This window comes from Hevea brasiliensis, chromosome 4 (assembly GCF_030052815.1).
Source record: "Hevea brasiliensis isolate MT/VB/25A 57/8 chromosome 4, ASM3005281v1, whole genome shotgun sequence".
NCBI lineage: Eukaryota > Viridiplantae > Streptophyta > Magnoliopsida > Malpighiales > Euphorbiaceae > Hevea > Hevea brasiliensis.
This window is the reverse complement of record NC_079496.1, coordinates 14,046,617-14,190,795: the sequence shown is the minus strand read 5'-3', so window position 1 is coordinate 14,190,795 and position 144,179 is coordinate 14,046,617. Positions and strand designations below refer to the sequence as shown.

At 33.4% G+C, this 144,179-nt stretch overlaps 4 protein-coding genes, 2 long non-coding RNA genes, 4 other non-coding genes and 1 pseudogene across 13 annotated transcripts; 4 read left to right on the top strand and 7 right to left on the bottom strand.

The window, feature by feature from the left end:
• Positions 1-23,177: 23,177 nt before the first annotated feature.
• Positions 23,178-23,264, bottom strand: LOC131179802 (small nucleolar RNA snoR114). The gene has a single exon (XR_009148688.1). It is a non-coding gene; the product is annotated as a small nucleolar RNA snoR114 (small nucleolar RNA).
• An 8-nt stretch (positions 23,265-23,272) lies between these two features.
• Positions 23,273-23,343, bottom strand: TRNAG-GCC (transfer RNA glycine (anticodon GCC)). Its single transcript has one exon. It is a non-coding gene; the product is annotated as a tRNA-Gly (tRNA).
• Positions 23,344-25,126: 1,783 nt separating this feature from the next.
• On the bottom strand, positions 25,127-25,212 carry LOC131179803 (small nucleolar RNA snoR114). Its single transcript, XR_009148689.1, has one exon. It is a non-coding gene; the product is annotated as a small nucleolar RNA snoR114 (small nucleolar RNA).
• Positions 25,213-25,223: 11 nt separating this feature from the next.
• On the bottom strand, positions 25,224-25,294 carry TRNAG-GCC (transfer RNA glycine (anticodon GCC)). The gene has a single exon. It is a non-coding gene; the product is annotated as a tRNA-Gly (tRNA).
• An 8,356-nt stretch (positions 25,295-33,650) lies between these two features.
• LOC110649483 (glucose-6-phosphate/phosphate translocator 1, chloroplastic) lies at positions 33,651-38,021 on the top strand. The gene is made up of 5 exons (XM_021804066.2): positions 33,651-34,699; positions 35,231-35,456; positions 35,994-36,216; positions 36,759-36,972; positions 37,638-38,021. The coding sequence occupies exons 1-5, from the start codon at positions 34,196-34,198 to the stop codon at positions 37,647-37,649; spliced, it is 1,179 nt and encodes a 392-aa protein (XP_021659758.2). The 5' UTR covers positions 33,651-34,195; the 3' UTR covers positions 37,650-38,021.
• Positions 38,022-40,787: 2,766 nt separating this feature from the next.
• On the bottom strand, positions 40,788-43,701 carry LOC110649481 (tryptophan synthase beta chain 1-like; annotated as a pseudogene).
• A 13,271-nt stretch (positions 43,702-56,972) lies between these two features.
• LOC131179532 (uncharacterized) lies at positions 56,973-58,542 on the bottom strand. Its single transcript, XR_009148431.1, has 3 exons — positions 58,457-58,542; positions 57,670-57,726; positions 56,973-57,097 (listed from the first exon to the last, which is right to left on the bottom strand). It is a non-coding gene; the product is annotated as an uncharacterized LOC131179532 (long non-coding RNA).
• Positions 58,543-68,688: 10,146 nt separating this feature from the next.
• LOC110670800 (FHA domain-containing protein DDL) lies at positions 68,689-81,778 on the top strand. Of its 4 annotated transcripts, XM_058145379.1 has the most exons (11): positions 68,691-68,882; positions 69,537-70,301; positions 70,682-70,710; positions 71,242-71,308; positions 71,432-71,489; positions 79,250-79,342; positions 79,831-79,945; positions 80,025-80,072; positions 80,177-80,222; positions 80,338-80,408; positions 81,365-81,710. In XM_058145379.1, exons 2-11 carry the CDS (start codon positions 69,570-69,572, stop codon positions 81,402-81,404), a joined length of 1,299 nt encoding a protein of 432 aa, XP_058001362.1. In that variant the 5' UTR covers positions 68,691-68,882; positions 69,537-69,569; the 3' UTR covers positions 81,405-81,710. The 4 variants fall into 4 exon arrangements, 3 of the variants coding, with proteins under 3 accessions (XP_058001361.1, XP_021688716.2, XP_058001362.1); XR_009148198.1 differs by lacking the exons at positions 80,177-80,222; positions 80,338-80,408 and adding an exon at positions 81,020-81,282 and having other exon boundaries at positions 80,025-80,067; positions 81,365-81,583; XM_058145378.1 differs by lacking the exons at positions 80,177-80,222; positions 80,338-80,408 and having other exon boundaries at positions 68,689-68,909; positions 80,025-80,067; positions 81,365-81,778.
• A 24,364-nt stretch (positions 81,779-106,142) lies between these two features.
• On the bottom strand, positions 106,143-106,629 carry LOC131179531 (uncharacterized). The gene is made up of 2 exons (XR_009148430.1): positions 106,578-106,629; positions 106,143-106,223 (listed from the first exon to the last, which is right to left on the bottom strand). It is a non-coding gene; the product is annotated as an uncharacterized LOC131179531 (long non-coding RNA).
• Positions 106,630-135,513: 28,884 nt separating this feature from the next.
• On the top strand, positions 135,514-136,480 carry LOC110670828 (putative F-box protein At3g29830). The gene is made up of 3 exons (XM_021833106.2): positions 135,514-135,707; positions 135,797-136,069; positions 136,276-136,480. The coding sequence occupies exons 1-3, from the start codon at positions 135,514-135,516 to the stop codon at positions 136,478-136,480; spliced, it is 672 nt and encodes a 223-aa protein (XP_021688798.2).
• A 4,752-nt stretch (positions 136,481-141,232) lies between these two features.
• On the top strand, positions 141,233-142,160 carry LOC110670829 (ethylene-responsive transcription factor CRF4-like). Its single transcript, XM_058146235.1, has 2 exons — positions 141,233-141,362; positions 141,442-142,160. The coding sequence occupies exons 1-2, from the start codon at positions 141,233-141,235 to the stop codon at positions 142,158-142,160; spliced, it is 849 nt and encodes a 282-aa protein (XP_058002218.1).
• Positions 142,161-144,179: the final 2,019 nt, after the last annotated feature.

Sequence of the window (144,179 nt, the reverse complement as noted above, 5' to 3'; positions counted from 1 at the left end):
ACTCATGGCACATTAACAGTTATGAATGCAACATAAATCGTGCCTAGAGTTTAACTACATAAATATATGCATATAAGTGATGTATGGGCATGCTGAACATATAATAATATCGAAATTACAATTAAAATTAATATTTTACTCACAAACTTGACGACAAATTACTGTGGCGGCTGGGCGGAGGAAGAAGGCTGTCCCGGCTCAACTGACAATTACATTACATCTATTTAATAAATTTGACTCAATACAAACAAAGAAAAAGATCAAGTACGTCCTAAGTCGTGCCGAAAATCCGGCAGAATCTCCCCTATACCTAGGACCTACCCAACCTGCAAAAGGGCTAAAAACGCACTTCTATATTCACAATCCATATATCAACAGTTCAATCATATCACACAGCCCCTCCTGGGCCCATCAAATCAATCATCCATCACAATACGCAAACTTTCAATTTAGTCCTTATTATTGTTCATTTTTGCAAAAACTGCCCAAACAAGCTCTAAAAATTATAAAACTTTGCCCCGCGGTCCTTAGCAATATTACTAAGCTATTGCAAAAAGAATCGTAATTTTCTAAGCTACCACGAATATTTTATGGATTTTTAATCCTATTCAAGCACTAGAAAATTACGAAAAAGCAAGGTTCGGGTTTACCTTTGCCGATTCCGACTTCGGGAACGCGCTCGGGATGCCTGACAATGGTGGGGTAGCCAAAACCTAGATCCAATTCGGAGACTTTTCCGGTAGCTGGTCTGTCTGGCCGGAAATTCACAGATCCGGACAACTGTCGAATTTCCGCGAATTGAGGATACCTACACGAAGCCCAATAATAATATATAAAAAAATCAGGGGTGTTACAATATATAACACAAGAAAATAAAAAGAACGAAAATCATAAATAAGAATAGAACCATACCCATGAAATAAAAGATATAAATTAATTATAATAGATTTAGAGGAGTTTGTATATGCATATAGTTAATGTAAAACTCTCACTCTTTTTTTTTTAATTCTCATTTAATAATAATTTAGAGTTCTAGATTAAGTAATTCTTGACAACAACCATAGATATAAGAAAGATGACACCTAAAAAGCTAGGGTAGGTATTGCACTATAAGAATTTACTGGTACAGATTATCAACGAATTTTAAAATTTATTAATAAATTGAGTAAAAAAAAAAAGGAATTTAAATTATTAATAAATTTTAAAATTTATTAATAATTTATGAGACATAAAAAGTTAAGTGTTTAAATTATTAATTCAACCATTTTCTTCTCTCCTATATCTCTTCTATTTTAATTATTCTTCTCTTTTCTCTTGTTTTCTTTTTTTTTTCCTCTTTTTTTCTTCTCTTTTTCTCTCATTTTCTTTTTCTTCCCATCATTTCTTCTCTTTTCTCTCATTTTCTTCTCTTTCATTTATTTTCTTCTCTTTTTTTATTTTTACCTTATATTTTTTATTTTCATTATATAATTTACCCCATTTAATTTCTTCATTTTTTTCAAATACCACTTTTCCACTTATTATAATTTATCTATAAAAATTATTAGTAGTAAAATAAAAATATATTTATAATAATAAAATAATTTTAAATAAAACATTAATCTAAAAAAATAAAATTTATTATTTAAATTGAAAATATTTTTTTTATTTTTTTAAATTATATACAGATTTTAAATCTGTTGATAAATTTATCAACGGATTATAATATTTGATTTTTTAATTTTTCTTCTTGATTTATCAATAAATTTCAAAATTTGTTGATAAATAACAACAAATTTTAATCTATTAATTAAAAAAAATTACCAAATATCATTGTAATTAATTGCATTTGTTGATAATCCATTATCAACTAATTTTATAGGATTAGTAATGAAAAAAATCCGATGGTAACCCATAAAGTTCTTGTAGTGGCTGGTTACAATTTTAATTAAAAATATGAAGAAGCATATATGTGTATTATTTTAGTGAATATTGGATGCCCATTTGTTAAAAAGTTGAAAAACTTTGTCCTAAAGCCCATGCAAGCCTGTGGTTTTTAACTTCCTTTATATATTCATGTACGCATATTTAATAAGGACAGCAAAAGTATGGTTTCTCGGTCTTGCTTGTTATGCTAACATTCCCAATTGAGGACTAATTAGTACAATCTCACTAAATTATTAACAGTGGAAATTTTTAAAGCTCTTAAGTTGCAATCACATGAGCTCTCAATGTTGGAAACTGCCTTTCCCTAGAAATTAGAAACCCACACATCCATAAATGCTATTTTCATTCGTCCCTTTCTTGGTTGCACCTCCCCAAGAAAAATATATTCTTGATCCATAGCATGCTACATACAATGATAACAGTACATGATACCAACAATTTGGCCAATATCATGTCAATTGCCAAGACATATTACATGAAAATGTCGGCATATTTCAGAATTTTAGAGCTTAAATGTATATTGGCACCAAATATCACCTTGTCCACTTTTCATATATATCACATATAAACTTCTTGAAATAGAACTATCAGTCACTTGTGCAGAAACTTCTATAAATATATGAAGCTTTAAATGGATATATGATTAAATCAGGACCAATACATCTAACTTTTCAATAAAGAGCACATGCTTTACCCTTCTATTTCAGTGAATCATCTATATACCTACTGCTGCATCAGAATACCATCTTCATAATGCACAATAGAATTTTGTTTGAAGAATTTTCAATATTTCAGAAATGAAATTATAATTTAAGTGTGCTATGAATAAATGGAGACTTGATAAGTCAAGGTTGATTAATTTGTATGTTGGAAATTGAAAGCACTACGTGATCCAATTAGTGATATTCAGAATTTTCTGTCTATAATTACAGAATGGCCTACATAATATAATATATATAATCAATCTTTACATTATATTCACCTTCTTCATAGTGAGGTCTTGTTGACAAGTGATAGCTGGCTGCTCATTCAATTCTTTTTCCTTACCTTTCTTATCCCCTTCTTCCCCCCTTCCCTCCAACAACACCCCCCACCCCCACCCCCAACCCCACCCCCCTCTCTCTCTCTCTATATATATATGCATACCTTCTCTTTTGAAAAGGGTTTTTCTTGAGGCAGCATTTATTTCAAAAGGCAATGATGGAGTGTGGGGGAATGCAGTCATGATCTCTCTGAAACATATACTATAACACTATCATCATGACAGTGATGTACTGGCAAACTATATATTATTGGATGGTTTGCCTGGTTTAGGGTTTACAGATAACACAATCAGTTATATATAAGCAGTGTCAGATGGTTTCTAGTTCTATGATATATATTGAAAATTCAAATTTGAGTTTTTTTTAGGTTAATTGAATGATTCTATAATTTAGTATTACAATTTTTTTTCTCAAAATGGTTAAAATCATTCAAATTAATACAAAATAATAAAAATGGATTTATATTTATGTATTCTTTAAATTTAAAAGAGACTTAAGATTGAAAAAGCATATTATAATATTTATTTATATATAAATTTAATTTTTTTTATAAGTCTGACTGAAATTCGAATTTGAAATCTCACAATCTTGAAGACGACTTTAGTGTCACTGAATTAAAATTCATTTGTTATAAACTTTATTTTTTAAGTAGAGTGATTATTTCCTGTAGCTAGATATAGCTAAATAGTAACAAGTTCAGTGTTTTTTTCTTAACTCGCAATATAATTTTTGAGATAATAATCCAACAAAAACGAGAATGAAATCTGAGATCTTTGGAATTACTAAATCAAAGCATATTCAAACTTGAATTAATATGATATTTCACATAAATGACATCTAACTATTACCTATTGCATCAATGTTTCAACAACTCTTTCCTGTGATAAAGATTCCATGCCTTTAGCATATTCTCCATACTCTACTGCTTCAACAACAGAATTCGCATCCAATCTTATATAGAGCTCCTTCAGAAATGCTTCTGGAAATTTCTCTCTCTCTCTCTTTTAATTTTAATAAAGAAAAAGAAATCAATCTTTATCAAAAATTCAAGATCTTATTGTTCCTCTCCTTATCATAAAACTGCTCAGCTTTAATAGACCACAACTCTATACCATCATTACCATGCAAAGAAAAAAGAGAATTCTATTTCAAGAAGGCATTTCATTTTCCATTTTCAGGGCAAACCAAACATGAACCTTGATGTTTTCCCTGAAAAGAATGTGCAAATTTGAGATATATATAATTTTTTTTTATTGATATTGCTAAGGATTAGTAAGCCAAAATGGGAAAGAGAAACTGTTAAGGCTAACGAAGAGAATGATGAGAAGCTTCTGTGGTGACCTTAGTGCTTGCTGTAATAATTTATGGATGCCATTGCCTATAGTGGAGGAGAAAGTTTTAGTGTAATCCTATACCACTAAAGAATTTGAGAATACTTGTGACATCCTTTACCCGTCTACAGTGTAGCCAAACAAGATATGCCACACAATGTGCCGGAGCACCAAATCATATTTTCATTACAATTTACCATTTTTAATTCATTTATTTATAATTTTGATTAATTTGAATTTTTCGCAAATTTTATAAAAAATTCGGCAGAGTGCCGGTTATAAATTGGAAAAACAGTTCTTCTGAATATGTTAAAAACACTTCCAATATAATCACAATATCAATCTCAGTCAACCACCAACATATTTTCAATAATTTCTCAAATGACTTCATTATCTCAAATTTCAATTCATTTCATATCATACTTAATTCAATAAGAAATACTCAAATTTATTACTGAACATGGTTCATAAATAATTACATCAAAAGCATAATTACATGAGTTTATAATATACATTACAAAAGTTTACAAAATATAAAAGACCAAAAGTAGCCTAATGTCCTACCAATGCACTGCAAATGTGAGGTGACTCTGGACTCTGTGTGCAGATCTGAAAGTTCACCCGGTATGAGGTCTGCTGGACTCCCCAGCTATGTCTCCAGTACCTGGGCGTAGCAAAAGCGACACGCTAAGCAATTCTGCTTAGTGGTGACAATATAAAATAAAATAACTTAAATAAAGTGAATATGCAGAATGTATGTTTACATCTTTAGTAGACTTAATATCTGGCATTTATTGCAGTATTATTCGATTAAAGTTTGGAAAGATTTATTATCATTGCCCGAGTAACCCATACTAGTCGACTGGACTGGATAAACGGGTAAACTGGCACTGGGTACTAAGTACCTCGGACCATCACACCATCGGTCACATTGTGTCTCCCGGTGTACAACAGAACAGCTAATAAGCTGTAATAATTATCACAGATAAAACCCAAGTATAATAACTCAATCAACATAGGCAAAGGCTATTTTATCACATAATGGCATGAAGCCATATGCAGTACTGCTAACAGAACCCTATTGGCATGCCAACCTATCCAAACCAATCTTGCTAGGTGTACTAGGGCATGTTACACTCATAATTTACACAATTCTTGAAATTTAAGTTTAAGTGTTACTATTCATTTCATTAGTCAACAAAAATGTTGACTTTTGCATAGACAATAGGTATATTAGTTTTAATACTCCCAACATACCATATTTTGCATTCTAAAATTGTTGGTATTGGTTGCCAATACCATTTCTAAGCTTAATGTTAGTTGTTCAAAATTTTTAGATTTCAAGCCTTGTATTTACTGTTCTATTAGTCATTTTTACAGTGGGAATTTGGCAAAGTTATCAACATGAAAGTTATTTCTTATTGTGTCTAGTTACATTTCTTTCTTTGAATCACTCCATTTGGAGTTTTGTAACTCAAGTTATGGCCTAAATACCATGACTGGCCGGATTGCCAACTTCCCAGATTTTCTGGACTGACCAAATCTACAGTGTTTTGTGCAGTGACTGCAGGTCACCTTTTGAACATGTTATGGTCAAAATTTGGGTTAGGTTTCTTCATGAAAGTTGTAGGTCTATGTCTCAACTATTTGCTGGTAAAATTTCAGGTCAATCGGACCATTCTACACTGAGTTATGACTAAATGAATAAATACTGTTCATTTGGTCATTTTGCCCAGGCAAAATGCAGGTCACCCGGATTAGGGCAATCTTTAGGTCAACTTGGTTTGGTTTTCTAGGCATGGTTCCTTCACCAAAGTTGTGACATTTTGTGTCTAGTTTCATGTCCAATTGGCCTTGCACCAATTGAACCTCTACAACTCCAATTACTGCTGTCCAAACCTACTGGACTCATACCTAGTCCTGCAAGCCACCAAGGGCAGCCACACTAACTTCAATTCCCCCTAAACAAACCACTTTATTTCTTATTCATATATAACCAAATGGTCACCAATTGACCATTAAAGCTTACTTTCACCATTACATGATGAAAGTCTCAATTTCATACCTAAACCCTAACTCAACTATCTCAAATCATGCATTTAACTTGCATTTCATTATTCCACTTAAGAGACTAATACTAAGGGCAGCCATACTACCATTTTAGTTCCATGAAATCCTCAAAACCTTACCACATCCAAGTCTGCCGAAAATGTGGGATGGGCATACACATGATATTTATTAAATTTCTTTGTAAATTTACACTCAATTATACTCCTTCAACATGAATTGAAAGAAAAAGGCAAGTTAAGTCACTAACCTCTAATGGAGTAAATTTCAAACTTGCTAGAGTTCTTCCTTTACACTTCCTTTTGCTCCCAAGAGCTTCACCAAGATGAAATATCAAGGTTTTATGTTGCTAAGTTAGGGTTTTGTTGAGAGAGGACTAAGGAAAGGGAGCTTTGTTAACTTGAAAATGGAGGAGTGAGGGAGAGAGTATGGGACGGCTTGAAGAAGAAGAGAGTGGTTGCTGAAATTTTCTAGAATTTTACTTCTTTTCCTCATCTTTTAATGTATTATAATTGTCTTTCTTTAATTTGATTGGCCATAGCTTTTTAATTACCTCATGCTTACATAAGCATGAAGTAATAAATCTCATTTATTTACAATTTCTTTTCTTTCTTTTCCTATTTATTTTTAAATAATTTTTCATCAATATTTGTTCATATTTTATCTCATATAATTCACTTACATAAATGGACAAGTTGGTCAAAAATCATCTCTGAAGACGAAATGACCAAAATGCCCTCCGTTTGGCTTAACGAGCTAAAAGTGTGTGTACCGATTGAAAAATTTTTCTAAGTCTTTTCTTGGCATTGTAATACCATAGAATCCTCAATGACTCTTCTCTGGAGTTTTAAAAATTATTGTATGAATTTTCTCCCGGGTTTAGAGCTCCTAGTTGCGAGGACCACAACTTCCCACTGGGTTACCCATCGCTAGGGCACCGGCTCATTTAACTTAGTTGTATTTTATTTCTAAAATTTTTTCTAAATTTTTCTTATTAATATTTGAGTTAATTATGGTTCCTCACTTTAGTTTAAATATTTTTCCGGATGTTCTAGCTGTCCGGACCGACACTGGTCACCGAAACAGTAGAATGTACGGAGTTGCTATAAGGAGGGTGTTACAACTCTTCCCCTCTAATTTAAATTTCGTCCTCGAAATTTACCTGATGCAAACAGTTGAGGGAACTGTTGCCTCATCGTCTCTTCACTTTCCCAAGTTGCCTCCTCGGTATTATGGTGCCTCCAAAGTACTTTCACCAGTGGAATTTGTTTATTTCTCAGTTCCTTCACTTCCCGAGTGAGGATCCGTATAGGTTCTTCTGTATATGTCAAATCCGGTTGGATTTCAATCTCTTCCATGGAGATGACATGTGAAGGGTCTGAGCGGTATCTTCTTAGCATAGACACATGGAATACATTATGGATCTTGTCCAACTCTGGTGGTAAAGCTAGCCTGTAGGTCACTGGACCCACACGTTCAATGATTTCATATGGGCCAATGAACCTAGGGCTTAACTTACCCTTTCTTCCAAACCTCAGTACTTTCTTCCACGGTGAGACTTTGAGAAACACTTTGTCACCAACTGCATACTCTTATCTCTTTTCTCTTCAAGTCGGCATAAGATTTCTGTTTATCTGAGGTAACCTTCAAATTTGCTTTGATTATCTTCACTTTCTCCTCAGTCTGTTTCACCAGGTCTGGTTCTACCAGCTTATCTTCGCCCAATTCAATCCAACATATGGGGGTTCTACACTTCCTCCCATACAGTGCTTCATACGGAGCCATTTGAATGCTAGCTTGGTAGCTATTGTTATATGCAAATTCTACCAGTAGGAGATATCTATCCCAACTCCCCTCAAACTCAATGACACAACTCCTCAGCATATCCTCCAAGATCTATCACATAATTCATATTGTTACTATCATTTCAATTTATTAATTGTGAAAATTTAATTAGTTTTTAGGTTTACCTGGATTACTCGTTCCGACTATCCATCCGTCTGAGGATGAAAAGCCGTGCTAAAGAGGAGTTGTGTGCCCAAGGCTTCTTGCAACTTTTTCCAGAATCTCGATGTAAACCTTGGGTCTCGATCAGATATGATGGAAAGTGAGATTCCATGCAGTCTAACTATCTCACTAATATACAATTCTGCTAGCTTCCAGTGAGTAGTCAGTCCTAACTGGCAGAAAATATGCTGACTTCGTCAATCTATCCACTATCACCCATACTGCATCATGCTTCTTCTGGGTGAGAGGTGGACCACTAACAAAATCCATAGTGACCCGGTCCCATTTCCATTCAGGGATGCTTATAGGCTGTAGCAATCCTGATGGAACTTAATATTCTACTTTAACTTGCTGACATGTCAAGCACTTAGTAACATAGTCAGCTATATCTTTCTTCATACCAGGCCACCAATAATGAGACTTCAAATCATTATACATTTTTGTGCTTCCCACGTGTATAGCATAAACACTAGTATGTGCTTCTTTCAGAATACTAGTCTTCAGTTCCCCATCATCTAGTACACACACTCTTCCTCTGCAGTACAAACACCTATCTGCTTTCACCTCATAATCAGTTTCTTTCCCTTTAGGAATTTTGCCCACAATAGCCATTAACTTTTCATCTACCTTCTGCCCATCTTGTATCTTCTGTAGCAGGTTTGGCCTCACTTGTAACTCAGCCAAAATAGCTCCATCTTGAGCTAAGGACAGACGGGCATTTAGTGATCTTAAAGCTGTGATGGACTTTCTGCTCAAGGCATCAACAACTACATTTACCTTCCTGGGATGGTAATCTATCACATAATCATAGTCCTTCAGGAACTCAATCCATCGCCTCTGTCTAAGATTGAGCTCTTTCTGGGTTGGCAAGTATTTCAGACTTTTGTGGTCTGTATATAGTAGCATTTTTCACCATACAAATAATGCCTCCATATCTTCAGTGTGAAGATAATTGCTGCTAACTCCAGGTCATGAGTAGGGTAGTTCTGTTCATGTGGCCTTAACTGCCTGGAAGCATAGGCGACCACTTTCCCCTCTTGCATCAATACACACCCTACCCCATTATGCGAGGCATCACTATAGACCATAAAGTCTTTTCCCGACACTGGCTGTGTTAACACTGGTGCTTCTGTCAACTTAGCCTTCAGCCTCTCAAAACTGGCTTGGCACTTATCGTTCCAGCCAAATTTCACATTCTTGTGTAACAACTTGGTCATTGGAGCAGCTATAAGAGAGAACCCCTTCACAAATCTTCTGTAATACCCAGCTAGCCCCAAGAAACTTCTGACCTCAGTTGTATTTCTGAAAGGCTTCCATTCCATCACTGCTTCTATCTTTTTGAGATCCACTCTAATCTCCTTTGCTGATACTATGTGTCCAAGAAAGGAGATTTCACCCATCCAGAAGTCACACTTGGACAACTTAGCATACAGCTTCTTTTTTTGCAGGGTTTGCAGAACAATCCTCAAATGTTCATCATGTTCTTCCCTGGTCTTATAATACACCAGAATATCATCAATAAAGACCACTACAAACCGATCTAAATATGGATGGAAGATACGGTTCATAAGGTCCATAAATGCTGCTGGTGCATTTGTTAACCCAAATGGCATCACTAGGAATTCATAATGTCCATACCGAGTTCTGAATGCAGTTTTTGACACATCTGCATCCTTTACCCTTAACTGATGATACCCTGATCTGAGATCAATTTTTGAAAATACACCGACTCCCTTTAACTGATCAAACAGATCGTCAATTCTGGGCAATGGATATTTATTCTTCACAGTTACTTTGTTCAACTGCCGGTAATCAATACACAATCTTAAGGTTCCATTCTTCTTCTTCACAAATAGCACCGGAGCTCCCCATGGTGACACACTGGGGCGTATGAATCCCTTATCAAGCAACTCTTGTAACTGAATTTTCAATTCTCTCAATTCAGTGGGTGCCATCCTATAAGGAGCAATAGAAATTGGTGCTGTACCCAGCATTACCTCAATAGCAAATTCGACTTCCCTTTCTGGTGGTAAACTAGGCAATTCTTCAGGAAACACGTCTAGGAAGTCTCTTACAGTGGGTATATCACACAGGTTCGGCTTAGCCAGCCTAGTATCAACCACTTGTGCTAGGTAAGCTTCACAGCATTTTCTCATCAATCTTCTTGTAACTGTGGCTGAGATAACATTGGACAGGAAATCTGTCCTTTCACCCACAACAGTAATCTCATTACCCTCAGAAGTTTTCAGAGAAATCCTCTTCAATTTGCAATCAACTATTGCCTGATGACGTGACAACCAGTCCATTCCCAAAATCACTTCAAACTCGTGGAAGGGTAATTAAATTAGGTCTGCTGAGAATTCATACCCTTGAATCCTCAACGGGCAACCTTTATATACCTTATTCACTACCACACTGTGGCCTAGTGGATTTGTGACCAGAATGTCTTGATCACTCTCCTCTATTGAAACTCCCCTCTCTACGGGTAGTTTGATGCAGATGTATGAATGAATGGATCCTGGATCCACCAATGCATGCACAGATGTGTTGTAGAGGGAGAACATACCCCTGATAACATCCGGGGCATCTTGCTCCTCCTGAGCTCTTATGGCATAGGCTCTGGCAGGTACTTTGGCCTCTGGCCTCTCAGCTGACTCAGATGTAGGCCTCAGTGATGGACCAGCTGCCTCAGATTTACCGGGCTTCCTACCCCTTTGAGGTGCAGGGGCAGGTCTATCAGCTTGTGTTGGGGCAACTGTAGTAGTCCTCTTCGGGCAATTTTTAATCTGATGTTCTATAGATCCACACCGTAAGCATGCACCAGTCACTCGCCAACAGTCTCCCTTATGCCACTTCTGGCAGTATGGACAGGCAGAAGATGCTGGGGCTGATCCCCTAAACACCATCCCTGGAGAGTTGCCCACTGATGGTGTGGACTGGCTTCTCCTAGGTGTGAACTATGGTCTGGGCCCCTAAGACTGACCCTAACCTTGTGGTTGTCCTGAACCCTGAGCAGGAGGACCCTTACTCTTCTTACTGGGAGCAGACAATGAACTGGACTGACCTAGACCCCTCTTCTGCTGTCTTTCCCTTCTATTTTGCTCATTTATTCGGACTCTTTCTACTTTCGATGCAACATCTACTAATTTGGCAAAATCCGTGATCTCCAATGCTGTTATCATGACTTTGATATTGTCATTGAGCCCTTCTTCGAATCTTCTGCACACCTCTACCTCTGTAGGGACTATCTTCCTCCTATACCGGCTCAGTCTGACGAATTCTCGCTCATACTCTACCACTGATAGTTGCCTTTGTCTCAGACTAATAAATTCTCTTCTTCTCTCTTTTAAATACACTTTACTGACATGCTTCTTCCTAAACTCTGTAAGGAAGTAATCCCAGGTGATTTGATCCGGTTGCACCTCAATAGTTACTGTGTCCCACCACTGGTATGCATCATCTTGAAGTAGGGACACAGCACCCTCCAGATTCTGCTCGGGGGTGAATGAAGTTGTTTCAACACTATGATTGTTCTATCCAACCAGTTTTCAGCTGTCATGGGATCATCCTCCTTCTTCCCAAAGAAATCCACAACCCTATGTTTTCGTAGTTTCTCCATATGGGACTTCTGTGGTGCTGGTGGAGGTTGTGACTGTGGTTGTGGTAGTAGAATTGCCCCCATCATTTGCCGGTAAAATTCGGTCATTTGTTAAAATAATGCAAACTGAGGTTGGGCAGGTGCCTCAGCTGCTGGTGGAGCAGATTCTCCCCTGCCCCCAGATTCAGCCCTTGGTGGAGCACGACTCTCCACCTCTTCATCAACTGCTCTTTGAGAAGCAGGATCCATATCCTTATCAAAATAACAAAACAAATAGATCTGCATCAGTGTCACCTAATACTTACAAATGCAATGCAATGGTATGCACTCTATCTAGGCCAGAAACGCCTAAATCGATGCTCTGATACAACTAAATGTGACACCCCTTACCCGTCTACAGTGTAGCTAAGTAAGATATTCCACACAGTGTGCCAGAGCACCAAATCATATTTTGATTACAATTTACCCTTTTTAATTCATTTATTTATAATTTTGATTAATCTAAATTTTTCACAAATTTTATAGAAAATTCGATAGAGTGCCGGCTATAAATTGGAAAAACAGTTCTTCTGAATCTGTTAAAAACACTTCCAATATAATCATTATATCAATCTCAGTCAACCACCAACATATTTTCAACAATTTCTCAAATGACTTCATTATCTCAAATTTCAATTCATTTCATATCATACTCAATTCAATAAGAAATACTCAAATTTATTACTGAACATGGTTCATAAATAATTACATCAAAAACATAATTACATGAGTTTATAATATACATTACAAAAGTTTACAAAATACAAAAGACCAAAAGTAGCCTAATGTCCTACCAATGCACTGCAAATGTGAGGTGACTCTGGACTCTGTGTGCAGATCTAAAAGTTCAACCGGTATGAGGTCTGCTGGACTCCCCAGCTATGTCTCTAGTACCTGCGCGTGGCAAAAGCGACGCGCTAAGCAATTCTACTTAGTGGTGACAATATAAAATAAAATAACTAAAATAAAGTGAATATGCAGAATGTATGTTTACATCTTTAGTAGACTTAATATCTGGCATTTATTGCAGTATTATTTGATTAAAGTTTGGAAAGATTTATTATCATTGCTCGAGTAACCCATACTAGTCGACTGGACTGGATAAATGGGTAAACTGGCACTGGGTACTAAGTACCTCAGACCATCATACCATCGATCACATTGTATCTCCCGGTGTGCAACAGAACAGCTAATAAGCTGTAATAATTATCAGGGATAAAACCCAAGTATAATAACTCAATCAACATAGCCAAAGGCTATTTTATCATAGAAATGGAAGTGAGGCCATAAAACATAGAATGGCATGAAGTCATATGCAGTACTGCTAACAGAACCCTATTGGCATGCCAACCTATCCAAACCAATCTTGCTAGGTGTACTAGGGCATGTTACACTCATAATTTACACAATTCTTGAAATTTAAGTTTAGGTGTTACTATTCATTTCATTAGTCAACAAAAATGTTGACTTTTGCATAGACAATAGGTACATTGGTTTTAATACTCTCAACATACCACATTTTGCATTCTAAAATTGTTGGTATTGGTTGCCAATACCATTTCTAAGCTTAATGTTAGTTGTTCAAAATTTTCGGATTTCAAGCCTTGTATTTACTGTTCCATTAGTCATTTTTATAGTGGGAATTTGGCAAAGTTGTCAACATGAAAGTTGTTCCTTATTGTGTCTAGTTACATTTCTTTCTTTGAATCACTCCATTTGGAGTTTTGTAGCTCAAGTTATGGCCTAAATACCATGACTGGCCGGATTGCCAACTTCCCAAATTTTCTGGACTGACCAAATCTACAGTGTTTTGTGCAGTGACTGCAGGTCACCTTTTGAATATGTTATGATCAAAATTTAGGTTAGATTTCTTCATGAAAGTTGTAGGTCTATGTCTCAGCTATTTTTTAGTAAAATTTCAAGTCAATTGGACCTTTCTACACTGAGTTATGACCAAATGAATAAATACTGTTCATTTAGTCATTTTGCCCAGGCAGAATGCAGGTCACCCGGATTAGGGCAATCTTTAGGTCAACTTGGTTTAGTTTTATGGGCATGATTTCTTCACCAAAGTTGTGCCATTTGTGTCTAGTTTTATGTCCAATTGTCTTTGCACCAATTGAACCTCTATAACTCCAGTTATTACTGTTCAAACCTGCTGGACTCATACCCAGTCCTGCAGGTCACTAAGGGCAGCCACACTAACTTCAATTCCCACTAAACAAACCACTTCATTTCTTATTCATACATAACCAAATGGTCACTAATTGACCATTAAAACTTACTTTCACCATTACATGATGAAAGTCTCAATTTCATACCCAAACCCTAACTCAACTATCTCAAATCATGCATTTAACTTGGATTTCATTATTCCACTCAAGAGACTAATACTAAGGGCAGCCATACTACCATTTTAGTTCCATGAAATCCTTAAAACCTTACCACATCCAAGGCTGCCGAAAATGTGGGATGGGCATACACATGATATTTATTAAATTTCTTTGTAAATTTACACTCAATTATACTTCTTCAACATGAATTGAAAGAGAAAGGCAAGTTAAGTCACTAACCTCTAATGGAGTAAATTTCAAACTTGCTAGAGTTCTTTCTTTACAATTCCTTTTGCTCCCAAGAGCTTCACCAAGATGAAATATCAAGGTTTTATGTTGCTAAGTTAGGGTTTTGTTGAGAGAGGACTAAGGGAAGGGAGCTTTGTTAACTTGAAAATGGAGGAGTGAGGGAGAGAGTATGGGACGGCTTGCAGAAGAAGATAGTGGTTGCTGAAATTTTCTAGAATTTTACTTCTTTTCCTTATCTTTTAATGTATTATAATTGTCTTTCTTTAATTCGATTGGCCATAGCTTTTTAATTACCTCATGCTTACATAAGCATGAAGTAATAAATCTCATTTATTTACAATTTCTTTTCTTTCTTTTCCTATTCATTTTTAAATAATTTTTCATCAATATTTGTTCATATTTTATTTCATATAATTCACTTACATAAATGGACAAATTAGTCAAAAATCATCTCTGAAGACGAAATGACCAAAATGCCCTCCGTTTGGCTTAACGAGCTAAAAGTGTGTGTGTCGATTGAAAAATTTTTCTAAGTCTTTTCTTGGCATTCCAATGCCATAGAATCCTCAATGACTCTTCTCTGGAGTTTTAAAAATTATTTTATGAATTTTCTCCCGGGTTTAGGGCTCCTAGTTGCGAGGACTGCAACTTCCTACTGGGTTACCCATCGCTAGGGCACCGGCTTATTTAACTTGGTTTTATTTTATTTCTAAAATTTTTCCTATATTTTTCTTATTAATATTTGAGTTAATTATGGTTCCTCACTTTAGTTTAAATATTTTTCTGGACGTTCTAGCTGTCCGAACTGACACTGGTCACTGGAACAGTAGAATGTACACAGTTGCTACAGGGACGGTGTTACAATACTCTTTGATAATATTATTGTCAAAAAAGTGTTACTTATGTATAGTGCAGAGTATTAATGCTAGAGCCTAAAATTAAGGATTCTATACAAAAAAATATGGTTTGACTTTGTACATAATAATACAATAAAGGAAATATATGATTTCCCTTAATTCATGAACTATAATGTTAGAAAATCATGGATTTCCTCCATTACTCCCCCTCAAGTTGGCGCATGAAGATTGGAAATGCCCAACTTGCTAAGTAACTCACAAAACCGAGCTCGATTGAGTGCTTTAGTGAAGATGTCCGCTAACTGGTGTTGAGAAGAAATAGATTTGCGAATTAAAGTATGGGACTGAAAATGTTGTCGGATAAAATGGCAGTCGATCTCGATGTGTTTTGTTTGTTCATGGAATACAGGAATGGCAACAATGTGAAGAGCTGCTTGATTATCACAAAACAGTGGAACGGGTTGATGGCAAGGTACTTGGAGATCATTCAAAAGACGAATAAGCCAGATGATTTCATTAGAAGTGGAAGCCATAGCACGATATTCCGCTTCAGCAGATGAGCGAGATACTACAGATTATTTCTTGGAGCGCTAAGAAATAGGAGATGAGCCAAGAAACACAATGTAACCGGTGGTGGAACAACGCGTGAGTGGGCGACCAGCCCAATCAGCGTCATAGTATGCCTGAAGAGATAGAGAGCCATTAGAAGGAAAGAAAAGGCCTTGACCAGGAGATTCTTTCAAATAGCGCAACACACGAAGGGCAGCATCGAGATGCGATTGTCGTGAAGAGTGCATGAACTGACTGAGAACATGGACAACATAACTGATGTTAGGCTGTGTGATAGTGAGATAGAGAAGTCAGCCTATTAAGTGTTTATAATGACCTGGATCTGAACATAATGGGCTTGTATCATCATGAAGGTTGTGTTTAGTATCCATTGGAAAAAAAGAGGGCTTTGCACCTAAAAGTCCGCTGTCTTCAAGAATATCTAGTGTTTATTTTCTTTGGCATATGACAATACCAGAAGACAAGCGTGTTACCTCGATGCCAAGAAAATATTTGAGCTATCCAAGGTCTTTAATGTGAAATTTATGATCAAGATAACTCTTGAGCGAACGAATGCGGATGGTATCATTGCCAGTAATAATAACATCATCCACATAAATTAAAACAGCAACAAAGGATGAGCCATGATGAAAGGTGAATAGAGAATGATCAGTATGAGACTGATGAAAATCGATTGCAAGTAATGCTGTCGTGAATTTGTGATACCAGTTTCGAGAAGTCTGTTGGAGTCCGTAAAGTGATTTTTGCAGCTTGCACACACGCGTCTCCCCTTTTCGGGTAAATCTTTATGGGATTTTCATGTATACTTCTTCATCAAGATCACTGTGAAGGAAGGCATTATGAACATCTAATTGGTGAAGCTCCCAATTTCTGACAAAGCAATAGCAAGTAAACAACGAACTATAACAAGTTTTGCCATAGGTGCAAATGTTTCATGGAAGTTGACCCCTTCAATTTGTGTGTAGCCTTTAGCAACTAGGCGGGCTTTGAATCTTTTAATGTTGCCATCTAGATTGTATTTCACTTTGTATATCCACTTAGAGTCAATAGCACACTTGTCAGGGGGCAATCTTGTTAATGTCCAAGTGTGATTCGCTTCTAGGGCATTAATTTCCTTGGTCATAACATCTGTCTAATGTTGATGTTTCACTCCTTGAGAAAATGACTTGGGCTCATCTATAGAAGAGATGGCGGCCAAAAAAGTATGATGAGCATATGAAAATTTTGAATATGAAACAGTGTTAGAGATAGGATGTACCATCGAATTAACCGATGAATGAGATGAGTGTGATGATGAGCTTGGAGGAATAAGAGAAGGGGGCAAATTTACCGTAAAGTCTTGTAGCTTATAGGGCATGGTACGATGTCACTGAGGATGAGAGGCATTGGTGTCAATGGGAGCAGATGTTTTAATAGTGGATTGACCAATAAAAGGAACATCTATAGTATTAGATTGATCTAGGATAGGTTGTACCTCAAGAGGATCAACTGTTTGAGTTGTCTATGTGTCTTCAATTGGTCCAAAATTAGAAATGGGACCCATATCTAGTTGGTCAACTTGAGAGGAATTTGAGTGATGCAAAACCGGTGATGACTCAAGAGGACTAAGTAAAGCTTAATCTGATCTAAGAAACATGCTGCTGTCCACAAAATTCAAATCTGAACTAGGAGAAGCTGCTGCTATGTTATTAGTAAAAGGAAATATTTCCTAAAAAAGTTCACATCACGAGACACATAAATGCTCTTGCTTTCAAGATCAAAAATCTTATAACCCTTCTGTCCATGTGGATAGCCAAGAAAAATACCAGGATGGGATTGTGGTGCAAATTTATCAAGAGGTTTATTATTAGCATGAGCATAGCATAAATACCCAAGAGTAGGCAAATGATCATCGGTTGGCAATTTTCTAAACAACATCTCATATGGTGTTTTGTTATTTAGTACGAAAAGTGGCATCCGGTTAATCAAATAGGCTGTTGTGAGTACACATTCTCCCTAAAATTTAATAGGTAAATTGGCCTGAAATCGTAAAGCTCGAGCAACTTCTAATAAATGTCGATGCTTGGGCTCGACAACCCCATTTTGTTGTGGAGTGTGAGAATAACTAGACTGTCTCTCAATACCGTGCTTCATGTAATAAGCCAAAAGTTCACAATGTTGAAATTCAAGTCCATTATCTGTGCGAATGGCTTTTATTGTAGTGTTAAACTATGTCTGCACCCATCTAAAAAAATAAAGTAGATAACCACATGTCTCAGATTTAAATTTCATCAGAAAAATCCAAGTTGCCCTACTATGATCATCAACGATAGTTAAAAAATAGTGAGCATGTGTCATAGATGCAACTTTATATGGTCCCCAGATATCACAGTGAATTAAATAAAAAACATGTGATGATTTATTGATATGTAGAGGAAAAGGCAAATGAGTTTGTTTCACTTTACAGCAAGCATCACAAAAATTTCCTTTCTTATCATCATGAGTAGTAAATATAGTTGGAACAAGAGAAAGACGATCCATTGGAAGATGCCCGAATTGTGGATGCCATAAGCTAGACTTTTGCGAACATTGAGCCATTAATGCCTTGCCCTCTTCTCTTGTTTCCAAATAATACAGCCCATCGCGCATTCTACCCATTCCAATCGGCTTCATCGATGGTAAGTCCTGTATAACACAAAGATCAGGCTAAAAGTTTACTGTACAATTTAAGTCCTTTGTCAACTTACTTACTGACATCAAGTTAAAACAGAAATTCGGTACTCCAAGAACATTCTTTAGCACAAGATTCTTATCCAAGTAGACAGTCCCTAAAGCATTAACTTGGACCAAATCACCATTAGGAATTTGCATTGGTGGAATATTAGGATGCATAATAAGAGTAGATAACTGATCAATATTACAAGAAAAATGATCCGTTGTGCCTGTATCGATAACCCAAGGTTTAAACTTCTTACCAAAAAAATTGTTCACCAGATTTGCAGAAGGAGAGGTAGAGTTGTCACTACCAAGGAGAGCCAACAACTATTGATGTTGTTTAATCGAGTGTCCTGGTATGGGTGAAGTTGTGGAGCCACACTATCAATGGTTCCTGCAAATCCAGAACTGGCCATCGTTGTTTGAGAGGTCAAAGACCCACCCCCTTGACCATGAGATACTGATTCATTATGAGCACGGCCTCCTGAGTAGCATGTTTTCTTCTGCCAATGTTCTGGGTAACCGATGATTTCAAAACAATTATCATGACTGTGATTTCCTTCCCACAATGACTACAACGCCCCTTATCTATCCTTCGTCCACCATTTGCTGCACCGTTAATGTTTTGTCTTCCATTTGAATCTCCACGTGCGAGCAGCGTGGTTGATTCAATCACAGGTGTGCGATCTGCAGTAAAATTCGTTTGTTTTTCTTTTTGGGCTGCGAGAGCATAAGCTTGGCCCAAAGTAAGCAAAGGATCAATGCTCAAGATTTGGGATCGAACAACACTGAAGTTTTCATCCAAGCTCATGCGAAAATCAAAGACTTTCTCTTCTTCACGCATGGATTGCGTTTTCTTAGTAGCCCCATAAGTGCAGGTGGGTACAGGGTTGAGTGCTTGTAACTCATTCCAAACAGCCTTCATTCTTCCATAATAAGTTGGAATGAGAGTCTTCTCCTGCTGTAACAGTGCAATTGCACGTTTTAATTCATACACCCTTGGTGCCAGTCCTTGTGTAAATCTTTCTTGCAAGCAGCCCATACTTCACTTGCAGTTTCTGCATGTGCAGCGCCACTTTGTAGTTCTTTATCTAATGCATTTGTGATCCATGATAACACAATTGCATTGCATTGTACCCATGGTTCAAAATTTAGGGAATTAGTATCCGGTTTCTCAAATTTTCCATTTACAAAACCTGCCTTGTTCTTTGTGGCGAGTGTGTTCAACATACTCCTTCGCCATGTAAAATAATTTTCACCATTTTCTTTGAGATGATTTGTGATGAAAACTAGTCCTGGATTATCAGAAGGAGCCAAAAAGTATGGAGATTTGGGATCAATCGCTGCACTTTGTGATGTTGCAGCAACTGATACCAAATCCTCCTAGTTTGTATTTCCCTCTTACATTCTAAAGAATAATTAGCTAGGTTCTAACCCGCTCTGATACCATAAAGAATTTGAGAATACTCTTTGATGATATTATTGTCAAAAAAGTGTTACATATATATAGTGCAGAGTATTAATGCTAAAGGCTAAAATTAAGGATCCTATACAAAAAAAATATGGTTTGACTTTGTACATGATAATACAATAAAGGAAATATATGATTTCCCTTAATTCATGAACTATAATGTCAGAAAATCATGGATTTTCCTCCATCAACCACAACTATAGCCTTCGCATCTTCCCTCAGGCTTACATTTCCATCCAGAAGAGTATTGGATTTTCTGGCTCATTAGGATTCCAGAAAAGGCTACTGTTAATTCTAATAAGTTGTTTTATATATTTAATCTTGTTTTTAATAGTATCTTTCATTATAAATATATATTATGAAATCTAAAATTCTAATTAATTATCAAAAATATTTAATACTTTGGAATTAGATTATTTTTCACTATAATTCATTTGCAGTTTCAAAATGAGAATATAAGTTCATAAACTAATCCAAGATCAATAAACCTAACCCAAATTACCCAAACTTAAGACTTGTAACTGTTGTGCACTGCGGAAGCATGTAAACTGCAAAGAAATAAAACAAACATACAAAATACCAATATTTACGTGGTTTACCCTTTCAACATAGAGCTGCATCCACGGACATACTATTTTCCACTATCATCAATAAATAAATCATCATTACAAGCTCATAACTATGCTACCCATCAACCCAATTACACCCAAGAGAACTCATACTACATAACCGCTCATAGTAAATATATTAGTTAGTCCCTCTCAGTCTTTTTTAGACATAACCCAATATATTTACTATTACAATACTACACCACAAAGGGTGCCTTCAACTATATGGGCAAGAGCCCTCTTACCAATAGACAAGAATTCATTCCTTTTGAATTCTATGTCCTTACTCCATCTTAGGCCGAAGCCTCTCTCCACTGCAATGGGCAAATGCCTCTCATCAATGGGCAAATCCTCAGCAATTGACAAGGCCCCTCTCTACAATAGGTGACATCCTCACTCCATGAGCTGAAAGCCATTTTCTTCAATGGGCAAAAGCCAAATAACCTTTTCTATCATTCTCCTATTTATAGTGTTAATTCCCTCAATCCTTATTTGATTAGGAGTCCCACTCAATTTAGAAATAACACTAAAATAAGAGTTTTACTCATTATAGGAAATATTCCTCCATCCTATTGAGGAATATTTCTCCCACTTAAATTAGGAAAAGATCTCTCTCCATATCCCATTAGAATTTTGAGTCATAATTCTAACAATCTCCACCTTGAGTCAAAATCCATCAACCATTGCATACTTCAAATTCTTGGGTGTCAACAAATCATCAAATCTCCATACTTGAGCTTGAACCCTTCAAATCATCAATTCTTCAATCTTCATCTTGGGTATAACTTGCTTTGTTCTTCAAAAAATCTTCACGTCATCAACCATCTTGATTTTACATCAAGAGCTCTACCTTAATTTCAACTCTCCACCACCACCATTATTGTATGTGCGATTTTCTACATGTCGCAATAGCTCCACCTTCAACCAAACTCACCAAGATCATCCCCATGCTCTGATACCAAGCATGTAAACTGTAAAGAAATAAAGTAAGCACACAAAACACTAATATTTACGTGGTTCACTCTCTCAACATAGAACTACATCCACAGACATGCCATTTTCTACTATTATCAATAAATAAATCATGATTACAAGCTCATAGCTATGCTACCCATCAACCCAATTACACCCAAGAGAACCCATACTACATAATCGCTCATAGTAAATATATTAGTTAGTCCATCTCAGTCTCCTCTAGACATAACCCAATATATTTACCATTACAATACTACACCACAAATGGTGCTTTCAACTATATGGGAAAGACTCCTCTCACCAATAGACAAGAATTTCTTCTTTTTGAATTCTATGTCCTTACTCCACCTTAGGCCGAAGCCTCTCTCCACAGCAATGGGCAAGTGCCCCTCATCAATGGGCAGATCCTCAGCAATTGACAAGGCCCCTCTCTACAATGGGCGACAGCCTCACTCCATGAGTTGAAAGCCATTCTCTTCAATGGGCAAAAGCCAAATAACTTTTTCTATCATTCTTTTGTTTATAGTGTTAATTCTCTCAATTCTTATCTGATTAGGAGTCCCACTCAATTTAAGAATAATACTAAAATAAGAGTTTTACTTATTATAGAAAATATTCCTTCATCTTATTGAGAAATATTTCTCCCACTCAACTTAGGAAAAAATCACTCTCCAAATCCCATTAGGATTTTGAGTTATAATTCTAACAGTGACGTTAAATGAAAAAACTTGGAGAAGATACCAACACAATTCAACAATCTAAATAAGAAAAAACTCAAACCTAGCTTGGAGAATTTTTTAATTACCGGTGTCAATATGTAAAACTATTACAACCTATTCTAATTAAGTTCTCCATCATCGGAGAATTTAATTATTCATTATTTTATGGCCCTTTTAACGCTCCCATGTAACTAGGCTATAGACCTATATGATGTGCATGTTCAATTCCTAGCAGAATTTGAATATTAGAATTTATAAAACAGCAACCTTTTAAATCTCAATATTAGCTTAAAATTTTCAATTATCTTGATGAGATTTTATCATATAAAATTGATGTATGTATAAATCACTTTACAACATGATATAAAATTGATGTAATGTCCACCTTGTTTTTGTGTCTCATATTTCTAATTCTATAACACCATGGATGTGTAACTTAAAATTTGAAATTAATGATATTTCTTTATATATTATATGATTCTTAAATAATAAGAAATTTAATATGAGCCTACCTTGACTTATCTATTAAATATATAACATTCATTTGATAGGTGTTAAATTTAAGTTACCATTTTCTCATTCTTAAAAAAAAAAAAGAAAAAAAAAAAAAAAGAAGAGGCACCCAGACATTTCAAGTTAAGAAACTGTATGTTTCAAATTATAAATTGTTTTGAAATAAATAATAAGAGAGAGCTCAGTTGCGCTTGATTTCATCTGAAGTTCAGATGATGCTGATGGACCCCATCCATCAATAGTGCGCAGAATTCCTCATAGCTCTGGCCAATTGCACCAGCCGGGAATCGAACCCGGGTCTGTACCGTGGCAGGGTACTATTCTACCACTAGACCACTGGTGCTTCTTGGTTAAATGGCAAGATAATGTTTTTTTATATATATCTGAGATCATGTGAAGCTTTTTTGAATTTTTTGCTTTGGCCTATCAGATAGAGGACTATTGATTACAGCCTGCAAAGTTCCAGCAATAGCAGGAGTAGAACAAGGCTGTTCCTGAAATAAAACATTATTAAATGTTGAATTTGAAAAAGCACCCCAAAAAATACATCTACAACGATTACTCTTAAGGTTTCAATTGTGGATTATTAATTGTATTGTTTTTAACACACTGCTTCTTAACTTTGTTGTCCTGAATCAAAGATCAGGCAATATCAACCACAGAAATTTATATACAACAGGTGTTAAAAGGACAGAAAGATAAAGAAATAATCAAGTTTACAAGGTTCACATTATGGGTATGCCTAGAAGTCACAAGACATATTTTCACTAGATACATGATATAATATTGGGACACAAAGGAGAAGGAATGTTTCAGGTTTATAAGTTGAATTGGAACTCAAAACTGAATCCAAGCGATGTGCTTAATTTCCTGAAACCTCTACAAGTCTACTTATTCCTTCAGAATATATCAGTAAGATTGCCTGAATACAGAGGATATTCTGGGTAGTCACTGTGGATGAGCTCTAGGCTAAAGCCATTAGTTTTTGAAGTAGCAAAACTGAGAAGTGAAAGTATAATGAGGTGAAGAAAGAGAGCAGCTGATGGTAAAGCTTGGAGTTAAGGCATTTTTGAGGTGACAGATTAAGATAGTCATTCAAAATAAGGTTTGAGAATATTTATTTTGCTTCACATTCAAGAGTTACCACACAATCATGCATGGTAATTATTTTTAACTACAAAATCCTGCAGAAAAGGTGAGACAATAAATTGGTGTTCCATTAAAAAATATTGCAGCCAATAAGTACAATTGCTCAAATAGCTAGCTAGTTCACCATTCCTGAAAATGGAATTAAGTTGCCTGCAATTTCTATTAATTTTGGACTACATATATATCCTAACCAAGCTAATTATAGCCAAAATCTTAAAATCAATTTGGAGATTTTAAATTTTGTTCATATAAATTGGTGGTTGATAATAAAAAGAAGAAAAAATAAAATTTATAGTCAGTGCACTTAGTTGTGATTAGCAAAATGAACCATGAAATTGTGAGATTTGAATACAATTGTTATCAATTTTTTAAAATTAAAACAATTGAATATAATTATTAATTAGCCAAAATTTTTGAATTTTTATATTTAATCGGCATTAATAATAATAATATTCATTTAAAAGTTCTTAATTTATTAAATGCGTAAATTTAGTCTCTAAGTAAAAAATAAATAAATTTACTTTATTTTTAAATTCTAATATAATTTATAATTTATTTAATTTATTTTAATAATTAAAAAAATTTTAAAACGATGAGCATATACATTATTTTTATATATTAAATCTATTACCATGGAATAGTATTAGACACATTTTTTTATGAACTAATTAATTTACTTTTTTAACTAATATTACTATTATCTTTTTTTTATAATTAAACTTAACAATTAAATATTTTTTATTATAAATTTTATATTTATTCTATATATTATAATAAATAAATAATAAATATTAAATTATTACTATTAATTGGCCTTAAATTAAACTATATACATCATTAATATGCAATAATATTTTATATTATTATAAAACATAATTACATGTGATTTAAAAAAAATTATATTCTTAAGAGTCTTAAATAGAAGATGGGAAAGAATAATCGCACAACCCATGTTTAAAAAGAAAAGAAAAGAGGTAGAGCTCAGCTGCGCTTGATCTCATCTGAAATTCAGATGATACTGATGGACCCATCCATTAGAAGTGCGCAGAATTCTTCCCTGCTCTACCCATTAATTGCACCAGCCGGGAATCGAACCCGGGTCTGTACCGTGGCAGGGTACTATTCTACCACTAGACCACTAGTGCTTCTTGGTTTAACTTTTCCCATTATTATATATTAAATATTTGATAATGTAAATGCAATCGCTAGTTTTTATTGTTTTGTACACCAAATTTCTCTATATTACTATTAAAAAAACTCTTGAAAAGTTTAAAAATGTTTCTTACTATTTTTTTTATTATTTTATAAATTCTTGAAAATCTTGAAAAAAAAAATTAGGAGACTTCAAAAGCTGATTAATGCATAAAAATTTTAAGATGCTTTTTAATAATAATTTTAAATATATTTATATATATTATTGAAACTAATTTTAAAATAATTATATATCCAAAATATAATTAAATTTTAAAATTTTATCTGCTAAATAATATTTTATGTTTTAATCGGAAATTTTTCTACTTGATTACTGTTAGGGGTGAGCATTCAGTTCGAACAGAACCGAATTAAATTATAAAAATCAAATTTTAAATTTTAGAAACCAAATCGAACAGAAATGAGTGAAAAATCGAATCGAACCGAGCAGCTCTATTTCGATTCGGTTCAGTTTAAATCAATTGATTTTGATTTTTGATTGATTTTTTAATTTAGACTTGATTTTTAACTTATTTGGTCTAATTTTGACTTTGGTTTGAATCTAATAATTATTAATCAATGAAATTAAACAATTAATATACGTAAAATTAAATATAATTTATAAATTTCCCATAAAAATAAATCAATTCAAAAAGTGATTTGGTTCGATATGATTCGATTTGAATATATAAATTACTATTTAGTTCTGTTCGGTTTAATCAATTTTTTTCTCTTCAAAATAGAACCGAACCGAAATAACCCAAACTTTTATAATGTAAAACTAAACCGAACCAATTAAATTTTAAAATCAAACCAAATGAATCAAATTGACTCAATTCGATTCGATTTTTCGATTTGAACCAAATTCTACTCAGTCCTAATTGCTGTTGACCCTGAATACGATCATTAAAATCACGTGACGCTATAGTGAAATACGCATCAGTGAGGTATTTTAAGTATCAATGAGGTATTTTAAGAATTTGCTTCATCAAACTTTGAGAATATTTGACTTAATTTATGAAAAATGGGTTGATAAATTAATTTTAATTTGTAAATATTTAAAATTTTAATTAATTATGTGTTTAATAAAAAATAATTTATAAACATATTTATTATTAAAATAACTAAAATAGATATTAAATAAAAATTATATAATAAAATATTTATTCAAATTAGCTTATGAGTTAACTTATAAATACCAAACTGAAAAGTTAAATTCACCTGCTTATAAATTTAAAAATTAATATAAGCAAACATGCCATCTTATATTTAGAGTTTATAAATTAAGATAAAAAATTTGTCTGGTTGATTATGTATTCAAATTATTAATGCGTGGGACAGAAAAATTATTATATGATTTTGGAGTTCTCTTTATAAAATCATGGATTTCACTTCTTATAAATATAGAAAAAGTGAAAAATTATATATAGAGGAACACTGAAAATCAATACTCCAGTATAATTAGCCGTGAGACACACCCAAAACGTGTTCCTGAATGCATAGGCCAAGAGTAGAGGTGCATCCTTAGACTTACCTTGAGAAAGGGATTAATCAAGGTATGCCTAAATACCAACTAGCCATCTCGATTAATTGGCCTCTAAACAACTCTTTACATTGGACAATATCATCAATTATTCTTTATTCAAGGACCTATAAAGTCTTCGGAATTTGGTGGACCATAACACTTTTGGAGAAGTCCTGAAAGTTTGCTGAACACAACTTTTTAATATAGGACTTACAGATAGCAATTATAACATTTGAATTTTTCTTTATCCAAAGACCTTTTAGCTATTGATGTTGTTTTCTTTAAGAAAAACGCTGATGGGTTTTTGCTTTCAAGTTCACTTTTTGTCTAATTTTTGCATTCAGCGTACCCTTCTATTGGCCCTTAGAACTCTGTCCTTAAGGATTGTTTGGCCACAAGTATGTCATTTTAAAATGCAAAGATCCCCCCAGGGTTTGACAGGTTCTTCTGGAGTAATTCCAGGAACAAGAACAGCAAAGAAGTAAGCAATTTTACCCAGCAAAATTAAGCAAAGAAAGAAATAAGCTAAGAAGAGAAAATGAAGTGAACTGATTAGTTTTGCACACGCTGATAGCTAGGCTGCAATTTATAGTGATAAGTTGTAACGTTAAACAGAAAATAGAGGAGGAGATAAGAAAATAAAATCTGTTTCTAACATTAACTAAGAGAAAAATCTGCTGGACGAATATGTTTAAAATATTTAGTCAAAAGTGTAGCTAAACTTTAGAAAACTTGGTTTAGATTGATATCTTCTTTTTCTTTTTGAATTATACTGAGATATACAACAGCTGAATCTAAAATGATCTTATGCTTGACTACCTGGATTTTCATAAGATTGTTTTTGTTTTCTATGCCATAAAATCCCATGTCTTGGTGATGTTATATATGTGTATGATGCTCGATGAAAATGTTCCTCTGTTTGCCCTGTCCTTGAAGATTTTAGCCACTGCAAGACAAGAATGAAATTGGGATGGTGTGAAAATTATGGATATTTATATACCTTCCCTGCAAAGACTGTCCATTCATTCCAATGTTTGCCGTTTTCAGGACCTTGAGCTTAAAGGCACTACATTGGGTGATTATTCTGTGAACTTTTTGTCGTCCTCAGTTGAGGCTTGTAGACGTGATTTTGGGCTTCTTAAAGGAAACTCACAAGTTAAGCATTTAACACTAAATGGTGATGTTATGTCGGTATGCCTGATTACATTCTGAATTTAGTTAATGCTTCTTTCCTATACATGGCGTTATTGAATATTCTATCATTTGTGTTTTTGTATTTTATATAGTCTCTGCACATCATTATTCGTGATCATATTCATGCTCTCCCTAAGTTCCATAATCTTAAAAAAATGGAGTTAAATGTTGGGAACCTGCCAAACTTACTTGAAAGCTCTCCAAAACTAGAAGCTCTTGTCTTTCCAGGGAAAAGTTGTGTTATAGTTTTATGTAAACTCCACTTTCTCCTTGAGTTTGGAATGCCTGCAGTTTTGACAATTTTCCTGCTCAGGGACTTGTGGTGCCTAAACAGTGGGGTGTGTAGTTTCGGTTAAGAGTCTGCTTAGTAATTGGAATTGAACTAAAATTTCGGTAGGATTTTGTTCGGTTCTTTATTATTTCGATTTTAATTTGGTACGATTTTTGGTTCTTTGATATGGATTTCTAAGGATGTGCAGTTTCAGTTCAGCTCGGGGTTTGCCTGAGAACCGAAATCGAATCAAAATTATAGTCCGGTTTCAGTTCAGTTCTTCATTGTTTCGATTACAGTTCGATACGGTTCTCGATTCTTCGATTTCAGTTCAGTTTTGTACAATTTCGATTCAGTTCTTCATTCTTAAAATAAATTTATATAATTATTTCTTTAAAAAATTACACTTGAATTAGTATTTAAGTTTTGAATTCAATTATTAATATATAATATATCCTATTATATTTTTTAGCTATTTTTAAATTATATAATCCTTAACTATAAAGTGTATATATATAATTTAAGATTAAGTATATTATATAATATAATAATATAAATATATCATATAATATACATTTTAACTATGTATTAATTATGTAATAATTAACTATAAGATATAAATATAATTATGAATTAATATATATATGGTATAATAGTAATTTATAATAAAAAATTACAAAGTAATTTAATATATTTATAACTAAAATTATTAAGAAAATATAAAAAAATGAGATATAATATTAGATTATATTTAGTTCATAATTATATATACATATATAAATATACAACTCAACTCAACTCAACTAAGCCTTTATCCCAAAAATTTGGGGTCGGCTATATGGATTCGCTTTTTCCACTCTGAACGATTTTGGGTTAAATCCTCAGAAATGTGTAATGCTTCCAAGTCATGCTGTACTACTCTCCTCCAAGTCAATTTAGGTCTACCCCTTTTTTTCTTTCTATCCTCTAGCCTAATGTGTTTTACTTGTCTAACTGGAGCCTCCGTATGTCTACGCTTCACATGACCAAACCATCTCAATCTCCCTTCTCTCAACTTATCTTCAATTGGCACCACTCCTACCTTTTCTCTAATACTTTCATTACGGACTTTATCTAGTCTAGTATGACCACTCATCCACCTTAACATTCTCATCTCTGCAACTCTTATCTTAGATGCATACGACTCTTTCAGTGCCCAACACTCACTACCATATAGCATAGCCATCGTATGGTCAGACGGTAAAATTTTCCTTTTAATTTATTGGGAATCTTACGATCACATAAAACTCCCGTGGCACGTCTCCACTTCAACCATCCGGCTTTAATCCTATGACTAACATCCTCCTCACATCCCCCATCTACTTGAAGGACTGAGCCTAGATATTTAAAGTGATTACTTTGGGACAGTACCACTCCATTCAAACTAACTCCTTCCCTATCACTAGCTTGGCCTTCACTGAACTTGCAATGCATGTATTCTGTCTTCGTTCTACTTAACTTAAAACCCTTTGACTCTAGAGTACTTCTCCAAAGTTCTAGCTTCCTATTGACTCCTTCTCGTGTCTCATCTATCAGAACAATATCATCCGCAAACATCATGCACCAAGGAATACTCTCTTGTATATGTTTTGTCAGTTCATCTAAAACTAATGTAAAAAGGTAAGGGCTAATGGCTGAACCTTGGAGTAATCCAATTGAGATCGGAAAATCTCTTGTGTCCCCTCCCACTGTGCGCACAATAGTAGTTGCTCATTCATACATATCTTTCAATACTTGTATGTACCTAATAGATACCCTCTTTTGTTCTAACGCATTCCATAAGACCTCTCTTGGAACACTATCATAAGCCTTCTCCAAATCAATAAAAACCATGTGTAGATCTTTCTTCCCATCTCTATATTTCTCCATCAAGCTTCTAATGAGAAAGATCGCTTCCATAGTTGAACGACCGGGCATGAAACCAAATTGATTGAGAGAGATAGAAGTATCATGACGTAGTCGATGCTCCACAACTCTCTCCCACAACTTCATAGTATGGCTCATGAGTTTAATTCCCCTATAGTTTGAGCAACTCTGTATGTCTCCCTTATTTTTAAAAATAGGTACTAAAATACTCTTCCTCCATTCATCAGGCATTTTCTTTGAGTTTAGAATCTTATTAAATAATTTAGTTAACCATGCCACTCCCATATCTCCCAAATACTTCCACACTTCAATTGGTATTTCATCGGGTCCACAGGCTTTACCTACTTTCATTCTCTTAAGTGCTTCCTTTACTTCTAAAGATCTAATCCTTCTAGTATAATTTACATTCTTTTCTATTGTTCTATAATCTATATTCACGCTATTTCCATTTTGACTATTATTAAAGAGATCATTAAAATAATTTCTCCATCTTTCTTTAATGTCCTCATCTTTCACCAACACTTTTCCTTCTTTATCCTTAATGCATCTAACTTGATTGAGATCTTGACATTTCCTTTCTCTACTCCTTGCTAATCTATAAATATCTTTCTCCCCTTCTTTAGTTCCAAGTTTCTCATATAATTTTTCAAAGACCTGTGCTCTTGCTTGGCTAACTGCCTTTTTTGCCTCTTTCTTTGCTATCTTGTACTGTTCATATGCCTCATTATTATCACATTTAGGTAATTTCTTATACCATTCCCTTTTCTCTTCAACGCCTTTTGTACTTCCTCATTCCACCACCATCTCTCTTTTGAGGGTGGTCCATGTCCTTTAGACTCCCAAGTACTTTTCTAGCTACTTCTCTAATCTTTGATGCCATCTGTATCCACATATCATTGGCCTCCATATCTAGCTTCCATACTTGGACTCAAGAAGCTCATTTTTGAACTACACTTGCTTAACTTATTTGAACTCCCACCACTTTTTTCGAGCTACACTATTTCTTCTGACCTTACTTGAATTGTTCCTAAACTTGACATCCAAGACCACCAACCTATGTTGACTTGTTAAAGCCTCTCCTGAAATGACCTTGCAATCCTTGTATAGAGCTCTATTTGTCTTCTTGGTTAAGAGGAAGTCGATTTGGCTTCTATGTTGCCCACTTTTGAAAGTCACTAAATGTGACTCTCTTTTTATAAAGTAGGTATTTGCTAGTATTAGGTCGTATGCCATAGCAAAATCCAGGATGCTTTTTCCTCCTCATTTCGCCAAAACCAAAACCTCCATGAACATTCTCATAACCTTGCCTATCACTTCCTACATGTCCATTCAAATCTCCACCAATGAAAACATTCTCTTCATTCGGTATGCTTTGCATTAAATCATCCATATCTTCCCAAAACCTTTGTTTACTCTCACTGTCTAGTCCTATTTGTGGGGCATAAGCACTAACTATATTTATTGTTTCTCCGTCTAGTACTAGCTTTACTAGTATAATTCTATCTCCTACTCTTTTCACAGCTACTACTGCGTCTTTCAATGTCCTGTCCATGATTATACCCACTCCGTTCTTGTTTCTCTCCTTTCCGGTAAACCACAATTTATACCCTGAATTACCCACTTCCTTACTTTTCTCTCCTACCCATTTAGTCTCCTGAATGCAAGCAATATTCACCCTTCTCCTTTCCAAGGTATCCACAAGCTCCATTAATTTTCCTGTAAGTGATCCAACATTCCAAGTACCAACCCTGATCCTCCTCCTATCCTGCTCCTTCCTAATTGGTCTCCTTCTATGATATCTTCTATTATTTTCTATGTCTATCTTGTGTTCTGTTCCACTATTTGTTCTATTATCTGTCTTATGGACTAACTTCTTTACCCACACCCGTCCATGATGTGGGAACCCTTGCTCACTTAACATCACACCCGGGCGCCGGCATGGCGCGTCGCTTTCGGTGAACGCCCTACACCCTTGCATATTTATCACTACACCCGGGCTCCGATGTAGCGCGTCGTTAGTAGAGGACGCCCCAACGTTTATATCATTTGAATCCATATCATAGGGTGTGACGAAATTTTTACGCTGGTTGTCACCTACCGCAACCCTCCTCCTTTATCCGGGCTTGGGACCGGCTAAGCACAAACTACTTAGGCGGAGTTATATACATATATAAATATATATAATTATATTAAAAGTATATAATAAATGAAAAAAGTCTATAAAAAATTGTATAAATTCAGTTTTCGATTTGATTTTAGTTTGATATAATTTTGATTTGATTTCAATTCGATTCTTAGTGAATAATCAAAACTAAAATAAAATATCAAAATAATTTCAGTTCAGTAAGATTTTTTAATTCGATTCGAGACTATCAAGAATGGTGCACAACCCTGATAAATAAAGTGGACAAGGTTACTATCGCTTCTACTGCCATCGACCAGTGTGTGGCTCAATGTTTGCTTCTACACCTTAAAGACAATTGAAATTTTCAATTCTATATCCCACAGAATTGGAACAATGTCAAGTCTGAAGTCCCACTGTCTTAGGCTTCTTTCTCTTTTCTGTTTTTATGTTGCGCAAGGCTTTGCTTATTAAGTTGCATTTTGATAGCGTTGAAAGCCGGTGCAGTTCTTCAGCACTTCTGCTGATGAAAAATTTGTTTCAGGATTAACTATGATTTCCAGGGTAAACTTTAATGACAACTTTTCATGCTCACCTATAACACTTTGTGGCTCAGGTTCTCAATCAAACCGTTCTGATTTCCTGTATTGGTTTGGTCGGTTTATGATATTTCAAGCTCACGTAATCATAACCATGATTATGCTTCAATATCATGTCTCTTAGTTTATCCTTTGAGCTTGTCTCTTGTGATGTCAATTCTTGTTCTAAATTCATATTTATATTGATTAGCTTGCTAATGCATCTTCTTTTCATGAACAAAGGCAAGAAAATAATTCCTTCATTATGAATAAAATGACTTTTTTGTAAATTAAAGTTTAAATATGTCCATTATTAAAAAAAAAATTCACTTTTAAGTGACTTTTTGTAAAATAAATGAAGTTATAATTTAAAAAAAAATTAAACAAAATTAAAACAATTAAAAAATTAATATAGAAAAAAAAATTCACATAAAAAAATATTTAATTTATATATTTTTTAATGAGAAGTTTGGAGAGATGGAACTCAAATCTGAGTATATGATAAAACTAGATTATGTTTAATATGTGTAATTCATTTAAAATCAAAGTCTAGGCCGCTGGCATGGTTAAACCATTAGAGAAAATACCGAATTTTATGCAAAACTAACCAAGAGAATCCCAATTTTATTTGGTTTTGACTTGGACTAAATTCATCACCAAAACTCTATTGATTGGCTCTAAAACAGAGGACTATGTACACCGTACCACACAGTAACATCACCTTCCCTTGGTAAAACCAACTTTCCTAGAATTTCTTTTCTAGTAGGGAAAGGAAGACGAAAATTCTATTTAATGCAGAAAGATCCATTCGCATCATGATTGTTTTCTCTTTGGACTGAGAATTCAGAGCTCTCTTGCCTTCTTATATTTCAAAGCCACCCCTCTCTCTCTCTCTCTCTCTCCCTCTCTCTGCCTACCAAACCCGTTAAAAAATTGCAAAGTTTTTTGCCAAGAATATTTGCTATTTTGCCCCCATAGTTAGCTCCGTAGAACGTAGTGATCTTATTTGTTTTTAGCTGTGATTGTGATTTGTGATTACTTTATTTGTTTAAATCCTACGTGATCTGGGTTATTTCACCTTTTGACATAGAGAAAGAGTCGTAAAAGACTTGCTTTTTATTTATTTCTTGTGAGATTCTCTTCCTTTTTGATCTACATCTTCACGGGTTGGTTGTTTTCAGATTGTTTTGTTTGATTTTGTGACATACCCTTTAGAATTTTTTGGATTTTTAACTTTGAAAAATCTTTATTTTCTGCATCATGATTTGCACCGTTAAGCAATCTGCTATAGCACCCACAATCAATGGATCTGACAAGATTTTTCTAAGAAAAAGCCCATTAACGATACCGAGATCTTTGTGTCTGCCGTCTCTTCCAACCCGGAAGAACCCAAGACCTGTTCTCTGTGTGTCAAAACCTCTACATGTTTCCTCAATTGAGTCCTTTGCAGTATCAAAACCCCAAAAGGAATCCTTGATCACATGCAAGGCCTACGAGGCAGACCGATCGCAGCCAATAGAGGCTGAACGGGCGAAATCGGAGGTTGCGAGGAAGGTCAAGATTGGGATTTACTTTGCCACATGGTGGGCTTTGAACGTGGTGTTCAATATATACAACAAGAAGGTGTTGAATGCGTTTCCATATCCATGGCTGACCTCTACACTTTCTCTGGCTTGTGGATCTCTCATCATGCTAGTTTCCTGGGCTACAAGGATTGCCGAGGCACCTAAAACTGATTTTGAGTTTTGGAAGACTCTGTTGCCTGTAAGTGTATTTGTAGATTTTGTTTGATGTTTTACAAAAGTGAGGAAAATGATGGGAAAGTGATGTTTTTGTTTTTGTTTGCATAATTAATTTTTTGGGTTTTATAATTCTCAGTCGAGAAAATTATCCTTTGTTTGGTTGCAGATGAAAATGAGTGAAAGGAAAAATGATGTGTTTTATATAATTTTAGTTTTTCTTAAATATATTTATTACTAAAAGTACCCTTGGTTGTTTGCTGAGAAAAGTATAGGGATTGAAAGTTTGATTTGCGGGTTCTAATTTGACTAGTTTCAAATGGGTTACTAGTTCACTTAACCTAAATTAGATTCAATTTCGTGGGTTTTGGCCTCTAGACTTTCAAAGTATGAAAATTTGATCTAAATTCGTTCATATTTTCTAACCTTTTCTGGTCAATTAAAGAGAGAATTACGGCTTTTAGCATTGATGATATCCAAGATTTAATTGAGATATGTTTTTAATTTGGTTGCTAGTTGCATTATTTGTGTCCTCTAATTATCTTTATCTCCTAAGGTTGCTGTGGCACACACAATTGGGCATGTAGCTGCAACAGTAAGCATGTCAAAGGTTGCTGTTTCATTTACCCATATCATTAAGAGCGGCGAGCCTGCTTTCAGTGTATTGGTTTCAAGGCTTCTCTTGGGTGAGACCTTCCCTGCTGGGGTTTACATGTCCCTTATTCCAATTATTGGTGGTTGTGCACTTGCTGCTGTTACGGAGCTCAACTTCAACATGATTGGTAAGAATACTCTGTCTCACTCCCTCCCCTCCTGAGTTTGGATCTGATCAGTAATTGATGTGTCATCTTATAATTATTATCTGATATATGAAAATGATGATTCTCTGATCTTTTTTTTTTTACTTGGAAATGGAGAAAGCTAAAGCTTAAATATTCAATCAAGCTGTATTCATGAAAGCTACATGTTGTTCGGAACCGCAGTGCATCCCCCCCCCTCCCCTCCAGACTATTTTATTAATCAAACTAAAAACTATAATCAAGTTCTCCTCCTTGCTAATTGTTTTGCATATTTTAATTGTACATCGGTCAAGGTTTCATAATCATCTTGCTTGTTCCTTTTTTTTTATTTTTTTCATTTTTCTCTTTCAAGTTGGTTGTTAGTTAACAAGAGATGTGATATTGATTTTGGTATATATTTGGATTTTTTTTTTTTTTTTTAAGGGGGGGTGACAGGGGTGTTGTTGGAATGTAATTTTAGTAAGTTTATTTTATGAGTTTTGTTCACTCATGAACTTGGTTATTGGCTGTCTGGTTCAGGTTTTATGGGAGCCATGATCTCCAACTTGGCATTTGTTTTCCGGAACATATTTTCAAAGAGAGGCATGAAAGGGAAATCTGTTAGCGGAATGAACTACTATGCATGTCTCTCTATTTTGTCTCTGTTGATTCTTACACCCTTTGCTATTGCTGTGGAGGGACCGCAGATGTGGGCAGCAGGATGGCAAACAGCCGTCTCTCAGATTGGACCGCATTTTGTTTGGTAACCGCTTGTCGACTGCAAACTTTTTATTTTTTCTGATTGAGAGTGCCCAGTATTTGTCTGTATGCTTTATTTTGCATGGTAGAAGTGAAATAAACAGCACTATTAAATCTTAATGGGAATTTGTTTGATCAATAATTAAAAGGACTTAGATACCCTGCCTCATGCTAGATGATTTTATTGAGAAATTGTTGTTGCTTATCATGAGATTATTAACTGGGGTGGCATCCAAGCAAACTTGCCTTTGATTTTCTATTACCGCAATGATCTAAGAGTGTTGCCTAGGAAAAACATGCTTTTGCTATGGATTTTCCTAATTTTTGAGTCTTGAAACACGAAGTTGACCGATTTTTTTCTGATTCTCTTGTAAATCAATGTTGCATCTTGCATGTGTGCATTTGAAACGCATTTTATTTTTTCCTTGAATTTTAAAAAATTAAACAGGCAGATCGTCTGATTATGCGTTTATGTTGGTTGCAATGTCACTTTTTTTTTTCTCTCTTACCAAACATATCATATGTGGTTGTTATCTCATTTTATAGGTGGGTGGCAGCCCAAAGTGTGTTCTATCATCTGTACAACCAGGTTTCATACATGTCGTTGGATGAGATCTCTCCTTTGACCTTTAGCATTGGTAACACCATGAAACGTATCTCTGTAATAGTCTCCTCCATTATCATTTTCCACACGCCTGTCCAGCCAGTCAATGCTCTTGGAGCTGCCATCGCAATCCTCGGAACCTTCTTGTATTCCCAGGTAATTGGCAGCCTCTTTTTAAATTTTGTAATGATTTTCATAATTCACTAATGGCTCTGTCTACAAAATATATCCTTAAGACAAGTCCTGGAACCAGCACAAACAAATTTTATTTGCATGTATTCTTCTTTTTTATTTATTTTAAACATGTCAGGAAAAAAGGAAATGATTTTCCTATCAAAATAAATTATTAAAAAAAAAAAGGCTTGCAGTGGTAATAAGACATGGCATGGGCTCATTATAGTATTCAGATGGCCAGTTTTTTCCTCCTTTTTTTTTTTTTTTTTTTGAATTGAAGAGTATGCTAGATGAGAGTTGGTTGCATTCGTGCTATTGGTATCTCTGTTGGATCTTTAGCCACCAACCTGATAGGTAATGTGGTTGGAGTTAGGTGACTCTTAATATTACATTTTGCGATTAGTTGGATTTGACCTTTATTGATCATCTCCTACCTAACTTCAGCATACCTTAAAAGATTCACTTGGCATATTCCTCGTTGTCAAGTCAGAATACCGCCACTAATGGGTTCCTCTGTTGACAGCTGATGTTTGGAATATGCTTGCTTGGTTTCTTTCTTCAAAAACAATTACTTTGTGCTGAACATGTGAAACTTTGATTGGAAAAAGCCGTAAACACTACTGATTCGCATCTTATGGTTCTTGCAGGCAAAGCAGTGATGACGCTTGGAGCAGGCAATTAAGATTTATCATGATGTAAAATTATGATGAGAAACAACTGTGTCAAGAATGAAAGAAGGTTCGGCTTTAGGTTTTACATTATAGTTGCTGTTTTCCAAGATGAGGGATGGCTGGTTTTTGCTTGGATGAGCCAGCAGGCAGGCAGGCAGGCATCTTGCTGTAGATAATAATAATAATAATAAAAATAACTGTGATTAGGAGCGACAATTGCTCTTATAAATGTGTTTATTACTGCGGTTTTTCTTATTTTAGTGAGGCTGAGGGGAAAACTTTGCAATAAAACTTGGTGAATGATATCCAAATCTTTTGTGTTCTAGGCCAAACATGAGTACCACTATTTATTTTCTTGCATTTGTTGCTGCCATATAAAATTAATTTCATTTTGTTGAGCATGCTTTGAAAGTCTAAATCTTGCATGTTCTCTTTCAAGTTTCAGGCTGTAGTGAAGGCTAATCTTTACTGTTGATTATTCCCACGTCTGAAAGGATGAAAATCATTCATAAAAGAGATTATTCCCACAAGATGAAGCATACGATACTTCCTGTTTTATTTCTTAGGCATTTTTAATCCAATAAATAATTTATTTCTAGAAATATAATTTAAAATATAACAAATTAAAAGAAATATACTTAATTAGAAAAGTGTGATTTGTCAAGTCCTATTCAGCGAGTTTCCAAGAAATTAAGTTGATAATGCAAATCAATATAGAGTTCTTTTTATATTTCTTGGAAAGTTTTACTTCATTGTTATTTGCCGTTTTATTATTATTAATTTTATAGGGTTGTGTAGCTTGCGAAATTTCATATTTTTATTCAGACAGCAATATCAAGAAGGAAACATTATTATTATTATTATATATGGTTTTTTTATTTAATTAAATTGTAAAAAAATAAAATTACTAACATGTTCAATGGATAATTTTCAGTTTTATTTTAAAAAAATTACTATTTATCTATGTATTTTAATAAAATTAATTATTTAATCTTAAAAAAATATACTATTTTATTTTTATATTTTATTTTTATTAAATTATTTTATTATTTTAATGTTAATTAAATTGTTATTTAATAATATTATTTTAAAAAATTAATTTGTTAATTTTTATCTATTTTAAAAATATTATTTTTTAATTTTTTTTATTTTAATAAAAATAATTAATTAATCTCAATATTTTAAAAAATATAATATTTAAAAAAATATTCTCTATTAAAAGTAAAAATTTTGCTATTTGAATTTATATATTTTTTAATTTATTTAAAAAAATTTCATTTAATTCTTTTAATAATTTTTTGAATTTTTTTATTGAAAAATAATTTTTTATTATTTAAAAAATTAAAAAAATTAATTATTTATTTTTTAAATAATTTATATATTTTTATTAAAAGATAAGGTGAAAAAATAAAGAAAATAAAAATATAATAAAATATATAAATTAAATAGTATATTTTATATTAAAATAAAATAATAATTTATTAAAAACAAATCTGATGAAACATTTGGTCCCCACGAGGCACCACCTGGCCCGTTTTGGCCGTCTGAGGCCTCCAACTGAAGTTTGGAGCTGTATGCCTTTCCGGCCCCACTAGACTTGTCCGGTAACCCTTAAAAGAGCAAATTTCTAAAATATGCTTTATAATAATTTCTTGATTGACACATCTTCCAGAATAGAGCAGACAAACCTTTGCACAATTGCATATTGGAAGAGGGAGAAGAGGGGGTAAAATATTTAAATACTGTGTTTTAAAAAAAAAAAATTATTAAAAAAATGTGAATATAAAATTATTTTTAAATATAATGTGTATTTATAAAAATATTAATTAAAAAAGTAATTTCAATTTTAATTAATAATTACAAAATCGCTTCTTTAAGAAGTAAATCCATTGACAAAGTTAGTTAATTTCACAAGCAAAGTCAGTAAAGTTAGGTGTTAATAGTAAGTGTCAGTGTGTCAGAGTCATGTATATGTAGAATCGCTAATTAAATTAGTATTTTTAGTATTAAATTTACATACACAATATACATATTAACAAAAAATTTAATTTTTGTTTTGCAAAATTTTTAAAAATTAGCATTTTTATCACTAAAATTACAAAAAAGTTATCATATATATTATAAAAATTTATACACTACATCAGCATATTAGCAAAAGCATGTTGAATTTATTTTTTCCAATTATCACAAACTTAATAGCATCAAAAGTAATAATATTTCACATCATATAAACTTATTAATTAAATTTTAACTAATTATAATAGTTTAAATACATAATACTAAATTTATCACAAAATTTAACATGCATATTAATAAAATTATCGTAATTAAAATATTAAATAAATATATCATATCAATTATTATAATAATATTATACATTAAAATTGAAAAATATACTTTAATTACAATATTTTACTTCTTAATATGAAAATCCAAAGGAAAGTTTTCAATTTTGAAAACTTTGTTTATGGCTTTTAAAGCCAGCAACGACTCACGGACAACAAAAATTCCAGCGTGAGTAAAGAGAATATATTCCTTGCATCCTTGTAATAATTATTCTCTAATGCTTAAGAGTTGCAATTTAATCTTTAAACTGTTAAATGGAATGACGGCTTTAGTGTAAAAATTTAACACAATTGGTTGATGTGATAACGTGTGTAAATGATAAGACAATATATAAAATTACTCTGATGGTTATTACGAACAATTTCTTGTTCATATAAATATGCATGAGATCATAGTTTACAGTTTACATTATTTTGATAAAATATTTTTAAATTCACATTATTTAAATAATCAATGCTAGAAGAGGACATGCATCCTTGTAATAATTATTCTCTAATGCACTGCTAGAGAGTTGTAATTGAATCTTGAAACCGTTAAATGGAATAATGATTTTAGCGTAAAAACTTGACACAATTAATTGATGTAACAATGCGTGCAAGTGATAAGACAATATATAAGACTGCCCTAATGGTTATCATGAAAATATTATTTTAATTGACGATCCCTTTGTTAGATAAATATACATGAAATAATAATTTAAATTTCACATTATTTTGATAAAATATTTTTAAATTTATATTATTTAAATAATTAATATTAGAAGAGGGCGGGAAACTTAAAAAAAAAAAATTTGTAGCAACTGGATTTGCCATTAACTGTGGTTTAGTCCCATAAGAAACAGCGTCTTATGCCCAAACACACAAGAAATAATAAATAAATAAATAAAACTTACAACAAGCTGGGATTAGCCAGTTTATTGTCAAATAAAAAAAAATTATAGCACAAATACCATCGTTAAACTTTCAAATATTTTATGGCAGTCTGCACATCCTTGTCCCCTCTGCCACTGCAGTTCACTACAACCTTGGTTCCATTTGCGAGAGTTGGGCTGAGCTTCTCCAAATAAGCCAGGGCGTGAGACGTCTCCAAAGCAGGTATTATGCCCTCTAATCGTGATAATCTCTTGAATGCTGCAGATACAAAACAAAACAGTAACTATTGAGAAAGACTTAAACTTGTTAAATATAATTGCACTAGTACCATTAATAGAAGGTATAAGTGGGATATAAAGAGATGCAACTCAAAAAGTGTTTGGTGGTGCCTAGTTTTATATATGAACTGCTACACTTTCAATGATAGCAAATCATTTTAAATACCTGAAACAACCACCCGGGAATCCCAACAAGTTAAATCAAACAACTAGTTAGCGGTAGTTTTTCTCTCAGAAGAATAAAGTTACTGTTCCATGGATATTATAAGAGGGATGAAATTGTTATTTAATTGATTTCTTTCTTATTTTCAGAATGCAGGAGGGATACAGAAGCTAAGGAATACAAATGTATGGCAATCCTTCCAACATTCCTTGTGAGTAGCAAAATTTGCAATTGTATGAAATAAATGAATTGGTCTTAGAATTAGTTTTTTAAGAAAGATTAAAAAAAAAAATCCATCTAAAAATTTTATTCAAAAGAATCAGAAAACTTATAATCCGAACTCCGAAGCGAATGAGCCAAGGAGCTGAGAACTTCAAAAATGAAATAGCACATTTTCATGACAACAAATTATTTATACACAGAACAAATTGTTTATAGGTAGACCATAACAAGAAGCAGTAATCATAATAAGAAATGGCCAGAGTAAGTGAATAATGACTAAACAAAAAAATAGAATTTTCTATACCTTCCAATGCTTCCTCATCCGTGACACTATAGTATTCAGCACGCCCTTTCTCTTTCAGAAAACTGTGCTCAGGTCCTACTCCAGGGTAATCCAACCTATGCAAAAAAGAAGAAGAAGAAGAAGAAGAAGAAGAAGAAGATGATATATAATGCAAGAGAAAAAAATATATATATATAATTGCAAAAGCCATATCAAAAACCAATTTAAAACCCTCACCCTGCACTAATAGAATGAGGCTCAATTATTTGTCCATCATCATCTTGTAATAAGTAGCTCATAGTTCCATGTAAGACCCCAACTTCTCCTTTGGTTAAAGTTGCAGCATGCTTACCACTATCCAAGCCTAAACCTGCAGCCTCCACACCAATCAACCGAACATCCTTGTCTTTAATAAAATCATCAAAGAGTCCCATGGCATCGGAGCCTTCACCAACACATGCAACTAGGACATCTGGTTTCCCACCCCATTTTTCCATTGCTTCTTTTCTTGTTTATCTACCAATAATCTTATGGAACTCTCTAACCATCATGGGATATGGATATGGCCCAGCTACAGATCCCAAAATATAATGGGTTGTTTCCACATTAGCCACCCAATCTCGTATAGCTTCTGATGTAGCATCCTTCAGTGTGGCTGTCCTAGAATGGACTGCCCTGACCTCAGCATCAAGAAGCCGCATCCTGAAAACATTAAGTGCCTGTCTTTCCATATCTTGTGCACCCATATAGGTGAGACACTGCAAGCCAAACCTTGCACAAACTGTAGCAGTTGCAACTCCATGCTGACCAGCTCCAGTTTCAGCAATTATACGCTTTTTGCCCAAATGCTTGGCAAGAAAAACTTGCCCAATGGCATTATTGATCTTATGAGCACCTGTGTGATTAAGATCTTCCCTCTTGAGGTAAATGTGCGGTCCTTCACCATTAGGATGCCTATAATGCTCTGTAAGCCGCTCAGAAAAATAAAGGGGAGTTTCCCTACCAACATAGTCTTTCAAAATCCCAGCCAGTTCATTCTGCAAGATAAATATTTGTTTCATACCACATTATGAGAGAGAACACTAAGCACCGATCAAAAGAACTGCTTCCAAAAAATTTTTTTCAAAACTCCAACAATTCACTAGGTATTTATCAGGGGGAAAAAAGGGGAAAACTGGAACCTTCTGATTATATGGAGCTATTCCTCTTAGGTTGCATTCAGGGTTGTTATTTAGCAAACATAGAGCGGTTTGCGTACTCATAATGTGTACGAGTTAACAGGACAACCAGACCAATAAACCCAAAATGCAGAATAACGACATAGCAGCAACTCTGTCTACGAAGCAGAATAACCTCGTCTTGCTTTCCTCTGGAAAGCTTCTAACCAGCGATAACGTCTCAAGGAAAATCAAGCGTGGGGATAACGCAGATAAAACTCAAATGGATTTTCCAAGCAACTCATTGAATTCAATAATCAATAAACTCAACAAAGACCCAAAATGCACAACAACAAAAGGATTTACCTGAAAATCTGGGTCATCTTTCAGGGAATTAAATGTGGATTCGAGCTCAGAAAGAGCATGCATTAGGGTTTCAGGGACATATTTCCCACCAAATTTACCAAAGCGCCCATATGAATCGGGCCGCTGCCACATAGCCGGGTCGGAATCCTCCTTCCCCACAGCAGCCTCTCCAGCCAAAGTGCAAGAGACAGAAAATCTGGCGGAGTAAGAAGACGGGGATGGGCAAGGCGTAAATTTGTTGAACTTGAAGGGCAACTTGGAGGAAGAATAGGGTTTGGAGACAGTAGAAGAAGATTGTGAGCTCTGCAAGAAAAAGCTGGCGCAGTGGAAGCGGCCATTAGGAATAGGCTTTAGGTGGAATCCAACTTGGGATTTGAATTTATAGTTTGCTCTGCTTCATTCCGCGTTTTCTGTATTTTCAGAGCTGACGTGGCATTTAATTTGACTTCACTTGTCGTTCGAGTTCCGGTGTTACAATAAAAAAAAAAAAAATGAAACCAAGGTTGTAGATTCATAATTAAAAATTATAGAAAAATAAATATTAAAAAAATAAGAAATAGATATCATAATAATACAATTAATTGTATGAGGATAAAGTTATATTATATTAGAATATTATAATTCTTCATTAAATTATTAATAAAAACAAATAAAAATTTACACATTTATGAATTTGTTGATAAAATCAACTCGATTATTTTTAATAATGAAGTTTACATAAGATATATATTGAAATAAATATTAAATAAATTTTTATAAATAATTAAAAATAAAATTTCTTATAAAACTATATATATATATGATGAATTTAGATTTTCATGTTTAACAAATAAAAGTTAGTTAATAAAATAGTTTTATTATTTGGATTATGATTAAAAAAATGATTTAAAATATAATAATTTAACTTTTTAATATATTTTCATTTATAAATAAAATTATTAAAAAAATGAAAGTTAAGGTTAATAAAACTTTAAAATTTGTTTGTTGCATAACATTAGAACTTTAATTAATCTTGAAAATAGATTTTAAATTGTCAAATTTCAATAATGCCCTTATTTTATAGGGGAAATAGAGGAAAAAAGAACTTAAATCAATGAGACACCTTTTAATTATTGAATCTAACCAAATTAGGTAAATTTTCAATCATGTTATTTGGTTGCCCACAAAATTAGTTTTGTAGTTCTTTGAAATCGGTTAAGAGCGCAAACACCCATTTTCAATTCTGAAAGGAATCATTCCAATTTCAAGCCTTTTGATGTTAAAGAAAGATGATACGGTCATTTTCTTTTTTCAGGTAAGAACTTTAAAATGAAATAAAATTGATAATTAATTAAAAATTTTAACTTATTTTTAGTTTATTAAAAAATTTAATTAAAATAATTAAATTTATTATTAAAATTAAAAATAATATAAAATATTTAAATTTAAATTAATAAAATTCCAAATTTGACCATAACTGTACAAATTTATAAATATTTTAATTTTTTTATCATTTAGCTAAGTATCCATTATATATATATATATGTTATTTTATAAAATTTATTATATTATTATAAAATGAGAGATATATATTTTAAAACAAGGAAAAATGTAACCAGTTTAACTAGTTTTGTTTTAAAGATCTTTTATAAGGTATTTGGTTCAGATCCTTTGCCAACACTCAAGTAGATTTTATTTTTATTAATTAATTGGTCAAGTTAACATTAGGTTATGTTTGGTAAAGTATAGTGTAATGTAATATAATTAATTATGTAATTATTATTATATTCATTTATTTGATTTTAAAAAAATATATATAAATAGTAGAATGCTACGATAATTTTATTTTAATATTTAATTTATTTATAATGTTAATAATAAATGGTAATAATTACAGTGATTCGTAGTTGAGTGATAGTAGTGGTTAAATGATGGTGGTGATGATGAAAACAATAATTAGATGATGGTGGCAGTAATAATAGCCAGATGATGGTAGAGGCAATAATAGCTAATTAGTAATAATAGTGATCAAATGTTGGTGATAGCGATAATGAAAATAGAATGAAGATAGTGATGGTGATGATGGTGGTGGCTATGATTATGGAGGTGGTGATAGAAGTGACAGAGTATAAGTAGTGATGATCGTAACAGTAGTGCTGAATTGTAGCACGAGTAATAGTTTTGACAATATTAAAAAAATCAAAATAAGTAATTATACATTATTTTTGTAATGATCATTTCGTTACTTACTTTAAATATAATTAATTACATTATGTAATTATCATTTTATTACTTTAAATATTTTTGTATCACCAAATAACGTAGTAAAATGTAACAACCCAAAAATTTAAAAATAATAGTACTAATAAATTAATTAATTAATTAATTAAAAATTAAATTAAACATTTAAAATTTTAAAATTTTTTCATGAATGAATCTGGACAACATGTCTGTCCAGGTTCATTCCCAGAATTCTAAAAAAAAAACAGCAAAAAAAAAACCAGCAGACCCCCCCCTCTCTCCCTCACGCATCTCTTCTCTCCCTTTTCTCTACATTTTCCGATCGGTGAGGGGTCAACCACCACTGACCGGCGACCAAGCGGCTTCAGGCGACGCCGGCGAGCCACCAGCCAGCCGGTAGCACCGTCAGACGCGGCGGCAAGAGAGGGAGAAGAGGGAGAAGAGAGAGAAAATGCGCACACAGTGGGCAGCGGCTTTTCGACGCGATTCCGGCTTCACCCGACTTCCGATCGAGGCGATTCAGGTGGCGTTGGAAAGCTTGTTCCGAGAGCTTTCATTTGATACCAATTTTGCAGCAAATGGAGGTCGGATGAGTGAGATATGGAGGAGAGAAGTTTCGGGTTTTTCAAGCTTTTTGGTCAGATCTAGGACGATCTGACCGTTGGATTGACGATCCAAGACCACTTATGGACTGAGGGAGAGGAGAGGAACATGATGGTATGATCAGATCCGGCAAATGTCACCGGCAACCGGCGGCCCGCCATCATGCGCGGTGGTTCCGGTGGGCTTTGGAGATGATTCAACTTCCAGAGGCTTCCTCATAAATTTTTGAAATTTTTGAGACAGATAAATTTTGGGTAAGATTATTTTCATTATTTCTCTGTCTGTGGAGCATAAATACAGTGTTTCTTAAACAGGAAAAAATTGGAGAAAAGTTATAAGAAAAATATATGATGAAAGTAAAATTATTTGGAGATATTCTATGGTATTTGTTGAATTTTTGAGTGATTGTATAATATTTTTGAAAAAAAATATAGATGGATTTTAGTTAGATTTTAGCATATAGACATATAAGATTATTTGAAATTATGATATTTAAATTTTATATGACTGGTTGAAGCTTGAGGATGGAGGTTTAAATATGTGAATATTGAATTGGGTTGAATTAAGAATATGTTAGCTGTTGAAAACTTATGAAATTGAGTAATATTCTTGAGTAAAATATTTGTGGATGATCGGAAAATTATAATTCTTTTTGCAATAGCCTTATAATATTATTAAGGACCGCGGGGCAAAATTTTAGAATTTTTAGAGATCGTTTGGATAGTTTTTGCAAAAGGACTAGTTATGGGGGCTAAATTGTAATTTTCCAAATTGTGGATTGTTAACTGTTTGGGTGGGTCCAGGAGGGGCCTTGTGATATGATTGAGTTGTGATTGTGTGATTGGCAGATATAGAAGTGTATTTTGAAGCCTTTTACAGGTTGGATAAGTCCTAGATATAAGGGAAACTCTACCAGATTTTCGGCATGAATTAGGCTGTCTATTGCCTCTTTAGAGTTTTATTTTGACTTAGTACTAATAAATTTATAATTTAATTATTAAGTGATCGATGTCAGCTATTCTCCTCCATCTAGCAGCCACAATAGTCCTCGGTGTACTGTGAGTAAAATATTAATTTTAATTGTAATTTCGATATTATTATACGTTTAAACATGCCTATGAATCACTTATAAATATGTATTTATGTAGTTAAATACTAGGCACGTTTTTATGTTGCATTCATAATTGTTAAAGTGTCATGGATGTTGTTGTGGTAATTTGGAGCAGTGTGCGTGAGTTGGCGTGCGTGTGGTATGGTGTTGGCTATGGACAGGACGGGTAGACACGGCTTGAAATCTTCGCTGGGACTCGATCCTTCGGGGTAGACACGGCTTGAGTTTTTCGTTGGGACCCCGATTTGGTTTATTAAGCGAAAGTCCGGCTTGAGTTATTCGCTGGCACAGGTTGGATTAAGAGGGCTCTATAGGGGATCAGCTCCCATATATGTATTGTTTGACTTTATCGGGTGTGTGAGTGCTCCAGATTACCTTTTTGCTTTTTGATGTGATTTGTATGAAATTTATGACAATGTTGCATTTCACTCCACAGGGTGCGTTAGCTTTAGATAGCTATAGAGATTATGGTTAAAATTGATATTTTACTCTCTGAGTCGAACGCTCACTCCTGTTCACCATATTTTTCCAGGCTACAGGAGAAGACCTTTTTCAGAATAACCTGTTCCTTTCCTAGCAGGTTATGAAAATAAAAATTACTTAACTATATTATTATTATCTAAATTTGCTATTTAGAACCCTGCATGTGCTAGTAGTAGCATTAAGCCTGTCAGAGATTGTATGAATTTAAGTTTTGTTATTAACAAATGAAAAATTTTTATGAGTTTTAAATAGTTGTAAATGAGGTAACAGGGTTGAGCTGGGCTCCCCTAATTTTAGTTTCTGATAATTACTGGGTTAAGTTGGCCCAAAATACAATTATAACAGTTTAATTTAAATTATTTTATATGCATATTGGGCCTAAATTGTGGGCCTAGTCATGGGTTGAGGAATAGTTAGGCTTACTACGGGCCTCGGGGGCTTTAGGTTGGACCAAGTCCTAGTGCCGGTCCGGCCCATAGATTGGGTCGTGACAAGAGTGGTATCAGAGCTTAGGCTCTAGATTCATGGGAAATAATATACTTGGGAGTGTAAAAGGAGTCTTGTTAGGATGTTACATGCGGAGTATAGGATTCTGTTTTGTCTTTTTCTGTAATTCTTTATTTCTAGATTCTGTGTTATACCTCGGAAAATATAAAAGTGCCTCAGTTAGTGTCTTGATTTTCATGGAGTACATAGAAATGTGAAATAGAGTTAGCAGACATGTTGAGGTATGTCATGAGGATACGTACTCCAAGAAATGGTATGTTTCTGTCTGTATGGGTTTAAATGGTGTGCCCATTTCGTGCAAGGCACGAGTACATAAGGTGAGTCTTGAAAGTACAGTTGCCCTAGATAAGGATGAGGATACCACTGCTGGCAGTCATCAGGGGATGACCTAGTCAGAGTAAGTTTATGATAATAGTAGATTCAAGAGAGATAAGAGATTAGGAGACCTAGTCTGTCAGGACGTATCGTAGTAACTATACAATGTTCTCGATGTCTGCTCTGTAAGTTGCAGATTACAGTACCGACATGAGATTATTGTGTAGAGTTGCGTGCATCCCCGTGGTGCTCCATAATGAGGGTGTTTGTGGATGGCCTCTATTTTGGTATAGTTATGCTAGAACAGAGTTTTATATCTGCAGAGGAGTTGGGAACTCCTGGTTAGGGATCTAGAGCTAGAATATCAAAAGGTCACAGTTGGGTGGTAACTAGAGTTAGTGACTCGGTTACCCTAGCATGAGCTAGAGTTACACCAAGTGTTGCCATCAGACCAAAGGTTGCGGATTAGTTGCAAAGTAAGGGTGACATCTATAAAGTGAGACCATCTGGTCTTCGGTATGGAATTTTGGATGGTTTTTACAGTATGACAGACGTTTTGCTTAGAGCTTAGTGAGAATAGTATATCTTGTGTGTATCAGCAAGGTGTAAAGTACAACCCTACTACCAAGGGAAGGTCGGAACTATGAATTGATGATTTACAGAGCTATGATATGATAAGAGAGTGATTAATTTGACATGGTTTTGGCAAGTGGTAGATGTAGTACCTTTTTCACAGTCAATTATGATGTAAAGAAGTCTTATTCTTTCAAGAGGGATAGGGGTTTATTACTAATAATGGTGAACAACAAAATAGTGCCCTAGATGGGATTGTAGAGTGTGGTAGAGAGTAGTTGGCTCAGGTATTCTGGAGATTGATACAAGTTCTATTATAGGAATCATATATAATCAGATCATGATGGATGTAAATCCTTTGAATTGGATGACGGGTTTGGGTGCTCGGTATCTTAAGTTTGGCTAATTAAGTAAACATGGAAAGAAATAATAATAATAATAATAATAATAATAATAATAATAATAATAATAATAATAATAATAATAATAATAATAATAATAACAAATAAATAAATTGCTGCAGAATCAGTTCTCGAGGGAGTAAGGGTATTATGTAAGGTAAAGGATAAAAATAGAGATCATACAATAAAAGTATAACTGCAATTTCCTGAGTTCCTTTCTAACTTCATATCGTTCAAGACAATAGTATAATCTAATTATAATAGTGTTAAAAGTAATAAATTAGCGAAGATAAATCACAGAAGGTCAATAGATAGAGAAAGTGCAGAATGAAAGTTTGGACAATTGATTGCAGATGCAATATAATCTAAATACCAGTGGAAGTACTAGCTAGAGTGGTCAAAGGACCGAATATGAGTAGCACGGACATATGATAACGCGATAGAGACTCTGAAATATATAGTTAGCAAGTACAGCTGTCATGTTAGGAAGAAGAATGGAACCAGGGATAGAATAGTCGAGTTCTATTTTGGGTGAGACAAAGGAAATAAATGAAAGGACAACCTGAAGGGCACATAATAAAAGGAACAAACTTAAGATATAGGGTAGGCTAAGTATTATTCTTGGCAAGGTAAATGATAAGGATGGAGAACCCAAAATGGGACCACATTAGTGAGAATAGTGATGGAGGTATGGAATCTAGTAATGTGATACTCATAGCATGATGTAGTTGAGGTAGTGCCAGGAACTAAAATATAGAGCTTGGAGTTACATGATTGGATCATACTTTATCTATTCCCTATTCCTAAAGTGAAGTGAATAGCAATGGGGTAAGATTCTTTTAACTTGTTAACATTATTAAAAAGATTAGGCGAGGAATACAATAATAATGAGTAAAAGCTAGAAGGTGTGCGATGGTATTGCGGACTATCTAATTAGGCAGAGAAAAAAAAGTTAGTAAGTAATAAGTTGAATGAAAGTCAATCTAAGGTATCAAATAGGTATGATGAGAGGAAAAGAATGATAGATAATGACACATAGGCTTTAGGTTAGATTTTTGAGATAGTGAGAAGGTAGTTAGAGGTTCGTTATGAATGTCAGGCAAACATTTTTAGTGTGATCAACAGAATTACTTTGCAGCGAAGCAATAATGACAGAACAACAGTAGGGGTAGAACGAAAAGTGACAAGTATGAGTGGTTATAAATCACTAGAAAGTTCAAGGATCAAATTAATGACCATAGATAAGGGTGGAATTAGTGCTGGAAGAATCTATTATTGAGAGAAATCTTTCAGGATTCAACAAAAGTTAAGGGCATAATATAAACGATGATAGATATGAATCATAGGTTGAGTATAAGTAAAGTTAATAAATTATAAAATATTATGTTAGGAAGGACAATGGTACGGTAAAGGGTTCATGCAGATGATACCTTATAGGTAGAGCACAATTGTGCTAGGAGATGATGAAATTTGAAGAGAAAGACCAAGAAACATAGGTTAAACGTTATTATATGGACAATCAGGCGTAGTTGAATATAAGAGGATATTTTTCTTTCTTTTCAAGTTTAGCTCGTGCTTTTGATTCTAGAGCGTTATATAAGGAACAGAAACTGAGTCCAGGAGACCTAGTTATTTGAGAGTTTGGTAGGCACAAATTCATACACGATTTCTTGATATGAGAATGGCAGTAAGTGCATACCTAGTATTAAGTATGAAAGGACGATCAGAATAGTGACAGGAGTTAAATTGAGTTAGCTACCAAGGCTTGCAACCGTTTTAAACTATGAGCTAGAGGAAGTACAATTTGTGGATGAGTTTCAATAGATGAAATTGTTGCTGATGGGTAATTTGAGGTTGAAGTTTAGAAAGCTATAGGCAGTACATGTGATTATATTAAGGAGAATGAACATATGAAGTATCTTGTTTGGAATTAAGGCATGGCACATATTTCCCACAGCCGTGTTAGTTCAGATGGAACTTATAGTTCTGGGGCTCCTATCCATCCAGGATGAGCAATTTCCTACTAAGGCTGGTAGGGAATGATAATATTCTGATAGTTAAGTTGGAAAAGGGGATACAAGGAGAATTTTCTATAGTTAATGACGAGTGTCACATAAGGTGAAGAATGTGCTGGTAGGAGTCAATCGTAAGATTAAAATTCTCGAAGTAATGGAACTAGTAATCAAGATAGGACTAAAAAATAAAAAAGAAAGTTAAAGTTGATGATGGGATAGACATCCTTGAAGGAAAAGGTGTAAGGGTGAGACAGGACTAAAATTAAGGAATAAGTACAGCAGGTTAAAAGATATCAACCATACCAGAAATAGGAAAAAGGAAGTGGATAAGATCCAAAGGACATGAAGAAAGCTCGGTAGAGCTAGTTAAAATGATGAGGATAAGAAGGAATAGGTATGCTAGGAATACATTAAGAGATGTTTGAAATCAATTATTATGAGATGATATATTAAAGGAGTAGTGGAGCCTCGATCTAAGTGCCAATGTGTCAGAAGTAGGACACATACTAAGAAGCTTTAGGAAGAAGTCTAGATATTTCCATTCCAGAGAAGGAGTGGGAAACGATAAAGTCGCATAGACTGAGTTTTCAGGGAATATAAACACTTTTGTCACCTAGAAGGAGAGACTCAGTTCACTTTCCAATGTTGATAAATAGTACACTTGACCCTTGGATGGAACTCTACCTAACTAGTTACATAAGATGGATAGAGGTCAGTCTAAGTACCTTAGTAATGACACAAATAGATTGGAAATTTGAAGTATCGTGAAAGTGAGAAGATGCATTGGTACTAACCGTTAAGTTCAAAGGATAAGTAATGGTTTCGAATGAGATGTATATGATAGGTGCTACAGGAAAGCTACTCATAGGATGCCTTAGGATAAAGAACATAAGTCATGTTTTAGGGAAACAGAGATTATTGAAACAAATGAATGAGGACTGAAGTCACCAAGAGACACGTTAGGGCGTAATAAAAGTGAGGTAAGCACCAAAGTTGATTAAAGTTATCAGATATCAAGTCGAGAGTAGTAGAGCTATAATGAATACTTGAGATGTCAGAAAAATGGTCAACAAATAGCCAAGAGATAAGAGCATCTCTAGGAAGAGATGATGACAGTTAGGACACTATAGTAGAATCAGAAAGCAGTAGAATGTCATATATAATATATGAGGAGTAATGATTGCACTTGTTCTAATAATCTTCTTTTCCTTATCTCTTGTTTATTCGAAAATTCGAGGAGAAATTTTTCTTAAGGGGGGAAGAATGTAACAACCCAAAAATTTAAAAATAATAATACTAATAAATAAATAAATTAAAAATTAAATTAAAAATTTAAAAATTTAAAATTTTTCCAGGAATGAATCTGGACAACATGTCCGTCCATGTTCATTCCCAGAATTTCAAAAAAAAAAAAAAAAACAGCAAAAAAAAAAAACCAGCAGACCCCCCCCTCTCTCCCTCACGCATCTCTTTCCCTCATCTCTTCTCTCCCTTTTCTCTACATTTTCCTATCGGTGAGGGGTCAACCACCACTGACCGGCGACCAAACGGCTTCAGGCGACACCGGCGAGCCACCAGTTGGCTGGTAGCACCATCAAACGCGGCGGCAAGAGAGGGAGAAGAGAGAGAAAATGCGCGCACAGTGGGCAACGGCTTTCCGAAGCCATTCTGGCTTCACCCGACGTCCGATCGAGGCGATTCAGGTGGCGTTGGAAAGCTTGTTCCGAGAACTTTCATTTGATACCAGTTTTGTAGCAAATGGAGGTCGGATGAGTGAGATATGGAGGAGAGAAGTTTCAGGTTTTTCAAGCTTTTGGGTCAGATCTAGGACGATTCGACTGTTGGATTAACGATCCAAGACCACTTATGGACTGAGGGAGAGGAGAGAAACATGATGGTATGATCAGATCCGGCAAATGTAGCCGGTAATCGGCGACCGTTCATCGTGCGCGGTGGTTCCGGCGGTGGCTCCGGTGGGCTTTGGAGATGATTCAACTTCCAGAGGCTTCCTCATAAATTTTTGAAATTTTTGAGACACAGATAAACTTCGGGTAAGATTATTTTCATTATTTCTCTGTCTGTGGAGCATAAATACAGTGTTTCTTAAATAGGAAAAAATTGGAGAAAAATTTTAAGAAAAATATATAATGAAAGTAAAATTATTTGGAGATATTCTATGGTGTTTGTTGAATTTTTGAGTGATTATAGAATATTTTTTTAAAAAAATATAGATGGATTTTAGTTAGATTTTAGCATATGGACATATAAGATTATTTGAAATTATGATATTTAAATTTTATATGATTGGTTGAAGCTTGAAGATGGAGGTTTAAATATGTGAATATTGAATTGGGTTGAATTAAGAATATGTTAGCTGTTGGAAACTTATGAAATTGAGTAATATTCTTGAGTAAAATATTCGTGGATGATCGAAAAATTATAATTCCTTTTGCAATAGCCTTATAATATTATTAAGGACCTCGGGGTAAAATTTTAGAATTTTTAGAGCTCGTTTGGATAGTTTTTGCAAAAGGACTAGTTATGGAGGCTAAATTGTAATTTTTTAAATTGTGGATTGTTAACTATTTGGGTGGGCCCAGGAGGGGCCTTATGATATGATTGAGTTATGATTGTGTAATTGGCAGATATAGAAGTGTATTTTTAAGCCTTTTGCAGGTTGGATAAGTCCCAGGTATAGGGGAAACTCTACCGGATTTTCGGCATGAATTAGGCTGTCTGTTGCCTCTTTAGAGTTTTATTTTGAGTTAGTACTAATAAATTTATAATTTAATTATTAGGTGATCGGTGTCAGCTATTCTCCTCCATCCAGCAGCCACAATAGTCCTCAGTGTACTGTGAGTAAAATATTAATTTTATTTATAATTTCGATATTATTATATGTTCAAACATACCCATGCATCACTTATAAATATGTATTTATGTAGTTAAATACTATGCATGTTTTTATGTTGCATTCATAATTGTTAAAGTGCCATGGATGTTGTTGTGGTAATTTGAAGCAGTGTGCGTGAGTTGGCGTGTGTGTGGTATGGTGTTGGCTATGGACAGGACGGGTAGACACGGCTTGAGATCTTCGCTGGGACCCGGTCCTTTGGGATAGACACGGCTTGAGTTCTTTGCCGGGACCCCAATTTGGTTTATTAAGCAAAAGTTCGGCTTGAGTTCTTCGCTGGCACAGGTTGGATTAAGAGGGCTGTATAGGGGATCAGCTCCCATATATGTATTGTTTGACCTTATCGGGTGTGTGAGTGCTCCAGATTACCTTTTTGCTTTTTGATGTTATTTGTATAAAATTTATGACGATGTTGCATGTCACACCCTACTCCTCCGTAAAATGTAACATGATCCCGTAGTACACCTGATGAATTACAGTACTTCGCCCACCGGTAACCCATTAAATATACTGCAAGGGATTTTAAATCAATTTTCATAAAATTTAAATCATCGATTAAAATCTGGTGTTATAAAAATTTTTCAAAATTTCTCAGTTGGAATTTCCTAACTAGGGTGGTCCCACGGTTGTCTGACATACTAGAAAAACTTTTTAAAGGTCCCTTAGGCAAATCCCACATCGGCAAAGCATGGAGTTAGTCTTGGGTTCAAAAAGTAATGATATATAAAATGGGGGAATTAATCACTAGAGGCGCCTTTTGGTGGAATGGCCTTATCACACCCCGACTTAGTGGGCCCCAGCTCAAGCCCCTCTATGGGTGGCCATCTTGCCAGCGTACCCCTCTAGAGGCCGGCGATGCAACTCAAATCGGTACTGTCCGCTTTGGTGGAGTTCAATCCCTTCGCCCTGCAGAGCTAGGATTCGAACCCATATCACCTCACGGATTTGCTTCGCCTCTTACCAGCTCAATCTTACCAGCTCAATTGGTAAGAGGCGAAGCAAATCCGTGAGGTGATATGGGTTCGAATCCTAGCTCTGCAGGGCGAAGGGATTGAACTCCACCAAAGCGGACAGTACCGATTTGAGTTGCATCGCCGGCCTCTAGAGGGGTACGCTGGCAAGATGGCCACCCATAGAGGGGCTTGAGCTGGGGCCCACTAAGTCGGGGTGTGACAGGCCTGGAGAGTTGAAAGAACTCCAGGGTTAACCGTGCTCGCTTGAGAGAAATCCTAGGATTGGTGACCTCCTGGGCAGTTCTCCATTCCACTTATGGGACAAAACCGTGAGGCTTATGGCCAAAGCAGACAATTCCTCTAGTGGTTGGAGCCCTACCGTTACAATTGGTATCAGAGCCTCTCGCGTGTCCTCTTGAGCGATGGTGGGGCAAACCTCAGCGATGACGCTGAGTCCCAAAAGGGGGAGAGAAAGGTCCCTTAGGCAAATCCCACATCGGCAAAGTACGGAGTTGGTCTTGGGTTCAAAAAGTAATGATATATAAAATGGGAGAATTAATCACTAGAGGCGCCTTTTGGTGGAATGGCATGGAGAGTTGGAAGAACTCCAAGGTTAAGCGTGCTCGCTTGAGAGAAATCCTATGATGGGTGACCTCCTGGGAAGTTCTCTATTCCACCTATGGAACAAACCGTGAGGCTTATGGCCAAAGCTGACAATTCCTCTAGTAGTTGGAGCCCGACCATTACATTGTATTTCACTCCACAGGGTGTATTAACTTTAGATAGCTATAGAGATTATGGTTAAAATTGATATTTTACTCTCTGAGTCGAACACTCACTCTTGTTCACCATATTTTTCCAGGCTACAGGAGAAGACCTTTTTTAGAATAACCTGTTCCTTTCCTCACAGGTTATGAAAGTAAAAATTACTTAACAGTATTATTATTATCTAAATTTGTAATTTAGAACCCCGCATGTGCTAGTAGTAGCATTAAGCCTGTCAGGGACTGCATGAATTTAAGTTTTTGTATTAACAAATGAAAAATTTTTATGAGTTTTAAATAGTTGTAAATGAGGTAACGGGGTTGAGTTGGGCTTCCCTAATTTTAGTTTCTGATAATTATTGGGTTAAGTTGGCCCAAAATACAATTATAATAGTTTAATTTAAATTATTTTATATGCATATTGAGCCTAAATTATGAGCCTAGTTGTCACGACCCAACCTATGGGCCGGACCGGCACTAGGACCTGGGCCAGCCTAAAGCCCCCGAGGCCCGTAGTAAGCCTAACTATTCCTCAACCCATAACCAAGCCCACAATTTAGGCCCAATATGCATGTAAAAATAATTTAAATTAAACTGTTAAAATTTTATTTCGGGCCAACTTAGCCCAGAAATTTTCAGAAACTAAAATCAGGGGAGCCCAGCTCAACCCTGTTACCTCATTTACAAACTGTTTAAATACCATACAAATCTTCATTTATAAATTTCAAAAAATTCAAATTAACACAATTTTTAACAAGGTCCACACTATTACTAATACATGCGGAGTTCTAGATTTTAAATTTAAAAAAGATAGTAAAACAATTAAATAATCGACGTTAAACCTGCGAGGAAGAAAACAGGTTGCTCTATAAAATAACTCCTCCTGTGGCCTGGAAAAATATTGAACAGGAATGAGCGTTCGACTCAGAGAGTAAAATATCAATTTTAACCATAATCTCTATAACTAACTAAAACTAATGCACCCTGTAGAGTGAAATGCAACACCAGCAATAATTTCACATCATAACAACAAAAAGGTAATTTGGAGCACTCACACACCCAGTAATAGCAATCATAATATATGGGAGCTGATCCCCTATACAGCTCTCTTAAATCCAACCTGGTGCCAGCGAAGAACTCAGCTCGGACTTCCACTTAATAACCAAATCGGGGTCCCAGCGAAGAATTCAAGCCGTGTCTACCCCGAAGGACCGGGTCCCAGCGAAGATCTCAAGCCGTGTCTACCCGTCCTATCCATAGTCCACACCACATCACACGCACGCCAGCATACGCTGCTGCTCCAAATTACCACAACAACATCCATAGCACGCTAACAGTTATAAATGCAACATAAATCGTGCCTAGAGTTTAACTACATAAATATATGCATATAAGTGATGCATGGGCATGCTTGAACATATAATAATATCGAAATTACAATTAAAATTAATATTTTACTCACAGTACACCGATGACTATTGTGGCTGCTGGATGCAGAAAAATAGCTGACCTCGATCACCTAATAATTAAATTATAAATTTATTAGTACTAAATTAAGATAAGACTCTATAGAGGCAATAGATAGCCTAATTCATGCCAGAAATTCGGCAGAGTTTCCCCTATACCTGGGACCTACCCAACCTGCAAAAAGCTCAAACAACACTTCTAGATTCTCAATTCCCACAATCACATCTCATCAATATCACATGGCCCCTCCTGGGCCCTCCAAATCAGACAATACTCAAAATCTTAAAAATTACGTTTTAGTCCCTATAATTGACATTTTTCAAAAATCCACTCAACAAGCTCTAAAAATTCTAAAATTTTGTTCCGTGGTCCTTAATAATATTATAAGGCTATTGCAAAATGAATTGTAATTTTCTAGTCACCCATGAATATTTTATTCAAGAATTTTACTCAATTCCATAAGTTTCCAACAGCTAACATATTCTTAATTCAACCCAATTTAATATTCACATATTTAAACTTCCATCCTCAAGCTCCAACCAATTATATAAAATTTAATTATCTTAATTTCAAATAATCTTATATGCCCATATGCTAAAAATCTAACTAAAATCTATCTATATTTTTCAAAAATATTCTACAATCACTCAAAAATTCAACAAACACTCCAAATAATTTTACTTTCATCATATATTTTTCTTAGAATTTTTCTTTAATTTTTCCTGTTTAAGAAACACTGTATTTATGCCCCACAGACAGAGAAATAATAAAAATAGTCTTACCCGAAGTTTATCTGTGTCTCAAAAATTTCAAAAATTTATGAGGAAGTCTCTGGAAGTTGAATCATCTCCATAGCCCACCGGAGCCATCGCGTAACCATCACGCCGCGGTGGCGCCGTCACGGCGACATTTGCCGGATCTGATCATACCACCATGTTCCTCTCCTCTTCCTCAGTCCATAGGTGGTCTCGGATCGTCGATCCAACGGTCGGATCGTCGTAGATCTGACGAAAAAGCTTGAAAAACTCGAAACTTCTCTCCTCCATATCTCACTCATCCGACCTCCATTTGCTGCAAAATTGGTATCAAAAGAAAGGTCTCGGAATAAGCTTTCCAACGCCACCTGAATCACCTCGATCGGACGTCGGATGAAGCCGGAATCGCGCCGGAAAGCCGATGCCCACTGTGCGCGCATTTTCTCTCTCTTCTCCCTCTCTTGCCATCGTTTCTGGTGGCTCTTGTCGTCGCCAGAGGGTCGCCAGCCAGGTGGGGTGCTGCTCAGAAGGTTGCCGGCCGGTCACCGGAAAAAGAAAGAAGAAGGAGAGAGGGAAGGAAAGGGAGAGAAGAGAAAATGGGGGGGGGGGGGGCGCTTCCTCCGCCCGGGTTTGATTTTTTTTTTTTTTTTTTTCTGGGTTGTTACATTCTTCCCCCCTTAAGAAAAATTCGTCCTCGAATTTTCGAATAAACAAGAGATATGGAAAAGAAGATTATCGGAACAAGTGCAATCATTACTCCTCCAGCTATGCAGAGATGGGTAAAACATTTATTCTTCAAACTCTTTGTATATTATATATGACATTCTACCGCTCTCTGATTCTACTATAGTGTCCTATTTGTCATCATCTCTTTCTAGAGGGCTTTTATCTTGTAACTATTTATTGACCATTTTTCTGACATTTCAAGTATTCGCTATACCTCACTGTTCTTGACTTGATGTCTCATACTTCAATAAACTTTGGTGCTTACCTCGCTTTTATTACGCCCCAACATGTCTCTTGGTGACTTCAGTCATCATTCATTTGTTTTAATAATCTCTGTTTCCCCAATGTCATAACTTATGTTCCTTATTCCATAGTATCCTATGAGTAGCTTTCCTGTAGCACCTAATCTAGGCATCTTGTTCGAGATCTTCACTCTTCTTATGACCTCAGTGGTCAATACCTATAAATCTTCTCACTCCCATGATACTCCAAATTTTTAATCTCTTTTGTGTCATTACTAAGGTACTTAGACCAACCTCTATCCATCTTATGCAATTAGTCAGGTAGAGTCTCCTCCAAGGGCCAAGTGTATCATTTATCAACATTGGAAAGTGAACTAGGTCTCTCCTTCTAAGTAACAAAAGTGTTTATATTCCCTGACAACTCAATCCATGCGACTTTATCAATTCTCACTCCTCCTTTGGAATGAGAATATCTGGACTTCTTCCTAAAACTTCTTAGTATGTGGCCTACTTCTGACACATTGGCACTTAGATCGAGGCTCTACTACTCCTTTAATCTATCATCTCATAATAACTTGTTTTTAAACATCTCTTAGTGTGTTCCTAGCATACCTATTCCTCCTTATCCTCATCATTATAACTAGCTCGATCGAGCTTTCTTCCTAACCTTTGGATCTTATCCACTTCCTCTTCCTATTTCTGCTATTATTGATATCTTTTCAACCTGCTGCACTTATTCCTAAATCTTAATCTTATTTCACCCTTACACCTTTTTCTTCAAGAATGTCCATCCTATCATTAACTTTAACTTTCATTTTATTTCTTAGTTACTAGTTCTATTACTTCGGGAATTCTAACCTTACGATTTTCTCCTACCAGCACATTCTTCACCTTTTGTAACACTTATAATTAACCATAGAAAATTCTTTTTGTATCCCCTTTTACCAACTTAACTATCAGAACATTATCATTCCCTACCTCTCTTAGTAGGAAATTACACATTCTAGATGGATATGAGCCCTTGAAACTATAAGTTCCATCTGAACTAACACGGCTGTGGGAAATGTGTGCCATGCCTTAATTCTAAACAAGATACTTCACATGTTCATTCTCCTTAATATAATCACATATACTGCTCATAGCTTTCCAAACTTCAGCCTCATCTTTTCCTATTAGCAACAATCTCATTCGCTGTAATTCATTCACAATTAGTATTCTCTCCAGCTTATAATTTAAAATAGCCACAAGCCTTAGTAGCTAACTCAATTTGACTCCTGTTATTACTCTGATCGTCCTTTCATACTTAAAACTAGGTATGCACTTACAGTCATTCTCATATCACGAAATTGTATATGAATTGGTGCCTACCAAACTCTCAAATAACTCGGTCTCCTTGACTCAGTCTCTGTTCCTTATATAACCCTCTAGAACCAATAGCACAAACTAAACTTGAAAAGAAAGAAAAATATCCTCTTATATTCAACTACACCCGATCGTCATATTATAACGTTTCACCTATGTTTCTTGTCTTTCTCTCCAAATTTCATCATCTCCTAGCACAATTGTGCTCTACCTATAAGGTATCATCTGCATGAACCCTTTACCGTACCATTGTCATTCATGACATAATATTTTATAATTTATTAACTTTACTTAAACTCGACCTATGATTCATATCTATCATCGTTTATATTGTGCCCTTAACTTTTATTGATTCCTGAAAGATTTCTCTCACTAATAAATTCTTTCAACACCAATTCCACCCTTATCTATGGTCATTAATTTGATCCTTGAACTTTCTAGTGATTTATAACCACCCAGACTTGTCACTTTTCGTTCTACCCCTACTGTTGTTCTGTCGTTATTGCTCCACCGCAAAGTGATTCAGTTGATCACACCAAAAATGTTTGCCTAACATTCATAACGAACCTCTAACTACCTTCTCACTATCTCAAAAGTCTAACCTAAAGCTTATGTGTCATTATCTATAATTCTTTCCACTCATCATACCTATTTGATCCCTTAGACTGACTTTGATTCAACTTACTGCTTACTAACTTCTCTTTCTCTACCTAATTAAATAGTCCGCAATACCATCGCACACTTTTTAGCTTTTGCTCATTATTATTGTATTCCATACCTCCATCACTATTCTCACTAATGTGGTCCCATTTTGGGTTTTCCATCATTGTCATTCTCCTTGCCAAGAATAACACTTAGCTTACCCTATATCTTAACTTTGTTCCTTTTGTTACGCGCCCTTTAGGTTGTCCTTTCATTTATTTCCTTTTTCTTATCCAAAATAGAACTTAACTATTCTATCCCTGGTTCCATTCTTCTTCCTAACATGACAGCTGTACCTGCTAACTATATCTTTTAGAGTCTCTACCACGTTATCACATATCTGTGCTACTCAGATTTGGTCCTTTGACCACTCTAGCTAGTACTTCCACTGGCATTTAGATTATATTTCATCTGGAATCAATTGTCCAAACTTTCATTCTGCACTTTCTTTATCCATTGGCCTTCTATGATTTATCTTTGCTAATTTATTACTCTTAATACTGTTATAATTAGATTATACTATTGTTTTGAACAATATGAAGTTAGAAAGGAACTCAGGAAATTGCAGTCATACCTTTATCGTATGATTTCTATTCTTATCCTTTAGCTTACATAATACCCTTACTACCTCGAGAACTGATTCTGCAGTAATTTTATTTATTTATTATTATTATTATTATTATTATTATTATTATTTTCTATGTTTACTCAATTAGCCAAAACTCAAGATTCCGGGCACTCAAACCCGTCATCCAATTCAAAGGATTTACATCCATCGTGATCTGATTATATATGATTCCTATAATGGAACTTGTATCCTCTGCAGGATACCCGAGCCAACTACTCTCTACCACACTCTACAGTCCCATCTGGGGCACTATTTTGTTGGTCACCATTATTAGTAATAACCTTCGATCCCTTCTGAAAAGATAGGACTATACCCTAACTTGCTGCAACAAAGGTACTACATTTACCACCTTGCCCAAAACCATGTCAAATTAATGTCTCTCTTATCATATCATAGCTCTGTAAATCATCAATTCATAGTTTCGACCTTCTCTAGGTAGTAGGTTTGCACTTTACACCTTGCTAATACACACAAGGTATCCTATTCTCACTAAGCTCCAAGCAAAACGTCTGTCATTCTGCAAAAATCATCCAAAATTCCATACCGAAGACTAGATGATCTCACTCTATAGGTGTCACTTTTACTTTGCAACTAGTCCGAAACCTCTGGTCTGATGGCAACTCTTAATGCAACTCTAGCTCACGCTAGGGTAACTGAGTCACTGACTCTAGTTATCACCCAACTGTGACCTTTCAATATTCTAACTCTAGACCCCTAACCAGGAGTTCCCAACTCCTCTGCAGATATAAAACTCTGTTCTGGTATAATTGTACCAAAACAGAAGCCATCCGCAAACACCCTCATTATGGAGCACCACGGGGATGCACGCAGCTCTACACAATAATCTCATGCCGGTACTGTAATCTGGAGCTTACAGAGCAGACATCGAGAATATTGTATAGTTACTACGATACGTCCCAACAGACTAGGCCTCCTGATCTCTTATCTCTCTTGAATCTACTATTATCAGAAACTTACTCTGATTGGGTCATCCATTGACGACTGCCAGCAGTGGTATCCTCATCCTTATCTAGGGCAACTGTACTTTCAAGACTCACCTTTATGTACTCGTGCCTTGCACGAAATGGGCACACCATTTAAACCCATACAGACAGAAACATAGCATTTCTTGGAGTTCGTATCCTCATGACAGACCTCAACATGTCTGCTAACTCTATTTCACGTTTTTATGTACTCCACGAAAATCAAGACACTAATTGAGGCACTTTTATATTTCCCGAGGTATAACATAGAATCTAGAAGCAAAGAATTACAGAAAAAGATAAAACAGAATCCTATACTCCGCATGTAACATCCTAACAAGACTCCTTTTACACTCTCAATTATATTATTTCCCATGAATCTAGAGCCTAAGCTCTGATACCAACTTTGTCACGACCCAACCTATGGGCCGAACCGGCACTAGGACCTGGGCCAGCCTAAAGCCCCCGAGGCCCGTAGTAAGCCTAACTATTCCTCAACCCATAACCAAGCCCACAATTTAGGCCCAATATGCATGTAAAAATAATTTAAATTAAACTGTTAAAATTTTATTTCGGGCCAACTTAGCCCAGAAATTTTCAGAAACTAAAATCAGGGGAGCCCAGCTCAACCCTGTTACCTCATTTACAAACTGTTTAAATACCATACAAATCTTCATTTATAAATTTCAAAAAATTCAAATTAACACAATTTTTAACAAGGTCCACACTATTACTAATACATGCGGAGTTCTAGATTTTAAATTTAAAAAAGATAGTAAAACAATTAAATAATCGACGTTAAACCTGCGAGGAAGAAAACAGGTTGCTCTATAAAATAACTCCTCCTGTGGCCTGGAAAAATATTGAACAGGAATGAGCGTTCGACTCAGAGAGTAAAATATCAATTTTAACCATAATCTCTATAACTAATTAAAACTAATGCACCCTGTAGAGTGAAATGCAACACCAGCAATAGTTTCACATCATAACAACAAAAAGGCAATTTGGAGCACTCACACACCCAGTAATAGCAATCATAATATATGGGAGCTGATCCCCTATACAGCTCTCTTAAATCCAACCTGATGCCAGCGAAGAACTCAGCTCGGACTTCCACTTAATAACCAAATCGGGGTCCCAGCGAAGAACTCAAGCCGTGTCTACCCCGAAGGACCGGGTCCCAGCGAAGATCTCAAGCCGTGTCTACTCGTCCTATCTATAGTTCACACCATATCACACGCACGCCAATGCACGCACACTGCTCCAAATTACCACAACAACATCCATGGCACGCTAACAGTTATGAATGCAACATAAATCGTGCCTAGAGTTTAACTACATAAATATATGCATATAAGTGATGCATGGGCATGCTTGAACATATAATAATATCGAAATTACAATTAAAATTAATATTTTACTCACAGTACACCGATGACTATTGTGGCTGCTGGATGCAGAAAAATAGCTGACCTCGTCACCTAATAATTAAATTATAAATTTATTAGTACTAAATTAAGATAAGACTCTAAAGAGGTAATAGATAGCCTAATTAATGCCGGAAATTCGGCAGAGTTTCCCCTATACCTGGGACCTACCCAACCTGCAAAAAGCTCAAACAACACTTATAGATTCTCAATTCCCACAATCACATCTCATCAATATCACATGGCCCCTCCTGGGCCCTCCAAATCAGACAATACTCAAAATCTTAAAAATTACGTTTTAGTCCCTATAATTGACATTTTTCAAAAATCCACTCAACAAGCTCTAAAAATTCTAAAATTTTGTTCCGTGGTCCTTAATAATATTATAAGGCTATTGCAAAATGAATTGTAATTTTCTAGTCACCCATGAATATTTTATTCAAGAATTTTACTCAATTCCATAAGTTTCCAACAGCTAACATATTCTTAATTCAACCCAATTTAATATTCACATATTTAAACTTCCATCCTCAAGCTTCAACCAATTATATAAAATTTAATTATCTTAATTTCAAATAATCTTATATGCCCATATGCTAAAAATCTAACTAAAATCTATCTATATTTTTCAAAAATATTCTACAATCACTCAAAAATTCAACAAACACCATAGACTATCTCCAAATAATTTTACTTTCATCATATATTTTTCTTAGAATTTTTCTTTAATTTTTCCTGTTTAAGAAACACTGTATTTATGCCCCACAGACAGAGAAATAATAAAAATAGTCTTACCCGAAGTTTATCTGTGTCTCAAAAATTTCAAAAATTTATGAGGAAGCCTCTGGAAGTTGAATCATCTCCATAACCCACCGGAGCCATCACGAACCATCCAAGACGGTGGCGGCCACGGCGACATTTGCCTGATCTGATCATACCACCATGTTCCTCTCCTCTTCCTCAGTCCATAGGTGGTCTCGGATCGTCGTAGATCTGACGAAAAAGCTTGAAAACCCGAAACTTCTCTTCTCCATATCTCACTCATCCGACCTCCATTTGCTGCAAAATTGGTATCAAAAGAAAGGTCTCGGAATAAGCTTTCCAACGCCAACTGAATCGCCTCGATCGGACGTCGGATGAAGCCGGAATCGCGCCGGAAAGCCGATGCCCACTGTGCGTGCATTTTCTCTCTCTTCTCCCTCTCTTGCCATCGTTTCTGGTGGCTCTTGTCGTCGCCGGAGGGTCGCCGGCCAGGTGGGGTGCTGCTCGGAAGGTTGCCGGCCGGTCACCGGAAAAAGAAAGAAGAAGGAGAGAGGGAAGGAAAGGGAGAGAAGAGAAAATGGGGGGAGGGGGGGGGGCGCTTCCTCCTCCCGTTTTTTATTTATTTTTTTTTTTCTGGGTTGTTACACTATTCATGGATTGAGGAATAGTTAGGCTTACTACGGGCCTCGGGGGCTTTAGGTTAGCCCAGGTCCTAGTACCTGTCCGGCCAATAAGTTGGGTCGTGACATAAAATATACAGTATAATCGTGATTACATAATTTTGATTATGCTATACCAAACATGACCTCAGTTTATGGGTTTGATCAAATCGAGCTAATCAGATTACCACTTTATTCGGTTAGATTATAAATCAAACTAATTTATGGGTTGGTTAACTAATTCAATCAATTGGTTTGTCCAAATTTAATAATGATACTTAAAAATTTATTATTATTATTATTATTATTATTATTATTATTGAGATCAAAGGTTTTAGCTATTTATATATATATATATATATATATATATATATATATATATATATTTTTTTTTTTTTTTTTTTAAATTAAAAACAAAGCATTTTTTCATAAGATACATTGAAGGAACAATATCAATAAAACATTTGTTGTGTTTTCAAAAATAATCATTATTTTCTTTTTTTATATATTTAAAATTACTAGTTGCCTTTTCTTTTTCTTTTTAATTTTTTTACTGTTGTAAATTTTAGTCGAACATTATATTAGCAATTTTACTCTTGATGTGTAATCACTTTCTCATAATTAATCAATGGAAAAATACTTATATTTTCAATAGAGAGTAAATAAGTTTAAAATTAAGTTTTGAATCAAATAAGTCTATATACTTTTTAATTAAGATTAAATAAGTATTTATTTAATAAAATATTATTTTTCTAACTTTTAAATATTAAAAATTATTTATTATTAATTAAATAAAATTAAAAAATATTAAAGAACATGATTATCAAAATTATTTAATATTAAAATTATTATTTTAATATTTTATTATTAAAAAATAAAAAATAATATTTTAAAATTTGCTAAAAAATAATTTATTTAGACTAAATTGGAAAACTATGTTCTTATTAACTCAAAATTTAATTTGAAATTTATTTGATCATTGATAAAAGTATAAGGAGTTATTTGAATTTTTCCCTCCCTTATATATATATACACTATCAAAAAGTACTTAAAAGTACTCTAAATCTTCTCATCATTTTGAATATCAGCGGTTCATCTTTCACTAAAAAAGCAAAGCATTGTATCTTACAAATAAAAATTTAGCATAATTATCTATAAATTCAAAATTACGAGTAGAGATAGGGGTGAGCACTCAGTTTGAACCAAATCAAATCGAACCGAATTAAATTATAAAAATCGAATTATATATTTTAGAAATCGAAACAAACTGAAATAGGTAAAAAATCAAATCAAATCGAACCGTTATATTTTGGTTCAGTTTAAATCGATCGATTTTATTTTTTAATTGATTTTTTAATTTAGACTTAATTTTCAAGTTATGTGATCTAATTTTAAATTTGGTTTGAACCTAATAATCATTAATCAATGAAATTAAATAATTAATCTATGTAAAATTAAATATAATTCATAAATTTCCTATAAAAATAAATCAATTTAAAAATCGATTCGATTTGATTTAGTTCGATTTGAACATATAAATTACTATTCGATTCGGTTTGGTTTATTCGATTTTTTTTCTCTTCAAAATCGAACCGAACCGAAATAATAAAAATTTTTATAATATAAAATCGAACCGAACCTATTGAATTTTAAAATAGAACCAATTGAACCAAATTAACTCAATTCAATTTGATTTTTTAATTTGAACCGAAATCTACTCGACCCTAAGTAGAGAGAAATATTATCTTCAAAATAATATCATTAATGTGTCTCGTCCATTCATTTTTAGATTTGCTTCAATTTTTCTCCTAACTTAATGTTCCGCTAAAAAAAATTTTAAAATATTTTATTAAAAATAGCATTATTAATATTATAATATCATAAATTAATACTCATATAATATATAATATCCAATAAAAATATGATTATATATATATATATATATATATATATATATATATATATATATATATATATATATATATATATATATATATATATATATTATAAAAGATTTAAAGATATAAAAAACGCTAATTAAGGATTTATATTCTAATAAAAATTAAAGATTTATAAAATATGTGTTATTAAAAAATATTTTAATTTCAATTTTTAATTTAAAAATAATTTAATTTTAAAATTTTATTTTATTAATAATTTAATTCATATATTTTTAAAATAAATCTCATTAATTTAAAAATTTAAAATTTAAATTATTATTATTAAAATATAAATTAATTACTTTAAAATTTTTAAAAATTTAAAATATTGATGTATTTTTCAAATTAATTCTTAAATATTTTAATTATTTTTAATAAACTTTATAATTTTCTAAAATTAATGATATTTTGATACCTCTTTTGATATTTTTATTAAATTGAATGAAAAATTAATAATAATTCTAACAGTAATACTTAACTTTTAAATTTATTAAAATACCAATAAATAAATTACTTGATTTTAAGATTATAAAAATTAAATTATAGGTCTCATTAAATATTTTAATGGTTAAATTATTTTTAAATTAAAAATAGATTTAAGAAATTTTAATATTTTTATTGTAATTAAAGATAATTTAATTAAAATTTTAATAATTGAGATTATTTTTTAAATTTATTAAAATATTAAAAATTAAATTACTTAATTCTAAAATTATATGAATTAAATTATAAATTTAGCTAAATTTCATAATTATATTTCATTTTATCCTAATTAATTTTAATTTTTTGATTTATATTTTGTTGAGAATTTTTTTTATTTGTATTGTAAAACCAATGTCGTTTCTTACTGTCCAAAGAAAAGAAAACCCTATCTCACGCTCGCCTCTGCATCTTCAGTCGGTTCAAAACTGAAAAAGGTTTTGAGTAGCAGCAACTACAGGCTTCTCTTTTTCATCAGCCAGCTACTGCTTTAGGGTTTCATACTTCGTTTGCGATGCTTTATTGACTACCAGCTCGCCGAGGTTTTATTTTATTTTCTTTTTATATGAGTAAAATTCTATCTCTTATCCTGTTATTATTGTTCAATTTCTGACTTTTGCTTTCTATTTTTATTCTTCAATTTTGTTCTCAATGTATTCTGGTCTTTTTTTTTTTTGTTCATTTGATTTGTGGGTCAGTGATTTTATTGTGATTTACTAATTGTTTCCAATTGGGTAGTAGTTTCAGTATGCATTTTTTTCTCTCTCTCATTGTTTAATGATGAGAACATGAGCTTTGAACACTGAACAGAGATTATAATTTTGTTACATTTCTGAAAAGCAGCATTGCTCTTGCTGCAATTTTCGAATTGTTTTAACATTTAGAAAATCAATAAACTGAAGTTTGGTTCTGTTCTTTCCCAGAATTCGGTTTAATTGGGCCTTGTTTTCTCTTCCACTACATTTGTTTATTTTCGGTTTTGGTGATTTTTAGACTGAGCCAACTGATGTATACCCCTTGTTGATCTGGCTCATCTATCAAATGATGCGCACACTTGCAATTGGAGTTGTTTAATTTTTAAGTTGTATGCTTAAAGACATTGGATAGTAATATTCTTGCTGCTCTAGCATTGAATTTCTGATCGGACTCTTGAATTCATACCTTGCTTGCCTAACATTTGCTTTTTCAAAATTTAGGTAAGTTCGTAACTGAACAGTCAGTGATTGCCAATGGGGCGTAATTTGTCTAATCATTCACAATCTCCCATTAGAGGTCGGGGTTCTCCTCATAGAAAGAGCCCATCTCGAAGAGAAAGATCACCAGCAGCACGACACCGGAGCTCCCATAGGGATAGCTCTTCAGCAAGAGAGAAACGCTCAACTCGTACTAAATCTCCAAAGCATGAGATGTCTCACTCTCCCCTTCCGGCACGGCATAGGAGCTCCCAGAGGGATAGCTCCCCACAGGCAAGAGAGAAAAATTATAGCCCTGAAAAGTCTCGCTCTCCTTCTCCAAGAACAAAGCGGTTAAGGAGGGCGCAGGCTGACAGAGAAACTGAGACTGTAGTGGAGAGGGACCGTGAAAGGAATCATGGCAAGGGGGATGATAAGGGTATGCATAGGGAAAGAGAGACAGAAAAATTGTTTGAGAGAGAACGTGAGAAAAGTCATGGCAAGGGAAGTGATAAGAGTGCACGTAGAGAAAGAGAGGCTGAGATATTGACTGAGAGAGAGTATGAAAAGAATCATGGAAGGGTTACTGACAAGAATACACATAGAGAAAGAGGTGAAGATAGGGATGGAGCTGAGAGAATGGAGAGAAGGTCAGGGAGAGATGCAACTGATGGCAAGTCTTCTAGAGCCAGGAATGGGCTATCAACTTCTCCATCAGATCACAATCACAGGAGCAAACATAGATCTCGATCGCCTCTAAGAGATGCCCATAGGAGAGAACGTGATGAGGTATCTGGTGGTGTCCACGACTAATTACTTTGTGTCTTTTACTTGAATGTCCTAATTTCTTTGTGCGACCGAAAAACTGTTGTTTGCCATTATCACTTAGAAATGCAAAAAAAAAAAAAAAAGGAATCCTATTTTTCAAATGGATATTGTCAAAATGCTATAAAATTGTGAATGAAATCTGGTGATTTTAGCTGCAGTAACCTTTTTCAGAAAGTAGTCCCTGAATCAGTGTCAAAAGAAGTTGTTTGAACTTAATTTAATCAGGAAAATGATGAACATTTGTATTTTCTAAACTGTAAAATCTTCCATGCATGTTAAGAGTTACATTTCTTGCTAAATTGATGCTTAGTTGAAGTGCCTGATGAACTTCTTCTTATCAGGTGACCAACTCAAGAGGAACAGAACGAAGGTTGGCTTCTTCTTCACCCTTTTTGTCCCTTTAATTTTGGACCTAAGTGTCAGTAACATACCTTTGGCATGGAATTCCATATTTTTTTTATGAATAGCAATGATAGTGAGTTGAGTATTTTACACTGCATTCTGTAGGTTTTATATGACTAATAGCCATATTCCACACTGATGTGAATTTATAAGCAAAAGTAGATATGAAAGGACTAAGGAGAGAGCAAGTGTAAGCAATCTATGTTCATTAGAGTATTGGTTTTTCTGCTTAGCTTTATACTTGATAAATATGGTGAAGTTGGAGGATGGCATTTGCACTATGTCATGGGTTACTTACTTTTTGCTCTCATCTGTTTCCTAGTCATTTTGTAGTTTTTTCACATTGGTTTTGTTTGCAATGAAGTTGGAGAAGGGATAAAGTCTGATACTGCACATAAATTTCTTGTTTTACTGTTTCTTTTAATCTTTATATGATAATGCAAGGGTTGCTTTGCCAATACTCCGAGCAAGCCTTAAGGTTGTTTTCTTTCTCTGGAAGGAGTGACGTTGATGATTCTGTGGCAAAGATGAAGGCCGCTGAGGAGGCCTTGGAAGCAAAGCAAAAGGTAAGAACAACTTGTGAGTTTGTTGAGCATTAAGCTGGTGTACATTATTTTGTTGGCTAGTGAAAATGTACTACATTTTATCTAGATTCTGTTTCCTTATTTTGATAATCATTGCAACTACAGCAACAACCTTCATTTGAGCTATCCGGAAAACTTGCTGCGGAAACCAATAGAGTTAGAGGTAGGTGATATTGGCACTGCTGTTGTTTTGACTATAAAGAACTGGCATGTCATTGTATACCTGGTAGTATTGTTGAATCTCTTTCTCTCATGTTTGTGTGTGTGTGTGTGTGTGTGAGTGTGTGTGTGTGTGTGTGTGTGTGTGTGTGTGTGTGTTGCCTTTTGGTTTGGGACATTATTGTTGAAAAATAGTAGTACTTTTTTCTTGGAGGAATGAACTGATGAAATTTTTTTAGGAAATTATTTAACTCAAAACATTAAGTTCCTTCGGCCAAAAACTAGTGGGTAGATGTTTTAGGATCTGTCTGTTAGGAAGGATAGAAGAAAGGAGGGAAAGGTAATTTTTCCGAGTGGTATGACTAGGTACAAAATAGGAAGGAAATGTACCTAACCTACATAATGGACAAAATGCATTTCTCGTCTACTTTCTATCCTCCCAGCCAAACTAAGCCTTAAATAATTTAAAATGTAAGAGCTGGAATGATGTAACACTAGAAAGAACAAAGGAAAAGAAGGAACAAATCTTTAAGGGAAAAGGGAAGTATTTCTCAAATTATATTAATCTCAAATAATTAACTTATCAAGTCTTTGCTAATAATAATAGAAACTAGCCCCATTTATTGAATTAAGAATCCCAATCACATTAGGATTTTAGAACCGTAATACAAATCTAAACAAGAATAAGATAAACTAGGAAATAATAGTCCTAATAAGAATAAAATTCCTAAATAGTAAAACTCTTAAATTTCCTAATTTTCATTGAAAATAATTCCTAAGTTGTATTAGGATCTTCATCTTCCCATACTATATTATTCTCCTTTTGTTGGAAAAAACTCGTCCTCGAGTCTTGAAGTGCAGGAGAAACAAAAATCGAGCAAGGAGAAAACACAATATTATCTTATTGGATGACAACATCAAATTGGAAATGAATAACTTCATTTGTTTTTGTATATCTGTAGAAATATCAGAACAAATAAAATCAATCGAAACATCAAAATTTTTAATTTTCATTGTTAGCTAAACAGATTGATTTTCTTCAATGTCAATTGAAGTCTTTATGGCTTGATCTTCTTTGCTCCCCAACATATTTTCCTCAAGCATTTTTTGATTGGCTTTATCAACTTCTTGTTCTAGAATTGGTTCTTCAAGTTTAGAATCTTCAAACTGCTCTTTTTGTTCAACAATACTAGATTGGCAAATAGAGGCAATAATGTTATTGCAATCACCAAAAGAAATACCCAAAGATTTCATAGCATGTTGCAAGTGAGGCCTAACCTTGTTAGCACGACTTTTAAGTACTCTTTTTCCCAATTTGCGAGTAATTGGTAGAACTTCCACATTGCTTCGTTTCATACTAGCTAAAAGATGAGAAAGCAATTATAGATATATATGTTAACTTTCTTCTAAGACAAGTGTCATAATGATATCCATAAATGAAAAAAAAAAAAATTCTCAAGATGATAATCCTTATCTCTTGTACCATTAAGGAAATGCTGGAACTTTTTGATTATTAAATCATCTCATTCAAGATCCAACACCACCAAGCATGACTGAACTCTTGCAACAGTTTCAAGAATTAGAAATCTTCTAGTGTATGATCGACTAGACTGGTCAACTAGATGTTCAAATGATGAGATAATCAACTTAAAAACATCTTTCATTTGATCATCATCATAGGAAGCATCTGGAGCAGGTATCTTGGTTATTTCACCAAGACAAGAGGCAACTGCTGCTTTAGCATCAACATCAAAATGCCTAAAAATGTGATGTGCGACTAGTGCTTTCATAGATGGGGTAATTGCATTTTGCATAGATTTTGCAAGGAATTGCTCCACTTGATAAAACAATTATCGACTTGATAGAGAAGAGTAAGTAGTTCATCAACACATGAAGGAGGATTAACAAGATTATCCCCAAGTTTTATGAGCTGTTGCTCCAACTTTTTATTTAAAAATCATAGTTATTAAAAGTGCACCTTAAACACACCTCAAGCTCAAGGCTCATTGGGCTCCAACCTAAGCGCGTTTACAGGAGAAAGGGAGGCAACATTCACCAGGCTCTCACTTTATGCGCTTAGGCATGTACCTTGTTCCAAGTGCAAAGCTTTCAAAAGGTGCACCTTTATTTCTACGTTCGACGAGCACTTCCATTGACAAAAAGCACTACCATTCAACTCGAAATTTGTGAATCTATTGGAATTCTATATTGACACACTAGGAAGTTTTCAAAATTAGTATGCCTGGTGATAACTAGTCGCCAAAGTTTCATCAAACCACCATACCTAGGATTGCAAGCCTTTATTTCCATTTTCAACACTATCACTCTTATTATTATTATTATTATTATTATTATTTTTTTAAAAAATATTGCATCTACATCTATTTCAATATCTATGCCAAAAGAAAAAGGGAAAAACATTATCCACTAATTTGAAACTAAATAATACTACTTGAGTTCTTAAAGATGAGGAAGATGAAACTATTGATTTTGAAGATGAATATCAAGAAGATAAAAGTGTAGAAGAAGATGGAGGAGATTATTATGCTACTCTTGATGAAGATTGAAGAGTAGTTATTTTATGATTGTTGGACTTTAGTTTTGAACATTAAAAGACTATTCAAGCTTTAATATAACAATAGTTGAATGCTTATAAGTTATTGAAGTTTGATGAAAATGGAATATTCACATTTATTTAACTTTTATGATTTTTTTTTTGCCTCACCTCGCTCGGGTGCGTGCTTGCGCCTTGTGCCTAGGCTTTAAGAGCCCTTAAAGCCTAGGCACCTTAGTGCGCTTTAAGCCTTTAGTAATTATGTTTAAAATTCCATTGTTAAAAATTCCAATAAAATATGCGTACCACATTGGAAAAAAAATTCAATTTTTAGCCATTAAGAGTCATTTTCTACAAAAGTGGATGCCAAAATCGGACTCCAAACATCGAAATTAACTAGGAAAGACACTGTAAAAAATGACTAGTAGATGATGGGGCATTGTCTATTGATGTGTTGATGATGTGGCAGGATGACGTGGATCCTGATGTGGCGAAGGTAGGAGTAGATCAAGTACAAGCAAGTTGTGATCTTGTCTTCTTACTTGATGGGTTATCTGACTCGACCGATTGAGTTCTTGCTCCAGAGCTGCCGGAATAAGATTCTGACAATGGATTTAAATTGTGCCCATGTTCGTTGTCATGGTCACGGGTGACAGAAATAGGCCTGTAATGACCATAACGGTAATGGCCTATAGCTACAGCTACGCATTTTTTTTTTTTTTTTTAAATTTGCAAAGTTCATGAAGTTAATATTTATTTAACAATATAATAAAATCTAAGATACATAATTAAATAATAAGTATAAATACATCAAATAATGACATTAAATCTATCATTCTTAGACATCATTAATATTAATTAATTTAAAGCTAAAATAACTCTGTAGCTATTAAGAGTTAACCTTGTAACTATGTAGATCGGGTAAACTAATGTTTCATATTATAAATTTAACAATAAACTAGCATAAATATAAATTTCTTCAATGAATAAGCTAAAAATAGCAAAAAAACAAAATTAAATAACTCACCTTTTGCAAGAAACAAATCTGTAAAACTAGAAAGGTCGTTGATGAGAGAAGAAGTAAAAGATTTGTAAAAAGATAGAAAAGTTTAAATGAAAATTTGAGAGAGTAAGAGACAACAGCTGAAAACACTTGAGACCAAAAAAAAAAAAAAAAAGAGAGAGAGAGGAATAGTTGTTGCCTCTATTTGGCTTAAAATAATAAATAAGGTAACAGAGCGTTGCCGTTACTTAACAGTAAATAACGACCTTTACTGTTAAGAAATGGGTGTAACAACCATTATAGAAACAAATTTTTTTGTACTTTTAAGTAATAGATGTCACGGTAACGGGAGGACAAAAAACCTATGAATAACAGCTGTTACGTAATGTAATGGCCTTTATTTAAAACCATGACTATGACAATGGGAATTGGCAGATTGGTGGCCAGCGAGTGTTGAGTAAGGTATAGATGCCAACCTTGTGAGTTACAATTCGAATCATCACTTCACCTGGATGAATCTTTAGTTGTGGGTGACTTCCGGCGACCAGATTTGCTCCTACAAGTCGCCTGGGGAGGGGGAGGTAATCTGTGGTTACAGTGAATCTGTATGCTGGCCAGGGGGTGGTGGGTGGGTCTTTGGCTTTTGGCATTGTGAAGGCTTCTTCATCTTTGTTCTCTATTTTCATTTTCTTTTTCTACTCAAACAGTAGGAAGCAAGGAAAACTTTATAGTTCAAGGGTGGAAGGATCGAATTATAGCTCTAATACCAAATTGGTATAACACTCGAAAGAACAAAGGTAAACAAGGAACATATCCTTAAGAGAAAAGATATCTCAAATTATATTAATTTCAAATAATTATCATATCAAGTCTCTACTAATAATAATAGAAACTAATCCCTATTTATAGTATTAGGAATCCCAATCACATTAGGATTTTATAACCCTAATTCAAATCTAATTAGGAATAAGATAAATTAGTAAATAATAGTCCTAATAAGAATAAGATTCCTAAATAATAAAACTCTTAAATTTCTTAATTTTACATTGAAAATAATTCCAGAATTGTATTAAGATCTTCATCTTCCCGTACTGTGAGCTAAAATGTTTGATATCATTATTTCTAATACCAAGTTATCCTAGGTTTTTCCCTTATGTTATAAATGTGATCAAATTTTTATTTAATTAATTAAGGGAAATGACCAAAAAAATTCATAACTTTGCTTTTTTTAACAATTGTATCCTAAACTATTTTTTTTTTTTTAATAATTGTACCCCAAACTATATATATATAATTTTTTTTTAACAATTCTACCCTGAACATTAGACTTTAGTTCAATTAAACCCCATCGTTAAAATTCCCATTAAATCTAACTGGAAGCACTACTAATCAAATTAACCCTAATTGAACTTAAATTATTATAAATTAAACCCCAATTAAAAAATTAATTAATATGAGTATAAAAATAGGCCATTGCAGTGCCAGTTGCAAAGAAGAGCCCATAAGGGCAATCCAAGGGAAAGAAAAGATGTTGAGGAAGAGGATGGCATGAGAGATGATGGAGGCGCAAACAAGGAACCAAAAGATCCACAAGAGCAATATAAGCTAAAGAAAAGATGTTGAGGAAGAGGATGGTGTGAGAGATGATGGAGGTGCAATCAGGGAACCAAAAGATGATCGAGGTGCAAATAGGGAACCAAAACTAGACATGTTATTGTAGGATTAGCTCTTTTCCAAAAGAAAATATTATTGGCTTTTGCACCTCTTCGTTGACTAATATTATTAACCATAACTAAAATCCAAACTGGATATCATACCGTCCACTACTTAATTACTCCACTATTGCCGTTAACTTCTTTCAAAAACTTGGCCCTTATGACATCAGGCGGTCTATATCTGTGTCTTTGTGTGGGTTTCAATCCTTTATAGAGGCACCCAAATTTTCTTCCAATGACACCCTTTCGTCATCACCTTAGCCTCAGGTCCAGCTGTTTGTGGCTTCTCTGGTATGCACTTGTTTCCCTCTGAAATTAGTGTTACCAAGGCAAAAGGCAACACTAAGGTGACAGGGTACTCTATGGCTTTAAGCGAGAGGCGAGAGGCGAGAGGCAAGGCGAGGGCTTTTTTGAAGCAAGACACTCTAGCTTAAATTACCTAAATTACACACACACACACACACACACAATCACACTTTTTAACATAAAAATTCATACTTTTAACCATAGTTATTAAAGGCTCAAAGCGCACTAAGGCGCTAAGGAATCTTGAAGCCTAGGCGCAAGGCTCAGGCGCGCGCCTGAGCGAGGTGAGGCGCAAAAGTAAAAAATTTAAAAAATTCATAAAAATCAAATAAATGTGAAGCTTTTCTTTTTTTTCCTTTAGCATATATCTTGAATTAGGTTTGCTGGTTTGAGTTTTAAGCGGTAATCCTTTTTGCTAATGAAAGTGCTCGCTAAAGATAGAAATAAAGAAAGCATGCCTTTCTAGAACCTTGTGCCTGGAACAAAGGTGCACACCTAGGCGCATAAGCGCTAGAGTTCGAGCCTGGTGAGCCTTGAGCCTGAGGCGTGCCTTTAATAACTATGCTTTTAACTACTTTAATAAGTAAAAAAGCATAATAAAAAGGAAAAAAAAAAGAATTTATGTAGCAACAATAAAAGCTATCAAATATCAATATCAATGCTGTCCCAATTCAAGCAAATAAGAAATTAAAGTATTAAACAATTTATTTTTTCAATAATTTCTGCAATTACACATCATAGCAAGAACATCACTACTCATTTAATAAAAACATATCACAAATCACAATATCCATTTAATTAAAAGCGTATCTCAACAATACCCATTTAATAAAAAAGCATATTACACTATCCATTTAACAAAAAAAAAAGAAAAAAAAAAGTGCTGGAAGTTTGTTAGTACTGATGTGAAGAATGGACTATAGAACGAGAGAATAAGAGAACAAGGAGGAGAGAAAGAAGAAAAAAACTAAAAAAAAAAAAAAAAAAAAGAACCCTGGATCATAGCAGGTGCTAGACTTGCTTGCATGTTGTGCAGCGCAGGTGAAAGGAGAAGAAAATAGAAGAAGAGTAGAGGAGAGAGAGAGAGAGAGAGAGAGGGGAAGAAAATACCTGGTTGCTTTGTTTCTCCTTGTGTTTTGCATTTTGTAGGTGGTGTAAAGTGAAGCTACTTTAGGGTTTTCTTTTGTTTTATCTTGTTAAAACAAAATTATAAAAAAAAAAAGGAGAAAGTTTCCATTTCTTTGAAGAGGCATTGCCTCTTCGACCCATAACCTCTCGCCTTGAAGGTCTTAGGTGCGCGCCTTTTCTCATTTGCCTTGCCTCAGCTAGGCGAGGCATCGGGGCCTCGACTCGCCTTGCTTGGCGCCTTTTACAATATTGTTTGAAATAGATAGAAACTGAAACATTGATGTTCCACTCATCATTACTGCTAGTACCATTATGGGTGCTACTGCTCCTTCCATGGAAGACACCTACACCACCACTTGAATTGATGGCATCATTTAGGACCTTAGGATTGTTGGTGTGAAGCTTTTCGAAAAAAAAGGAAACGAAGCATCTGAGAGAGTTATTGTGTCGTATACAGTGGTGGTGATTGTCATAATGAAGAGTAGGCAAACTGGTTTTAAGGAGAGATTGGTATTGGGGTTTAAATAGAGTTTGTGAGAAGAGAGGAGCTGAAGTAGAGCCATAGATAGAAGAACAGGGCGAGAGGTTTAATTTGGGGATTGGAAGTGCTTTCTGTAAGATTTAACAGAAATTTTAAAGGGAATTTTCAATTGAATTAAAGTCTAAAGTTTATGGTAGAATTGTTAAAAAAAAGTTTAGGATATAATTGTAAAATATGACAAAATTTAGATTTTTTTGGTCATTTCCCCTTTAATTATTTATTTTTTGAAAACCATTCTGGAGTTCTTTATATGTATAATATGATATATAGTTGTTTGATTGTTTTGTAAGCTTTTGTGATTGATAGGGAATTTGATTTCCCTTGGCAATTTTCTGAACTAGTGTAGATTCTATTTCTCTTCTTTTGTGTTTGATACTTGATATAGTTAAAAACTCTGTTTTTCCTTCCTTTGTCATGACTTGAAGTAGGACCATCTGGAAAACCTTTAACTAATATTTGTTTCGGTTTGCATAATTTTCTTATTCATTTGTATGTTAATTGGTTTTTTCTGCACTAGGTGTTACGCTACTGTTCAACGAGCCTCCAGATGCTCGCAAACCTGATATAAGATGGCGACTATATGTTTTTAAGAATGGTGAAGTGCTGAATGGTAAGTCCTGGAGATCTTATTTCATTGTTCCTTGTTGTGTATTATACGCACTAATCCATGCTGCACTGAACATTTCATATCTTTCTCAAATATTAACTTCATTCTTTCTTTAACTAAAAGGTGTTTATGCTTTGGTCCTGTCTGTGAAGTAGTTTGTACAAATATAGTTTATTTGGTATTTGATATAGAAGTTGAATTTGTTTAAAACAAAGCATATATATATATATATATATATATATATATATATATATATATATATATATATATATATATATATATATATATATATATATATATATATCATCTTATACCTATACTTTTCATTTGTTTGTTTGGGAGCTTTTTGTAGTCCGTAAGTGCTTATTTACCTGTATATTTATTTTCTTAATGTTCAATCCATTTTAGTCATGGAATATGGATTATGAGAGAGCTTTTAATTATTCCCATTGGCTTATATTTATGTTGCTAATGAATGTTTTGATACACAGAGCCCCTATATATACATCGTCAGACCTGTTATCTTTTTGGTAGAGAAAGAAGGGTTGCAGATATTCCTACAGACCACCCATCTTGTAGCAAGCAACATGCAGTCATTCAATTCCGGTAGATCTATTATTAGCAGTTTTATTTTTCTGGTTGATGTTCTGGACATTTTTTTGATTTTTAGTTTCTGCTTTGCCAGGCAAGTAGAAAAGGAGCAGCCTGATGGTACCTTATCTAAGCAAGTAAGGTGAGAATTTGGCTGATTTGTGGTGACGGGAATTAATTGGCATTAATTGTGAGCATATTGTCTTGATCCATGTCTAACCTTTTGATTTCTATATGCCATTATAGGCCTTATTTAATGGATCTTGGAAGCACAAATAAAACTTTCATTAATGTAAGCAATACATCTTGATATCTAGTTGATGATTTATTTCTTTTCTTAGTTGTTAATTTATTTCATTAATTGTTTGCAGAGTTATTATTTCTTGATCTTTTTTCTGCATTTGCAGGATAATCCGATTGAACCTCAACGTTATTATGAGCTTTTTGAGAAAGACACGATTAAATTTGGTAACAGTAGGTAGGCAACTAATCAATGTTCCACTTCTGTATTTTCCTAGCATGGATCATGATATAGATTATTCTTGCTTTTCAAGTCTTCACTTTTATCGTATTGGTTAAAGTAGTCTAATTTTCGCTGGTATTCATATGGTATGCCTTTTCTGCAATTTTGTTGTCTTTCTTTGGGTGATTTGCGTCGACTTTCCATGATCTGCAAAATAATATGGGAAGTAAAGAAAATTCTTGTGCTTATATGAAAGTTGAGGGATGACTCTTCTTCCTCAAAAAAACTCTGGTTCTTTTTGAATCACATCAGTATGCCCATAGATGTTTGGATGTTCTGACGCATAATTCTTCTCTCCTTGGATGTTGGTTTAGAACTAACATGTACTTTGACCTCAAATGATTTGATTATAAGGTGATTATAGTGTTAAACAGGTAAATGTTACTGAATTTGCATTTTCTGCTGAATGTATTATGAACGAAACTTGTTAATTTAGTACTAATGCGTGTATTACAAACATCAATATGAATGAATAAAGGTGAACATTGTAAAGTTGTTACTGCTAACAATATGTAGTTGTTATGAGGTTTCAATTTGGTTTTTTTGAGGCTATGCATTTTATGCAGAGGATTACTGGAGATACAGTGAAGAATTCACTAGACACTATAAGATGATAAGGAAAATGTACTATAAAATTTGTTTTGGGAAAAGGGAATTTGCAGAATAGGATTGTGTCATTGTGGTAAGACGACAGACAGCAACCCACACACATGTTCAGCTTTCTAAGCTATTTCGCATTGTATGACTTGAATGATGACTAGATATAGATGATGATTGTGGTGATCCATTATCATAGGTTGTCTGCTGGACTTGTTATGACATATCCATGGTATTGCTGACATTTTTACTAGTGATATTTTATTTCCCGTGTGTTTTTTTTTGAAGTAGTTAATATGCCTGGAATTTTGCAGCCGAGAATACGTACTATTGCACGAGAATTCAGCAAGCTGATAGGTGTCAATTTGCATCTCCAAGATGTTTTTCGGTCTTCAGCATGTGGGAGATTTGGGAACACTTTGTTTGTCTACAACACTCTTGTTCTAGGAAACGGGAGAGCTCTATATAGCAGTCATTCTACTTTGATTAGGATTGGACAGAACTTATATCAAATGCAAGAACTTATTTGGTCATATTCATACTGCAATGCTGCTCTCTCTAATGCTTATCAAGTATTTGTTAATTTGGTATGCATTCTTGGCGGAGGTTACACATCGTGATGGATCCTTGGACAGCAAATACTTCTGTTTTTCTGCTTCAGTTTTATTATTTACTTTTCCAATTTTTATAAGCAAAATATATAAATTGAAAAAATAAATTTTCGTCTCCGATTTGGCTGGCATTATCATAGCAAATTAAATAGTGATAATGGTTGACAAAAGTGAATTTTGATATCATAGCTTTATTATTGATTTCATGATTTAGAAATTATTGAATTGAGAAAAATAATTTAGAAGAATCTCATTCTAAGATTTTCAAGTTATTTTTTCAGTAAATAATTATATTCCTTAAAACAAATTTTTACCCATGGGAAAATTTTCAAGGTATTGAATAAAAATTAATGGGGGCATTAAGAAAAAAAAAGTTTATAAAAAAAATATATATATATAATAATTTGAAAAAAAAATCAATGCGATCAATTAACGGGCTCCACCATGCGTACGTTTGAAGTAAAAAATTGTCTTCAATGCACAAGCCCAAATCATTTAACCATTAATGTTAAATTCAAATGGCAAATTAAGCGTTTATTTACAGCCAATAGTTTTTTTTCCATGAAAGTATGAGCGAAGGCACAAATTTATGAACAGACTAAAATATTTATAATATAATTATAAAATTATTATTTAAATTAATTATTTAATTAAATATATATATAAATTTTTAATTGTATTTGGGTAAAATTTGTAGGCATTTAAAAAAAAAAAAATTATCAATATTAGAAAGTTTTAATCAATGTTAATTGGGAGTTTAGATTTTTAGTCCCATTCAAGTATAACTACTTTAATGATTGTAAATTTGTATTTGCTTTTATAAATAAAAATACATTTGTATATTAAGAATAATCTACAGTTTTAATAATAAATTAAAATATAAATAATTTATATATATATTATTCCAATTTCTTTCATTTCCATATAAAAACCATTTCTTTCACATATATACTAAGTAAGATTAGAGAAAGATTAATAAGATAAAATGAGATGAAAGGAAAATATGGGCATGAAAGTAAAATGCATGGATTAGGGATACTAAAAATAAAGACATCTTGAGTATGGTATACAAAAATATGAGTATGTTAACCAATAAAATAACCGTTAGATGGAAAGTTTGCTACCAGAAAAGCAAATAATTGTTGGAGAAATGATTGACGATAACGATTAGATGAACACTGTACATATATATATGATAAAAACAAAATGTATATAATCTACGGTTTAGAATATAATAGGCAAACCAAATTCATTTTCTTTAAAATAAAGAAGAGAAAGTTTGAAAGAACTTTATACGGCAAGCAACTCACGTGTAATATTAATATGAAGGAATTGCGTAAAATTCATAGACTTTTTAAATTTAATTCTAACAATGTGATAAACAGCTTAAAAATAATTATTGAATTCTCTTAGCACATTAATTATTATGGATGAAAATTTATTATTGTATGTCAATAGGGATAAAAATTCATAAAATTATTGTAAAGCATTTTTGTGTATACAAATGAAAAGACTACAAAATTACAAAGTATGAAGTATATTTCATATATTTGAGCAGACAATTATAGATAGTTTTACATGCCCTATAAAAAGTAGCGCAATAAAAAATGGTGTCCTTTATATTAATTCATATAAATATAAAGACAATCATTTATTTTTGTGTGAGTTGGGATATGAACATTTAATAATCTCTCATAAATAAAAAAATTATTAAATATACTAAGTTCGTGATTAAATTAATTTTTTTTTTTTTTATATATATTATTAAGGAACAAATACATAATGTGCCTTTCTTAGTATTTCAAGCTGTGATGAAAATCCCAGTGAACTAAATATTTATGATGTCCAAACACATATGTCGCAAGGATTTTGTGGTCGCTAGGCAATTCTCATCGAAGTGGAAAGTGAGGAGTCGCCAGTTTAATTTTTAGGGAAAATTAAAGAAAATCATTTATTATATATAAAAAAAAGAAAATAGTGTTTACCACTTCTAATCCAGATCCAGAGTTCGGGGTCCGTATATGTGCGAGGGATATGTTAGGCATCCCACAGTCGTCCCTAAATAGGATAAATAGATTTAATAACATGCTCACAATAATTTAATACAAATAATTCTAATGGAGTTTAAATCATAATATTGGTTCCTTGTATTTGTTCAAAAACAAAAGGGCATAAATGTGAGAATGCATAAATATCTCACTAGTAAGTCAAGTAAGTGAAATGATCTTAACAATAAATTTTAACTCTATTTTATTTATTTTATTTTATTATAGAATAGTAAAAAGTAACCAAGCTTGTATTGATTTCGGTATAGAAGTATAAGAATATGAAAGATGCTTTCAAATCTAATAATTGATGAATTTCATGGAAAAAGGAAAAAAATTGAAGAGGACCTAAGAGGTAATGAAATTAAATCTATAATCCTTTACTAAAAATTTGCTAAAATTTAAAAAGTGTGCAAAAATAAAAGTGGACATTAAATAATTTACCAACTAAAAATTATGTTTTGCTTGAACTAAAAGAGGTGTATTTTGAAGATGGAATTATTTTGTCAAAAGTGAAAGCCATTTTAGAATAAGAGGAAATTTTAATTTTTTAAAGTATAATTAATTTATCAATCAAGAAATTAAATTAATATAGATTGTGACTTCTATTCATTTAATCAGTATCTCGATTAAAAAGGAACGTGTTAATTAATACCTAAAAAGTTTGACCCATTAGCAAGTACCTTACTTAATAAGGTCAAAATCTCATCATCGGTCTTAATTTAACCACAATCTTAATTTTTATTAATTCAAATAAATTTAAATCACATATTTATTATTTACTAATATTGCTAAAACTGCACCCTCTTACTAGTTCAATTATTTAATAACCGTACATCTTGTTATCCATGAATTGAACATTTTTAACAATTATAGAAATAAAATGAAATTAATATAGGTCAAGACTTACATTCTTTTAACCTTTTAACCAGTACCCCAATTAAAAGAATGTATCAATTAATACTTAAAAAGTTTAACCCACTCGTGGGTACCCCACTAAATAGAATCAAGGTCTCATCATTGGCACTAATTAATCACAATCTTAATCTTTATTAATTTAATTAAACTACAAAACATACATGCACTTTCACAATTAAACGTAATTTAATAACAAAATAATTAATGCATATCAAATCAAATATAATATACTTACAAATTTGCTGAAATTTCGGCAGAGTTTTCCCTAATAACTGGACATTTCTCAAATTTTAACAAAATACAACCTGCACAAAATTGTCATCCTGGCCTGCACATTTATTCATGAATCTTCTACCTCAACAAGAAAATCACATAAAAATAAAAATAAAAATAAAAATAAAAATAAAAATAAAATAAATAAAGAAATTCAACTAGGGGTGGATTTTGGTTTTAGATAAAGTCTTAACTTAACTAAAAATGGAACGAACTTATTTTCTATTCCTTCTAACCAACCATTTTATTTACTTTGCAATTCATAACACTAAAAGCACAATGAATAGAAGAACCTCACAAAAAAATCTATTTGATAATAATAATAATAATAATAATAATAATAATAATAATAATAATAATAATTTAAGGGGTATTCCCTTATTTAAGCAATTAGAGGGGTATCTCTTTAACTACTAAAAACAAACATTTTTTTATAGAGAAAATTTATTTGATAATTTAATTAAAAGAATAATAATAATAACAATAATAACTTAAGGGGTATCTCCTATTTAAGTAGTTTAAGGAGTACCTCTTTCAACTATTAAAAACAAACGTTTTTTTATAGAAAAGTTTTATTTGATAATAATAATAATAATAATAATAATAATAATAATAATAATAATAATAATAATAATAATAATAATTTAAGGGGTATCCCCTTATTTAAGTAGTTTAAGGGGTGCCCCCTTTAACTACTAAAAGAAAATGATTTTTATAGAAAAGTTTTATTTGATAATAATAATAATAATAATAATAATAATAATAATAATAATCTAGGGGTATCCCCCTATTTAAGTAGTTTAAGGGGTAGGGGTGAGCAAATTTCAGTTCAAACCGAAAAATCGAACCGAATCGAATCAATTCGATTCAATTGGTTTGGTTTTAAAATTCAATCGGTTCGGTTCAGTTTTATATTATAAAAATTTGGTTATTTCGGTTCAGTTTGATTTTGAAGAGAAAAAATCGGTTAAACCAAAATGAACCAAATAGTAATTTTATATATTCAAATCGAATCAAATTGAACTGAATCGATTTTTGAATTTATTTATTTTTATGGGGAATTTATGAATTATATTTAATTATATATATATAGATTGTTTAATTTCATTGATTAATGGTTATTAGGTTCAAACCAAAATTAAAATTAGACCAAATAACTTGAAAATCAAGTCTAAATTAAAAAATCAATAAAAAATAAAACGATTGATTTGAACCGAACCAAAATAGATAGGTTTGGTTCGATTCGATTTTTCATCCATTTCGGTTCGGTTCGGTTTCTAAAATATAAAATTCGATTTTCATAATTTAATTCAGTTCTATTCGATTTGAATCGAATGCTTACCACTATTAAGGGTACCGCTTTAACTACTAAAAACAAACGTTTTTTTTTTTTTTTTATAGAAAAGCTTTATTTGATAATAATAATAATAATAATAATAATTTAAGGGATATCCCCCAATTTAAGTAGTTTAAGGGGTACCCCTTTAACAACTAAAACAAACAATTTTTTAGAGAAAAATTTTATTTGATGATTTAATAATAATAATAATAATAATAATAATAATAATAATAATAATAATAATAATAAAGCAAAAGGTTTATAAACTCCAACCAGAACATAGGAATATATCTTAAGAGCAGCATGTGTTTTAAATCGATATTACTCTTAACAAAAGAACCATACATAAGACAAAGTACATAAAAACAAATTATAAGAAAATGGTGAGATCAATATTCATTATCCACACAGATATACGCATCATATAAAATATTAACCATCAAACCATTAGTGATCAATATGAATAGATGATTCACTAATATAGCAAAAAACTATTAAATAATCACAAATACACTTTAGAAACAAAATTAGTTTAATTTAAAAAAGAAAGTACTAAAATAGGACACAAAAGTTAAACCAGAATTGATATCTATTTAATTCTAGTATTCTTATAATTATCACTAGCATTTACATATAAAACGAGACAACTTCTATTCATACACCCAATTGCAGTTTAATTATTCTTTCCTAACAAGCCAACAGGGCATGGCTTCAAAAAAATATAAGCATAACCATTTGGAGGCCTTTACAAGCACATAGCACTCATAAGAAATTAGGAAGACCCGTGAGCAAAAGTTATGCTAAATCAATTAAAATGATTAAGAATGAAGGTAGTGCAAAGCATTAATACATAAGAATCTCAAAAATCACCAATCAAACCAAGTTTCAAACACCAATCCTAAAGCTGGAACAACACATAATTTTTCTCTCAGATTGACAATATTAAGACACATTAAAGACATTCACAATGTATACATCCATAGAGAATTATTTAATAAGGATTCATGGAACAAGAATGAAACCCATTTCATTAACCAAACACAGCCAGAAAATCGGTAAAAATGACTAAAAAAAGGACATGAGATCATAGTTTGGTCTTTACCCGCTGCACTAAGGACGGCTTGTAATGGAGAACACGATACTACAAACCCGAATCTGAGCCAAAATAGTGCTTTAAAGCATGATTTGAACCAAGCTACATAAAAAAAAACTATCGCTACTCTACTTGATAGTATTTCAGGGGAAAAGAGGGAGTAACAAGGTGATAAACTAACTGGGTATGTTGATTTTGTGGGGAGAAATCAAAAGGATGGGCCACTGTGTCCAAAACTCTACCCTTTTGTAACAACAATTAGGTATTTATAGAGGGTTCAAAACCCTAAAATAAAGAGTGGATTTAAGGAGAGAAAATGGAGGGTTGGGATTAAAAGTTCTAAATTTTATTTTTATTTCTGTTATTTATTTATTTATTTATTTATTTATTTATTATTTTTTTAATCTAAAGACCAAAAATTAAAGAGAAAGATATTAAAGGCTAAGATTGAGTAATACTAATTTTGTTTTTATTTATTTTTAATATAATGGTCTAGATTTAGATTTATCCTTACAAAAAGTAAGGACTAAGATTAAAATGTGCATTATTTGTTTTTATCTCTTTAACTAATTTTAATCCAATGGTGGGGAAATTATCCTTACATAAGAGATCAAGGGTCAAGATTGAAGAGTACTAAATTTGTCTTTTCCTCTTTAACAAACTCTACATCTAATGGTCTACAATTAATTCTCTAAATATTTAATGGCTAGGATTAATTTGGGACAATTTTGTTTAATTAATTTTGATTTAAGGGTATAGATTTGTTCTTATACAAATAGAAGGCCTAGATTAAAATGCACAAAAATTACTTTAACCAACTCCTAATTCAAGGGTGAAAAATTAAATCCTACGAAAATAGATGGCTGAAATCATTTTGTATCATTTTGTCATTTTCACTTTTAATCCTAAGGTCTAAATTAATTCTTACAAAAATTAAGGATCAAGATTAAAAGGTGTAAAATACTTTAACTAATTTTTAATATAGGGGTGAAAATCAAATACTAAGAAAATTAAAGGTTAAAATCAAAAAATTAAATTTGTTTTTATCCTCTTAAATCTAATGGCTAAGAAATAAAATTAAAAAGAAAATAAAGGATGAGGATAAATTAAAACAATTTTACTCTTTTTCTTTAATTTTTTAAAAATTAAATTTTAAATCTAAAGAATGAAATTAAATTTTTATAAAATTAATGGTCAAAATTAAAATCAAATTACAAATTAGAATTAAAATAAAATTGGAATTTAATTTAAAAACTTAAATGAGCTAGGAAATTAAAAATAAAATAAAAATAAAATTGAAAATTAAATTAGAATTAAAGTAATAGTGAAAACAACAACCCAATCGATAAAATTGTATTTTTATTTTTTTAATTAATTAAATTTTATTTATTTATTATTATTATTTTTTAAAAGTTTTTATAGTGCCAAACAACGTATAGTGTCGAAAAAAAGATTTTATTGGCCCGGACAAAACATAGCGTCTACAACGTATTAACTTATTTTTTTTGAAAGGAAAAGGAAAATTATCAGAAAAAGAAAATGACAAACCCCACAAGCTATCAATAGGAGAAATTTTAGAGTAGAAAAATTGTATGTGTAATGGTCTTGTTATAGCAATTTATTATGGTAGATTTTATATTGGTTCAATCATAACCAATAGTAAAAATCTATACGTTGTACATACAAAGTTGGTGGCCATCTTTTCTTTCTCTATATTGTTTACGATAATGCATTAATAGTCAAATATTTTGCTTAATGAAGATGATAGAAATTCACTCGAAATATATTAATTATATAACAGTTAGTTCTTGAGAATTATCTAGTAATAGTTGAATTACCTTCCTAGGTTTATCAACATGTGGGTCTTTGAGTAATTGAAATTACTCTCATTCAATTTTGATGCGTCTAGGTTTAACAATTTTCCGATTTTGAAAAGGGTTTCTTTGGGTTGGCTTGAAATAACTATAGTTTTATTCAAGGTCTTCTTATTGAGATTCCCTCTACTAAAGAGTTTTAATTTAAAGAAGGTTGTATCACTTCGAGATTTGTATACCAAAACTCAAGCCTAAAGAATTTTGTTCTTGATAAGTGTAATTTTATTAATGATTTTTTATGAATTGAGGGACAAAGTTAAGGTTCTTGAAGTTGTTGGGCGACGATAGTCATTTTCACTTGAGTAATCAATCTGATATGTTAGAGGTTGATATTGACTTTGGCAGGGAGCCTAATTTTGATGAAGTAATTGGTTCACTTGTTCATAATTTCCTACTAGAGTTGTGTGCTGTTAAAATTTTGGCTGTGTACAGTTTCCTCTTTTACGTATTCTTCTCTGCCTAATGCTTATAGTAACCCTAATCATGTTGAGAAAGCATTATACAAAATCATTTTTCATAATTCTTAGTCTCTCAATCCCTAATGACTTTCATTATTTTTTTGGGCATATCTTATTCAATTACATTCATATTACTCATTACTTCATTTATTTAATAGCAAAAAATTCTTATTACCAACCAATAGAAAACCACATACATATATTTTTATACATCACCTAATCTTTGTATGTACAAAACCAACCCTCACTTTGATAGCCTAAAAATAATTGGCTTTTGTTTAGTATTAAAGTAATAGTGAAAACAACAACCCAATCGATAAAATTGTATTTTTATGTTTTTTTTAATTAATTAAATTTTATTTATTATTATTATTATTTTAAAGTTTTTGTAGGGCCAAACAACATATAGCATCTAAAAAAAGATTTTATTGGCCCGGACAAAATATAGTGCCTACAACGTATTAACTTATTTTTTTCGAAAGGAAAAGGAAAGTTATTAGAAAAAGAAAATGACAAACCCCACAAGCTATCAATGGGAGAAACTTTAGAGTAGAAAAGTTGTATGTGTAATGGTTTTGTTATAGCAATTTATTATGGTAGATTTTATATTGGTTAAATCATAACCAATAGTCAAAATCTATACGTTGTACATACAGAGTTGGTGGCCATCTTTTCTTTCTCTATTTTGTTTATGGTAATGCATTAATAATCAAATATTTTCCTTAATGAACATGATAGAAATTTCCTTGAAATACATTAGTCATATAACAGTTAGTTCTTAGTTGTATTATTTCTGTTCATTTTATACAATTAAAATTAATTGTTTTTCCTACTAAATAAATAAATAAATATTGCAATAAAGGAAAATAAATATTTGTTTTTTTTTTACATTTTTTTATACAAAAATGAGACGCCTTTTTGTTAATCATCAATTCCAAAATATATATAAATTGCCACTACTTGCGGGTTCACATATACTAATATGAAAAAACCTATTGCATCTTCTTCACCACCCAAAAGATCCTTTAAAACCATGAACAATAATAACCAAGACTTGTTCTCAATGCTCTCAAGCCATCTTCTCATCCTTATTGTTAGTTATTTGCCTTTCAAAGAAGTAGCAAGAACAAGTATCTTGTCTAAGCAGTGGTGCGATATTTGGCGTCAGAATACAAAGTTAGAGTTCCATGAGAACTCCTTTGTAATCGTAAAGAAACTAATGAGAACCAAAGAATTCAAAGGAGTTCTTTTTTTGACTTCATCAGGCGGTTACTTGCAAGAAATACGAAAAAGGATATTCAGAAATTTTCATTAGCTTGTTCAAAACCAGAGGATTTCCTTATAGACATACAAAACTTTGTCATTTTTGCCATTTCAAGAAATGCGAGGAGTTAGAACTCGACTTCTCTGATCCTACCAGGAAAGAAGTTGATGATCTTGAGAATCATCTAGCAATAGTTGAATTGCCTTCCCAAGTTTATAAACATGTGGGTCTTGAGTCATTGAAATTTTTTGATCTTGAAAAGTGTTTATTTGGGGTGGCTAGAAATAAATATAGTTTTATTCAAGGCCTTGTTATTGAGATTCCCTCCACTAGAGAGTTTTAATTTAAAGAAGATTGCATCACTTAGAGATTTGTATACCAAAACTCGAGCCTAAAGAATTTTTTTCTTGATAAGTGTAATTTTATTAATGATTTTTTATGGATTGACGGACCAAAGTTAAGGTTTTTGAAGTTGTTGGGCGACGTTAGTCATTTTCACTTGAGTAATCAATCTAATATGTTAGAGGTTGATATTGACTGTTGCATGGAGCTTAATTTTGAAAAAGTAATTGGTTCACTTGTTCATAATTTCCTACTAGAGTTGTATGCTGTTAAAGTTTTGACTAAGTGCAGTGTCCTCTTTTGGGTGTTCTTCTCTACCTATAGTAACCCTCATCATGTTGAGAAAGCATTATACAAAATCATTTTTCATAATTCTTAATCTCTCAATCCCTAATGACTTTCATTACTTTGTTGGGCATATCTTATTCAATTACATTCATATTACTCATTACTTCACTTATTTAATAGCAAAAAATTCTTATTACCAACCAATAGAAAACCACATACATATATTTTTATACATGACCTAATATTTGTATGTACAAAACCAAACCTCACTTTGATAGCCTAAAAATAATTGGCTTTTGTTTAGAATTAAAGTAATAGTGAAAACAATAACCCAATCGATAAAATTGTATTTTTATGTTTTTTTAATTAATTAAATTTTATTTATTATTATTATTTTGTAAAAGTTTTTATAGTGCCAAACAACGTATAGTGTCGAAAAAAGGATTTTATTGGCCCAGACAAAATATAGTGTCTACAACGTATTAACTTACTTTTTTCGAAAGGAAAAGAAAAATTATCAGAAAAAAGAAAATGACAAACCCCACAAGCTATCAATGGGAGAAATTTTAGAGTAGAAAAGTTATATTTGTAGTGGTTTTGTTATAACAATTTATTATGGTAGATTTTATATTAGTACAATAATAATCAATAGTCAAAATCTATACGTTGTACATACAAAGTTGGTGGCCATCTTTTCTTTCTCTATTTTGTTTATGGTAATGCATTAGTAGTCAAATATTTTCCTTAATGAAGACAATAGAAATTCCCTCGAAATACATTAATCATATAACAGTTAGTTCTTGATTGTATTATGTATGTTCATGTTATACAATTAATAATTAATTGTTTTTCCTACTAAATAAATAAATAAATATTGCAATAAAGGAAAACAAATAATTGTTTTCTTTTTCATTTTTTTATATAAAAAATGACATGCCTTTTTGTTAATCATCAATTCCAAAATATATGTAAATTGCCACTACTGGCTGGTTCACATATACCAATATGAAAAAACCTACTGCACCTTCTTCATCACCCCAAAGATCCTTCAAAACCATGAACAACAATAACCAAGACATGTTCTCAATGCTCTCAAGCCATCTTCTCGTCCTTATTGTTAGTTATTTGCCTCTCAAAAAAGTAACAAGAACAAGCATCCTGTCTAAGCAGTGGCGCGACATTTGGCGTTAGAATACAAAGTTAGAGTTCCTTTAGAAATCCTTTGTAAATCGTAAAGAAACTAATGAGAACCAAAGAATTCAAAGGAGTTCTTTCTTTGACTTCATCAGGCAGTTACTTGCAAGCTATCCAAAAAAGGATATTCAGAAATTTTCATTAGCTTGTTAAAAACCAGAGGATTTCCTTATATAAATACAAAACTTTGTCATTTTCGCCATTTCAAGAAATGTGAGGGAGTTAGAACTCGACTTCTCTGATCCTACCTGGAAAGAAGTTGACGATCTTGATAATCATCCAGCAATAGTTGAATTGCCTTCCCAGGTTTATCAACATATGGGTCTTGAGTCATTGAAATTATTCTCATGCAATTTTGATGCATCTAGGTTCAACAATTTTCCTATCTTGAAAAGGGTTTCTTTGGGGTGGCTAGAAATAAATGTAGTTTCATTAAAGGCCTTGTTATTGAGATTCCCTCTACTAGAGAGTTTTAATTTAAAGAAGGTTGCAACACTTCAAGATTTGTATATGAAAACTCAAGCCTAAAGAATTTTGTTTTTGATAAGTGTAATTTTATTAATGATTTTTTATGGATTGAGGGACCAAAGTTAAGGCTCTTGAAGGCGACGTTAGTCATTTTCACTTGAGTAATCAATCTGATATGTTAGAGGTTGTTATTGACTTTGGCATGGAGCCTAATTTTGATGAAGTAATTGATTCACTTGTTCATAATTTCCTACTAGAGTTGTATGCTGTTAAAGTTTTGACTGTGCAGTGTCCACTTTTACGTATTCTTCTCTACCTATAGTAACCCTTATCATGTTTAGAAAGCATTATACAAAATAATTTTTCATAATTCTTAGTCTCTCAATCCCTAATGACTTTCATTATTTTTTTGGGCATATCTTATTCAATTACATTCATATTACTCATTACTTCATTTATTTAATAGCAAAAAATTATCATTGCCAACCAATAGAAAACCACTTACATATATTTTTATACATGACCTAATCTTTGTATGTACAAAACCAACCCTCACTTTGATAGCCTAAAAATAATTGGCTTTGTTTAGAATAGTTTGAAAATAATTTTTGAATTATTTTAAATTTGATTCTAATAATATGATACTCATTTTTAAAATAATTATTGAATGCACATTAATTTTTATGGGTGAAAATTTATCATCACAAAATGATAATTTTAGCGATAATTATTTGTGGGTATGTTGATTTTGTGGGGAGAAATCAAAAGGAAATTTATTTTGACGGAAGACTTCATTCCAAAGTGGAAACTGATTTTGATCAAGGACAACGTATAAGAGTGGCGTTAAGCAGCGTTAGGCAGAGGTTGGCAAAGGGAAGGGAGAGGGCCGAACGACAATCCCTAAAACATTTTTTGGATTCTATTTATATGTGTGTGTGTATATATATATATACACACACATATATATACCCATATATATATGCTCAAGAGGGCCACTTTGTCTAAAACTCTACCCTTTTGTAACACCAATTAGATATTTGTAAGGGGTTTAAAACCCTAAAATGAAGAGTGTGGATTTAAGGAGAGAAAATGGAGGGTTGGGATTAAAAGGTTTAAATTTTATTTTTATTTTTCCTATTTATTTATTATTTTTTCAATCTAAAGACCAAAAATTAAAGAGAAAGAAATTAAATGCTAAGATTGAGTAATACTAATTTTGTTCTTATTTCTTTTTAATATAATGGTCTAGATTTATCCTTACAAAAAGTAAGGACTAAGATTAAAATGTACATTATTTGTTTTTATCTCTTTAACTAATTTTAATCTAATAGTGGGGAAATTATGCTTACAAAAGAGATCAAGGGTCAAGATTGAAGAGTACTAAATTTGTCTTTTCCTCTTTAACAAACTCTGCATCTAATGGTCTATAATTAATTCTCTAAATATTTAATGGCTAGGATTAATTTGGGACTATTTTGTTTTATTACTTTTGATTTTAGGGTCTAGATTTGTTCTTACACGAATAAAAAGTCTAGATTAAAATGTACAAAAATTACTTTAACCAACTCCTAATTCAAGGGTGGAAAATTAAATCCTAAGAAAATAGATGGCTAAAATCATTTTGTACCATTTTGTCATTTTCACTTGTAATCCTAAGGTGTAAATTAATTCTTACAAAAATTAAGGCTCAAGATTAATAGGCGTAAAATACTTTAACTAATTTTTAATCACTAATCATTAGAGACGCCTTTTGGTGGAATGGCTTGGAGAGTTGGAAGAATTCCAGGGTCAAGCGTGCTCACTTGAGAGAAATCCTAGGATGGGTGACCTCCTGGGAAGTTCTCCATTCCACCTATGCGACAAAACCGTGAGGCTTATGGCCAAAGTAGACAATTCCTCTAGTGGTTGGAGCCCGATCGTTACACACATTAATATTTATGGGTGAAAATTTATCATCACAAAATGATCAATTTTGCGATAATTTTGAAATTTTATTCTTATAAGTCAATTTCATTGTGAACAAAATTCATAAAATTATTATAGAGTATTGAATTCCATATATTTGAGTTGATAATTATTAAATACTCTTACGTTTGCTAAAAAAAAGTAGTGCATTAAAAAATAGTGCACTTTACATTAATTCACATACATATATAAAGACAATCATTTACACTCATATTATCCATAATAAGTTTTAGAAGTTTTTTAAATTATAATTTACCACATCTACCTCCCAAACAAATGAGATTAAAAGTCTTATTCTTACCTCCTCCCAAACATAGTGTAAGGGAGGAGAGATAAGATGAACCACTCAATACCCTTGATAATGATACTTTTTTTAATTTTTATAATTATTACTACATCTTTAAATTTTTAATTTATGTAATTTTAATTGAATATTAAAATAAATTATTTCTATTATAATATAACTTATAATTTATAAATAACTATATTATCTAATTTAATTAAATGTATCTTATAATATATAAACCCTCTCATAATTATTTCATGAGGTCATTTTAAAAATGATGGTGAGGTTCCCCTCTATTAAGCTGATGAAGTGTTTGAATGTTCCGCCTCTTTTGGATTTTTTTTGTTTTCTTTAGGTCAAAATGATGTTTGGATACTTAGAAAAGTGAAGGAAAAAAATATAAAATTTTTTTTCTTAGAAAATTACTAAAATTTTAAATAGTTATTATTGGATCAATTTCAACTTGAACAAAAAAGAGTGGAAAGTAGTGTTAATTTTTCAATTTTTCCTCTATGTGCTTTTTAATTATTTTATTTTAATTTTTAATTTTAAAAACTTTTATTTTATTTTTTAATTTCAAATTGAAAATGCATAACTAAAATATGTATTCAAATATATATAGGAAACCAAATTATTCAACTGTAAAATTATATTATAAATAATCTATCATACTATTCAAGCTAATCATTTTTAATATAATTTTATTTATTCAATATGTGTACAATAGTAAAAATGTAATAACTTTCTTTTCACATTTTTCTTTTCATCAAGACATGGAAATACACAAAATCACTTCCTTTCCTTAAAGAAAAGATTTGTAAGGAAAATAATAATTTTCTTTCCATAGAGATTTTATTTTTCTTACAATTCCAATCATTTTTATTTTCCTAACTCTTCTTTCTACAAAACAGGCTTTTAGGGCCTGTTTTATAGTGAGGAAAATAGAAAGGAAAATGGCAAGAGAAGGGGAAAAAAAAAAGAGTCAATTTCCTTGTTTTGTTAGAAGTAAAAAGAAAGCAAAAAAGAAAAAAAAAAGTTCAATTCCCCATTTTGTAAAAAGGAAAAGGGGAAAGAAAAAAATTGTTAGAATTTTGGTGGCGCCATTTTGTTTGCCACACAAAAGAGTGAAAAACAATGTTAATTGTTTTGTTTTCCCTGTATGCCCCCCCTTTTTTTTTCCTCAAATGGTTATTTTTTAATATAATTTTATTTATTCAATATAGAAGGAAAAACAAAAATATAATAATTTTCTCCCATAACTTTTCTTTCCATCAAGACATGGAAAATAAACAAATCAGTTCCTTTCTTTTCATTTCCCTATAAAAAATATTTGAAAGAAAAATAATAATTTTCCTTTCCATAGGAATTTTACTTTAATTTCCTTATAATTCTACTCATTTTTCTTTCCTTAACTTTCCTTTCTACAAAATAGGTCTTAAGGTTCTTAACTTATACTATGTAAAAAAAGAAGTCTTATTTAAGTAAACATGCCTACGGTCTGAATTGAATATAGAATTAAATTGAAACCAATCTAGTTAATTTCAAAATTAGAACCAGTTAATAATTTATAGAACTGAAATCTTCTTAAAAGATGGTTGATTTCAATCCTTCCTCCCTTGAAACCGGAGATTTGGTCCAATTCAAATTAAATAAAATGGAATGAAACTAAAATTCAAATTGAGATCAAAACCATGCTATAACCATCAAAACTGAAATTGAATTTGGCCCTCACAGTTTGATTCAAGCCCTCCCTTGTGCAAATTATAATTAGCCTTTGATCTTCTTTATGAAAAATGTGCGTGTGCATACGCACACATATAATTTAAGGAGATTTTGCAAATTTCGCTTTCTAATTCTAATCTTGTATGTAAAAAACCAACCCTCACTTTTCTAGCTTAAAAATAATTGGCTTTTGTTTGGAATAGTTTGAAAATAATTATCAAATTATTTTTAAATTTTATTCTAATAATATGATATTCATTTTTAAAATAATTATTGAATGCTCTTAGTACATTAATTTTTATGGATGAAAATTTACTATCACAAAATAATCATTTTTAGGAATAATTTCAAAATTTTATTCTTATAAGTCAATTTTCTTAGGAACAAAATTCATAAAATTATTGTAAAACATATTTGCGTTTGCATATGTACAGACTAAAAAATTGCAAAATATGGACTGAATTCCATAAATTTAAGTGGATAATTATTAGATACTTTTTCATTCTCTTAAAAAAAAAAAAGTAGTGCATTAAAAAAATGGTGCACTTTACATTAATTCACATACATATAAAGACAATCATTTACATTCATGTGAATGAAAGCATGGGCATTTGATAATCTCTTGTAAGTGAATAATTAAATTAGATATATTACGATTAGTTTGTGATTAAATTAGTATTTTTTAACAAAATTTAGAAGCCCATTAACATGGTTTGGAACAATTGTATAATGTGCCTTTCTTAACGTATAGTGATTTCAGTCCCAAGCATTTAGTAGTTTTTGTTACTCATCTTAAAATGAGTGGTCTTCCAAATTCTAGTACAACCAAGGTGATGAAAAATCATATAGTGGATTAAATATTTATGATTTCCAAGCACATATTATCTCAATTTTATGGAAAGAAAACAATAACTACCAGAAAAAAGAAAGTGAAGAAAAACACCTCTAGATATTGATGGGAGAAATTTTATAATACAATTATTATATATGTAACAAAATTATGATAGATTTTATGTGAGTCCTATCATATATAATCAACAGTCAAAATCTATTTATTGTATATACAATGGCTGATGACCTTCTTCTCTTTCTGTATTTTGTTTATGGTAATGCATTAATTGTCATTTAATATTTGAAAATGACAAAAGTGGTTGTATGATTTAATCAATATATATAAAGCATGCATATTTACCTTGGTGTCTCCACATATTATTGCAAATTTATGTCACTTAGTGATTTATTAATTTATTATTTTAATTGCCTTTATTGAATAAAAGTATATATATCCTAATTATTATGATAAAAATAAATGTTATATATATAACGGTAGCCAATTAACTCTTTAAATATACTTATTACTTTTTATAGAACATACATATTTTTTAATTTTTTTTCTTTTGCATTATCAGTAAGTTTTTAGAATATTAATATTCTTTTTTAAAATAGTATTAGTATTATTGAGAAAAGGAGAATATTGTTAATTAGATGTAAAGAATTTTGATATTTTAAAACTAAAAATTAAAAATAAATATATAAATTAAAAATATTTATATACTAAAATTTTTAATAGCCACTTGTAAAAATACGAGCAATTCCCTAGTTCATATAGTTACATTTACGGTTTGAAAGGATATTTTTTGTAATAAAAGAATAATTTAAAATTTCATCGGATTGTTAACAATTCGTAGATTTTGACTATTTTTTTTTTACCATCTAATTGAGTAAAATTCATAGATTTTTTGAATTCCCTCTTTTAAATTCTCTCAATCTAAACGTTACCTATTTGCTTCAGGAGAGCTAGTGTACTTTAAAATACAGAATGAGTTTCTAATTTCCAATTTGATTGAGATGACAAGTTTTCTTTTCTGTTTTTTAATACAGGGATTGGAGAAATGAGGAGTTGAACTTGAGTTTACCGTGTGAGTGATATGACTTGAAGCACTGAACAAGTCAAACTAGACAAAATGAGAAATTTCCTTGGAAGTTAATAATGTAAAGCACTATTAATCCCTAAACTATCCCTATTTGAACTCAAATTATAATAAATTAAACCCTAGTTAAAAAATTAATTGATATGAATATAAAAATTGGCCATTGCAGCTCCAGTAGCAAAGAAGAACCCATAAGAGCAATCCAAGGGAAAGAAAAGATGTTGAGGAAGAACAATTGATTTTTTCAATAATTTCCGCAATTACACAGAGCAAGAACATCAATACCAACTTAATAAAAACATATCACATAACACAATACCTATTTAATTAAAAGCACATAACAACAATACCCATTTAATAAAAAACATTCTACACTATCCATTTAACCAAAAAATTAAAAAGAAAAAAAAAAAAGTGCTGGAATTTTGGTACTGCTGGCGTGAAGAATGGACCAGAGAAGGAGAGAATAAGAGGAGGAGAGAGAGACAGAGAGGAAAGAACGCGAAGATGAGAGAAAGAGATAAAAAAAAAAAAAAGAAAGAAAATGCCTGATTGCGTTATTTCTCCTTGTGTTCTTGCTTTTTGTACGCGGGTAAAGTGGAGCTGCTTTAGGGTTTTCTTTTGTTTTATGTTGTTAAAACACAAATTATAAAAAAAGGAGAAAGTTTCCATTACTTTGAGAAGGCATCATGTAACACCCCAAAATTTTTTAAATTTATTATTTTGTGAGTAATATTAATTTTTTAATTTTATTTAAATTTTAGGAAATTATTTAAAATTTTTCAGATTTTAGGAATCGGGTTTGATTTTCCGAAAATATAAAACTTTGATGATTTTTAAAATAATTAATTTAAAGACCACGTGGCAAAAGTAAAAATATATTTGGATTCTATGGATTTTTCTGAGTTTTCTGGAATTTTTTCAGAATTTTTGGACCTCGTTTTTGGTCCCAAGGCAGAGTAAAAATTTAATTTTGGGTACCCTGAATCGAACCGGCCGAATCGAACCGGACCAGACCGGACCGGCAGAATCGGGCGAGCTCCTTCTTCTTCTTTTTCTTCCCGCGCGCGTTTCCTCTTTTCCTCTTTTTCTTCTTCTCTCTTCTCTCTCTTCCAGCGTTTCTTTTTTTTTTTTCTCTCTTCTCTCTTTTTCTCTCTTTTCCTCTTTTTCTCTCTTTTCCTCTTTTCCTCTTTTTCTCTCTCTTCTCTCTTCTCTCTTCTCTCTTCTCTCTTCTCTCTTTTCCTCTTTTTCGGCCACCAATTGGGCCGGGTCTTGTGTCAAACACCATCTACACCTCGAGAGCTTTCCATAGACACCAAGAACACCAAAATCCATGGAGCAGTTTATCCAATTTTTGTCCGGGAAGTTTTAGCCTATTTCGATTTTTGGGCTAGATTTCTCGCAAACCGTGAACCCCACGAGGAAACCGAGAGTACCAGAGCGCTCCACTCGTCGAGAGCTTCGCTGCAATATAAATTTCAAAATTTTCTGACACCGTTTTTCGGTGGGCCCCATGAAACTTCACAGTATTTTTTCGAGCATTAAATGAGCTTAAAAAATTTCGTAAAAATTTTATACTAATCCTCGTGTTGTGGGCTTCGTGTAGGTACCTTCAATTCACTGAAATTTGACAGTTGTCCGGGTCTGTGAATTTCCGGCCAAACAGACCGGCTACCGAAAAAGTCTTGGACTTGGATCGGGATTTTGGCTACCCCACCGTCGTCAGAAGCCCCGAGCACGTTCCCGAGATTGGAATCGGCATAGGTAAACTCGAACCTTGCTTTTTCGTAATTTTCTAGTGCTTAAATGGGATTAAAAATCCATAAAATATTCGTGGTAGCTCAGAAAATTATGATTCTTTTTGCATTAGCTTAATAATATTGCTAAGGACCGCAGGGCAAAGTTTTAGAATTTTTAGAGTTTATTTGGGTAGTTTTTGCAAAAAGGATCAATTATAAGGACTAAACTATAATTTTACATATTGTGATTGATGACTGTTCGGATGGGCCCAGGAGGGCTGTGTGATATGATTGAGTTGTGGGTGTATGGTTGGTGGATATAGAAGTGTGTTTTAAACCCATTTTGCAGGTTGGATAGGTCCTAGGTATAGGGGAGACTCTGCCGGATTTTCGGCACGACTTAGGACGTCTTTGGTCTTTTTCTTAGTTTGTATTAAGTCAAATTTATTAAATGATTGTAATAAAATTGTTAGGTGAGTCAGGACAGCCTTCTTCCTCTGCCCAGCCGCCACAGTGACTGTTGTCGAGTCTGAGTAAAATATTAATTTTAATTGTAATTTCAATATTATTATATGTTCAAGCATGCCCATGCATCACTTATATGTATATATCTATGTAGTTAAACTCTAGGCACGTTTTATGTTGCATTCACAACTGTTAAAGTGCCATGGATGTTGTTGTGGTAATTTGGAGCAGTGTGTGCGCGTTGGAGTGCGTGTAATGTGGTGTTGGCTATGGATAGGACTGGTAGACACGGCTTGAGATCTTCGCTGGGACCCGGTCCTTCTGGGTAGACACGGCTTGAGTTCTTCGCTGGGACCCCGATTTGGTTTATTAAGCGAAAGTCCGGCTTCAGATCTTCGCTGGCACAGGTTAGATTAAAGAGAGCTGTATAGGGGATCAGCTTCCATATATTTATGATTTGACATTACTGGGTGTGTGAGTGCTCCAAATTACCTTTTTGCTGTTATGATGTGAAAATATTGCTGATGTTGCATTTCACTCTACAGGGTGCATTAGCTTTAGATAGTTATAGAGATTATGGTTAAAATTGATATTTTACTCTCTGAGTCGAACGCTCACTCCTGTTCATTATTTTTCAGGCTACAGGAGGATTTTTGTTGTGGTTAACCTGCTTTTCTCCTTCGCAGGTTGTTTATTAATGTTTGTGTAATTCTATTAACTCCTAGAATTTTCGCATGTACTAGAAATATTTATTTGTTTTGGGCACTGTAATATAATTGTCATGTTGGGCCTGTAAACTTATTATTATATGCATGTTTGTTGGACTGGATGAGGGAGCTGAGCTCCCATTTATTTTTATGACATTTGAGTATGTGGAGGGTGAGCTGAGCTCCCCAATTGATTATATATTGTGTTTACAGGTCAAGTGAGTCAAAAACTCCCCGTTGAAAGGTCCACTTTATGGCTGGACTCTATCCTATTGAATTCTTGAAATTGGGCCCAAATGGGCCTTAGAGTTGGGTTAAGGAATAGTTAGGCTTACTACAGGCCTCGGGGGCTTTAGGCTGGCCCAGGTCCTAGTGCCGGTCCGGCCCATAGGTTGGGTCGTGATAAATGTGGTATCAGAGCTTAGGCTCCAGATTCATAGGAAATAATTTTCTAAAGTGTTGGGAAGAGTCTACTAGGAGTCATATGCGGAAAATAGAGTCCACATTCGTCTTGCATTGTCATCTTTGCTTTTAGTTCCTGCCTTACATAATTGTGTGTAATATGTCATTTTGAAATTTAATGGGCTAATGTTGCTGAATTTCAGGAAAATGCGTAGAAGCAGGAGAGCTGCCACTGCACCAGAACCAGATGTGCCTGACGAGGTATCGGCACAGGATGAGGCGCCTGCCCCGAGGAGGTGGGGTAGGAGGCCTAGAGCTGCTCAAGTAGAGGAGCAGCCACTACCAGTTCAGGAACAGTCTTTTATGGCACAGGATCCCATGGACCCAATGGCAGCTACTCTAGCTGGTTTGCAGAGAACCATCGATATGATGGCACAGTATATGGTCCACCCTCCCCAACAACAGCAGTCCATCGCACCAAGAGGGGAACCTTACAAACAGATAATCAATTTCAAGAAGTTGGTGCCTGGTACTTATGATGTGTCAGACGATGCATATTGATTTTTGGATTCCTGCATGTGCAGAATGTAATTGCGATTGGTGATAAAAGACTTATAGAGTGTATGCAGCATGTCATGGGGCCTATGCCTAGACAATGGATGAATGACTACATATTACCTCGGGTGAAAGGTTTGTTATGGACCCAGTTTGTGGAACTGTTTGTCAACCGGTTTGTACTAGAAAGTTTTAGAGATCAAAAGCAGTGGGCCTGTGAGGCCTTAAGGTAGAATGGCAGGTCTGTAGATGAATATGCTACATAATTTCTGGAACTGAGCAGGTATGCCCCTACAGCAGTAGCTACATAAACTATGAAGGTGAAGAGGTTCCTAAAGGGGCTTGACAGGAGGTATGCAAACCTGGCCATGATGTCTGATCAATCTTTTGATGTGGTGGTTGATCGAGCCAGACAGATTGAGATTAGCTATGCTGTGGATGACAGCGGAAGGGCAAAGAAAAATAGAGCAGAGGGTTCTTTAGGTGTTCCCCACATGGGTTCTCCGGATAGCGGAGGCCAGAGTAATTATGGAGGAAGAAGTAGGAACAAGAAGAGTGGTTTTAGACACAAATCTCGAGGATTCAGACCAGGGTACGGATCCAATAGTGGTCATAGTTCGGGATACAGCAGTTCTGGGTCTGGTTCAGGATCCTTCTTTGCACCTTGTGCATAGTGTGGAAGAGGACATTCAGGACCTTGTATGATGGGTTTAGGAGTATGCTTCAGATGTGGCCAACAAGGTCACTTTGCTAGGGAATGCCCTGTGTTCAGCGAGCCACAGATGGGGTCACAGGGTTCTGTTGCAAATGTTCCTCGTCAGTTGTATCCTGGTGCTTCCAGCATGGCAGGCAGTCAGTTCAGTGGCCAACAGGGCCGAGGACAAGGGGGACGTGGATTTGGAGGCAGATCAGGGGGTAGAAGTCAGTATCAGGGTTCTACAACGCAGGGTAGGGGTCAAGCTCGAGTTTTCACCCTGACCCACCAGGATGCTCAGGCTTCCAATACAGTTGTGGCAGGTATTCTTCTAGTCTGTTCCTATGAGGCTCGTGTTTTGATAGATCCGGGTGCTACGCACTCATTTGTCTCCCCTGTGTTTGCCATGAGATTGGGTAGAAACCCTACAACTTTAGAATGCCCTTTGTCTGTAGCTACCCCACTTAGTGATAACATAGATGTAGACATGGTTTTTCCGGGTAGCCCAGTAGTAGTGGATGGAAAGATCCTCCCAGCAGACTTGGTTTCTCTACCAGTAATAGATTTCGATGTAATTTTGGGGATGGATTGGTTGGCAACGCATTATGCCACTTTAGACTGCAGGAACAAAAAGGTGTATTTCCACATACTTGGTGTGGAAGAGTTTAGCTTTGATGGTGATAGGAGTGTGGCTCCATATAATTTGGTGTCAACAATTAATGCTAGAAAAATATTGAGGCGATGATGTCAAGGGTATTTGGCATTGGTAAGAGATACATCTGTAGAAGGTGTTAACATGGAAAATGTTCCTGTTGTCAGAGAATTCATGGATGTCTTCCCTAAGAAGCTTCCAGGGTTGCCACCAGGAAGGGAAATAGAGTTCTGCATTGATGTTGTGCCGGGTACAAACCCCATATCAATGCCGCCTTACAGGATGGCACCACCAGAATTGAAAGAGCTAAAGGAGCAACTACAGGAGCAACTACAGGAGCTTTTGGACAAGGATTTTATACATTCGAGCACTTCATCCTAGGGCGCTCCTGTTCTATTTGTGAGAAAGAAAGATGGGTCCTTGAGGTTGTGTATTGACTATAGACAGTTGAACAAGGTGACTGTGAAGAACAAGTATCCACTTCCTCGGATCGATGATCTGTTTGATCAGCTCCAAGGGGCTAGATTCTTTTCCAAGATAGACCTGCGATCAGGCTACCATTAGTTGAGAATCAGGAATGAGGATGTGTCCAAAAGAGCATTTAGGGCAAGATATGGTCATTATGAGTTCTTGGTGATGTCTTTTGGACTCACTAATGCACCAGCAGCCTTCATGGACTTAATGAACAGGGTGTTTAGGCCATTCCTGGACCGTTTTGTCATCATATTCATAGATGACATTTTGGTATACTCTCGGACTGAGGAAGAACACGTGTGGCACTTGAGGATGGTGTTGCAGACTTTGAGGGAGCACCAGCTATATGCCAAATTTTCAAAATGTGAATTTTGGCTAGAAAGCATCTCATTCTTGGGACACGTGGTTTCTAGTGAAGGCATTCAAGTAGATCCCAAGAAAATTGAAGCTGTAACTATTGGCTTAGGCCTACAACAGTCACTGAGGTGCGAAGTTTTCTAGTTCTAGCTGGCTACTATAGGAGTTTTGAGCAAGATTTTTCTAGGATAGCGGCTCCCCTAACTAAGTTAAATCGGAAGAATGTTCCATTCATTTGGACAGATGATTGTGAGGAGAGTTTCCAGAAGCTTAAGGAGTGTCTAACCACTGCCCCGGTGTTGACACTACCGATGAGTGGTGAAGGATATACCGTGTATTGTGATGCCTCCAGAGTTGGCTTAGGGTGTGTTTTGATGCAGAATGGAAAAGTAGTGGCTTATGCTTCAAGGCAGCTGAAGAGGCATGAACAGAATTACCCCACCCATGATTTGGAAATGGCGGCTGTAGTCTTTGCACTAAAAGTCTGGAGACACTACCTGTATGGTGAAGTGAGCGAGATATACACCGACCATAAGAGTTTGAAGTACATCTTCCAACAGAGGGATTTAAACTTGAGACAGAGGAGATGGATGGAGCTTCTAAAGGACTATGATTGCACCATCCAGTACCACCCTGGGAAGGCCAATGTAGTAGCAGATGCTTTGAGCAGAAAATCTCCTGGCAGCTTGGTGCACCTATTAGCGAAGAAGAGACCGTTGATTCAGGAAGTACATGAGTTGATGGATCAAGGTCTAATCCTAGATCTTTCAGATGAGGGGGTATTGTTGGCTCATTTTTCAGTGAGACTAGACCTGCGAGATAGAGTCAGAGTTTCCCAGCATAGAGACCAACAATTGATGAAGATCATAGAAAGAGTACAGCAGGATGAAGGTGGTGAGTTTGGATTTGCTAATGATAGCGCCCTAGTGCAAGGTTCTAGGATATGTGTGCCCAATGTGGACAATCTCAGAAATGATGTCACACCCCGGCTTAGGGGGCCCCAGCTCAAGCCCCTCTAGTGAGCCTTCTTGCCAGCGTACCCTTCTAGAGGCCGGGCCTGCAACTCAAATCAGTACTGTCCGCTTTGGTGGAGTTAATCCCTTGGCCCTGCAGAGCTAGGATTCGAACCCATATCACCTCACGGTTTTACTCGCCTCTTACCAATTGAGCTGCAGCTCAATTGGTAGAAACCGCGGTGATATGGGTTCAATCTAACTGCAGGCCAAGGGATTACTCCACCAAAGCGACATCTTGATTTGAGTTCTGACCTCTCTGCAAAAACTCACTAGAAGCTTGAGGCCTAACTAGTGTGACAATAAAAAGCGCCTTTTATTGTCACACCGGCTTAGGGGCCCACTCAAGCCCCTCTATGGGTGGCCTTCTTGCCAGCGTACCCTTCTAGAGGCCGGACCTGCGACTCACAAGGTACTGTCCGCTTTGTGGAATTAAATCCCTTCGCCCTGTAGAACTAGGATTCGAACCCATATCACCTCACGGTTTTACTCGCCTCTTACCAATTGAGCTGCATAGAGGGGCTTGAGCTGGGGCCCCCTAAGCCGGGGTGTGACAATAAAAAGGCGCCACAGAATTGTACAAATTGATACACTCATCTGACCTCCTACAATGTGTACAAATTGGCATCGGGATTGATCTTCGTGCTATAGGACCCACAAAATTGTCAATTGATACACTCATCTGACCTCCTCTCCTCGGGCAAATCGAAACCTCTGCCTCTGTTCTCTACTCTGAATAACCCTGAGACCCCCTGGGTATCTTGCTCTCTGTAGCAGCTGTGCTAAACTGGCCAAGTCCAGACCCTCTCTTGTACTGCCTGTCTCTCCTAAACTACTCATCATTTCTAACTCTCTCTACTAGGGTCCTACATACTAGCTGGGTAGATGGTGGCATAGCTCCAGTGACTTGACAGAGCAATTGAGTCATTTGTTCTAGGAAGGCCTATTGTGTCCTTACTAAAGTACCCAACGATGATTCTGCTCTACTGCTACTACGCCCCTGACTAAACGCAGGTGCAGGTGCGTGACTCTCTACCTCTTCCTCTATCAGTTTTGGAGACCCGTCCTCTAACGGATCGGACGCCATCGATCCTATTAAACAGACAAAGAACAGATCTGGATTAATGTCACCTCGACTCTATCTAAAGGCCCATGCATGCGATGCAACTATTTCTTTCTATCTATCTAGGTCTAGGACCGCCTAAACCTCTGCTCTGATACCACTAAATGTGACGCCCCTTACCCGTCTATTGTATAGCCGAGCAAGAAGTGCCACATTCGGTGCCGGAGCACCCTATCTTGTCTTGTCATGTCTATTGTAAATTTTAATGTCCTTTAAATCAGGTAATTTACGTGTAGAAATTTTTTTTTTTTTATATCTTATTTTTGTGGAGACCCGAACAGATCCTCCTCTGTTTTATTAGCATCTGGCGGGTTCCACTATCACCTGTTAACATATTCATAGTCATCTCACATATTTCCATATCATATTCTCTTTTATCATATCATTCGCAACTATTTATGAGATCTCAAAATGAAGTGTCATCTATTGCATTCATATTAAAATTCATAGATAATAAATTATAAGTTTTCATTTCAAGTCCAAAATAAAATACATCATAAACTAGTAATTACATAATGACTAGACATAATGAACCAAAATACTAGGCTACACATGGGCCCTACCAAAATACAAAAGACTGATGAGGTGACTCTGATCGGTGGCAGATCTGGTCGAAACTCTGTCCGAATACTACTGTGGCGGCTGCTGATCTTCAGTACCTACGCGATGGAAAATCCAACGCGCTAAGCATAACGCTTAGTGGTGCATAATTTATAATAATAATAATTAAACAATTGAAATAATATTTACAAATCATAAATTCTGGGTCTTTTACATTTTTTTACACTTTGGAATCAATTAAAATTATTGGGGTCTTTCCTGTTTACTTATTGTATATTCAGTATTAATTAATTATTATCAATGCCCAAGAAACCTATAACAAATTATAAAAGCTGGATACAAGGGAGTATACGGGTTAGACAGCCATATGTCTACCCTGTATACATCTGTCAGGCACGAGGCCAGCTGTCGGGCACGAGACCCGCTGTCAGGCTTGTAAAGCCAGAAATAAAGTAGGCACAATGGCCAGTAAGTAGGCATATAGCCTGTAGAACAATCATAGTAGACATATATTGTCAGTTCATGATTTGCTCTATAAGCAGTACTGCTATCTGTGGTCCCTAATTGGTATACCAATTTATCCAAACTAAATAAATAAGTCTAGGTATACTATGGGTAATTAAACATTTTTAATTATTTTAGCACTATTCACTGTTACTATTTTCTAGTACTGTTCATTGGTACCATTAATTTCATATTAATGGGACATTAGTCCCAATTTACATATTCATATCATTTTTAATATTTAATTATCCTTATGAGTATTTTAATTATTATATATAGCATTTTTCCCATGAACCTTTCTTTAGGTTCATGTTGATGTGTTATTTTTATCTAGGAATTTGACTAGGTTAGGATGTCTATTTAGTCACACTTTCTTCATAACAATTGCTCCTCTATGTTTAAACTTGAATTTCAGTTTTTGAATCACTGAATTTGGAGTTATAGAACTCAAGTTATGGTCAAAATACCATAACTGGTCCCTTTGCCTCTAAGCTGTCCAGAATTTACAATTCCTGGTCAATAAACTTTGACCAGTCATTTGATCATTTTATGGTCATTTTTAGACTTAGGTTCCTTCACAAGATATGTTCCTCTATGTCTTAGGGACTCCCAGGTACAATTTCATAATTTTTCAAGCTTGGTATAGTGAGTTATGGTCAATGTATTAACCTAGACTCTCAGTCCTATAAGGGCAAAAACTAACTTCAGGGCAGTATGTTTGACCCTCTTTTTAGGGTCTTTACACTTGGAATTTGGCAAAGGTGTCTAAATCAATATTGTAGCCCTAAGTATCATGTTTCCAGATCATATTGGCACATCTCAAATGGAATTTCCTAGTGGGAGTTATGGCCAAATGAACACACGGGTATCAAATGGCATTCTGGGTTCAACTTAACATTTTCCAGATTTCAATTCCTAATTTTGGCTAATATTTTCCCTAGGATGCAATGGTTTCTAGAGCTTGGTCAAAACATAAAAATTGTTGTGCTATGTCTTATAAAACTTTTGGCACTAGTTTCACTCAATTTGCAGCTTTGGAGACCAAGTTATGGCATTTTTGCCAAAATTGGTCAAGCATACCAAAGGAACAGTATTTTGGACAATTTCTGGGTTGGCAGTTTTAGTGACTCAACTTGTGCTAACAATTTGAATTGGTTAAAGGCAAAACTGGGTTAAGTGATCCTCATGAAAAGTGTAGCCCTATGTCTAAACTTTCCATGGTTAAAATTTTAGGTCATTTGGACCAGTATAGAGAGAGTTATGACCAAATGAACACGTACTGTTCATTTGGTCATTTTCTGGGTTGGCAGTTTCAGTGACCCAATTTGTGCTAACAATTTGAATTTGTTAAAGGCAAAACTGGGTTAAGTGGTCTTCATGAAAAGTGTAGCCCTATGTCTAAACTTTCCATGGTTAAAATTTTAGGTCATTTGGACCAGTATAGAGAGAGTTATGACCAAATGAACTGTTCATTTGGTCATTTTCTGGGTTGGCAGTTTCGGTGACCCAACTTGTGCTAACAATTTGAATTGGTTAAAGGCAAAACTGGGTTAAGTGGTCTTCATGAAAAGTGTAGCCCTATGTCTAAACTTTCCATGGTTAAAATTTTAGGTAATTTGGACCAGTATAGAGAGAGTTATGACCAAATGAACACGTACTGTTCATTTGGTCATTTTCTGGGTTGGCAGTTTCAGTGACCCAACTTGTGCTAACAATTTGAATTTGTTAAAGGCAAAACTGGGTTAAGTGGTCTTCATGAAAAGTGTAGCCCTATGTCTAAACTTTCCATGGGTAAAAGTTTAGGTCATTTGGACCAGTATAGAGAGAGTTATGACCAAATGAACACGTACTGTTCATTTGGTCATTTTCTGGGTTGGCAGTTTCAGTGACCCAACTTGTGCTAACAATTTGAATTTGTTAAAGGCAAAACTGGGTTAAGTGGTCTTCATGAAAAGTGTAGCCCTATGTCTAAACTTTCCATGGTTAAAATTTTAGGTCATTTGGACCAGTATAGAGAGAGTTATGACCAAATGAACACGTACTGTTCATTTGGTCATTTTCTGGGTTGGGTTGCAGGGAAATCCGAATTTGGACAGTATTTAGGTCAAGTTTTGGACAGAATTTGGGCATGATTTCTTCATGGAAAATGGGCTATTTTGGGTCTAGTTTCACCTCCAATTGGCCTCATACCAATTGGGGTCACACAATTTTATTTATGGCCTAAAATGTACACTGCCCTCAACAAACACAACCTGCAGAAAATTGACACTTCCAAAACTCAACCTCCTCCAACTTCCTTACTTCAATTTGCATGCAATACACTTCTATAAGCAACAATCTCATCCCAATAGATCAATTTCAACATTTTACACAAAGTCCTCAACATTTACACAAACCCTAGTTTTCAAAGTTTCAAATTTACACAAACACTACACAATCAAACACCCAAACATTTCAACTAATTACACATTCTCATAGAACCATTTTTTCATCACTTAAAAGCAATAAATTTCAAGTTCCATGGCTGCCAAAAATTCAAGGGTTCTTTCCTCTAGATTTTCTTTTTGTTTTAATGGTATTTATGCTTAGCTAAACATGCTTTTCATGTTTAATAAAGAGAAGAAGAGGGATTAGTGCACTAACCTCTTGTGACCCACTTCAAACTTTAATCTTTCTTCTTCTAATGGGTATCTAAAGCTTCCTTATGGTGTGGGCTAAATTTTTTGTGAAGGGGTCTATGGGTTTTGGGGAGGAGAAAGCTTGGAAAATCAAGCTTTAAGAAGAACAAAAATGGAGGGAGGGAGACACTAAGGGAGACGGCAAGGAGGGAGAGAGAAGAGGAAGAAGAAGAGGGTTGGTGGGTTTTGTCTCTTGTGGGTATTTATATATATATATTTATGTGTACTTTATTGTTTTTAAATTTCATAAATCTATTTCCTTTCTTTTCTTTTCTTTCCTTTCTTTTCTTTTCTTTCCTTTTCTTTTCTTTTCTTTTCTTCTTCTTTCTCTTCTCATTTTTCAATTTCAAATTCATAAAATTAATTTATGTTAATTATTCTATTTCCAAATTTTAATTTGACATTTAAGTCAAAATTCACATCTATGGGTGAAATGACCAAAATGCCTTTCATGGTGCATATCGGGTTATTTTTATTATTTTTGTACCAAATAAATAAATTCTCTAAATTTTATTTTATTTCTCAAAATTTTTCCTATATTTTTTTAATATTTATTTCATTAATTTATGCCTCCTCACTATAGTTTAAGTGTAGTTCCAGACATTTTTATTGTCCGTACAGACATTAGTCATCAGAACAGTAAAATGTACGGACTACCTTTGGTGAGGACGTTACAATTCTTCCCCTCTAAATAAAATTTCGTCCTCGAAATTTACACAGTGTAATTAATCGAGGGACCGCTATCTCCTTGTCTTTTCACCTTTTTGTGTTATAATACTTTACTTTTTTTTTTTTTTTTTTAGTCTGTCTTATTAATCCTTGTTCTACAATCTTATCCTTATCTGGATTTACTATTGGGAATACGTAGCTCTACACAATAGTCCTAAGTCGGTACTGTAATCTGCAGCTTACAGTACAAACATTAAGAGCATTGCATAGTTACTACGGTATATCCCAATAAACTAACTCTTTTTTTTTTTTTTTTCAACCAGTTCTGTACTCATCTTCTTTCATCTCATATACAGCCTCCTTCTCATTTCCATCTATTATCTTTAACACGATCCTTTTCGGTTGATAGTCTACAATCACTTGGTGACCTAAAGGGTTGGTGACAAGTATGTCATCTTCTGACCCATCTATCGGTATCCTCTTTCAACAGGAGGTACAATGCATATATAGGGGTGAACATAGTTAGGGTCTATCAATACATACTTAAAGGTATTATAATTAGGAAATGTACCTCTGATAACGTCTACTGGATTTGGCTCCTCTCGAGCCATAGCGTACACGCGGGATGCTACTTTAGCCTCGGGGTGTTCTATAGTCTTAGAAGCTCTTTGTGATGTACCAGCTACCTCTAGTCTCATCGGTCTTCTACCCCTCTGTACTGTCGGGGCAGACTTCTGAGTCTGTGGTGGAGCTGTGGGAGCACTCCTCCATGGGCAATCTCTCAAAAAAAAAAAATGCTCTATGGACCCACATCTGAAACATCCACCCGTTAGTAATATACACTTTCCTCTGTGGTTCTTCCTACAATGTGTACAAATTGGCATCGGGATTGATCTCCGTGCTATAGGACCCACAGAATTGTCAATTGATACACTCATCTGACCTCCTCTCCTCGGGCAAATCGAAACCTCTGCCTCTGTTCTCTACTCTGAATAACCCTGAGACCCCCTGGGTATCTTGCTCTCTGTAGCAGCTGTGCTAAACTGGCCAAGTCCAGACCCTCTCTTGTACTGCCTGTCTCTCCTAAACTACTCATCATTTCTAACTCTCTCTACTAGGGTCCTACATACTAGCTGGGTAGATGGTGGCATAGCTCCAGTGACTTGACAGAGCAATTGAGTCATTTGTTCTAGGAAGGCCTATTGTGTCCTTACTAAAGTACCCAACGATGATTCTGCTCTACTGCTACTACGCCCCTGACTAAACGCAGGTGCAGGTGCGTGACTCTCTACCTCTTCCTCTATCAGTTTTGGAGACCCGTCCTCTAACGGATCGGACGCCATCGATCCTATTAAACAGACAAAGAACAGATCTGGATTAATGTCACCTCGACTCTATCTAAAGGCCCATGCATGCGATGCAACTATTTCTTTCTATCTATCTAGGTCTAGGACCGCCTAAACCTCTGCTCTGATACCACTAAATGTGACGCCCCTTACCCGCTCATTGTATGGCCGAGCAAGAAGTGCCACATTCGGTCTTGAGCACCCTATCTTGTCTTGTCATGTCTATTGTAAATTTTAATGTCCTTTAAATCGTAATTTACGTGTAGAAATTTTTTTTTATTGTCACACCAGGCTAGTTCAGCAAGCCCCTTCATGGTGGCCTTCTTGCAGGCGGGACTGCGACTCACAAGGTCTTGTCGCTTTGTGGAATTAAATCCCTGCCTGCAGAACTAGGATTGAACCCATATCACCACGGTTTACTGCCTCTTACCAATTGGTGCAGCTCAATTGGTAAGAGGCGAGTAAAACCGTGAGGTGATATGGGTTCGAATCCTAGTTCGCAGGCTAAGGGATTTAATTCCACAAAGCAGCAAGACTTGTGAGTCGCAGGTCCGGCCTCTAGAAGGGTACGCTGGCAAGAAGGCCACCCATAGAGGGGCTTGAGCTGGGGCCCCCTAAGCCGGGGTGTGACAAATGAAATCATGCAAGAGGCACACTATACACTATACAATGTCCACCTAGGCTCCACCAAGATGTACCATGATGTGAAAGATAGCTATTGGTGGAATGGCATGAAGAGAGACATAGCAGACTTTGTGTCCAAGTGCTTGACTTGTCAGAAGGTGAAGTTTGAACACCAGAGACCGTCAGGGAAGCTACAAGAGCTCCCTATCCCAGAATGGAAGTGGGAGATGATTACTATGGATTTTGTGACTGGGTTGCCTCGTACCACGTGAGGATGTGATTCGATATGGGTAATTGTAGATCGGCTAACTAAGTCAGCTCACTTTTTGCCTATGAAGACCACATATTCTGTTGCACAGTACGCCTGGCTCTACATTTGAGAAATAGTCAGATTACATGGAGTTCCTGCTTCCATAATATCTGACAAAGAGTCCCAGTTCACTTCTCAATTTTGGAGGAAGTTGCAGGAGGCACTTGGCACACAGTTGAACTTTAGTACCGCTTTCCACCCTCAGACAGACGGACAGTCTGAAAGGACAATCCAAACACTAGAAGACATGCTTCGCATGAGTGTTTTGGATTTTGGAGGTCAATGGGATAATCAGCTACATTTGGTGGAGTTTGCCTACAATAATAATTACCATTTCAGCATAGGGATGGCACCCTATGAGGCACTATATAGAAGAAAGTGTAGGTCTCCTCTGTGTTGGACGGAAATGGGAGAAGCGAAGGTGCATGATATAGATCTAGTGCAGTACACTTCAGAGATGGTTCCTTTAATCAGGGAATGATTGAAAACAGCTTTCAGCAGGCAAAAGAGTTATGCAGACCCCAGACGGAGGGATGTGGAGTTTGCAGTAGGCGACTACGTATTCCTGAAGGTTTCTCCGATGAAGGGAGTTATGAGATTTGGAAAGAAGGGCAAGTTGGCACCTCGGCATATTGGACCTTTTGATGTTGTTGATAGAGTTGGAGCAGTTGCCTACCGGTTGGAGCTACCACCCAACCTTTCTCATGTTCATCCTGTATTTCACATCTCCATGCTCAGGAAATACATACCTGATCCTTCTCATGTGCTACAGCCGGATGTAGTAGAGCAGAAAGAAAACTTGACGTTTGAGGTGCAACCTGTAGCCATAGTTGACTACCAAGTGAGGCAACCAAGATCAAAACAGATCCCTATGGTTAAGGTTTTGTGGAGGAGCCAGTCAGTGGAAGAGTGCACCTGGGAGTCAGAGCGGGACATGCGTAGCAAGTACCCTTATCTATTCAATGTATAATTCTGTACTTTATTCTGCCTTGTGTAAAAATTTGAGGACGAATTTTCTGTAAGGGGGGAAGAATGTAACACCCTAAATTTTTTTAAATTTATTATTTTGTGAGTAATATTAATGTTTTAATTTTATTTAAATTTTAGGAAATTATTTGAAATTTTTCGGATTTTAGAAATCGGGTTTAATTTTCCGAAAATATAAAACTGTAACGCCCTCACCAAAGGTAGTCCGTACATTTTACTGTTCTGACGACTAATATCTGTTCGGACAGTCAGAATGTTTGGAACTACACTTAAACTATAGTGAGGAGGCATAAATTGAAGGAATAGATGTTAAGAAAATATTGAAAAAAATTTAGAGGAAATAAAGAAAAATTTAGAGAATTTATTTATTTGGTACAAAAATAATAAAAATAACCCGATATGCACCATGAAGGGCATTTTGGTCATTTCACCCCCAGAGGTGAATTTTGACCTAAATGTCAAATTAAAATTTAGAGAATGAAATAATTAACATAAATTAAAATTACAAGTTTATGAATTTGAATTAGGAAAAAGAAGAAGAGAAAAGAAAAGGGAAAGAAAAGAAAATAAAGAGCTTATGACAAATTAAAAATTTAAAGTACAAATATATATATATATATATATATATATATGAGATAAGAGACAAAATCCCACCAACCCCAAGCTTCCATCTTCTTCTTCCCTCTTTTCTCTCTCTCCCTCTCTTGGAAACCGTCCACCATGGGAGCTCTCTCCCTCCATTTTTGTTCTTCTTAAAGCTTGATTTTCCAAGCTTTCTCCTCCCCAAAACCCATAGCTCACTTCACAAAAAATTTAGCCCACACCATAAGGAAGCTTTAGATACCCATAAGAAGAAGAAAGGTTAAAGTTTGAAGTGGGTCACAAGAGGTTAGTGCCTAATCTTCCTTTCTTCCTTTATTAATCCTTGAGTTAAGGTTAAAATGAAGTGAAATTTGTAAGAAATTAAAAGAAGTAGGTGAGTTATGAGGGGAGTGAATTTTTGGTACCCATGGTGAGTGATGGTTTTTGATGACTATGATGTATATAAAGTGATTTAATGATGTTGGTTGATGCATTATAAGTATTAGAAGTTGATTTACATTGAGATTTTATGAGATTGAAATTGTGAGTTAGGGTTTGGCCTAACTTTGGTATTTTTGTATTATACCATGCAATTGGGATTGTTGAGATGTGTTGATGATATTTAGAAGTGCCTTGAATGTCAAATTGAAGCAAGGAAGTTGGAGGAGAAATGAAATTTTGGAAGTGCTATTTTCTGCAGGTTGTGTTTGTTGAGGGCAGTGTACATTTTAGGCCATAAATGAAATTGTGTGACCCCAATTGGTATGAGGCCAATTGGAGGTGAAACTAGACCCAAAATAGCCCATATTCTATGAAGAAACCATGCCCAAATTCTGTCCAAAACTTGACCTAAATACTGCCCAAATTCGGATTACCCTGCACCAAACCCAGAAAATGACCAAATGAACAGTACATGTTCATTTGGTCATAACTCTCTCTATACTGGTCCAAATGACCTAAAATTTCACCAATGGAAAGTTTAGACATAGGGCTACACTTTTCATGAAGACTACTTAACCCAGTTTTGTCTTTAACCAATTCAAATTGTTAGCACAAGTTGGGTCACTGAAACTGTCAACCCAGAAAATGATCAAATGAATAGTACGTGTTCATTTGGTCATAACTCTCTCTATACTGGTCCAAATGACCTAAAATTTCATCAATGGAAAGCTTAGACATAGGGTTACACTTTTCATGAAGACTACTTGACCCAGTTTTGCTTTTAACCAAATCAAATTATTAGCACAATTTGAGTCACTAAAACTGCCAACCCAGAAATTGTCCAAAAATACTATTCCTTTGGTATGCTTGACCAGTTTTGGCAAAAATGCCATAACTTGGTCTCCAAAGCTGAAAATTGAGTGAAACTAGTGCCAAAAGTTTTATAAGACATAGCACAACAATTTTTATGTTTTGACCAAGCTCTAAAAACCATTGCATCCTAGTGAAAATATTAGCCAAAGTTAGGAATTGAAATCTGGAAAATGTTAAGTTGAACCCAGAACGCCATTTGATACCCGTGTGTTCATTTGGCCATAACTCCCACTAGGAAATTCCATTTGAGATGTGAAAATATGATCTGGAAACATGATACTTAGGGCTACAATATTGATTTAGACACCTTTGCCAAATTCTAAGTATAAAGACCCTAAAAAGAGGGTCAAACATACTGCCCTGAAGTTGGTTATTGCCCTTATAGGACTGAGAGTCCAGGTTAATACACTAACTATAACTCACTATACCAAGCTTGAAAAATTATGAAATTGTACCTGGGAGTCCCTAAGACATAGAGGAACATATCTTGTGAAGGAACCTAAGTCTAAAAATGACAATAAAATGATCAAATGACTGGTTAAAGTTTATTGACCAGAAATTGTAAATTCTGGACAGCTTAGAGGCAAACGGACCAGTTATGGTATTTTGACCATAACTTGAGTTCTATAACCCCAAATTCAGTGATTCAAAAACTGAAATTCAAGTTTAAACATAGAGGAGCAATTATTATGAAGGAAGTGTGACTAAATAGACATCCTAACCTAGTCAAATTCCTAGATAAATATAACACATCAACATGAACCTAAAGAAAGGTTCATGGGAAAAATGCTATATATGAAAATTAAAATACTCATAAGGATAATTAAATATTAAAAACGATATGAATATGTAAATTGGGACTAATGTCCTATTAATATGAAATTAATAGTACCAATGAACAATACTAAAAAATAGTAACAGTGAATAGTGCTAAATTAATTAAAAATGTTTAATTGCCCATAGTATACCTAGACTTATTTATTTAGTTGGATAAATTGGTATACCAATTACGGACTACAGATAGCAGTACTGCCTACCGAGAAAATCATGAACTGACAATATATGTCTGGTATGATTGTTCTACAGGCTATATGCCTACTTACTGGCCATCGTGCCTACTTTATTTCTGGCTTTACAAGCCCGATAATGGTCTCGTGCCCCGGTACCGCCTCGTGCACGATGATGTATATTGGGTAGACATATGGCTGTCTAACCGGTATACTCCCGTGTATCCAGCTTTTATAATTTGTTATAGGTTTCTTGGGCATTGATAATAATTAATTAATACTGAATATACAATAAGTAAACAGGAAAGATCCCAATACTTCACCTAATGAATTACCGTACTTCACCTATCGGTAACCCATTAAATATACTACAAGGGATTTTAAAACCATTTTCGTTCATTTTGGAATTTGTGGGTAAAATTTTTTTTTTCAAATTTTAAAAACCTTCATTTAGTGTCCAAACATAAATCAAATTTTTGGATATTTAAAATCTCCGCAATTTTTATAAAAATTTTGGCAGAGTTCCGTTTGTATTTTGAGAAAAAAGTTCTTCAAAACCTGAAAATAAAAACACTCCCAATATATTTCTCAACCACAACTTCATTTGCAACCACCAAACTTCAAATCAGCAACAATGGCAACACTTCAACTCAAAATCCAAATTTCAAATCAAAATTAATAACTCAAAACATTTCATAAACTCATGCACATTGCATTTTAAATATTTAATTTACATTCATAAGTTAATTTACAAACGCAAAATCTCAAAATAATATTATTACAATTTTATTTGTACAACTGCTCAAATTACAAAGATACATATGCATACTATCATATTTACATCAAACTAAACTATCAGGATATAGACAAATACCCGTACAAAAATTCTTCAATTATACTCCTCTCTAACTGTAGCAACTCGCTCTGCTGCTATGTCCTTTTTTGTATCTGCGACAGCAAGTTAAAGCTATCGCTGAGTATATAAATACTCAGTGGTGCACAATAAAGCATAAAATGCAAAATATAAAACATTTATGAACAAATCGTCATTCAAAAATCTCATAATCTCATTTCACAATTTTTTTTCTCAAATCACATTTATAACAAATCATAATTTTCAAAGCTTCATACAACACAAAATTTAATCAAACAATTTAATAAACATAGTGTTGCCAAACAATAACACAACTTAGGCCATGACACAAAATTTCCGAACATGCCGTGTGTACATCACGACAAGGCAAACACCCTCACTAATCGAAATCAATGAGGGAGGTGGCTAGCTAGCTAATGAGTACTCATCCAAACTCGCCCCTCAGACTGGGAAGCCAGAGACGGAGGAAACTGATCAAATATCAAACTCACCCCACAAGTGGATGAGGAACATATTAATATTGCCATGCCAAGTGTGAATTAAAATAATTTACATCAAGTTATTCAAATATTTTATATAAAACACAATCAATTTCTAAAGTCAAATTTTCATTCACAAGTGGCAACACCGTAGTACTTAAAACTCATAATTAACACAAAAATTTCACAATGCAGAAAATTAAACAAGCTGCATTTCAAATCTCCATTGTAAAATAGGTAGCACAACATTCTCAAAATTCATAATAAAATAAACATATTCACAATGTATAACAAATCAATTTTCATTGTGAAAACTATAATTTATAAATTTTTGTGCACAAACCTCAAACGAGTCGCCTGTTGGCCTTGACTCGACTCTTCGGGTTCTGTCCCGGTATTCTTTTCCACTGAAACACACAATTTCACAGTGTTTCAGCACCATAACTTAGCATAAATCAAATAATAAATTTAACTTCACTTTTACCTAGCTCTAACGTGCTAAATTCGATGTTTTTGAAATTTTGTGTTTCGGGTTACTATTCACTACACTATTCAAGTCAAATTGTTGACTTTTTAAGGCTTAATAGGTATGAGAACTCCAACTTCACCCACATACCACATTTTGGTCATTAAATTTGTTGGTTTTGGTCATTTTCTCAAATTATAAGTCTTTTAGGCAAAATTGCCAATTTTTGGCTTTGGAGTCCTAAGTTGCACTGTTCCATTGGTCACTTTATTGTTGGAATTTGGCAAAAATTTCTTCATAGAAAATGTTCCTTATTGTCTTAAGTGTATTCTAATTTTTGGATCACCCCAATTGGAGTTTTGTAGCTCAAGTTATAGCCAAAATACAGTTACTGTTTACGTGCACTGTTCATGCTGTAGATTTTGGTTCTAGTAGATTTTGATCCAACTTTGTTCAGTAATTTGATCAAGTTAAGTCCATAATTTGGTCTAATTTCCTTCATATGAAATGTTTTACTATGTCTTAGGTTTCCATCGATTCAAGAATCACCTAAATCGGAGTTTTCTAGAGAGAGTTATAGCCATTCAAACTTTACTGTTCAAATGGAAATCTGCAGTTTTGCAAGTTCAGTAACTCAACTTTGCTCAATAATTTGATTAGGTTAATGGCATAATTTGGGTTGGTGTTCTTCATGAAAGTTTTAGATCTATATCTTATCTAATTACTGGTAAAATTTCAGGTCAATTTGACCTGCCTAGCTCGAGTTATGACCAAATGAACAAATACTGTTCATTTGGTCAGTTTGTGCAGTGGCAGACTGCTCTTAACCAACTTTGGTCAATTGGTTCACTAGGTTTTGGTCAGTTTTTGGGCATGGTTCCTTAATGAAAATTGTGTCATTTTATGTCTATTTTCATCTCCAATTGGTGGCATATCAATTGGACTTGTAAAATTTCCGTCCTTCAAAGTTGGCTTGGTCATGCTGCCAGCAGCATGACCATTTACCCTACGAATTTGACTTCACTTCTAATAATTCAAACACAACTTATTTGGTCATAAATGACCATTTTTCACTTCACAATAGGTCCAAGACACCACTTACTCATTTCTTACATTTTTGGTTCCAAAACCCTAAGTCCCAAAACCCTAACTTTGTCCAATCTTCATAATTCATGTAATCTAATTATACAATCACATATATAACATCTATTCACCAATATTTCATGTTTAACCTAACTAAATACCATTAAAACCTTAGGGTTCTATGGCTGCCACATTCTTTCTTCCCTTATTTAAGCATGATTTCCTTTATTTCAAATGCAATTTCATCACACATAAACTCAAATTCATGAATTCCATAAGAATCCAAACTTGAAATTGCACTTACCTCAATTTGTAGATTTCCTAATTCTTCAATTCTCCAAGTTTTCTTTTCCTTCTTGCTCCCAAAGTGTTTATCTAGGTCTAGGGGTAAGATTTACTTAAGGACTTTAGGGGAATTTATGGTTAAATTGTGGTGTATGAAGCTTGAGAATAAGCTTCCATGGAGTTTTAACAATGGAGAGGAGGAGAGAAATGGGAGACGTCCTTTGAGAAGAAGAAGGACTTTTAATTATTTTTTTTTCTTTTCTTTTCTTTTATTTATCCTTATGGAAGACTAAAAAATCCCAATTAAATAAATATTCAATTAATTTAGTTATGGCATCATGCATGAGGTCATGCATGATGTCATCACCTTTTTACTTTTTTGATTTTCCTTCATTTTCTTTTTTTTTATTAGTTCTTTAATTTAATTCTCGATTCCGAAATTTTCTTTTCTCCGATTTTATTTGACAGTTAGGTCAGGAGTCAGCTCTCGGGGTCAATTGACCAAATTGCCCCTCGCAGGTTCAACCCGGTTTGCAAATAATTTAATATTTCTTCCGGCTCCCTGACCTAATTATTTGACTGACTTAACAATTCTTTTTCGTGATTTTCTCTTTTCCACTGTGTTCGTAATGGTCCTAAGGACCGCAGCGTCACATTTTACGGTTCGAAATTCGAGTTTAAATCGACTTCGCAGTCATTCCCGAGAAGGTCACCCATCGCTGTGACTCTTGGCTCGTTTAACTTCTTATGTTCTGTTTTTCTTATTTATACTTAACTAATTGACAATTACTAATTATTTGTGTTTATGGTTTATCTAGTTGTCTTAAATGTGGTTCTAATCTTCTTAATTGTTCGGACCGACTCCAGTCATCGGAACAGTGAAATATACCAGGCTATGCAAATAGGGGTGTTACAAAATATAACACATCAACATGAACCTAAAGAAAGGTTCATGGGAAAAATGCTATATATAAAAATTAAAATACTCATAAGGATAATTAAATATTAAAAACGATATGAATATGTAAATTGGGACTAATGTCCTATTAATATGAAATTAATAGTACCAATGAACAATACTAAAAAATAGTAACAGTGAATAGTGCTAAATTAATTAAAAATGTTTAATTGCCCATAGTATACCTAGACTTATTTATTTAGTTGGATAAATTGGTATACCAATTACGGACTACAGATAGCAGTACTGCCTACCGAGAAAATCATGAACTGACAATATATGTCTGGTATGATTGTTCTACAGGCTATATGCCTACTTACTGGCCATCGTGCCTACTTTATTTTTGGCTTTACAAGCCTGACAGCGGGTCTCGTGCCCGACAGTTGGCCTCGTGCCTGACAGATGTATACTGGGTAGACATATGGCTGTCTAACCGGTATACTCCCGTGTATCCAACTTTTATAATTTGTTATAGGTTTCTTGGGCATTGATAATAATTAATTAATACTGAATATACAATAAGTAAACAGGAAAGATCCCAATAATATTAATTATTTCCAAAGAGCAATAAAAATGTAAAAGACCCAGAAATTATGATTTGCAGATATTAATTCAATTGTTTAATTATTGTTATTATAAATTATGCACCACTAAGCGTTATGCTTAGCGCGTTGGTTTTCCATCGCGTAGGTACTGAAGATCAGCAGCCGCCAAAGTAGTATTCGAACAGAGTTCCGACCAGATCTGCCACCGACTAGAGTCACCTCACCAGTCTTTTGTATTTTGGTAGGGCCCATGTATAGACTAGTATTTTGGTTCATTATGTTTAATCATGATGTATTTCATTTTGGACTTATAATTAAACTTGAGATTGAAATGAAAACTTGTAATTTATTATCTATGAATTTCTATATGAATGCAATAGATGATACTTCATTTTTAGATCTCACAAATAATTGTAAATGATATGATACAAGAGAATATGATATGGAAATATGTGAAATGAATATGAATATGTTAACACGTGATAGTGGAACCCGCCAGATGCTAATAAAACAGAGGAGGATCTGTCCGGGTCTCCACAGAAATAAGATATAAAAAAAAAAAATTTCTACACATAAATTTCTTGATTTAAATGACATTAAAAATTACAATAGACATGACAAGACAAGATAGGGTGCTCCAGCACCGAATGTGGCACTCATCGCTCGGCTACACTATAGACGGGTGAGGGGCGTCACAAAAACTTTGATGATTTTTAAAAAAAATTAATTTAAAGACCACGTAGCAAAACTAAAAATATATTTGGATTCTCTGGATTTTTCTGAGTTTTCTGAAATTTTTTCGAAATTTTTGGACCTCGTTTTTGGTCCCAAGGCAGAGTAAAAATTTAATTTCGGGTACTCTGAATCGAACCTACCGAATCGAATTGGACCGGATCGGACTGGCCCAATCAGGCCAGCTCCTTCTTCTTCTTTTTCTTCTCGTGCGCTTTTCCTCTCTCCTCCCTCACCCCCAGGCCACGCCGCCGCCTCCCCACCTCGCCGGCGTGCCGCCCCAGTGCCTCCCCACGGCCGGCCGTTGTCCTAGGTGGCTGGAAAATGCACGTGAACTCCTCCTTGCGCGCGCGCGACGCTTCAGCTTCCTTATCGAAATTCGGCCGATCCGGCCACCAATTGGGTCGAGTCTTGTGCCAAACACCACCTACACCTCGAGAGCTTTCCATAGACACCAAGAACACTAAAATCCATTGAGCGGTTTGTCTAATTTTTGTCCGGGAAGTTTTAGCCCATTTTGAATATTTGGCTAGATTTCTCGCAAACCGTGAACCCCATGAGGAAACCGAGAGTACCAGAACGCTCCACTCGTCGAGAGCTTCGCGGCAATATAAATTTCAAAATTTTCCGACACCATTTTTTGGTGGGTCCCATGAAACTTCGCAGCGTGTTTCCTAGCATTAAATGAGCTTAGAAAATTCCGTAAAAATTTTATACTAACCCCCGTGTTGTGGGATTCGTGTAGGTACCTTCAATTCGTGGAAATTCGACAGTTGTTCGGGTCTGTGAATTTCCAGCCAGACAGACCGGCTACCGAAAAAGTCTTGCAATTGGATCGGGTTTTTGGCTACCCCACCATTGTCAGATGCCCCGAGCGCGTTCCCAAGATCGGAATCGGCATAGGTAAACCCGAACCTTGCTTTTTCATAATTTTCTAGTACTTAAATGGGATTAAATTCGTGGTAGCTCAGAAAATTATGATTCTTTTTGCATTAGCCTAGTAATATTGCTAAGGACCGTGGGACAAAGTTTTAGAATTTTTAGAGTTTATTTGGGTAGTTTTTGCAAAAAGAGTCAATTATAAGGACTAAACTGTAATTTTACATATTGTGATTGATGACTGTTCGGATGGGCCCAGGAGGGGCTGTGTGATATGATTGAGTTATGGGTGTATGGTTGGTGGATATAGAAGTGTGTTTTAAACCCATTTGTAGGTTGGGTAGGTCCTAGGTATAGGGGAGACTCTGCCGGATTTTCAGCATGACTTAGGACGTCTTTGGTCTTTTTCTTTATTTGTATTGAGTCAAGTTTATTAAATGATTGTAATAAAATTGTCAGGTGAGCCGGGACAGCCTTCTTCCTCCGCCCAGCCGCCACAGTGAATGCTATCAAGTCTGTGAGTAAAATATTAATTTTAATTGTAATTTCGATATTATTATATGTTCAAGCATGCCCATGCATCACTTATATGTATATATCTATGTAGTTAAACTCTAGGCACGTTTTATGTTGCATTCACAACTGTTAAAGTGCCATGGATGTTGTTGTGGTAATTTGGAGCAGTGTGCGTGCGTTGGCGTGCGTGTGATGTGGTGTTGGCTATGGATAGGATGGGTAGACACGGCTTGAGATCTTCGCTGAGACCCGATCCTTCGAGATAGACACAGCTTGAGTTCTTCGCTGGGACCCCGATTTGGTTTATTAAGCGAAAGTCCGGCTTGAGATCTTCGCTGGCACAGGTTGGATTAAAGAGAGCTGTATAGGAGATCAGCTCTCATATATTTATGATTTGATATTACTAGGTGTGTGAGTGCTCCAAATTACCTTTTTGCTGTTATGATGTGAAAATATTGCTGATGTTGCATTTCACTCTACAGGGTGCATTAGCTTTAGATAGTTATAGAGATTATGGTTAAAATTGATATTTTACTCTCTGAGTCGAACGCTCACTCCTGTTCATTATTTTTCAGGCTACAGGAGGATTTTTGTTGTGGTTAACCTGCTTTTCTCCTTCGCAAGTTGTTTATTAATGTTTGTGTAATTCTATTAACTCCTAGAATTTCCGCATGTGTTAGAAATATTTATTTGTTTTGGGGACTGTAATATAATTGTCATGTTGGGCCTGTAAACTTATTATTATATGCATGTTTGTTGGACTGGATGAGGAAGTTGAGCTTCCATTTATTTTTATGACATTTGAGTATGTGGAGGGTGAGCTGAGCTCCCCAATTGATTATATATTGTGTTTACAGGTCGGGTGAGTCAAAAACTCCCCGTTAAAAGGTCCACTTTATGGCCGGACTCTGTCCGGTTGAATTCTTGAAATTAGGCCCAAATGGGTCTTAAAGTTGGGTTAAGGAATAGTTAGGCTTACTACGGGCCTCAGGGGCTTTAGGCTGGCCCAGGTCCTAGTGCCGGTCGGGCCCATAGGTTTGGTCATGAAACGTCACCTCTTCAACCCATCGCTTCTCGCCTCGAAGGTCTCAGGTGCTCATCTTTTCTCAATTTTCTCACCTCAGCCAAGCGAGGCGTTAGGGCCTCGACTTGCCTCGCCCAACGCCTTTTTGCCCCTTTTATAACACTCGTCATTACTACTAGTACCACTCGTCATTACTACTAGTACCACTATGGGTGCTGCTTCTGCTGCTACTAGTCATTCCATGGAAGTTGCCTCAGCCACCACTTGGATTGATGGCATCATTAAGGACCATATGCATAGCTCTACCAACGTTTTCCATTCCTCAGCTTATTCCATATTAAAATCTTAGGATGGTTGGTGTGAAGCTTTTCAAATAAAAAGGAAATGGAGCTTCTGAGAGAGTTAATGCATCGCATATATATGGTGGTGGCGATTGTCGTAATGGAGAGTAGGCAAACAGTTTTAAAGGAGAGAAATTGGCATTGGGCTTTAAAGAGAGTTTGTGAGTAAAGATGAGTTGAAGTAGAGCCATAGAGAGAAGAACAGGGAGAGAGGTTTAATTAAGTTTAATTTGGGGATTGGAAGCGCTTTCTATTAGATTTTTAACGGAAAGTTTAGGGTAGAATTATTAAAAAAAAAAAATTTCGGTTATAATTATAAAAAGGAAAAAAGTTTATAGGCATTATCATAGTATTTGGTAATTTGGTTTCCATTCCAATTTTTATAGGCAAAATATATAAATTGAAAAAATAAATTTTCGTCTCCGATTTGGCTGGCATTATCATAGCAAATTAAATAGTGATAATGATTGACAAAAGTGAATTTTGATATCATAGCTTCATTATTGATTTCATGATTTAGAAATTATTGAATTGAGAAAAATAATTTAGAAGAATCTCATTCTAAGATTTTCAAGTTATTTTTTCAGTAAATAATTATATTCTGAAACAAATTTTTACCCATGGGAAAATTTTCAAGGTATTGAATAAAAATTAATGGGGGCATTAAGAAAAAAAAAGTTTATAAAAAAAATAATAACTAATAATTTGAAAAAAAATCAATGCGATCAATTAACCGCTCCACCTTGCGTACGTATCAAGTAAAAAATTGTCTTCAATGCACAAGCCCAAATCACTTAACCATTAATGTTAAATTCAAATGGCAAATTAAGCGTTTATTTACATCCAATAATTTTTTTTCCATGAAAGTATGAGCGAAGGCACAAATTTATGAACAGATTAAAATATTTATAATATAATTATAAAATTATTATTTAAATTAATTATTTAATTAAATATATATATAAATTTTTAATTGTATTTGGGTAAAATTTGTAGGCATTTAAAAAAAAAATTATCAATATTAGATAAGTTTTAATCAATGTTAATTGGGAGTTTAGATTTTTAGTCCCATTCAAGTATAACTACTTTAATGACTGTAAATTTGTATTTGCTTTTATAAATAAAAATACATTTGTATATTAAGAATCATCTACAGTTTTAATAATAAATTAAAATATAAATAATATATATATATATATATATATATATATATATATATATATATATATATATATATATATATATATATATTAATCCAATTTCTTTAATTTCATTTCCATATAAAAACCATTTCTTTCACATATATACTAAGTAAGATTAGAGAAAGATTAATAAGATAAAATGAGATGAAAGGAAAATATGGACATGAAAGTAAAATGCATGGATTAGGGATACTAAAAATAAAGACATCTTGAGTATGGTATACAAAAATATGAGTATGTTAACCAATAAAATAGCCGTTAGATGGAAAGTTTGCTACCAGAAAAGCAAATAATTGTTGGAGAAATGATTGATGATAACGATTAGATGAACACTGTACATATATATATGATTAAAAAAAAATGTATATAATCTACTGTTTAGAATATAATAGGCAAACCAAATTCATTTTCTTTAAAATAAAGAAGAGAAAGTTTGAAAGAACTTTATACGGCAAGCAACTCACGTGTAATATTAATATGAAGGAATTTAATTCTAACAATGTGATAAACAGCTTAAAAATAATTATTGAATTCTCTTAGCACATTAATTATTATGGATGAAAATTTATTATTGTATGTCAATAGGGATAAAAATTCATAAAATTATTGTAAAGCATTTTTGTGTATACAAATGAAAAGACTACAAAATTACAAAGTATGAAGTATATTTCATATATTTGAGCAGACAATTATAGATATTTTTACATGCCCTAAAAAAAGTAGCGCAATAAAAAATGGTGTCCTTTATATTAATTCATATAAATATAAAGACAATCATTTACATTTGTGTGAGTTGGAGTATGAACATTTAATAATCTCTCATAAGTAGATAATTAAATTAAATATACTAAGTTTGTGATTAAATTAGTATTTTTTTTTTAATTTATAAGCTTATTAGCAAGGTTTGGAACAAATACATAATGTGCCTTTCTTAGTATTTCAAGCTGTGATGAAAATCCTAGTGAACTAAATATTTATCATGTCCAAACACACATGTCGCAAGGATTTTGTGGTTGCTAGGCAATTCTCATCGAAGTGGAAAGTGAGGAGTCGCCACTTTAATTTTGAGGGAAAATTAAAGAAAATTATTTATTATATAAAAAAAAATAGTGTTTACCACTTCTAATCCAGAGATCCAGAGTTCGGGGTCCGTATATGTGTGGGGGATATGTTAGGCACCCCACAGTCGTCCCTAAATAGGATAAATAGATTTAATAATATGCTCACAATAATTTAATACAAATAATTCTAATGGAGTTTAAATCATAATATTGGTTCCTTGTATTTGTTCAAAAACAAAAGGGCATAAATGTGAGAATGCATAAATATCTCACTAGTAAGTCAAGTAAGTGAAATGATCTTAACAATGAATTTTAACTCTATTTTATTTATTTTATTTTATTATAGAATAGTAAAAAGTAACCAAGCTTGTATTGATTTCGGCATAGAAGTATAAGAATACGAAAGATGCTTTCAAATCTAATAATTGATGAATTTCATGGAAAAAGGAAAAAAATTGAAGAGGACCTAAGAGGTAATGAAATTAAATCTATAATCCTTTGCTAAAAATTTGCTAAAATTTAAAATGTGTGCAAATATAAAAGTGGACATTAAATAATTTACCAACTAGAAATCATGTTTTGCTTGAACTAAAAGAGGTGTATTTTGACGATGGAATTATTTTGTCAAAAGTGAAAGCCATTTTAGAATAAGAGGAAATTTTTAATTTTTTAAAGTATAATTAATTTATCAATCAAGAAATTAAATTAATGTAGATTGTAACTTCCATTCATTTAATCAGTATCTCAATTAAAAAGGAACGTGTTAATTAATACCTAAAAAGTTTGACCCATTAGCAAGTACCCTACTTAATAAGGTCAAAATCTCATCATCGGTCTTAATTTAACCACAATCTTAATTTTTATTAATTCAAATAAATTTTAATCACATATTTATTATTTACTAGTATTGCTAAAACTGCACCCTCTTACTAGTTCAATTATTTAATAACTGTACATCTTGTTATCCATGAATTGAACATTTTTAACAATTATAGGAACAAAAATAAATTAATATAGGTCAAGGCTTACATTCTTTTAACCTTTTAACCTATAACACCCTAGGCAAATCGCACATCGGCAAAACACGGGAGAGATGCTGGGTTTATAAGTTGGCGGTTTGTAACCTCTAGTGACGCGTTTTAAAACCGTGAGGGCTTCGGCCCAGAGCGGACAATATCACTAGTGGGCCGGGCCATTGCTCTGATACCACAAATATAACGGCCCGGCCCACTCGTGGGTACCCCACTAAATAGAATCAAGGTCTCATCATTGGCACTAATTAATTACAATCTTAATCTTTATTAATTTAATTAAACTACAAAACATACATGCACTTTCACAATTAAACCTAATTTAATAACAAAATAATTAATGCATATCAAATCAAATATAATATACTTACAAATTTGCTGAAATTTCGGCAGAGTTTTCCTTAAAAACTGGATATTTCTCAAATTTTAACAAAATACAACCTGCACAAAATTGCCATCCTAGCCTGCACATTTATTCATGAATCTTCTACCTCAACCAGAAAATCACATAAAAATAAAAATAAAAAAATAAAGAAATTCATCTAGGGGTGGATTTTGGTTTTAGATAAAGTCTTAACTTAGATTAAAAATGGAACGAACTTATTTTCTATTCCTTCTAACCAACCATTTATTTACTTTGCAATTCATAACACTAAAAGCACAATTAATAGAAGAACCTCACAAAAAAATCTATTTGATAATAATAATAATAATAATAATAATAATAATAATAATAATAATAATAATAATAATAATAATTTAAGGGGTATTCCCTTATTTAAGCAATTAGAGGGGTATCCCTTTAACTACTAAAAACAAACATTTTTTTACAGAGAAAATTTATTTGATAATTTAATTAAAAGAATAATAATAATAACAATAATAACTTAAGGGGTATCTCCTATTTAAGTAGTTTAAGGAGTGCCTCTTTCAACTATTAAAAACAAACGTTTTTTATAGAAAAGTTTTATTTGATGATGATGATGATAATAATAATAATAATAATAATAATAATAATAATAATAATAATAATAATAATAATAATAATAATAATAATTTAAGGGGTATCCCCTTATTTAAGTAGTTTAAGGGGTGCCCCCTTTAACTACTAAAAGAAAATGATTTTTATAGAAAAGTTTTATTTGATGATAATAATAATAATAATAATAATAATAATAATAATAATAATAATAATAATAATAATAATAATAATTTAGGGGGTATCCCCCTATTTAAGTAGTTTAAGGGGTAGGGGCGAGCAAATTTCAGTTTAAATCGAAAAATCGAACCGAATCGAATCAATTCGGTTTTAAAATTCAATTGGTTCGATTCGACTTTATATTATAAAAATTTTAGTTATTTCGGTTCGATTTGATTTTGAAGAGAAAAAATCGGTTAAACCAAACTGAACTAAATAGTAATTTTATATATTCAAATCGAATCAAATTGAATTGAATCGATTTTCGAATTTATTTATTTTTATAGGGAATTTATGAATTATATTTAATTATATATATATATATATATATAAATTGTTTAATTTAATTGATTAATGATTATTAGGTTCAAACTAAAATTAAAATTAGACCAAATAACTTGAAAATCAAGTCTACATTAAAAATCAATAAAAAATAAAACCGATTGATTTGAACCGAACCAAAATAGATCGGTTCGGTTCGATTCGATTTTCATCCATTTTGGTTTGGTTCGGTTTCTAAAATACAAAATTCGATTTTCATAATTTAATTCAGTTCAGTTCGATTTGAATCGAATGCTTACCCCTATTAAGGGGTACCCCTTTAACTACTAAAAACAAATGTTTTTTTTTTATAGAAAAGCTTTATTTGATAATAATAATAATAATAATAATAATAATAATAATAATAATAATTTAAGGGATATCCCCCAATTTAAGTAGTTTAAGGGGTACCCCTTTAACAACTAAAACAAACAATTTTTTAGAGAAAAATTTTATTTGATAATAATAATAATAATAATAATAATAATAATAATTAAGCAAAAGGTTTATAAACTCCAACCAGAACATAGGAATATATCTTAAGAGCATCATGTGTTTTAAATCGATATTACTCTTAACAAAAGAACCATACATAAGACAAAGTACATATAAACAAATTATAAGAAAATGGTGAGATCAATATTCATTATCCACACAGATATACGCATCATATAAAATATTAACCATCAAACCATTAGTGATCAATATGAATAGATGATTCACTAATATAGCAAAAAACTATTAAACAATCATAAATAGACTTTAGAAACAAAATTAGTTTAATTTAAAAAAGAAAGTACTAAAATAGGACTCAAAAGTTAAACCAGAATTGATATCTATTTAATTCTAGTATTCTTATAATTATCACTAGCATTTACATATAAAACGAGACAACTTCTATTCATACACCCAATTGCAGTTTAATTATTCTTTCCCAACAAGCCAACAGGGCATGGCTTCAAAAAAATATAAGCATAACCATTTGGATGCCTTTACAAGCACATAGCACTCATAAGAAATTAGGAAGACCCATGAGCAAAAGTTATGCTAAATCAATTAAAATGATTAAGAATGAAGGTAGTGCAAAACATTAATACATAAGAATCTCAAAAATCACCAATCAAACCAAGTTTCAAACACCAATCCTAAAGCTGGAACAACACATAATTTTACTCTCAGATTGACAATATTAAGACACATTAAAGACATTCACAATGTATACATCCATAGAGAATTATTTAATAAGGATTCATGGAACAAGAATGAAACCCATTTCATTAACCAAACACAGCCAGAAAATCGGTAAAAATGACTAAAAAAAGGAAATGAGATCATAGTTTGGTCTTTACCCGCAGCACTAAGGACGGCTTATAATGGAGAACACGATACTACAAACCTGAATCTGAGCCAAAATAGTGCTTTAAAGCATGATTTGAACCAAGCTACATAAAAAAAAACTATCGCTACTCTATTTTATAGTATTTCAGGGGAAAAGAGGGAGTAACAAGGTGATAAACTAACTGTGTATGTTGATTTTGTGGGGAGAAATCAAAAGGATGGGCCACTTTGTCCAAAATTTGTAACAACAATTAGGTATTTATAGAGGGTTCAAAACCCTAAAATAAAGAGTGGATTTAAGGAGAGAAAATGGAGGGTTGGGATTAAAAGGTCTAAATTTTATTTTTATTTCTCTTATTTATTTATTTATTTATTTATTTATTATTTTTTTAATCTAAAGACCAAAAATTAAAGAGAAAGATATTAAAGGCTAAGATTGAGTAATACTAATTTTGTTTTTATTTATTTTTAATATAATGGTCTAGATTTATCCTTACAAAAAGTAAGGACTAAGATTAAAATTTACATTATTTGTTTTTATCTCTTTAACTAATTTTAATCCAATGGTGGGGAAATTATCCTTACAAAAGAGATCAAGGGTCAAGATTGAAGAGTACTAAATTTTTCTTTTCCTCTTTAACAAACTCTACATCTAATGGTCTACAATTAATTCTCTAAATATTTAATGGCTAGGATTAATTTGGGACAATTTTGTTTAATTACTTTTGATTTAAGGGTATAGATTTGTTCTTATACAAATAGAAGGCCTAGATTAAAATGCACAAAAATTACTTTAACCAACTCCTAATTCAAGGGTGAAAAATTAAATCCTACGAAAATAGATGGCTGAAATCATTTTGTAACATTTTGTCATTTTCACTTTTAATCCTAAGGTCTAAATTAATTCTTACAAAAATTAAGGGTCCAGATTAAAAGGTGTAAAATACTTTAACTAATTTTTAATATAGGGGTGAAAATCAAATGCTAAGAAAATTAAAGGTTAAGATCAAAAAATTAAATTTGTTTTTATCCTCTTAAATCTAATGGCTAAGAAATAAAATTAAAAAGAAAATAAAGGATGAGGATAAATTAAAACAATTTTACTCTTTTTCTTTAATTTTTGCAAAATTAAATTTTAAATCTAAAGAATGAAATTAAATTTTTATAAAATTAATGGTCAAAATTAAAATCAAATTGCAAATTAGAATTAAAATAAAATTGGAATTTAATTAAAAAAACTTAAATGAGCTAGGAAATTAAAAGTAATATAAAAATAAAATTGAAAATTAAATTAGAATTAAAGTAATAGTGAAAACAACAACCCAATCAATAAAATTGTATTTTTATTTTTTTAATTAATTAAATTTTATTTATTTATTATTATTATTTTTTAAAAGTTTTTATAGTGCCAAACAACGTATAGTGTCGAAAAAAAGATTTTATTGGCCCGGACAAAATATAATGTCTACAACGTATTAACTTATTTTTTTCAAAAGGAAAAGGAAAATTATTAGAAAAAGAAAATGACAAACCCCACAAGCTATCAATAGGAGAAATTTTAGAGTAGAAAAGTTGTATGTGTAATGGTTTTTTTATAGCAATTTATTATGATAGATTTTATATTGGTTCAATCATAACCAATAGTCAAAATCTATACATTGTATATACAAAGTTGGTGGCCATCTTTTCTTTCTCTATTTTGTTTACGATAATGCATTTATAGTCAAATATTTTCCTTAATGAAGACGATAGAAATTCACTCAAAATATATTAGTTATATAACAGTTAGTTCTTGAGAATTATCTAGCAATAGTTGAATTACCTTCCCAGGTTTATCAACATGTGGGTCTTGAGTAATTGAAATTACTCTCATTCAATTTTGATGCGTCTAGGTTTAACAATTTTCCGATCTTGAAAAGGTTTTCTTTGGGTTGGCTTGAAATAAATATAGTTTCATTCAAGGTCTTCTTATTGAGATTCCCTCTACTAAAGAGTTTTAATTTAAAGAAGGTTGCATCACTTCGAGATTTGTATACCAAAACTGAAGCCTAAAGAATTTTGTTCTTGATAAGTGTAATTTTATTAATGATTTTTTATGAATTGAGGGACCAAAGTTAAGGTTCTTGAAATTGTTGGGCGACGATAGTCATTTTCACTTGAGTAATCAATCTAATATGTTAGAGGTTGATATTGACTTTGGCAGGGAGCCTTATTTTGATGAAATAATTGGTTCACTTGTTCATAATTTCCTACTAGAGTTGTATGCTGTTAAAGTTTTGGCTGTGTATAGTGTCCTATTTTACATATTCTTCTCTGCCTAATGCTTATAGTAACCCTAATCATGTTGAGAAAGCATTATACGAAATCATTTTTCATAATTCTTAGTCTCTCAATCCCTAATGACTTTCATTATTTTTTTGGGCATATCTTATTCAATTACATTCATATTACTCATTAATTCATTTATTTAATAGCAAAAAATTCTTATTACCAACCAACAGAAAACCACATACATATATTTTTATACATGACCTAATCTTTGTATGTACAAAACCAACCCTCACTTTGATAGCCTAAAAATAATTGGCTTTTGTTTAGAATTAAAGTAATAGTGAAAACAACAACCCAATCGATAAAATTGTATTTTTATGTTTTTTTTAATTAATTAAATTTTATTTATTATTAATATTTTTTAAAGTTTTTATAGGGCCAAACAACATATAGCATCTAAAAAAATATTTTATTGGCCCGGACAAAATATAGTGTCTACAACATATTAACTTATTTTTTTCGAAAGGAAAAGGAAAGTTAATAGAAAAAGAAAATGACAAGCCCCACAAGCTATCAATAGGAGAAATTTTAGAGTGGAAAAGTTGTATGTGTAATGGTTTTGTTATAACAATTTATTATGGTAGATTTTATATTGGTTAAATCATAACCAATAGTCAAAATCTATACGTTGTACATACAGAGTTGGTGGCCATCTTTTCTTTCTCTATTTTGTTTATGGTAATGCATTAATAATCAAATATTTTCCTTAATGAACACGATAGAAATTCCCTTGAAATACATTAGTCATATAACAGTTAGTTCTTAGTTGTATTATTTATGTTCATTTTATACAATTAAAATTAATTGTTTTTCCTACTAAATAAATAAATAAATATTGCAATAAAGGAAAATAAATAATTGTTTTCTTTTACATTTTTTTATACAAAAATGAGACGCCTTTTTGTTAATCATCAATTCCAAAATATATATAAATTGCCACTACTTGCGGGTTCACATATACCAATATGAAAAAACCTACTGCATCTTCTTCACCACCCAAAAGATCCTTTAAAACCATGAACAACAATAAGCAAGACTTGTTCTCAATGCTCTCAAGCCATCTTCTCGTCCTTATTGTTAGTTATTTGCCTTTCAAAGAAGCAGCAAGAACAAGTATCCTGTCTAAGCAGTGGCGCGATATTTGGCGTCAGAATACAAAGTTAGAGTTCCAGGAGAACTCCTTTGTAATCGTAAAGAAACTAATGAGAACCAAAGAATTCAAAGGAGTTCTTTTTTTGACTTCATCAGGCGGTTACTTGCAAGAAATCCGAAAAAGGATATTCAGAAATTTTCATTAGCTTGTTCAAAACCAGAGGATTTCCTTATAGACATACAAAACTTTGTCATTTTTGCCATTTCAAGAAATGCGAGGGAGTTAGAACTCGACTTCTCTGATCCTACCAGGAAAGAAGTTGACGATCTTGAGAATCATCCAGCAATAGTTGAATTGCCTTCCCAAGTTTATCAACATGTGGGTCTTGAGTCATTGAAATTATTCTCATGCAATTTTGATGCGTCTAGGTTCAACAATTTTTCGATCTTGAAAAGTGTTTATTTGGGGTGGCTAGAAATAAATATAGTTTTATTCAAGGCCTTGTTATTGAGATTCGCTCCACTAGAGAGTTTTAATTTAAAGAAGGTTGCATCACTTCGAGATTTGTATACCAAAACTCGAGCCTAAAGAATTTTGTTCTTGATAAGTGTAATTTTATTAATGATTTTTTAAGGATTGAGGGACCAAAGTTAAGGTTTTTGAAGTTGTTGAGCGACGTTAGTCATTTTCACTTGAGTAATCAATCTAATATGTTAGAGGTTGATATTGACTTTGGCAAGGAGCTTAATTTTGAAGAAGTAATTGGTTCACTTGTTCATAATTTCCTACTAGAGTTGTATGCTGTTAAAGTTTTGACTATGTGCAGTGTCCTTTTTTAGGTGTTCTTCTCTACCTATAGTAACCCTCATCATGTTGAGAAAGCATTATACAAAATGATTTTTCATAATTCTTAATCTCTCAATCCCTAATGACTTTCATTACTTTGTTGGGCATATTTTATTCAATTACATTCATATTACTCATTACTTCACTTATTTAATAGCAAACAATTCTTATTGCCAATCAATAGAAAACCACATACATATATTTTTATACATGACCTAATCTCTGTATGTACAAAACCAACCCTACTTTGATAGCCTAAAAATAATTGGCTTTTGTTTAGAATTAAAGTAATAGTGAAAACAATAATCCAATCGATAAAATTGTATTTTTATGTTTTTTTAATTACTTAAATTTTATTTATTATTATTATTTTTTAAAAATTTTTATAGTGCCAAACAACGTATAGTGTCAAAAAAAAAGATTTTATTGGCCCGGACAAAATATAGTGTCTACAACGTATTAACTTATTTTTTTCGAAAGGAAGAGAAAAATTATCAGAAAAAGAAAATGACAAACCCCACAAGCTATCAATGGGAGAAATTTTAGAGTAGAAAAGTTATATTTGTAGTGGTTTTGTTATAACAATTTATTATGATAGATTTTATATTGGTACAATAATAATCAATAGTCAAAATCTATACGTTGTACATACAAAGTTGGTGGCTATCTTTTCTTTCTCTATTTTGTTTATGGTAATGCATTAGTAGTCAAATATTTTCCTTAATGAAGACAATAGAAATTCCCTCGAAATACATTAGTCATATAACAATTAGTTCTTGATTGTATTATTTATGTTCATGTTATACAATTAATAATTAATTGTTTTTCCTACTAAATAAATAAATAAATATTGCAATAAAGGAAAACAAATAATTGTTTTCTTTTTCATTTTTTTATACAAAAAATGACATACCTTTTTGTTAATCATCAATTCCAAAATATATGTAAATTGCCACTACTGGCTGGTTCACATATAACAATATGAAAAAACCTACTGCACCTTCTTCACCACCCAAAAGATCCTTCAAAATCATGAACAACAATAACCAAGACATGTTCTCAATGCTCTCAAGCCATATTCTCATCCTTATTATTAGTTATTTGCCTCTCAAAAAAGTAACAAGAACAAGCATCCTGTCTAAGCAGTGGCGCGACATTTGGCGTCAGAATACAAAGTTAGAGTTCCTTAGAAATCCTTTGTAAATCGTAAAGAAACTAATGAGAACCAAAGAATTCAAAAGAGTTCTTTCTTTGACTTCATCAGGCGGTTACTTGCAAGCTATCCAAAAAAGGATATTCATAAATTTTCATTAGTTTGTTAAAAACTTAACAGAGGATTTCCTTATAGACATAAAAAACTTTGTCATTTTTGCCATTTCAAGAAATGCGAGGGAGTTTGTAACACCCTAGGCAAATCCCACATCGACAAAACACGGGAGAGATGCTGGGTTCATAAGTGGGCCGAGCCATTACATTTGCCAAATGTAATGGCTCGGCCCACTAGTGAAATTGTCCGCTCTGAGCCGAAGCTCTCACGGTTTTAAAACGCGTCATTAGGGGTTACAAACCACCAACTTATAAACCCAGCATCTCTCCCGTGTTTTGTCGATGTGGGATTTGCCTAGGGTGTTACAATCCACCCCCTTATGGGACTCGGGCCTCACGAGGTTTGCCCCACCATCATTCAAGGTTGCACGCGGAGCGGCTCTGATACCACAAATGTAATGGCTCGGCCCACTAGTGAAATTGTCCGCTCTGAGCCGAAGCTCTCACGGTTTTAAAACGCGTCATTAGGGGTTACAAACCACCAACTTATAAACCCAGCATCTCTCCCGTGTTTTGTCGATGTGGGATTTGCCTAGGGTGTTACAGAGTTAGAACTCGACTTCTCTGATCCTACCTAGAAAGAAGTTGGCGATCTTGAGAATCATCTAGCAACAGTTGAATTGCCTTCCCAGGTTTATCAACATGTGGGTCTTGAGTCATTGAAATTATTCTCATGCAATTTTGATGCGTCTAGGTTCAACAATTTTTCGATCTTGAAAAGGGTTTCTTTGGGATGGCTAGAAATAAATATAGTTTCATTCAAGGATTTTTTATTGAAATTCCCTCTACTAGAGAGTTTTAATTTGAAGAAGGTTGCATCACTTCGAGATTTGTATACCAAAACTCAAGCCTAAAGAATTTGGTTTTTGATAAGTGTAATTTTATTAATGACTTTTTATGGATTAAGGGACCAAAGTTAAGGCTCTTGAAGGCGACCTTAGTCATTTTCACTTGAGTAATCAATCTGATATGTTAGAGGTTGATATTGACTTTGGCATGGAGCCTAATTTTGATGAAGTAATTAGTTCACTTGTTAGTAATTTCCTACTAGAGTTGTATGCTGTTAAAGATTTGACTGTGTGCAGTATCCTCTTTTATGTATTCTCTCTACCTATAGTAACCCTTATCATGTTTAGAAAGCATTGTACAAAATCATTTTTCATAATTCTTAGTCTCTCAATCCCTAATGATTTTCATTATTTTTTTTGGGCATATCTTATTCAATTACATTCATATTACTCATTATTTCATTTATTTAATAGCACAAAATTCTTATTACCAACCAATGGAAAACCACTTACATATATTTTTATACATGACCTAATCTTAAAATAATTATTTAATGCACATTAATTTTTTTGGGTGAAAATTTATCATCACAAAATGATAATTTTAACGATAATTATTTGTGGGGATGTTAATTTTGTGGGGAGAAATCAAAAGGAAATTGATTTTGACTGAAGACTTCATTCCAAAGTGGAAACTAATTTTGATCAAGGACAGTGTATAAGAGTGGCGTTAAGCAGCGTAAGGCAGAGGTTGGCAAAGGGAAGGAAGAGGGCTAAACGATAATCCCTGAAACATTTTTTGGATTCCCTTCATATGTGTGTGTGTATATATATATATACACACATATATATACCCATATATATATATGCTCAAGAGTGCCACTTTGTCTAAAACTCTACCCTTTTGTAAAACCAATTAGGTATTTGTATAAGGTTTAAAACCCTAAAATAAAAAGTGTGGATTTAAGGAGAGAAAATGGAGGGTTGGGATTAAATGGTTTAAATTTTATTTTTATTTTTCTTATTTATTTATTTATTATTTTTTCAATCTAAAGACCAAAAATTAAAGAAAAAAAAAAATTAAAGGCTAAGATTGAGTAATACTAATTTTGTTCTTATTTCTTTTTAATGTAGTGGTCTAGATTTATCCTTAAAAAAAGTAAGGACAAAGATTAAAGTGTACATTATTTGTTTTTATCTCTTTAATTAATTTTAATCTAATGGTGGGGAAATTATCCTTACAAAAGAGATCAAGGGTCAAGATTGAAGAGTACTAAATTTGTCTTTTCCTCTTTAACAAACTCTGCATCTAATGGTCTATAGTTAATTCTCTAAATATTTAATGGCTAGGATTAATTTGGGACTATTTTGTTTTATTACTTTTGATTTTAGGGTCTAGATTTGTTCTTATACAAATAAAAGGCCTAGATTAAAATGTACAAAAATTACTTTAACCAACTCCTAATTCAAGGGTGGAAAATTAAATCCTAAGAAAATAGATGGCTAAAATCATTTTGTACCATTTTGTAATTTTCACTTATAATCCTAAAGTCTAAATTAATTCTTACAAAAATTAAGGGTCAAGATTAATAGGCGAAAAATACTTTAACTAATTTTTAATCTAGTGGTGAAAATTAAATCCTAAGAAAATTAAAGGTCAAGATTAAAAAATTAATTTTTTTTATTCTCTTAAATCTAACGGCTAAGAAATAAAATTAAAAAAAAATAAAGGATAAGAATTAATTAAAACAATTTTACTCTTTTTCTTTATTTTTTTAATAATTAAATTTTAAATCTAAAGAATGAAATTAAATTTTTATAAAATTGATGGTCAAAATTAAAATCAAATTACAAATTAGAATTAAAATAAAAGTGGAATTTAATTAAAAAACTTAAATAAGCTGGCGAATTAAAAGTAAAATCAAAATAAAATTGAAAATTAAAGTAGAATTAAAGTAATAATGAATATAACATCCCAATCGTTAAAATTGTATTTTTATGTTTTTTCCAATTAATTAAATTTTATTTATTATTATTATTTAAAAGTTTTTATGGGGCCAAATAACATATAGTTTCTAAAAAAAGATTTTATTGGCCCGGAAAAATATAGTGTGTATAACGTATTAACTTATTTTTTTGGAAAGGAAAGGAAAATTATCAGAAAAAGAAAATGACAAATCCAACAAGCTATCAATGGGAGAAATTTTACAGTAGAAAAGTTGTGTGTGTAATGGTTTTGTTATAGCAATTTATTATGCTAGATTTTATATTGGTCCAATCATAATCAATAGTCAAAATCTATACGTTGCACATACAGAGTTGGTGGCCATCTTTTCTTTCTCTATTTTGTTTATGGTAGTGCATTAATAGTCAAATATTTTCCTTAATGAAGACGATAGAAATTCCCTCGAAATACATTAGTCATATAACAGTTAGTTCTTGGTTGTATTATTTATGTTCATTTTATACAATTAATAATTAATTGTTTTTCTTAATAAATAAATAAATAAATATTGCAATTGTTAGCATAATTATAGCAATTAGTATAATTATAGCAATTAGCATAATTACAGTAATTAATATGATTACAGGAGTCCAATTTTGGATGAAATTTTGAGTTTTGAAAAAGAGATGAGGAAGAAACCAGGCCTGAAGCCTAGTTTAAGAAAAGTTAGAATAACATGGCATGATCCTGAGGCCACTGACTCTTCAAGCGATGAAGATCCTGGATTCATTGACAGGAGTCACCGCTTGATCAGAGGTAAGCAGTTTGTGAGAGAGATTACTTTCTCAACACTGCCATATGAGTCAAGTTCTGAAAATTCTTCACAACGCATTAGCAATGGAGGCAGAAATCAGAAATAGCAATGGGCCTGGTGACAAAAAGAAAGCTAGAGTGGCGTCTTCTATTTACAAGGGCGTCCGAAGAAGGCCATGGGGGAAGTATATAGCTGAGATTCGAGATCCATATCGAAAGATTCGTATATGGCTTGGTACTTATGATACAGAAGAGGAAGTTGCTGCTGCTTACAAGAAAAAGGAGGAAGAGTTTAAGAGCATGATGGAAGTACAGGAACATAACAGTTCTGTGAATGCTTCAAAAGTAGTCTCAGAACAATCCAATGATTTAGTTTCTTACCCTTCACCCTCTTCTGTGCTTGATGTCTCCACTGCAGCATCACAAGGTGGTGGAGTTGAAAGTTCAATTAAAAAAGAAAGCAGTGAAGACAAGACAGTGAAAGAATGCAATGTGGGAAGCTTGGTGGAAAATGGTTTTGAAGGTCTATCTATTCCTGATCTTTGGAAGGAGCCAGTGCTATCTCCATGTAGTCAACAGTTGCTTGGTGGTGATTTCTACTCACAATTTACGAATGATTTTGAGCAGTTTCCTGATACACAAGAATTTTTTATGGCTAAAAGCAGTGAAGAGGTGGTGGATCTTCCAACCATGGATGGGATGATGGATCTTCCAACCATGGATGGGGTGATGGATCTTCCCAACATTGAACTTGAGACTCTTGCTTTTGTTGACGACATACTCAACTTTACATGTCCATAGTTTTAAGTACTTTGCACACAGTAACTAAATATAATTTTAGCAACATTGATTGATTGTCATTACACATGGAACCATCTAAGAACAGAGATTAGTATCATCTCTATTATGTATGAATTGAGATTCTGAACATCTCTATTATCTTTCATTTCATACAGAATTATAACCTACTGAAGAATGTTCTTGTAAAAAAATAATAATTGCTATAATTATGCTATAAATCTCCTATAATCATATTAATTACTGTAATTATGCTAATTGCTATAATTATACTAATTGCTATAATTATGCTAACAGCAATAAAGGAAAATAAATAATTGTTTTCTTTTTCATTGTTTTATATGAAAATGACACGCCTTTTTGTTAATCATCAATTCCAAAATATATATAAATTGCCACTACTGGCTGGTTCACATATACTAATATAAAAAAACCTACTGCATCTTCTTTACCATCCAAAAGATCCTTTAAAACCATGAACAACAATAACCCAGACATGTTCTTAATGCTCTCAAGCCATCTTCTCGTCCTTATTGTTAGTTATTTGCCTCTAAAAGAAGCAGCAAGAACAAGCATCCTGTCCAAGCAGTGGCGCTACATTTGGCATCAGACCACAAAGTCAGAGTTCCATGAGAAATCCTTTGTAGATCTTAAAGAAACTAATGAGAACCAAAGAATTCTGTAACACCCTAGGCAAATCCCACATCGACAAAACACGGGAGAGATGCTGGGTTCATAAGTTGATAGTTACCACAAATGTAATGGCTCGGCCCACTAATGATATTGTCCGCTCTGGGCCGAAGCCCTCACGGTTTTAAAACGCGTCATTAGGGGTTACAAACCGCCAACTTATAAACCCAGCATCTCTTCCGTGTTTTGCTGATGTGGGATTTGCCTAGGGTGTTACAAATTCAAAGGAGTTCTTTCTTTTACTTCATCAGGCGGTTACTTGCAAGCTATCCAAAAAAGGATATTCAGAAATTTTCATTAGCTTGTTCAAAACCAGAGGATTTCCTTATAGACATACAAAACTTTGTCATTTTCTCCATTTCAAGAAATGTGAGAGAGTTAGAACTCGACTTCTTTGATCATACCTGGAAAGAAGTTGACGATCTTGATAATCATCCAGCAATAGTTGAATTGCCTTCCTAGGTTTATCAACATGTGGGTCTTGAGTCATTGAAATTATTCTCATGCAATTTTGATACATCTAAGTTCAACAATTTTTCGATCTTGAAAAGGGTTTCTTTGGGGTGGCTAGAAATAAATGTAGTTTCATTCAAGGCCTTGTTATTGAGATTCCCTCTGTTAGAGAGTTTTAATTTAAAGAAAGTTCACTTCAAGATTTGTATACGAAAACTCAAGCCTAAAGAATTTTGTTTTTGATAAGTGTAATTTTATTAATGATTTTTTATGGATTGAGGGACCAAAGTTAAGGCTCTTGAAGGCGATGTTAATCATTTTCACTTGAGTAATCAATCTGATATGTTAGAGGTTGATATTGACTTTGGCATGGAGCCTAATTTTGATGAAGTAATTGGTTCACTTGTTCATAATTTCCTACTAGAGTTGTATGCTGTTAAAGATTTGACTGTGTGCAGTGTCCTCTTTTACGTATTCTTCTCTACCTATGGTAACCCTCATCATGTTTAGAAAGCATTATACAAAATCATTTTTCATAATTCTTAGTCTCTCAATCCCTAATGACTTTTTTTATTTTTTTGGGCATATCTTATTCAATTACATTCATATTACTCATTACTTCATTTATTTAATAGCAAAAAATTCTTATTACCAACCAATAGAAAACCACTTACATATAATTTTATACATGACCTAAACTTTGTATGTACAAAACCAACCCTCACTTTGATAGCCTAAAAATAATTGGCTTTTATTTAGAATAGTTTGAAAATAATTTTTGAATTATTTTAAATTTGATTCTAATAATATAATACTCATTTTTAAAATAATTATTGAATGCATATTAGTTTTTATGGGTGAAAATTTATCATCACAAAA

Excerpts from the sequence above, each read along its gene's own strand:
- LOC110649483 (XM_021804066.2), top strand. The coding sequence starts at position 34,196 with ATGATTTGCACCGTTAAGCAATCTGCTATAGCACCCACAATCAATGGA. Across the intron at positions 34,700-35,230 it reads TTTGGAAGACTCTGTTGCCT|GTTGCTGTGGCACACACAAT; the intron begins GTAAGTGTATTT and ends TTATCTCCTAAG. Across the intron at positions 35,457-35,993 it reads GCTCAACTTCAACATGATTG|GTTTTATGGGAGCCATGATC; the intron begins GTAAGAATACTC and ends TGTCTGGTTCAG.
- LOC110670800 (XM_058145378.1), top strand. The coding sequence starts at position 69,570 with ATGGGGCGTAATTTGTCTAATCATTCACAATCTCCCATTAGAGGTCGG. Across the intron at positions 70,711-71,241 it reads TCAAGAGGAACAGAACGAAG|GAGTGACGTTGATGATTCTG; the intron begins GTTGGCTTCTTC and ends TTTCTCTGGAAG. Across the intron at positions 71,490-79,249 it reads GGAAACCAATAGAGTTAGAG|GTGTTACGCTACTGTTCAAC; the intron begins GTAGGTGATATT and ends TTTCTGCACTAG.
- LOC110670828 (XM_021833106.2), top strand. The coding sequence starts at position 135,514 with ATGAAAAAACCTACTGCATCTTCTTCACCACCCAAAAGATCCTTTAAA. Across the intron at positions 135,708-135,796 it reads ATTTGGCGTCAGAATACAAA|GCGGTTACTTGCAAGAAATC; the intron begins GTTAGAGTTCCA and ends TGACTTCATCAG. Across the intron at positions 136,070-136,275 it reads TGCAATTTTGATGCGTCTAG|GATTGAGGGACCAAAGTTAA; the intron begins GTTCAACAATTT and ends TGATTTTTTAAG.
- LOC110670829 (XM_058146235.1), top strand. The coding sequence starts at position 141,233 with ATGAGGAAGAAACCAGGCCTGAAGCCTAGTTTAAGAAAAGTTAGAATA. Across the intron at positions 141,363-141,441 it reads GAGTCACCGCTTGATCAGAG|CAATGGAGGCAGAAATCAGA; the intron begins GTAAGCAGTTTG and ends ACAACGCATTAG.